The sequence below is a fragment of the Melozone crissalis genome, unplaced genomic scaffold, assembly GCF_028551555.1.
Source record: "Melozone crissalis strain CALT ecotype California unplaced genomic scaffold, PUWL_Pcris_2 ptg000009l_1, whole genome shotgun sequence".
Taxonomy (NCBI): domain Eukaryota; kingdom Metazoa; phylum Chordata; class Aves; order Passeriformes; family Passerellidae; genus Melozone; species Melozone crissalis.
Window position 1 is genome coordinate 15,130,068 of NW_026535787.1, and position 123,193 is coordinate 15,253,260.

Here is a 123,193-nt window from a genome sequence, read left to right on the forward strand (position 1 = left end):
AGGAAGTCAGTCATCTTCCTTATTCATTGAGATCACTGAAATATACTTTCCTTCCTGAAAGAAACACCGTCTCTACAGGGAATGAAAACAGCCTGCCCTGAGGTAGCATAGGTTAAACCCGTATGCCATAGTTTTAAATGTCCATTTTCTAGCCAAATATTTGGTTTTTTGGAGGAGCAAAATAAAGTACATACATCTTTAGCAATGATAATCTAAACCAAAGTATTATCACCTATGTTATTATTATCACCTATACAAAGGTCTTTTGAAAGCCAAGGATGCACAATTATTGTCATTGTTTTTCCATTCCCAGCAGAGAGGTTAACAGGCCTACCCATGCTCTAGATGGAAGAAAGTAAAAAACTTCTCAAGACAAACTGAGAAACTTCATGCTAATCTTTCTGCTATAACCTGGAACATCATCAACAGATTTCCATCTCCAGGTTTAAACAGTCACCTTGAAGCAAAGGTTGATTTGAAATATGCCTGGAATATTTTCCCAGGAGAAAATTCCCTTCACCAGTTTATCAGCTATGTCTACACTAAGAGCTTCCCCATGCAAAGAGTCACTGTAGAGGTGTTTCAGCTGCACTTCAGGATGAGACTCAGTGTTTTGGGGGGCATTGAGGAAAAGTAGATACAGAGAAAAAACAGCAAATGTGTCCTAACATGTTTCAGTTCACTCATGACTATTCAGATTTTCAGTTTGGTTTATCAATGGATTAAGATTGCAGCACACATGGATTAAGATTGCAGCACACATGAGTTCTTATGCTCAGATTCAGCTTTTCAATGAAATTTCATCTGTTCTGCGTTTAAGAAACACGTTTTCTTTATCTGTTTTTAGCTTTTAACAATAAGGTCCTAATTTACTTCTTGGAACTAAAAAAGCAGCTCCATGTTAAAAGTGTTGGAATGTCAGTCAAAAATCTGCTTTAAACAGCACTATTTTGATTGCTTTCTACTTCTCAATGTGTCTTCTCTAGTATTCACATGTTTGTTGAATTCTGGAAATTCTTCAGAAGCCAAATTTCCAGAGACAGTTTTGACAGTCTTCATAGTCAGTGAAATGTTGACAGCAGAGGGAACTAGATAGAATCATAAAATCCTTTAGGTTGGAAAATACCTCCAAAATAACTGAGCAAACCCAGGATTACCATGTTCACTGCTAATCCATGTCCAGGAGTACCACATTTATGTGTCTTTCAAACACCTCTAGGGATGGTGACTTAAACACTTCTTCTAGTGCTTGATTTCTTCTTTCAGTGAAGAATATTTTCCTAGAATGCAACCTGAATCTCTCCTGGCACAACTCTTGTCCTGCCACTTGTTACCTGTGAAAAGAGCCCAATCCTCTCATGGCTGTACCCTCCTGTCAGGGCATTGCAGAGGTGAGCAGGTCTTCCCAAATCTCCTTTTCTCCAGGCTGAGTGCCCTCAGCTACCTCAGCTGCTCCTCATCAGACTTGTGCTCCAGACCCTTCCCCAGCTCTGTTGCCCTTCTCTAGCAACACTCCAGCCCCTCAATGTCATTCTTGTAGTGAGGGGCCCAAAACTGAATACAGGATTTGAGATGTGGCCCCACCAGTGCCCAGCACAGAGGGGCAATCACTGCCCTGGTCCTGCTGCCACACTGTCACTGATACAGGCCAGGGTGACCTTGGGTGCCTTGGCCACCTGAGCACACTTGGGCTCATGTTCAGCTGCTGTAGCCAGCACCCCCAGGTCCTTTTCCTGCTCTCCAGCCACTCTGTCCCCAGCCTGTGGCACTGCCTGGGGTTGGTGTGACCTAAGGGCAGGATCCAGTAATTGGCCTGGTTGAACCTCAGACCAATGGCCTCAGCCCATTGATCTAGTCTGATCCCTCTGCAGACCCTTCCTGCCCTCCAGCAGATCAGCGCTCCACCTACATGTCATCTGCAAGGGAATGAGGGTGCACTCAATCTCCTCATCCAAATCACTGATAAAGAGGTGAAAAAACAGGGTTTTCCCCATTACTGAGCCCTGGGGACACCATTTGTGACCAAGCAGCCAACTGGATTTATGTCCCTTTGCCACCATTCTCTGGGCCTGGCCATCCAGGCAGTTTTTAACTCAGTGAAGAACACACCTGTCCAAGCCATAAACATCCAGTTCCTACAGGAGAATGCTGTGGGAAATGGGTTCTCCAGGAGAATGCTGTGGGATGGTGTCAAAGGCTTTATTACAGTCCAGGTAAGACAACACCCTCATCCTTTCTTTCATTTACTAAGCAGATCACCTTCTCATGGAAGGCCATTGGATTGGTCAGGCAGGACCTGCCTGTCACAAACAGAGCTGCTGGGTCTGATCTGCTGGCTGTCCTACACGTGCTGTGTGACTGCACTCAGGATGGTCTGCTCCATGACCTTCCCCAGCACTGAGGTCAGGATGACAACCCTGTGGTTCCCCTTATATGCCCTCCAGCCCTTCTTATAGATAAATGACATATTTGCCAATTTCCAGTCAACTGAGACCTTTCTGAGTTAACCAGGACTGCTGGTAAATGACTGAAAGCGTCTTGGATAAAAAACTCAGGCAGCCAAGAGAGTGAGATCGAAAAGAGTTTTTCTTTATTGTTTCCGATGAAGATCTTTGGAAAAGGAAAAGAAGGCATGGATAATGAGGAAAACAGCATGAAAGTCAGAAATCAACTCTTACATGGAAATGATACCATGCCCCTCCACTGCAGAACTCAGTGCCCCCCCCCAGGTTTAGGTAGAGGTAACGTGATTGTCAGAGTGAACACATCAGCAGATGCACATGTAGGATGATAAAGTCCTGATCTTCACAACAGGGCTGAGATCAGAAATCTGCTGAGATGCAGAAATTCACTTTCAACCACTCTTTTAGAATTACCCTTGTTCAGTGGGAATCCCCATTCAATGTATAAAATCAACTGAGAATTGCCAAGATGAATCATAGCTGTGGTTCAGCCTGCCCTAGCCAAAACCAGAGATGTTGTTCCAGACACCTTGGGCCTAAAATCACTAAAATATATGTTGATTTTTTAAGTCAAAGCTTTCATTTGCCATTATTTCTGTATGTATTTTAAGCCCGGTCTGCATAAGCCATGTTGCTTCATCATAGCTCTAAGACTGCAGTAATCACAAAGAGACACATTTATTCATACATATATACAAAATTAATAATTCTTTTTAAATTGTTGCCTGTAGTTTGGTGGCAAAATGATTTAGGTTTTTTTTCTCTTTGTGGCAAAAGCATGAAGATCTGCAAAAATTAACATAAGCAGATTTCAAGAGATGAAAACATTTAATAAGTCAGAATGATCTCTGAACAGTATTCATATATATCACAGAGTAAAACAGCTACACCCTGGGATGCAAGAAAAAACTGGAATTATAAGGGAACTTAATGGCATGTATTTATCCAAAGGAAATAATAGTCATCTCACTGCCTTCTCTCTCCATCTGTGATTTAGAGGCCTTAAAATACAAAAAAAAAAAAAAAAAAGACTCATTGCAGGTGCAGGTCCCAAGAAGGAAACAGATTACCTGCCAAAAATGAGAGGTTAATTTTCTTTAGTTAATAGCCTTTCTCAAGGGTTTGTTACAAGGGAAATGATGTTAAAAAATCATTTCACTGTCTTCTCATGTGTATCATGGTGATCTCCACAGATCCAGCAGAAATTCAGTTTCTGATCCTACAGATTTATTCTACCTTAAACTTTTCAATAGTCCCATTAGGTTTTGCTGGAATTCCTCTTTCCCATGGAGCCAAGTGCTGTTATCACGATTTCTGTGACTACAGGAAAGTTTCCAAAGCTCATTAAAATATTTTTCAAAGAAGCATGTTGCTAAGTAGGCCACTAGGAGTGAAAGTGAGGTGTAGGACACTTCATGTCAACCCAAGGAGAACTAAACACACACTGAATATTGCTGAAATACCTGAAAATTGCTGAGCATATTTTATCTGGAATACTCCTGGAATAAAATAATTTGAAATGCATTCAATAAATTAATAGTGAGCTAATAAAAAAAAAGTAGTGAGAACAGGTATCATTACTTTTACTACACTTAATGCTTCACAAAAAGATAATAGATGCACTGTCTCCTGACACATTGAACAGAGCAGTTCTCACTTCTGTGTGCACAACCTCTATAGTGGGCCTGTAGACCAGGAGAAATGAAGGGAAGGCATCACTTCATCTTCTCTGAGAGCAGAAGACAAGTTTGGGAGCAAACTTCCCCTATGGCTGGTAAGAACCCTGAGTAATTTCATATTAAAGCACAAAGTTTCACCATGAAAGGTGTAAAAGCAAGAGGTTTTAGATTTTCCCTGTACCATTCCTAAAAGAACTGTCAAACCATCCCCATACCAGTGAGATTCTCAGCTTAAAATAACCACAGGCCACTACAAAAATCAGATTCATTTCTTGAACAGAAACATGAAGAAGAGACACTTGTATAAGACTCCATATTCTTTCAGTTTAAACTAGTTTTTCATTCTGGGACTTGATTTTTAATTTTGAATAAAAGATAGTACTTGAGTTCCAAATTTATTTAAAAATAAAACAAAAAAAAAAAAATCCAGATGAGATTTTCTACTTCAAATAGAGAAATTTGTCCCCACATCATTTTTCTAGCTGTTGAGACATTGGAAAATCATACATAAGTAACAGTTGCATGCGACAAAAAATAAGATTATACAAGATTTTCTATTTAATTTAACAGTATGTTTTCACAGTTTCTCTGAATAAGTGCATGTATCATACTAAGGTATCATGTATCATACATATATATATATGTACCATACTAAGGTATGATATACATATATATAAACACTTTGTTCTTAGAAATAATTCATATTTTCTGTCTTCATATATTTGCATCCAGCTTTTTCCAAAGTCACAGTGAAGAAAGTGAGAGTCTTCAATAGATACAACATTATGATATATATGTAGGAAAAGCATTAATAAATCCATTTATTCTTTCCAGTCAATCTTTATCAATTTTACATAATATTCAGACAAAATGAAACCTGCTATTCTTATGGTATATGTTCCATGGGCTTCAGAGTTAAGATCACAAGATGCTAGTTAATATGGGTTTGAATGACCAACTATTTTTAGGAATCCATTCAACTAATGAGTAACCACTGTTCGTTGTTAATGCCATGTTATACCCTGCAAGAAAATTGGCTTCCTACTCCATCAGTGTTAAATTTAATTATATATTCCAGACGATAACACATTTCTTTCTATTTAGTTTTATTTTATAGTTTCTTAGCAAATCTGTTCCAAAGGAAAAGTCTGGAAAACTCATATTGCTTTTAAAAAATAAGTAGGAACATGTATGCCAATGCAAAAGTTTTATTGTTGTGGTTTTAAATTAAATATCACTCATGTGTTTGATATTTAATGGACAAATTACCTTTCTTAGTAGCCTATCCCCCAGAAGGAACTGAGAATCTCAGATTTCAATTGATGTAATTGATTGAAATGAAGCATCTTTTCTTTTCCAAGTCCTTCTAGGTCACCCTACTCCACAAGTTAATCTCATCACTCTCCTGACCAGTGGCAGGACTCAAAGAAATGGCTGGAGCTGAGTCAGGGAAGGTTTATGTTGGATATGAGGAAAAGGTTCTTCACCCAGAGGGTGGTTGGGCACTGGAACAGGCTCCTCAGGGAAATGGTCACAGCACCAAACCTGACAAATTTCCAGAAGTGTTTGGATGGCACTGTTGGGCACATGGTGGGATGCTTGGGGTAACCTGTGCAGAGCCAGGAGTTGGACTCAGTGATCCTGATGGGCCCCTTTTAACTCAGAATATTTTATGATTCTTTGATTCTAACTTTGGCTGAAATTCAACTTAGACTTTTCTTTAAAAAATCATTACTTTTTTCCCCTGTGCATGTGCATGTCTCAGAAGTCAGTCAGAATATAGTAATTTTGTTTCATAGGGAAAATGTTGTGGCTAAAACACAGTCCTGTTTTTAAAAATCTGATAAAATTGAGTGGCATTTCCTGTTTGAAAGAGGGGAGCAGCAGAGTCTTTCAGGAGCGTGCAATGCCAGAAACACCCAAGTGGTGCAACTGCTTTCGTAGCACAGTGCTCTGAGCAGTGGGGTGTGGAGTAACCTTTGTTTACAGCTCAGAATGTAAGATAAAGCATTCCCTGCACTCAAACCCATGTGTATTGTCTTACCTATTTCACCAGGTGGTAGGAATGCAACATCAGAGGAGGTCCTTAGTGGCACATCTAAATAAAGGTACAATGTGTACTTCTGCAAAGCTGTGAGTAAATTCCTTCCCTATCCACCTTTTTATGTCTGTGGCATTGCTAGAATTATGGCAATGCCATAGGTTATGGTCTAGATTACATTAGATCTAGATTATGGATCCAGTCTACTAACTCCAAACAAATCTCATCGTCTGAACATGACAAGCCTTTAAGGGCTCAAATATGGGTATCATAATTTGGACTTCTGCATATAAACATCTACAGAAAGTTTTGATGCTTAGATCAAGACAAATGTTCTTGCATTGCACTCCATAAATAAGAAACTAATCAGTTAACTGCAATCAGCGCCTGTCAAGAAAGCCCTCACTGTGCCAGATGTCCAGCCTCTCTCCTTATTTACAGCCTTTGGCAAATAGAGGTCATTACAGGTACATTTACTCAGATGATTTTTTGGAGCCAAAATTGATAAAGTCCATGTAGTAGCTTTCATAAATGGATTTCAGATGTTTTCTTTACTTTTTAACTGTGGAATCTTAGAGACTTATTTGGATCATGTTATAGCAAATTCATGCATTCATCTGCAACATCATATGTCTAAAATAAATCAATTTTGTTAATACACACCTGAAATATTTTAGAATAACTCTACAAAAAGTTTGGAATTGTGTTCATGTTGCTAAAGTTGGTAATCAACACTGGATCTCAATTCCTATACCTATATAACCCCCTGCTTCAGGAGGATGCTGAGATTTGTGCACTTCCTTGGGCTCTTCTGGTTAATCTATGACTTGGCTTGGCCTCCAGGAATAGGATTCATCTGAAAAAATGTAGTGTCTAGCATAAATAGACCTGAGCATCTGAGGTAAATGTATAGGTTTTCTGTGTAGTCGTGGAGATAAATAGGTCTTCTAAATTACAAGTCATCTCCATCTAAAGTAGAAATCTAAACCAGATGAACTGTGTCCAAAAGAGTATATTTCTTCCCACTTACAGACTGCAGAGAATCTAACACAGACACAGATATCAATATCATTAAAATCCATCTCATGAGATTAACCCCTTGTCAATGACCTAAACTTGCTTGCATTCAAGCTCAAAGGGACTTCAGAATCACCCTGCTCCTGTACAAAGTCCCAGATCCATTAAAATTATTGTCCCTGGAAGATCACTGGCAACAAAGGACTCCATGAACCTCCTTGTTCACTGCATATTCAGTAAATCTTGAGCAAGAGCCAACCTTTTCCATGCATCCAGACCTGCTCAGTTCTAGTTTTCATATGAAATAGTTTAACTCTGCCCTAGGCATCTCTTACTGGGCTTTTGAAATATCCAGTGTTGGCAAATATTTGGAAATCTATGAGGTCACCATGTGCTGCAATAGGGCAAATGAATTACTATACAAATTACTATCAATTGCTTAAACTAGTAAAATTAGGACAGTAAATGTAAAATAAAGCCACATCCCTCTAGTATGACATACAGGAGACAAAAATACATTTATCTGGACAAGCTAGTTTTTAGAGTTCATTTTTAAATGTCTGGTTTTTTTTCAAAAATAAAGCATCCAGGCAATATATGTTATGCACAAAAGTCCATGCAATTTGATAAATGGTGTGTCTGTAAGTAAATGAACACACATCCTTATACAGGATTAAAATAAAATCTAAAACAAGAATGAGTGTGTAAGTTTATGAATAAGTGAAAGTACACAAAGTTAGGCATATGTAAACTTATCTTGTGTTATATGAATCATTCTTGACATATGACTGTAACGGCAGCCTTCGTTAGAAAGGGGAACAGCAAAAACTTCTAAGAAATGAAATGGGAATGCTTCCTAACGTTCAGTGGTTTGGCATTCTTTGTTTAAGAAGGTGAAGAAGTCATAAACAGAGCCTGTATGCATTTCATGAGTCACTTCAGAAACTCAAATTTTGTGCATGAAGCTATGTCACTTTGAAAAGGGGATATCTCTGCGGAGGACAAGAAAATACTAGACACATTTCTTGTTATTAGTTTTGGATGTCCTTTATAAATGTTCCTCTTTCAAAGGCTGAAATTTCAGAGAAGTGTGTAACATTTAATACCTGAAGGTTTTCTTTTTATGCTAGAGTGTGGGTACACCATATAGAAAGGGATTTTAGGATCTGGGGCAAGAAGTGTGCGTGCACATGTGTCAGTGAATTGTAACTTTGTACATTTTCTGGAACCATAAATTAATTTCCAAATCAACTGATCCTCTATCTGATGTTGTCTAATTTTTTTCTGAAAATCATTCATCAACACATTTAGCAGTCTGAGAAGTGCCTACAGTCATATAGCAAAGACCATCATGGGCTGGGGTGGAGATGAAAGAGATAAATCCATGTTAATGCACACACAATGACTATATTCAACCTCCAAGGGCAGACTGAGCAAGGTCTTTACATGTCCTAGGAGGAATGGACTTTTGCTTGCAACCAGTTTCTTCATCTCAAACTACCTTCCCTTGGGTTAAGGGGTTTTACAGCTACAGATCTATGTCATCTCTCCCAACTAGATCATCCCTTTCCGTCTCACCAGCTCTGCCTTGGCAACAAACTTTCTGGCCAAATAAATGTTCTTTTGCATGCTGAAAACTGGAAATTCATATCAATTTATCTCTTTGTAGCATCCAATGCACAGCAACAGTTGTCTGATGTTTTGAATCATTAGATTCAAAGTTTCACTTGTGCTTAGTGGCTGATATCTACTGCATGGAGCTGAAATGACAGAGGTAAATGTCCTGGCTGGTACCAGATCTTCCTTGTTCTACTCTACCACCTGTTCTTCCTGCAGGATAGGAGAATTCAGGCTAAAGGAGCACAAGCTAAAAGAATGAGGTTCTGCTGTGGCTGCGTTTCACTGGGCAGAGCACAACACTGAAGTGTTGGGTTGTTGGGTGATTTCCTTGGCAAATTCTTGGACTCAAGGGTTCTGTAGTAACATCATAGTTCCAGTTTTCATTCAGGGAAGCTTGTAAAACCTCATGGCTGCGCACAAAGAAAGTAAAAAAAAAAAAAATTATCCTAAAATGGAGAATACATGAAGGAACAGGGAGAAAAACTGGTTTACCACTTCTAAGTGAAGATGCTGACATTTTGCTTCTGACCAAAGCTTTTGCACTTGGAGATATCACATACAGTTGGTCAAGAATCCAGCAACATAGTGCAAATTTATGATGACCATAGGCCTCATGGAAACATTTCTATTTCAAAAGACTTTTACTAAGTAGGGAGCAGTGTTTCCCCTGGTTTCCTGCCACCTCATCTCTCCCAGTGAGCTCTGCTCACTGAGGCTTCTGGCCCCAGACTCTTACTTGCCTTCCACTAGGACTGCCTCAGGACCAAACTGCCCTAAATTAGACTTTTAAGATGCCTCAGCAAAAACTCCAGCAGTTCTGGAGGAGCTGGAACCTCGGTGTCCCTGCTGTGCCCCACTATGCAGGGTTTTATGGACTCTCTTCCGAAGCCAACCATTCTCCTGGGCATTGTGCTTCATACCAGGGATCAACCGCTCCTGTGTGCCAGGGTGTAGGCTCCTATAACACCAGAGATTCTCTGGATTGAAATACCTGCCCCAAAATTTGATGGCTGCTTCCAGCAGCCACTGATTTGCCCAGACCTCCAACTGCATCAAGGTGAGGAATCTCACTTCACTTTCATGCAGTGACCTATGTGTCCAGGTTAGCCATTCTTAGGCTGAGATAGCTTGAAATACTGGAATATTCATAGAACTGCAACCTACATGGAAATAGATAGATAGATGATAGATAGATAGATAGATAGATAGATAGATAGATAGATAGATAGATATACTCTGCTACACTGTCACAATGTCAGCCAGTTTATTAGGTGTAATACTACTTCTCTGCTCATATGTGCTTGCTCATAAGTGTTGAGGAAAGCTCTGGCCTATAATATTTTAATTTGTTTTTCTCTAGTTCCAGAAATGTAGATGATCCACATCTTACCATTAACAGACACAAGTGTTTAACCCCACACATGACTGGCTGTGTGAGGAAGGACTCTCATCTCACAGTCCTCAGTGCTGCCATATCCTTTTTTAAAGAGATCATGCTGGTACATGCAACTGTAACTTTTCTCAGTGAAGGATTTTGTTGCTCTCTTTCCAACAAGACAGACATATTACTTCATCCCTCCCTTCAACAGAGAAGAAATCTGTTGAGGCTGTGACTCAAAATAAAAGTGATGGCCCCACTGAAGGCCACTGCCTCTCCTTTGAAGGCCATGTTAGGCGTGAGGTGATAACATGATTTTTAGGTACATAATCACTAACTGGCTTCCCAAGACAACCTGATGCTGGCACCACATGCTGCTATACCCTCAAGGCTTGATTATTCTAGTTCTGCCACTGCCACTTAGAGAAGGCTTTGATTAGGAGCCCTAGAGCTCCTCATGTCATTGAAACACCCTGTCGTCCCTGCAGCCATGAGCTTCCAGGATGCCAGCCCAGGAAAGGTAGACCCCATTTTCCTTTCTTCTAAAAAGGGAAATAGAAGTGAAGTTATAGTGATATTGGTCATAGCAACATCTTCCCCACCCAATGAGTTTCTGCTCTCAGATATGATTTTGTGACACTCTCAGCCAAAAAATCTTTCTCAGAGGTGTGTTACCTCCCTGAAAGCCCTCTCCACTTGTTTATGTGTTGCTTTTGTTTTACTTACCTATTCACTCATTCCTTGAATGCAGCGTGCTTGTATCTAATGAAAATTTTTAATGACTGTGATTCAGCAAATGAGTTTTTAAATTATGTGTTGTTGTTCTTACTCTATTGCTACTGCTACTTTATTAATAAGTTTATTAATACACCTTACTAACATTTAAAGAGAAAATATAATTGTGGAACAATTTAATATGATATTCCATTTTCCTAGCAACACAGGAAAGCATAGAATGCATCTAAACATGTAATTTTTTATTCAACATCCCTCTCCCTCTCTGACACAAAAATACTTACTACCATAGTACCAGGCAATCTCCTTTCTTTCATTAATCTCCTGTCTCTGTAGTACCAACAATGTTGTCATTAAGGGTATCCTGGGAAGGAAATATTCATCATGGAGAAAAAAAGCACAAAATCCCATGTACTTTACAGAAAGAAAAATCATTGATTGAAGACTGACTTCTTCAGAAATTTTTGAACTTTTGTAGAGCTTGTAAAAATTCCCCACCCACATTACTGTCTTTGAAGACCTCACAGAGCTGCTCCTTCTTGCCATAAAGCTGTCAGCTGAGTGTTTGACAGTGTGATACAGCTCTCTATCGTACAGGATATTGATCTAAGTCATTTTCCTGTGAGTATAAAAGAAGGAAATAAACTCCATTAACCCTTTCAGTACACGTTATATTTACACACTTGTAACCTTGCATGTCTTACAACAAAGAAAAATAGCCTCAGTGGCAAACAGCAGTGGCTGTGGGGAGGGTTTTTTTCTTTATGAACTTTTTGTTCTACTCACTGGGTAATTTATTTATCCACAGAAAATATTTATGGGTGTTTTCATGTTCTTTACAACATTGTTTTTTCTAACAGCTACAAAATATTTTTCTCATACTAAACTTCAGCATAGTCTCTCAGCCTAGAAAATTAACATCTGTTTTTCTTCTTGATTTGGCAGCCTAGTATGTTCTAGTATGTTGTTGAAACAGAGTTGTGCCATGAGCTCAGACCCAGCTCTAAATTACCAACTCATGGTAGATATTTCTGATTTAGTTCTTGCTGAAGTCTTTTGCTGGATGATTAGAGATGGGCAGACTGCAAGGGATTAGGAGCTGAGAATAAAACAATGCAAATTCACAATCCCTATCTAAATTTTCTTAGACATCTAGACAAAGAGAAATTCTGGAGCTGTAAGGATACCTTGCTCAGTGGAATTCTTAATGATTCCTAATATTCTGCAGATAATGGCTTATCAAAATAGACACTCACTTAAAAGTATCCTAATATTCCATATGGATAAAATTTGTGGTACAAAGGGGAGAAGACAGGGCAGAGGTCCTTAGCTTACATCATGAAAAGAGGTGAGCAGTGATCATAAACTCAAGATTCAAAACCCAAAATATGTACCATTAACTTCATCTTCTATCAGAATGTTTTGTCTACTACCTGTGAGTTTTCATTCTTTTCCAAGAAATCCTTTATCTGTGCTGTATTCTACCTGAGTTCTCCTGTTGGAACCACTGAATAACAGCAGGTTGGAAGGAAATTCAATTACAAGATCAACCTAATCTCACTGCATCTGACCATAGGGCAAAGTGAGTAAACTCAACCACCAAAGAGAACACAGATGCAGCTCAGGAAGGAGCAGCATGCAAATGATCTTTAAAGGCAAAATAGGCCTTATTTCAGGGAAAGGATTTTTGACTTTCCAGTAGCACTCAGAAAAAGCTGCAGATAGCCCCTAAAATATTGTCAGCTCTTCTCTTGTGAGGAAACAAGAGGCTTGCCATTCTTTTGCTTTTGTATTCAGTCTTACATTCCCATAACTTCTGAACTGCTGTTCTGCTTCCCACACTTTTGCTGAGGGTATGTGACCATGTACTTTTGGAATTTAACAATAATATTTCAGTAAGTTCAAACAGTTAGGGATTATTTTTGAAGGCAGATGTCCCTTGGTCCAATTTCACATCTAAAACTAATTATCTGGGGAAAGGTGGGAACAAGAGAATAAAGCATTTCTTTCACAGCACTAACCTGGCTTGTGCAAAAAAACCCCACAATCACAACCCTCAGAAATACAATAAAACTTCTGAAAAAATAAATTCCACAGACTTGCCATTTTCTTCAGCTTAAGTGATCAATAATCTATAGAAATGTTCTTCTGATTCCCAAAAATTTAATTCTGACTTTTCAGAAGGAAGTGGGAACTGAAGGATTTGATACCTGGTCTGCCCTTGGGATCATTTACCTGTGAACAACACATTTTTCTGTGTAACTTGTATAAAACTCATACAGCTTCTGTTCTGACTGCTCAGGGTACCTATTCTCAAATGCCACACAATGAAGACATACAGTAGTAAATGGTCTACAGAGAGAAGGAGGTTCCACAGCAGTGAAGGCAGTCAGAGTTTTCTGGTTTCCCCTTCTTATGACTGCATTGGGAAGGCCCTGACGAAGAAGGAATGAGAAATGATGCATCTGACTCCATCTTATCAGAAGGCTAATTAATTACCTTATTAAACTATATTATTCTATGCTATATCACATTACATCTAAACTGAATCTGCCAAGCACTCCACTCTGCACACAACACTGAATCTCGTGACTGTCAGCTGACAGTCCAACAAACACACACTTGGCCCTGATCAAGGAAACAAAACACCATCACTTTGGGTAAACAATCTCCATATTGCATTCCACTTTGGCACAAACACAGGCACAGCAAATGAGATAAGAATATTCTTGGGAAGAATTGTGCCTTGCTTTTCTCTGTGAAGGGAAATATGGCTATACCTTCTCTGTGAAAATACAAGAGCAACAAGTTGGGCTAGGATGAGAGAAAACATTCTCTTTTAGTTTTGGGTTGAAGTTTAGCTATGATCCCTACTGAGACACATAGCAGATATTTTAGCTTAGTGAGGGACCTAAGGGGGTTGTGAAGGTCATTTCTCCAAGATGGTTGTCCCATGCCTACCAACACCAAGAGTAAAAAAAGCAATAGAAACATAAAATGTTCCCTACTTAAGGTTACATATTTTTGTGGTTACAGCTTGGACTTAACACATTTTTGGGGTGATTAACTTCTTCAGTGATATTTTCAATGCCTAATGGAATTGTAGACTACATTATACAGATGAATAGGAAAGCTCCAATGAGTTCTTCATGAGGAGATATATGGAAATTCAACTTTTCTGAACTCTGCTACAAAAGCGTCTTTTGCTATTTCATTACACATGCAGCGCTTCCCTCTCCTCACTCCTTTTTCCTCCTGCCAAGCCCAGCAGGGATTTCTCTTCTACCTGCCCTATATTGTCCCTTCCTTCCCAGAAACCAAATGGAAAAAGCATGGATGATAAACATAATGAAAAATAAAGGACTGCATAACAGTCGGCTAGAAATTATTATTACTGAAAGCCTAGTTCTTCTTTAAGAATGAAAGGCTGTAATAAAGAAAATATCCAGAAACTATGCAAGCTCCAACTGTAAGTTGAGGACTCTGTTAGGAAAAATGACATTAGGATATAAATGCAAACATTATTCTTTGATGTCTGGATACAGTTCAAAGCACTTAAAAATTACACAGAGTATTTAAGCATTAAAAAACATCTTTTTAATTATATCTGAATTCTATTCAGTCACATTTCGACTTATTCAGGATGTATTAAAATGTGTATTTTATGACCATAACCCATTCTGCCATGTAAAGTTAATCTCAAAAGCAATTCACATTAACACCCATTTCCTTCTTGTATTAAAAACTGCTTAATAGTTCCAGTTTTCATTGCTTTCTAGAATTGAGTCTTTCCTTTAAAGAAGTAGAAGAAATCTGTTTTCCATAGGATCCAGCTTTTCAAGCAGTTTTCTCCATCACTGCTGCATCTTTCCAGGGCTTGGCCATGGGGACTTTGGAGTTCATGTTCCAATTCTGATGTCCAGTTTTTTTCACTGGAACACCCTCCAAGCTGCATTCCACCATCTGCACCACCTGCTAATTGTTCTGGTACGTGCTCCTGGATTCCTCACTGTCCATTTTGACATGAATGGAGGAGGACCACAAGGCTTTCCTGAGCCTGCACATCTCCTGGGACACTGGCTCTAGCTCTAGGTCCTCAGAAAAGACAAGTTCCAAGCAGGTCCTGCAGAGCATCTTGCTTTTGTGGCAGATTTAGAAAGCAGCATCTCCATTGCAAGCACAAGAAGATGGACAAGAAAGAGAAGGCACTGTTCATCAATTTTAAAGCTCCTGCAGAAAAGGAAGATAGATCTGAGCAATCACATTCTGCCTTCTCTCTGGCTCATTGGTACAATTTCATTATCACAGTGGAAGGCACTTAAAGAGTAACTTGGGCAGAATTTTGGTGTCCACAAGAAAAAGATATTTTCCTTTAAAAGCAATTCATTTCCTTTAAAAGCAATCCTTTAAGACACAGGATTGCACAACTTGAACAACCAGAAACAGTGGCAAAGGAATACAGAAGAATGGGAAGAGGTTATTTTTAAGAGCTTCAAGCATCCATCTCAATTTTTTTCAGATTACACAGTGTGACAAGAACTGATTAAAACATATAGAATACTTTTTGGCTAACTGAAATGGTGACATTTAAGGAACCTTTTTTCAAAAATATCTTGGCTAATAAATGTCAAAATTTCCATGAAAATATTAAAAGGGTACTGCAAATAAAAATTTACAGGCAGCTCTTATTGCAAAGACAAATTTTAGCAATTTTGAAATTTTCAATGGAAAAAGCCTCGTTAAGGAACAAAACTTATTTCAAAAGGGAGAAGATAAGTCTGGACAGTCCAAAAAAAAAATTGCAGCTAATTAAAAGAGAAGCTGGCTACATGTAGATTTTTTTATTACTTTTCCCAGTGACCCATATTTAAAAGCTCAGCAGTTACTCATGAAGAAACTCTGTTTGAAAATAGTACTTCTGTCATTAAGCAACTTAAATTAAACCTAGCATTTCCACCTCCTCTGTTGTTTGTTTTCTAATAGAGCCCAAATTGTGGTTTGCTCCTGTCTCTGGTAAGTTATTTTGAGCCTTAACCACTACCTCAAGTGAAGTCAGAGCTGAGTGTTATGGGTCTGACCAGCATCATACTCAGCTCAAACTTACTTTGAATCCCATCAATTTTGGACTGGAATCTATTCCTTGGATGAATATATTGCTCTTAGAAGACAGGAAACCTAAACATCTTTGCCTTGTCATCCAGGAGATCTATATTCCTATGAAAGCTGGACAACTAGAAAGACTCCAGGGCTTTTTTACTTGTTCCTTTGGGCCTCAGAGTACTGGAATCATATGAACACACCTGAAAATACAAATAGTGTTTATCCTAATCTCCCTGGAAATTGTGCTGCACCATACTCAAGTGCAGAACCATGTTGATAATTGCTGAAAGGTGAAAATAGAATTTAGGGAGTGAATCCCAGAGGAGCAGGAAGAGCGCCTGGGACAGCCTCAGCAGCACCCCAGACGACAGGAATGCCACCAGACCACTTCACAGCATCTGTGGCCTGAGCATTTGGAGCTGATTTTCTACCTGCCTTCAAATAAACCCATGTACAGAACCCTGAATAATCTAACCCTAAGGAGGCATCAATACCTAGCTGAGCTATCCCGCTAAATTGCCTGTGCATATTGTTCTTAGCAACATTAGGACTTTATATGTCGTTTAACCCAAAATTATGTATCAATCAATGTATCAAGTGGTGCTTTCATGCAATTAAAATAATCCCTTACAAACCTGGTCATTTTTTGTGCGGCAAAATGAACAAAACCTTATTGCCTATAGAATTGCAAAATTGTAATATTTGATAAGAGTTGAACTCCAATTACCATCCTTGTAAGAGAAGGGAATTTTAATAACGTCTTGTCTAATCTCCACATTTGTTTTCACAGAAATTATAGGAACTTCAGATCCTCAAAATACCCCTTCATCCTCAAATGTGCTCAAATCAATCCCAGATTTCAAGTTATTGGAGAGGAGACCAACAGATATGCTCACACACATACAAAATAAGTCTCATCTCCTTAGGAATATAGGTTTTTAATTTATACTGAAATGAAGTGAATTAAGCAAGTTAAAAACCAAAAAAGAATATGTGGTAAAAATTAAGAAATTGTCTTGTAATATGATCAGGTTGGAGACAATCTCAGTGTCTAATCTCACACTTCCTTCACATAAAATCTGGCCCCAAATTTTGGCCCTACATCAAGTACCACATGGGAGAGGATCATTGGGGAAGAGAACCAAGTAGCTCAGGACTTTTTCTTTTTCCTCAGTAAGTGCCCAAGAGAAATCCAGCCTTGTTTCAAGGCACAGGTGCAGGAAGAGCACAGAGAGGTGTCTGCCACAGCCTCCCCACCTATCCAGAGGCACCAGCACCAGAGCTCAGCCCAGCTGACCACCCGCCTCTCCTCCAGCAGCACTCCCAAAGCAGGGGCCCTGGGAGACAAAATTCTGTTTCCAAGAGCTGCTTTGCCTGGGATGTGTCAGGGAAACACCAATGCTCCAGCCACAGCTTCAAACTCATCTCTATAACCATGGAAGCCAAACCCTATCCCATTGTTAATGAGCAATGAGGGTCTGATGGAACCATGGAAGTGCAGATCTGAGCACAAACACCAGAAACTTATGTGGGCTTACTGGGGAAAATTAAGACATTTGTAATCACACACCTAAAACAAAGAGAACAACAGTATGTTTAAGGTGGGATTTGACAGAATTTTTTCCTTATTTTTCAGTGGCTGGTAAGTGGAACTATTGTATTTCAGCCATCTCAGTGAGATCTGAAAGAAAATGTTATTAAAAGCATCACAGAACTTCCAAATCTTGAGGCAAAAAGATCCTGTATTCACAGTGAAAATGTATTAATTCCTTAAAAGATACAAACCTCAGTGTCTAAGAAAAATCAGGCAGTAGCAGCCACCCTTTGTGCTGCTGGAACTTAAAATAAACTGGATTTTTCAGAGAATATGTTCAAAACCTAAGGACTGTATAATACTTATCTCCTGTCCATTTAGACCAACCTTTCTTTCCAGTCATCTGCAGTGGTCTTTCAATGGTGTTAAAAAATGCTATATAATTTCAGTAACAGGTTTCCACAACCCACTGGTTTACAGTCCCCCACATACACCCTAATTTCACCAAAGTATGTCCCTGGTTTTAGAGGTTTTGCAGCTGTTCCAGCTACAGCTGTCCAGTGTCTCTGAACATTTCTTGAGGGGGTTTTTTTGCCTAGATCTGCCAGGGTTAATTGTTACACAAAAATTCCATGCAGGACAGCCCTGGATGCAAAAGGAATAGAGAGAAAAGTAGGAAACACCTCACCACAGTGAACTCCCTCTTCAGACAGAAGATACTGGCATGAACTCTCTCTCTCTCACAACATACCCACAACCTGTTTAAGTGTACCAGCACCACTAAACAATCATTTGCATTTATTATTACTCAATTCAAAGGCTGATGTCAAAACGTCTGAGGCAAGGAAAGTACACGGTGCATTTTTAAAAAGTCCTCAATTTGATTGGAGTTTTCTGTTTTCCTTGGGGTTTCTCTACTTTTTTTCTTCTTTTTTTTTTTTTTAAGCTCTGTTCTAAGAAAAGGAAAGCGGGGGATTTACTAAAAGCAAGGCGAGTCGGTTGGTTATGAGTCACCTTCATGACTTATAAAGGGTCTCAAGTTGTTTGGAGAGGCTTTCTCCACCTAACTCATGCTGACGGGATATCAGGAGCCAGCCAGACCAACACACCTCTGTGGCAACTATTCCTGCCTCATTTTCCATTTACCTTCTTTCTCTGTCTCTCCTTAAAAAGGAAAAGAAAAAAAAACAAACCAAGCTGAGTGATCATGGTTAACCTGTGAGATGGAACAAAGGAAGTCTGTGGCCTTCTTGCTGCATTGGTTTTGCTTGTGTCTCTGTGTAAAGACACTGCCTCATAGCAGGTAGGTTTTTTTAGCTTGGTTCTTTGGTGTTTGTTTATTTTTGCGTGCACTCTTTTTGAAAAATGAAAAGCTCGTATGCTAAAGGGACCAGGCCGAGGGAGGGGCCCCCAGGGCAGGGCTTAGAGGACTCAAGAGTCAGGGAGGCTGAACCTCAAACTTTTGCACACATGCAGAAAAACTCTAGCAGGCATCCTTATGGAATATGCCTCCAGCCATCCAGACTCACACAGCCTCCAGAGAATGCAAAGGCAGTTCCCTTGCTGGTTCTGAATTCACCTTCATGGTGACCTCATTTATCTGGTGGGACAGCACACAGAGGAAATTGCCTGCATGCTGCTTGTCAGCTCATGCACTCTTCCTTTTGCTCTGAGGTCAATAGTTTAGAAGAACATGCAGCATGGAATAGAATTTCTACAGCATTTAGTTGCCTGCTTGGAAGAGTTTCATGATGCATCTGCAGTTACTGTCTTGCCTACAGCTTGTCAGAGGCATTTTGAGGTGTGGAAAACTAACTGTGCGACTTTTTAAATTTTGACCAAAGAAGTAGTTTTGGATAATGTGTAAAGTTTTTGTCCTCATTTCATAAATAAGCAGCAGAGAAATGCCTTCTTTAAAATACACCCATTAGATTTGCATCATTTACTATGGTTTGTTTTATTATTTTAAAAATTAACATGATTCAAAATGCTGATATAAGAACTCAACATGGCTTTCTTGAAATTCCTAATCTGATCAACAAAACAGGATCTCCATGCTCATCATTAACACCTGATTAATGTGTTAATCACACATTAACAAATGGCAAAAACTCTAAGGTTTTATTTGATGATTAAAATTTGCTCTGGATTCAAATTTTGGCAGCAAATATCTAGGATCAATAATTTATTCTACTGGTTTTTCAATATGGAAATTCTTAATTTAAAAAGGAGCAAGCAAAGTGGCTGAAAGTTAGTATTAAAAAACAGATTATCCAGCTACTGAGACACAAAGTGGAGGTATGTTTTATTATACAGAAATGTTTTTGGCAGAGAAAAGTTTTTCTATCTACATACACATCTTTGGACCTCTTCCAGTATCTTGAAAACCTGAATTCAATTTTTTTTAATGTTTTTAAAATAATAGCTTTGCTTTCTGAGAAATTAGATGAGAAGACTTAAAAACCTCCTGAAAAATGTAAACAGGATATCTCAAAATTGATGGTTGTATATTGTTTAATGTAACATCCTTTCGTAGGTGATTAAAACATTCATAGAATTTTTAATTGTATTAATTCTAATTCTCTTTCAGTCAAAATTAGATTTCTGCTATTCAAATCTAAAAGCACCTCTGAAACTGGTACATTCCATTTTGGTCTTATTTTTTTACAAAAAAATGGGGTTTTCCATGACTGCAGAACAGTAAAGTTTCTCACTACCAAAGCATCAGGCTTGGGGTCTATCACGGTCTGATTCTTCCAACATGACTGTGAGTTTACCTACTTATACATGAGTTTATATACTTATACACTGCAGATTTCTAGCCTTTGTGAACTGCCTTTCCTCCCACCAGAAAAGGACTTGGTAGATATGAGAGCACAACCCTAAGCATCAGCAGATAAGGCTTCCCAAAAGCAAGTTCTAAATTATTTTTGCTGCTTGGAGAGCACCTTTTATCTTTCTAAACTGACTACTGAATTTTGAAGAGTTGGCATTACTTTCCCAAGATGCATATGCTTTTCTCAAAAAAAAAAAAAGATTACATGGGAAGTACTACCAAAGCTTGCATGTTTTCTTCCTATCCAGCCAGGGACAAAAAGTTGAATTTTATTCCAGATTTGTGACAAAGAAGCCCCTCCACTTGGGCAATAAGTAAATAAGAATTTGCTCGTTGGAACTGGAGAGGCAAAGCTGGCTAAGATTCACATAACTTGACTAATGAACTGTAATCCTTCAGTGGACTACACTGAGTCCCCTCAGAACCTTTAGGTACCATACAAAAATGTCCAAATGTGCAGGTGGGGAAAGAAGCATTTGTCAGAGTTTAACTGAGTACTTTGAACTGTACTTTTGATGATAAGTTCTGAAGGGAATCTGACTTTTTTATTGGACAGCTTCCATGGAGGCAGTGGCAGTGAAAGCAGATATAAAGTCTGAAAATGAAAATAAAACACACACACCTATCTGAGGTCACTGCAACAGGTGAAGGGACAGAAAAGCAGATGAGTGGATGGGACCTCATGACCAGAGGTCATCAGATAAGATAGGAAGGATTCATGTTTTATTCTGATTGCAGGGGAAGAAAGACAGTGCTGGAAAAGGGAAGAGGAAAGTCACACAAGATCTTATGAGCTTCCTCTTTATTAATGTTGCAAGGGAAATAACAGGGGATTTTATTTCATTATATTTAAACCTGAGGAGATGGTCACTGTTTCCACTGATGTCAAGGCCACATTTTTAGAGCTGTTTGAGAAGACAGCAGGGAGCAATGCAGGTATTTTTTCACGTAAAAGAAACCTGACAGCTGTACAAAAGGCTGTTACAAAGGTTCAGCAAGAGGAAACACGTGTCATTTCTCACCACTTCCTGATAAAGCATGATTTGTATTTCTGCCTTTAGCACACAGAAGCCAGACAGTTTGCAGTGTTGGAGGTGCTATGCAGCTTTTAAATCCAAAACTGAAATGCAAGTATAGCAGCCTAGGCAAAACTATTCCATTACATAAATCCAAGATGATGGGAGCAGAAAAGCCCCAAAGCAAATTCTCATCTGTGGTTATGGCCTTGTGCTTTTGGCAGGAAGGGCTGGCTCTGGAGTACAGCTGCAGAGACCACGTGCTGCCCAAAGTCTCTCACTTCTATCATTGCTCAACAACACTGCTGGAAGTTGGCATGGGCAAGTACAGCACTCATTCAGCTTCTAGAGAAACAATTATTAGATTATTTAAGTGATCCGTTTCAAAACTATCTCTTCTCCAAGTCTGAACACAGGCAGGCTGAAAAGTACAGTCAATCACATATGGCTGCAGCAAATCACAGATAAAAAACATTTGCTTTTCAGCAAAACGCATGTAAGACATTAAATAATTAGAATTTGGAAGCATGGTGTAAAGAATAGCAACCTGGAATACATTTAAGGTAATGCAAATTAACAAACATTCTACAAATATTCTAGGGGCAGTAGACTTGGAGGTCACAGAAGCTTTTGGTATGAAAGCTCTTGTCCTATTGCCTAAAGTAATCCTTATCCAAAGCCTAATGAAGACAAATTTAGTGTTTCCACAGTAGGAACTGATGTTTTGCATTGAGCCCTTCATACATACCTTTGCCCACTGAGTGACATCAAGTGAATAAGGACTTAGGGACATTAAAAGCACAGTAATTGAATTCAAGAATAATTTAGATTAAAAAGATTCTCTGAAGATTATCAAATTCAAAGCGCTGCTCAAAGAAGGTTCAATGCAGAATGAATTTAGGTGAGACAATAACCTTTGGTTGACAGAAATTACAGGTTTGCTTTCTTCCTTAAAAACAAACAAGCAATCAAAAACCCAAACAAAAAACAAACAAACAAAAAATAATTACCTCAATACCCACCAAAAATTAATACCTTAACCTGGATCTTTTATCCTTCTCCCCTGGCCTTTGTCCCTCATCTCACAAACATGTACCACAAATAGACACACAACATTTTATCACAGGTTTAAAAACTGTTCACTTCACTGCCCACAAATGCAAATCTTACACCACAGCTCTCTGTGCCCAACTTTAGTGGGAGTTTACTCCGAACACTCACCAGAGCTCTGAATCATCACTTTAAACCTGAGGTTTGGAAATTTCTAAACCGCCTTTTTCTGCCTACCAAAATTTTATATTCACCTTGGAATTTTTGCTTGACACTCACATATTGCAGCCATGTACGAGGCTGGTTTCATTTAGAGTGGTACAAAGTGAAAGGTAATTTCCCTAAAATCTCTAAATTAGATCACACTCTTACTATGACATTTTAACTTCCCCTTAAAACATGTGTTAGTAACAGTAAGGAAGTTATAAAAGTACATCAGTTTCTTTAAATTTACATACACAAAAAGATCTCCAAAACTGCCTCATATATAATGTCTCATTTCTCATACAAGCTTTCTTGTTACTTTATGATTAAACAACAAAAAAGTGTTGTTTTTTTTTTTTAAGTGGTTACTGGGAGACCAAAGAGAAAACAAACAAGATTCAACTATTTATGGACTCTGCACAGGAGCTGATATTTTATTTCAGAAGGATAGATAAAGAAAAATATATTTCAATCAAGATATACTTAGCAGAGAACTAAATGGGCATTACTTAGGCCTTTAGAACTGCTTGGAAAGACTGTCTCAACAATTCAACCCTTATTACTGATGTAAGTAACTGAAAATTGTAAAAATAAATCAGGTAGTTTAATATATAATGATGATTCTCTACCCTTGCTTTTACTGAGTGTATTTCTATGTCATGATGTGATTTCTTTGCAGATATTTGAAATTGCTGTTTTCTAGAACTGTATCTCCTTGTTTGTTTCCAGAGGAGAACTGATAATAGGCTGAAATAAGTAAAAAAGTTTTCAACTTTGGTCTAAAAGATTCAGCACATTAATTTTAGGTCAAAGTATCGGTTAATGGACTGGTTAATATTATGGAGCAATTAGCAAATGGTTCAACACAGGCAATTATATTAATTCATCTCATTCTAATGTACTGGTTAGAGGTGTAGGGTGTAGGAGCCCTGCATATGGATTCTAGATCAGCAACTAAATCTGTCCAAAGGGTTTTCTTTCTGCTTGCTCATTTATACCAGAATCCAAAGGAATATTTGTTTCCTAATCATCAACCTTGTATACTGATGAAAGTATGATTGTGTTTTAGCTCTGTTTCACACATCCTGTAAAAGACTCAGCTCTCCTGAGAGGCATTTTTTCTTAGCTAAATCAGAATAGATCAAGTCATTTTTGGTTTTGTTTTTTGGGGAGTTTAAAACATTTTGAGGAACGAGGTTTGTATTAGAAGTCTTCATTAACTGATATCTGAAGGGATACAAAATTAGGCAAGACCGTGCTGCAATCTGTATTCTGCCTGCTCACAGCAAGCTCACTGCACTCACTGCTCAATGCACTCTGGTTCTCTCTCTCTAACTAAAACAATGGCAAGTTTGACTGGTTTTAAATGTACAGCAGATGGTTCCTGTGTATTTTACTGCAATAACTCCCCCCCTGATATTTCTCCATCCTCTGCCATAATTTCTTGATACATATTTTTTTCTTTTTTTTTTTTTTCTTTTTTTTTTTTAGGTATGTCAAGGGGAAAACCCAGTGCTTTGAGTTCTTTATGTCTCATACTCCAGTCTCTGGGGTTCTGCTGGCTGTATGTTGTTAATGCTAATCGTGATAGGGGTTTTTACCTATGACTGACTCCTACACGTTAGCATTAACACTGTACCATGCCTCTTACCAGAATTCACACGGAACAAACTGGTGCAGCTGTGGGAGGAGAGCAGAAATCATGAATCAGTCAGTGGCTATGCTGGGAAAAACCTCTGCTCTACATGTAAAAAGACAAGTTGTTCTGCATACAGGCATGCTTGCTGGGTACAGAGTCTGGAAAAGCAGTGAAAAAACAGCAGCTTTGTGTATTAGCAGGTCCTTACCAGGATGTCAAATCTGTAACATTTTGAACACAACAATCTATGTTTTACTTTATCGCTTTTTAGCTCTTTTAGTTTTACTTCCTACACAAATATTTCATTTCTTCCTTTTTATTTAGGAAAGAAAAAATATTATTAAACTTTTGGCGTGTACAACTTCTATTAATTTTTATAGAATTTAATTATATGTAAGACAAAAATTGACAGAAAATGTTTCTTTGAGATTCCATTATCAGTTCTTGAGGAGAAATGGGTCAATGGGTCATTAGGAGAAAATGAAAGTATCTTTAGTTTGCTTTCTATTACAAACTTCAAGAAGTCTTAGAAAATGGTCAAGAAACAGGAAAGTATTGTTATATTTATTTTGTGGAAGGCCAAAATAGTTCCTGAATACTCACAGTCACAAAACCTGAGTTTCAGAGCCGGTCCTTAAAACTCTCTCTTATCTCTACATAAACCTGCTTGGGGAATAGTTTAGCTATGAAACATTAATTTGATGGGAGAACAAAAGGGAAAACTAAAAAAGTCAAAGAACTTACCATAAATTGAGAAATATGCTTAATGTTTGTGATGTATCAATATGAACACCTCTTTCTATTAGAAGTGTTCTGCCTGTGAATCCCCAGTACAAGGAATGATCACAGAGCACTCAAGACCATAGAAACTCACAGAAATCAATGGTCTCATTAAAAAGTGTCCCATACAAAGAGTCTCACTGAATGTGATTTTTATACTCAGACAGAACTGCTGCAGGGCATAAATGTTTTCCAAACCAGGCTCTAGGTTAAGTGGCTCCCCCAGGATGCATACAGCTGGGGGGCCATAACCACAAAAAAGGAAAAGCCACTTTTATCCCTTCCAAAGTCATAGCCATAGCTCTGAGAGGGAACTCCCAAAGTGGTGCAGCATATTTCGGAAAAGAAAAGCATACTCCTATTAAATTTCCAGAGAAAATGGCTTTAAAAGCAGGAAGAAGATTGTGGCAAAAGAGAGTCGAGTCCCGAGAAAATCTCATTTCTTGGGTGACACTGAAGCTCAGTTTGATTTCCCTGCCCATTTGAGGCCACATTCAGCAGCATTGGTTTGCTGAAGCAAAGATGATCCTAGAGCATCTACCCTGTATAGACACATGTCAACAGAAGGTGTCCTAAGGAAGAAAACAGATCTTTCCCCTCACCATCCTGATTCATAGTCATGCCATAAAAATCAAGTATTTGCTCCCTCACATTTTCTCTCTTTAAAATGTGAGTAACTTGCAAACTTAAGAAATAGATAGCTATTATAAATATGGTCAAATGCTAGACCAATTATGTGTATTCTTTCTGCATAGCTGATTCCCCAGAAAAGATGACATAATTAGGTCGTAGATATTACATTAGCAGATACTAAAATAATAGGGTTTTTTTCACTCTGAAAAAATGTTAATGCTGTCTATGACTGGGGTTAAGTCTTGTGAAAAACCACAGCATGATAGCATTACCATTTTCAGATGGTTGGTGCTCTTCAAGAAATACCCACTGTCACCTCTTGCCATCAAACACCTTTATGCTGCCAAGTTCCTGTGTCTGTAAAAATTAATAAAATAAATGTAGCGAGTTCACTGGCTTCAAACATAACAAAGTACTGTGCTGAGTGGAATAGTGCTAGATAAGTTACCAAAAAGCAGTAGAAGATTACACCTTGACAGAAGTTAAAATTGAAAGGGAAACTTGTTCTGCCTGCTTTCATGAAAGGACTTGATGTCTACTAATGATTGTTTTCATCACTTGCATGTGTTCAATTTCCCAGGGAAGACCTTTACTGCCTGGTAAGGAAAAAAATAACTCTTTCTTAGCATTTAATTCCTTCTGTTATGAAATAAGTCATACCAAATCCCAATTGCCTTTTCTATCTCCAAAATCCATGATAACATGAAATACAGAATATTTCTTTGGAAAAAAATTTCTCAGTTGGTTACCTGTGTCAGCTGATACTGCTCAACCTTCCTACTGTCACCTCTTAGGATCAAGACACCATGTAGCTTTAACCTTAATATATGGTTTTCTCTTTTTTGGAGAAAACCAGTAAAGAAAAGGGAAAAATTAAAAGTTTCAACTCTTTCAAACAAGATGCAGAAGGAGGAACAGCTTGAATGTGAGAAGCCATGAAACTACTGCTGAGATGTGCAACAAGGAAGAAAGCTTCAGGCCTTTTCCCCTGTCACTATAGAATCCTGGAATGGGTTGGGTTCAAAGAGACCTGAAAGATCAACCTGTTCCACCCCCCTGCCACAGGCAGGGACACTTTCCACTAGATCAGGATGCGCCAAGCTCCACCCAATCTGACCTCAAACATTTCCAAGGCTGAGGTACTCACAAGTTCTTTGAACAACACGTTCCAGTGTTGCACCACTTTCACCATAAAAAAATTCTTATTTATTCCTTATCAGAATCTGCCCAGTATCAGCTTCTGCTCATGTATGTTGGCCTAAGTGACCCTGACCTCCCCTTTCTCCACTTTGCAGCATTGTGTCCTCCTAGACACTTCCTTACTTTTAGCTGGTTCTGCAGTCCTTTCTCTGAGTAAAAATTGCCTCTTTACACACAGAAATTTAATAAAAAGAAATAGCCAAGAAGGGAACTTGGCTAAATTCTGCAGTCTCTTTTGCCCATCTATCCCCCCCTAATCTCTGCACTTTCCTATAGCATTCAGTATAGAAAATAACATCTACTTTCTTTTCTCTTTTTGAACTGATCAATGATGGTGTCTTCTGACTATTTCCAATGGAGAAGACTGGGCCATGCCCCAGGGAGGGCGGAAGAGTTCCCAAATATCCAGAATCCACACTCAGTCAGAGCTTTGCCATACCCATTTTGTTATTTTATATAACCCCATATGTTTAAGTTTGGTATACAGTAAGAGTTGCAGGTGTGTGTCTGAGCACAGCCCCAAACATCCAGCCAAGCTGGAACCACCCTGCAGTTCAGCTGAAGTTCAGAAAACCTAAGTCAAAAAGAGAAAGGAAGCATCACTCTGGCTCAGCTGCTGCTGAGCCTTCTCAGCAAACAATTTCAGCATTTTATGCACCAACAGTCAATAGCAAAACAAATGGCCTTGAGCTAAGGATCATTTCTTCCTGCTGCTCTGTGGCTGCCGGGAGAACTGAGCACTGCTTCCATTTGTTCTCACCCTTGTTTCAGAAATGTTCAGGACTTTTCTAGCAGTGCCATCACTTCATGCAGATCAGGCAGGGAGTACTCAAATCACTGCATGAGCCATCTCCCCCAAAAACCACAGATGTTTGTGACCCTGTTCACAGGGGTCCAAGGATGAGGGAAGAGACAAGGATCTGACTCCATGTTTCAGAAGGCTGATTTATTATTTTATTATATATTATATTAAAACTAAAAGAATAGAAGAAAAATTTCATCAGAAGGCGAGCTAAGAATAGAAAAAGAAGGAATGATAACAAAAGCTTGTGTCTTCGATAGAGAGTCTGAGCCAGCTGATTGTGATTGGTCGTTAATTAGAAACAACTCTATGAGACCAATCACAGATGCACCTGTTGCATTCCACAGCAGCAGATAATCATTGTTTACATTTTGTTCCTGAGGCCTCTCACCTTCTCAGGAGGAAAAATCCTAAGAAAATGATTTTTCAGAACATATCATGGCTACAGATGTTCTTCTCTGCACATGTGGCTCTGAATCCCCTATTGGCAGAACAGACTTCAATCTACCCTCCTGTTTCAAAATCTGCTATGGTGAGAAAGAAATAAACACTACTGCCCAGTTCTCTTAACTGTTGCTGTGCTCTGTGAGGATCCTGGTGCTTTTCAAAGGCTTCCTCCAGCTACATCTCTCCCTAAGGAAGACCTGTCTTCTGGACCCCATGGAAGTCAAGGTGTGAGATAACAGAGTTCTATAGAAGTTTGAGCTTCCACCATTTTATACACAATCTCCAGGGAAGGATCTGCTACAGATATCAACAGCATTTTCAGTATTGTAGTCGCACACTTGCAAAAGTCTCTTTTGTGGGGATTCACCTGTGGGGTGAGTTTCCTGCTGCTCCAACCAAAAAAACAAAACAAACAAAACAAACATAACAAACAAAACAAAAACCACACCTCTCCCCAGCCCCCCCAAAAAGAACATGCTAGAAAAACTCTGAAATTCCAGACAGGGTTAAAAAAGGATACTCCTAAGTGATAACAGCCATCTCACCTTCCTCTGCAGCTGGTGGAATCCAGTAGGAATTCGGGATACCCAAAATGGCAAGCAGACATAAGGAGACTTTCTGGGTTGTAATAGAACAAGCTTAAGATTCAAAACAGACCACATGGATTGGATTCCAAAATTGAGATGGCAAAACTTCACCAGTCTTGGGTGAAACAAACATCCAGAACCCAGATGGCAAAATTTCACGAGTCTTGGGTTAATCAAAGACGGCAAGTACTACATTAAACAACAAACAAAAACCAACCAACCAACCAAGCAAAACTAAAAGAAAACCACAACAAAACCCGAAAAAACCCAACACAAACAGCAAATTTTTGTGTTCCTTAAGACAAAAAACAACGCCTGCTTCTTCAGCAGCACCAGAACAGGTTCAAAGGCAAAGTACACTCCAGTAAGTCCAATTTAATGAAAATATACAGAATGTGTAAATGCATATGTGTGCATTGAAGGTAAACTTTGAATCAATAAATTTATTTTAAAAAAATAAGCATCTGATACCATTGTAAACAGTCCTCTGAAACATTAATCAAGAGGAAAAAGACCCCATCCATTTTCCAAGTATCCTGAGAAGACATGGGTTATACCTAAATGTGTTTTACTGAACTACCAGTAAAACTGGTAGTTTTACTCTGCTCTCAGAAAACTGTGGTGTCAAATGATTAGGAACCATGGGATGCAATTAATGGTAAAAATAATAATTGGGATGAAATTCAGAGAAAATATCTGCACTTCAAAACGTAATAAAATTTTTCTCTGGTATAATGAGAACACTTCTAATGAGTTAGGGATGAAAATACAAAACATCAGAAAACATCATCTAACAAAACCCTCTTGCAAAATTTAATTGAAGTCACCACATTTAAACATCAAACAAAGAAAATGTATAATAAATCTTAGTACACTAGGGATCCAAGTAATGAACTAAATTCTTGGTATTTATCTTCTGGAAAATTATCTTTAACAGCACTTGTGCAGCAGAAAGAAATCATTAAACTCCAAGACTTTCTGGCTTTTACATTCTACTTTTTTTTGTATTAGTAAAGCATGGCAATTATACCTTTACACACTCTTAAGGGTATCTTTTTAAGATACTATTTGTCTCAACTTTTGGTTGCAGTAGGCAACAACATATGGATGGACACATGCAATTACTGTTGTCCAGGTAAGGACAGGGGCAACTTGCAAGTTATTGCAGATAAAAAATTAACTTCCCTTCACCCACCCTTTTTTTCTTTAAGGAAACCTTTAAAGGGAGCTGAAACATTTTGTGTATACCTGTGCCTATACTTACCTATGATTTATGTCACAGAATTCAAATTAATTACCCAAGATATTTTTGTAAGAGGCACAAAACAAGTCATGTAAAAATACACAGTTTATTATGTACATTTAGAGGTTCAACCTAATTTAAACTGATACATGTTTTCCTTCTTCAGTTTCATCTTTTGTCTCAAGACATTGCTCTGATGTTTCCAAATATTCTTCTTCAGTGACCTGCAGAAAGATATCAATTTTGTTACATTTTTAAAAATTATTTCACTCTCCTTGATCCTGAAAATCCTTCCCTCATACTGTCACTGTAACAAGGAAGGACAATCTACAAAGACTATTATCTCCAAAATTAAGCAACCTGAAGGACAAGAATATTCAAACTAAGTGCAAGGAAGATGCCATGGGGCAGGCTCAGAACATATCCATGGCTAACAGGTTTCACAAGACATGAAGTGCTTTTTTTCCTGTCTCTTGCCAAACAAGTAAGTAAAATTATTGATTGAAATGCTCTACAACAGCTGCTCTTTAATTCTTACAAAGATTTCCTATGTTTAAATATGTCTTGATAGTGGTTTTTTGGTTATATGTGGGTTATAATATCTTATAGTTCCATTTACCTTGAAGTATTTTTTAATTGGACAAATCATATCAATCAAATAGTATATGTTTTTTAAATGGCACAATGCTTTTTAATAACAGACCTCAGAAACAGTGCTACCACATCCACTAATAAATAAGCAGTTAGATTTCTGATTTCCATTCACCTGTGAATATTTCCATTCCTAAAGATCTGTTCTTGAGTATACTACCTACCTCTAATCATTCAAAGTGTCCTCTATCAGAGCATACCTTTGTATTTGGTAACCTTTACTTCACCTCTGGTGACACTTACCAGCCTCTTTGATCTTTCCAGCAGCTTGTGCCACACAGTGTGGTGAGCCTGTGTGAAATGCCATTAAGTGATGTTAGCAGAGGTAAAAAATAATCTAATCATAGAATAGATTTGACAAAGGTACAGAAATGACAGCACAAAAGCATAATAATGCCCAGTTCAAATGTTTTGTTTTGACAACTTAAAATTTTGGTGTCCAATTTGCCCATATCCATGTGGGGGACTTGAATAAATGTCTGCCCATCACATGCCCCATCCCTGAAGTGTTCATGGCCAGGTTGAATGGAGCTCTGAGCAACCCAGTCCATGGAAGGGGAATTGGAACTGTATGAACCTTAAGGTCCCTTCTAACCCAAACCATTTTATGGTTCTATGATTCACCCACTGTGTGGAATCCTTGAGGAATTAATTGGCAAAAAAGGGAATTATGCTTAGGAAGGGAACACAGAGATCAGCTAAGAAAGTCTTGAAAACTTCCCCAACTAAGACAATAGTACATGTGCTAGAAAACAAGGTCAAAATCATCTAAGTCAACACAAATGGGAATAATGACTCCTGCCTCCACCTTCAGTTCTTTGTTTAAGCTCATTAGAGCTTGGACATTTTTTGTTGTTGCTACTTTTTACTTTGGTGTCATGAAATTCTTCTGCTCTTTTAAGCACTGTGAGTAGCCTAGATGTCAGAAGACTGGCATGCACAACTTAGGCAAGCGGAATGAAATATCCATGCAGGAATTATAAAACTGAAACAACACCCTCCATACTGAAAAATAACATCATGGGCCCTCTCATGCAAACTTTTCTAGTTCTGACTGCACATCCACAACTGTTTCAGGAAAATGAACCCCAAATATCCAACACAGTAACCATCAGGGTGACTTTCTACGGCTCTCAACTCCCTTTAGCTACCAACACAGCACCTAACAAAAATGGAAACACAGGTAAAATGCTCTAATTTAAAGAAGGAAAACCTGGAAAACCTGTGCAAAATGGATCACTTACCTTCAAATGTATTGGCAAGGACACACCCTGGAATCTCCTTATCAATTCAGATTGGTCAGTCTGAAGATTATGGGCTGCTGTTATATCATACTGGAAACAGAAACTTGTCCTTGGAATATGAGGACCTTCACTGACATCTACAAAGTCACCAAACCTGGGGGGACAAAAAAACCCCAGTTTACATGCCAAATATATTTGGAGCAAAATACAAGGAGATTAGGTTTTATTTTTGATTAGCAAATTCCAATCAACAGAAAGAAAATCCACACAAATCCCAAACCAAATCTAAACAAACCTCCAGGTCAGCACTTTGAAGTTTCCTAAACCAAAAGTACAAGTCCCACAATTTCCTTAAATGAACTTAGAAAATTTAAACCTCAAGTCTAGGAAAGGATGTTAGGTTTAAAAAGTCTTTGATGCCATGTTGGCTCTAAAACTGGGATAACTGTCATTCACCAGAAAAAGATTTGTCTCCAAGATCACCTGTTTTCCACAATACAGTGTTTACAACCTGCACAGTTATTTCCCTTTACAGTTCTTGGAAAACTGCAAATCAATTAAGAGAAGAGAGACAGCATAGTACAACAAAGAAATACTGAGAATGAACCTCTCTCAGAAAGCAATAGCTAAGCCCATCTTCCCCTTTATTGAGCAAATCAGAGTGGGAGGAAGGAAAGAATGACACAACATTGTTCTAAAATTTCAAGAACCACCACTGCAAAGACATCTGTTCCTTTAGATAGATGATGCTCCTTAAGATAGAACAAAAACAAATTAGGAACTCTTTACACATCTACACAACTGAATATCCTACAATAGCCTAAGACAGAGAATGGCCAGAGATACAGACAATTATCCTGCCTCCAGACTAAGAACTCTGTATCTTACACTGCATCCCACAGGATGCTGTTCTATTCTCATCTCCACCACTACAAAATAGTCAATTGCAAGTTAGGAAGATCTTGACAACTTTGAAAGAAAAATCCATTATACAATGCTAACTCTTGTTTTCAAACCAGTATTTGGTTTGTATTTTATTCAACATCTCAAACTCTAGAGATTTATTTAGTTTTCAAGCATGAGCACAAAAAACAGTAAGACTTCTCTGGCACTTACCACCCTTAACATAACAAGAAATAGAAACGTAGTATCACAAAGTATCACAAAATAATGGTTACATTAAAAAAACCAAGCAAACAAACCACACCAACTTAAGAAAGACCACAGACAGTAATGAATACAAGTGATCTTTAAATTTAAAACCATCCCAAGTAACTTTCTCTTCTCACTTGCAGAGAGTACCTGCAATATACTCAAATATTCCAGTGAATCATTACACAATAGGAGTTCAGTTTTCCTTACCTATGTAATGGCACAATTCCTTCCATATTCTGAGCAGCTTTTCTTTCTATCATCTCCATTTTGTATCTGGACAAGAAAAAAAAAAAATTAAAAATCCTCACCTTTAACACCTTGCTCTTATAAGAGCACTTCAGAAACTAGTTTAATTTTTTTAAAATTCCTAAAAATCATGCTTGTATTTATGTGAGCTTTGAGACTGGTTTAAATTCCTAAGGAGAACACATATTGACATACTTCACTAACAGACCAGTTAGTTAACCTCAGTTCATGGAAAAATTACAGAGATTTTACTGAGCACTACTGAAAAGCAGTATAAAAATAGTGCAATCATCAGGCACTGCCAAAAAGCTGTGGACCAGAAACATGGCTGAGGTATTTTTTTCAGCAAAGAAGACAGGAGGTTTTGAACAAACCTTTTTTTTATAGCACAGACCAAAGTATTTTACCCATTTTCCCCTGCACAATTCAAAAACTGCATTTCATTAAATCTTCATTTGAAGATACCAGGACATGAAAAACGTACATTTCTTTAAATATGGAAGCCTTGCAGAAAAGGCTACCATGTGAAGGCTAAGCACCAGAGTTTCAATTTAATAGTAGTGGAAGCTTGAAGCTCACTGGTGAACAAAAGAAGTCTCAGTCTCTCAGTTTGTCACAAAACTACGTCCAGTGAAGGTGCCTGGTGCTGGCCTCAAGACAACAACAAGAAGTAAATTGGTGTGAGTAAGTTGGTGGGAAGAGAATGGAGGCAGGCTCATTCAGAGCAGTGGGAGAAGTACCTTCTTATTTCACATCTTATTTTAGATTTAAAAAACCAAGCAGAGATTTGACTTGATTTCTAATTGCCTCTTTGAAAGAAAGGCAAATTCAGACACTCACTTATTGTGCTGAAACATTTCACGTGCTACTTTTGCTTCAACATGCAGAGTTTCAAAGGGCAGGTCTTGATAGATTAGTTTTTTGGCATCCCTTGTAAGAGAACAGAAGTTGTCCTAATAAAAGAACAGAAAAACTGTAACCATCTTTTCACAGCTGTAATGAACAGATAATTACAGCAAACACTAAATATTAGTTGAAGCAACAAAGATCATCTACTATACACCCTAAATATGGCAATTTTACTGTAGGAGTGTCTTCCTATTATCATAAGAGCATTACAGATCATCATTGTTTTAATGGACAGACTCAATGCTCAGTCATTTCAATGAGAAATAGGCATTTTTCCATCAAAAACAATATATATTAATTGAACTGCCCATGTAGGCATTTTGATAGTAGGTTTTCCCTACATGGTACTACACACACAGTCTTGCTACTGCTGAATACTCATCTATGACTCTTGTGTCCCAGAGTAGAGTCTTCACTCATAAATAAGGTCTATTATGATAGATCAAAGCAAAAAAAAGGTACTGAATATTTAATAAATAAAAATTTGTCACCTTGGACCAGAATCTGTAGTTCTGTGTAATTCAGATTTAGTCATAAATAAGAAATTGTTATGAGGTGGAATTACATTTAAAATGTCATGTAGAAAATATTTCCAACTAAATTACTTCGGCCACAAGATCATATTGAAGAAAAATTCTGCATTGTACCAATATTGCTTTGCTAGCCATACACCCCTCTGCTGGTTTTTGGGCACAAGAACAACAATGGGCCCCAGATGGGTAAAACATTTGTGATCACAAATGGTTCTGAGATTTAGAGCATTCAGACTATTGGATCTACTGCAGAGCATCAAACATAAGCAAGCTATTAAGGAGAGCTGCAGCTGAATGTGCTCACAGATTTAATTCAACAACAAACTGATTCTGCTGTAAGCCACCAGAAAATATGCTTATACACACTTTTATTTTCAGAAACTCTACTCACACAAAGGCTGTGGCTGCATCTACATTACCAGGCAAGAGCAGCTGAGGAGGAACAGATCTGTACAGTAACAAATAAGGCACTGAGGCCCCAACAGCCCCATCAGCTGTTTCTGAACTTGTACTTCAGACTAGAATTTTCTCTAGCTCCACAGACCTAAAGCCTGAAAGCGTGTGGAAGACAGCATAAAGTTTATTTTTGTCTGAAAGGAAATTGAGAGCACTCTGCCATAGCACCAGTGTGTGGTAAATGCAGAGATCAGCTCCCAAAGACTACTCCAAATGTGCACTAACAAAAAGGGGAAAAAAGCTCTGTAAAAAAGAACAACTGCACAGGACACAGGCTCTGGAACTTTTTGGGTTTATGCCTGAAAAGTGCTTACATTTGTTGGTTTCCAGTCATTCAGTTTATTGTCCAAAACCACATCATAACAGAAGGCTCCAGAGATCACTGCAATTCCAATCCAAAGACAAAAATACTCATGTTTGTAACAAGTGTGCATTTCACAATCATACTATATTCTTACAACAAAATTAATTAGAAGAAAACCAGAATTACTTCTAGAAATTCATCACAAAAGTTTTCATCTGTGATTATACTATAAAATGACAGATTAACTTGTGTTGTTTTAGTTTCATTTCACTGGATGAGAAAGTAATTTAAAATTAGTTTTAATGCAACATCAGTATAATAGAATCCCAATAAAGAGGGGAAAAAATAAACTGCTTCACAAAACTGCATCTAACACTGCAGAAAAAAAACAAAACCACTCACTTTAAAAATACTTCACCGTTTTTCTATTGTGTGCCTCACACAATAAATGTGAGCTATTAAATTATAAAGAGGATTTTTTTGCATAGAGAAATCAGACAATATTAGAGCTGTTTATCCATGACACAAGCAATGCACAAATTTCTGGTAAAGGCAACACAAATTTATCTGACAGTTGTTAGAACACTCTTTTGTGTATATTGAGTTATGGCTATTTAGAAATCAAATCTATGAACACAGTAAGATCACACAATTTCTATACATGCAGTATAATGATATAGCTGAGTATATCCAAGATTATTCCAAATTCTGGTAGAACTGAAATATTTACCTGAATTTATCAATCACAACAAATGCTAAAAAGAGAAGCAGTTATAGCACCCCACATGACCACCAACCAACTTTCTCATATATTAAATGCATAATTATGCAGGTTTTGTTATTGAAACAACCTCTTCTATAGTGCATTTTCTCACTTTTCTAAATCTTAATCAGATCACGAATAAGCAGATGTTGTTACTAAGCTTGTTTGTACCTCAATAATCTTCCAATATGGTGTAGACATTGTCATTTTTAGAAACTCAAATGATGGACAAGGTTATGCAGTTATTAGAGCAAATTCCACAGAAATGTCTCATCACATCTAGGAACCTTGCTCAGGTCCCTTCACAATACAGAGGTTTAGCTTCTAATTTCAGCTACGAGATCCTAAGTGGAAACCCAGTGGCCACACAGACTTCTTTTCTGAATGTTGATAACAACATTGTTTCCAGTGTGGTTATTATAAATTAAAGGCACCTACAACAGCATGTAATACACATATCAATGCTAAGTACCATCAATCATTGGAAGTATTTTTTTTTCTAGGTTTGGTTATTAAGCACTCACTTGAGAAGCAGCAAAAGACAATCAATATAAAACACTTTTATCACCTGGCACTTCTGGAGCTTTAACTAGGTTGACTGAGTATTCATCCTTGAATGCTCTCTTTAGCACACAGCCCATGATCATGGCACAGGAGCGCCAATATGCCTGCAAAGAGAATTTCAGAACAGGAGTTTAATGCCTAGAAGCTAATTATTAAAAAAAAACTCCCAAAACTTAACTGGAAGATGCACAAACCTAGCATTCCACCCTTGGAAGTGTTCAAGGCCAGGCTGGACAGGGCTATGACTGACCTGGTCCAGCGGAAGGCATCCCTGTCCATGGCCAGGGGTGGAACTAGATGAGCTTCTAATGTCCCTTCCAACCCAAGCTTTTCCATGATTCTATGGTTACTTTCTTTAGCATTTAAACTTCTATTCAGAGATGGTTCTCCAAACAGAATCAAATTTTAAAAAATCAAAACTGCACTTAGAATGCAAGCCAGATATAACCCTGAAGATTTTTAAATCTGAAATCCCAGAATAATACACGAGTTGAAAGGAAAGCCAACAATTCACCACCTAGCCCCCACACTAGTTCAGCTAATGATAGCCATGGTGCACCATTAAAGAGACATTAAAAATGTCTGAACTTTAATGACAATTAAGTTCAAGAAAGCAGACAGGCATGGAACTGAAAGGTGCACACAGAATCACGGGGTCATAATTAGGACCACCTGCAATGAGACAAGGTACAGAGAACCAGGGTCACCTACAATGGAACAAGATAATAACTTACCTTGTTTACTTCCTCTGGATCTTCATCTTTGAAGGTAAGGAACTGAATTTCACATGATTTGGTCAGGGGTCTGTACATGTCCCAGACTTCACCATCCACAAAAGCCAGAACAGAGTTCTTGCAATGCCATTCACTTAAATCTAAAAAAAATTTTAAAACCCTAAAGTATTAGTTAGTTATTAACCATATTTTTCAGGAACAGCAGTTGAGACTGCTGCATTTCTAACAACTGCAAGTTTCATATTTGTAAATGACCTGGAAGCATGAACTGTGAAATAAGCCTCCAAAAATGAACTGTTTCTATTTCAACAGGCAGCACTATGTTCTCCATGAGGGGCTAGTTCAGAAGTGCATCCACTTACGCATGGCACAGTTGTAGGGCGTGGACAGAGCCTTGTTCATGACAAACACAGTGCCAGGGTGTGGCTTCCCCGTGTATTTCACTTCAATCTTCTCAATCCGTGGGTGCAGGGACAATTGTCTCTCCTTCTCTTTGGTGAAGAGTTCATTTCGCATCCGAACCACCTCATCGGGCATCAGCCGAGAGACGGCCACTGTGGAGATGTACCCTGGGCACAGACAGGAGAGACACAGAGTAAGCAATAATCCCACAGCAAGCAGAGTGTGAGTCCAGCAGAGCATCCCTGTAATGAGGAAAGCCTGAGGGAACTGGGGCTGTCCAGCCTCAAGAAGGGATGACTGAGAGGGGACCTCATGAGTGTCTGCAGGGAGGGGTCAGAGCAGGGACCAGGCTCTGCTCAGCGGTGCCCAGCAATGGGACAAGAGGCCGCAGTCAGAAAGAGATGCACAGAAGTTCCACACGAACATTAAGAACCTTCCTGTCCAGATCAAGCACTGGAACAGACTGCCCAGAGAGGAGTCTCCCTAACTGGAGATATTTCAGAACCACCTGGATGCAATCCTGTACCATGTACTCTGGGATGATCCTGCTTGAGCAGAGAGGTTGGACCAGATGACCCACTGTAGTCCATTCCAATCTCAACCATTCTGTAACCCATTCTGAGTTTTCAAAGCTTCTTTATAAGGTTTTGGTTTCTACAACACTACAGATCACCCACCCATCTGTCTCAGTATGTACAAGGTAGCACTTTTGCAGCTCCAGCATGCCGGGACCCTGAAGTGCCTGCCCAAAGTCACAACAGGAAACTCTGAGGCAATAAAAGGGGTCAAAAAGATGATGAGGGGGTCTCAAGCACCTCTCCTGTGAGGAGGGATGGCAGGATCTGGGTCTGTTTAGTTTGGAGAGAAGACTGAAAGGGAATTTCATTAACGCACATAAATATCTCAAAGGTGGGTGCCAAGAGGTTGGTGCCAAACTCCTTTCAGTGGTGATCAGCAATAGGATGAGAAGCAACGGCCATAAATTAAAACACAAGAAGTTTCACTGCAACATGAGGAACAAATTCTTCCCATGGAGAGGGGCAGAGCACTGGAATAAGCTGCCCTGGGAGGGTGTGGAGTATCTCCCTGGGGACATTCCAAATGCACCTGAACATGTTCCTGTGTCACCTGCTCGTGGAGTGGATGATCTCCAGAAGTCCCCTCCAGCCCTAACTACCCGGGGTTGTTGATCCTATGCAAAGGTTAATGTCGCTCCCTGGCTGCAAAGGCTCTTCACTCAGACAGGCCAACTCCCCCGCGGCCTAGTAAGGCCCCCTCAGCCCCTGAAAGCATGGCCGCAGAACGAGCCCGAGCTCGGCCCGGCCCGTACTCCCGGCTCCCTCCCGCACTCCCGGCTCCCTGCTGCACTCACGTTTCGCGGCCCGCAGCCCGCGGGCGGCCCACGGCGCGGCCATGCTCCCGCAGCAGCCCCGGTGCCTCCTGCCCGGGCTCCGGCGGCAACAGCGGCCGCAGCCGCGCCGTTCCGCCGCTGTCCCGCCCGCGGCCGCCGGGCGGCGCGAGCCTCCTGCTCCCGGTGCCGCCGCCACAGCTCCGAGCCACAGAGTGTATTGGGGCTTGGAAGGGACCCGCAGCGATCGTCGGACGGCCTCATCCCGGGGGGTGAGAAGATGGCCATGGCCTGGCCATTGGGAGCCCAGAGCCCCCCGTGTGCTGGGCTCACCCAGAGCCCCGTGGGCAGCAGGGCAGGGAGGGGATTCTGCCCCTCTGCCCCCTCTGCTGAGAGCCCACCTGCAGGGCTGCATCCAGCTCTGGGCTCCCAGCACAGCAAGGACAGGGACCTGCTGGAGCCAGCCCAGAGCAGGCACCGAGGGCATCAGAGGGATGGAGCAGCTCTGCTGGGAGCAAAGGCTGAGAGAACTGGGATTGTTCAGCCTGGAACAGAAAAAGCTTTAGGCTGTCCTAGTTGTGGCCTTCCAGCACCTGAAAAAAACTTACAGAAAAGAGAGGCAAGACTGTTTACCAGAGCTTGTAGTGACAGAATGTGAAAAATGTATGTATTTTATGATTGGCTTTTCGCAAATATTAAAAGGAATATTATATGTGCTGTGTTAGAAAGTTATGCTGTATTAATTCTCTTAAGTACTGTGTTAAATACAGTTTTAGGTTATAAAAATTGTTAAAATAGAAACTATGCTATGTAAGATACTTTTTTGTGAGAAAAGGCTCGCAGCGAGATAGCAGCCACAGGACTTAGCAGCCACTTAAATCTTTCAGAGAAAAAGAATTTATTGTTCTCTTATCAGAAGAAACGAACTTCTTCCCACCTCGAAGGCGCTGTTAAGATGCGGAGGAAGAAGCTGACACTGACCAGACAGAATCCTGTATTTGAATGGAATTTATGCATCATGTATGAGGCGTATGAATATGCAACAGGCTATTTTTTTAAGGGTTAATCCTCTGTTAACATGTGTCTTTTTTCAGGCTCGTGCTGCCCAGAAAAAGGTACCCAGACGTCCCTAACTCTTTGTATTTGTTGTCTCATATTGTCCTAATTCAAATTGTCCAAATTATTATTACTCTAATTGTATTACTATTTTTATAACCATTTTATTACTATTAAACTTTTAAAGTTTTAAAAACAAGTGATTGGCGTTTTTAACACAGAAGAAGGAAAAATGGTCTGAATTGAAAGAGAGTAGGTTTAGATTAGATATAAGGAAAACATTCTTCCCTGTGAGGGTGGTGAGGCTTTGGCACAGGTTGCTCAGAGCAGCTGTGGCTGCCTCATCCCTAGAATTGTTCATAGCCAGGTTGGATGGGGCTTGGAACAACCTGGTCTAGTGAATGGTGTCCCTGTCCATGGCAAGGGGTTGAAACCAGATGACCTTCAGGGTCCCTTCCAACCCCAACCATTCTGTGAATCTATGACTGTGATTGCAGTCCAGCTCCTGGCCCTGCACAGGACAACCCCAAGAATCTCATCACCATGTGCCTGAGACAGAGCTTGTGGAGTCAAACATGTTTGCCCAGAGAAATTCTGGAGTCTCCCTCACTGGAGATATTCCACAACCATCTGGACATAATCCTGTGCCATGTGCTCTGGGATGACCCTGCTTAAGCAGGGAGGTTGGACCAGGGAGCGTCTCCCAGTTCCATTCTGTGATTCTGAGAGCATTGTCCAAACACTGTGTGAGCTCTGACAGTCTCGGTGCTGTTTCCAGTGCTCTGGAGAGTAGTTCTGAGCATTAGTCTAGGCAGGAACATCATCCCAGAATGTTGTACCTCCACCACTGCCCACCTGCACTGGGTTTGCTTGGCTAGGCTTTGGGAAACTGAAACTGTGGCAGTTTCAGTTTGAAACCAGGCTGAAACACCAATTTTGTGTAGTGGTTTAGGTTTGCTAATTTGAGATTTTTCAGCCAATGCACTAATTAGTGTGGTGGGTTCAGTGCTGGCCAATCACTAGTGTACCCACTAGAATGTACTTATTCATCTTCTGTGAGGTAGGATTAGAAGAAAGGCAAAGCAGGCTCAAAACTTTAAAAGGGTATAAAGAAAATTTTTTAACAGTAACTAAGAGTGATAAGAATCAGAATAAAACCTTCAGGACACTTCTTCTCCCCCTACAACCCTTTGTTTCCCACTGACAATGTAAAGAGACAAACTTAAAATTTCCAGTCAGTTTACCACCTCTAGAATTGTCTTTCGTCTGTTCACTTAGGGAGAGAAGTCCCTCATGTTAATATTATGGAGCCTTCTCCACAAGAAAACAGTTCTCTCATGGCTCTCAATTTCTATGAATAGCAGTTGCCCAGGGAAATCTGCAATCATGAAATCACTCCCATGTTCCGCAAGTTTTTCCTACAGCTGCATTTATGGGCCATGTCAACTTATGGGGTACTGATTTAAAGGTGAGCTGTTCAAATGCAAAGGTTCTTCTCATTGTCTATCTCTGAAATCATCTTGATCTCTAGGAACAGAGATCTTCTTCTTCTCTCCCTGGGGGTACAGGATCTTCATCACTCTTCTCTCTTTCTATGTTCAAATTTCTTACAGCATCACAGCTACTTTAACATCTACTTACGTTAGCATGGGAGCCTTTGCTTGATATCTACAATTTGAACATTTTCATCTCCCCATACCTTCATGCATTATAGTGAAAAAAGAGTCCTTCTCCATAGCTTTACAAGAAGATTTCAGCTTAAAAGATTGAATGCCAGTAGAAACTAGCTAGTACCTAAGTAGGAAAACCATGGTTCACATCAAAAAAATAAATTTGTGAGATAACTGAAGAGTTCATTTTGGTGCTTTACAGTTTAACTGATGATGGTCTTCATTGCAATCCTCAGCTGGCAATGATTTAAGTAGCCATCATGAAGCCAATGTCAGACAGTGACACTGAATTAGTGTCATTAAGAGCTAAAGAATGTAATTAAACTCAGCATTAAAAAAATAAAAGACATGGCATTTTCCACAGTGGAAACACATCTGTGGAGCAGTGGGACAGCTGGGTCCCCTTGGTTTGGTGCCTGGCACTGGCTTCCCTCTTTACCTGGGCTCTCATCCATAAAACCAGGGGTGTGAGTCAGGTGGCTATCTGTGCCCTTGGTTACATTATTTGATAGGTTAAGAATTTCAGCAACTCAATCATCCTGCTTCCTCATTTTTAAAATGAGTGAAATACAAGTTACATAGAATAATGCAAATATTTGTGTAATTACACTTCAACTACAGCATTTCTCCTATAACTCAAGGAATCAGATGCAGTCAATGATCACATGACAAATCATTTTGGTTTAAATGGTTAAAAAACCATAAGCAAAACAAGGTTACTAGAGTAGGGTATAAAAAGAACGCTTTTATTCTATAAGTAAATAATTCAGAATGTTCAGAGAATGAGAGACAGAACCAACCCTGTTCTGTCACTCTGAGGGAGTATTGAACAACAGGAGTAAAGTCCTACTTAATACCACACACTTTATCATACATATCTATATTAAACTGGCACTTCCTAATCTCTAAACCTTATTTTGTACAAGTATTTACAACTTTTTATTCAGCTGAATCTTCAGAAAAAATGATGGTGGGGTATCTGCTCTGTTCTTTTACTTGTTTGGTGTAGTTCTGGAAGCACAATATAGATTTTAAAAAATCTGGGATTGGTAACACACTGAAGACTTTAGAGAGGAGCAAGGTTATCTGCCTTTTGGTAACCCTCCACCAACAGAATGACAGTGCAAAGCTGTACCACCCAGAGAAAATCAAAATATGTCCAAAAGTGCTGGAAATTTCACCCAGGGTTCATTGAGAGCAGCTTTGTGTAGAAGGACTTAGGGGTGATGGTTGATGAAAAACTGAACATGAGCCAGCAGTGAGTGCTCATAGCCCAGAAAGCCAATTGTGTCCTGGGCTGCATCCAAAGGAGCCTGGGCAGCCCACCCTCACTGCCTAAAGAAAAACAGAGAGATCACTTAACAGAACTGTCCAAGAATAATTACATTCTACCAGTCTTCATAAAGCCCTTTAACTTCCAGGAAAACCCTGTCTATTATTTTATAATGGTCAGAAAATATGAGGTTTCCCTCTGAAGCAGCAGGAGTCCTATAATTGCTCTTAGGCCATGGTATGTGACCCAACAGAAGTGTGTAAGCTGCAAACCATGACTGTTTATCACCCTCATAGTCCCAGAGCCAGCTCTGAGCTCACTTAAAGATTGCTTCAAAAGTAAAATTGGCTTAAAAACTCCTGAGCCTCCCTTTGCCATTCTTGGTTGTTTCTCTCTGCTCATCCTCTTGGTAAGCAACTGTAGCAGCACTGTATGAGGCACTGAATGCAAGGTCACTGAAGTGATACAATTTGCAGGATGAGTACTGCTGAGAGATAATGTTTTATTCATATGATTAACATTATTTCTTATACTAATTTTCATGCACAAGCAAAGTGAGAGCAGTAATCCATGGCCTGAAGTACCCACAGCCTTGTAAGACAACATGCAGTGTAACTACATCTTAAGAGGTCTACACCACAGAATTATAGAATCATGGAATCATTGAAGTTGGAAAAGACCTCCAAGACTATCAAGTCCAATCTTTAACTGAATACAACCACCATCTACTAAACTGTATGACAAAGTACCACATCTGCTTATTTTCTGAGGACTTCCACCACTTTCCTGTGCAGCCTGTTTCAATGCTTTACAACCCTTTCTGTGACAAAATTTTTCCTAATATCCAACTTGAGCCTCCCCTGGCATGACTTAAGACCATTTTCTCCTGTTCTATCACTTGTTACTTGGGAGTAGAGACCAGCCTGGCTACACCATCCTGGGAGGTAGTTGTAGAGAATTACAAGATCTCCCCTCAGCCTTCTTTTCTCCAGGCCAAACAACTCCAGGTTCCTCAGCTGCTCCTCATCAGACTTGAACTCCAGATCCTAACCGAGCTTCATTGCCCTTCTGGACATGGTCCAGCACATCAATGTCCTTCCTGAATTAAGGGGCCCAGAGCTGAACACAGGTTTTGAGATGTGGCCTTACCAGTGCTGAGTGCAGGGAATGGTTCCTGCCCTGCTCCTGCTGGCCATAAATTTTCTGACACAAGCCAGGTGCCATTGGCTTTCTTGGCCACCAGAACATGTTCTGGCTTATGTTCAGCTGCTGTAACCAACACCCCCGAGTCCTTTTCCTGCTCTCTAGCCACTCTGCCCTAGCCTGGCCTGCAGGGGGTTGTTGTGACCTAAGGGCAGGACCTGGTAATTGGCCTGGTTGAACCTCAGACCACTGGCCTCAGCCCATTGATCCAGCCTGTCCTGCTTCCTCTTGCAGACCCTTCCTGCCCTCCAGCAGATCAACATTCCCACCCAATTTGGTGTTATCTGCCACTGGCTGGGGATGCACTTGATCCCCTCGTCCAGATCATTACAAAGATATGAAACAGGGTTATCCCCAGTATTGAGCACTGGGAACACCACTGGTGACCAGTTGCCAACTGGATTTAACACCTCTCACCAGAACTCTGGGCTCTGCTATCCAGGCATTCTTTTACCTAGTGAGCAATAAAGCTTTATAACCATTGTGGCAAAATAATTCTGAATTCTCCACCAGCAGCATTGTGACTAAAGAATTGTCCACTGTTCCTTAGGCTGAATTGTGTCCAACAGTGCCATCCTATGTGATGATCATTTTTGGAAATGTACCTTTAATTGCTACTGAGTTGCCTACTCAGTGGCAGTAATCTTGCAAGTTCAGTTAAAAAAAAAAAAAAAAAAAAAGAAAAAGGCATTGATTCTGTACTTTGCAAGTCCAAGATAACATCATACAAGACATTCCAGAAAATGAAGGTGGGCTGTAGGGGGTTTCACTGAAAAACACTACTGAGAACAAGTAATTTGTATTATTTATTTGTTCTGCCCTCACATTTTGTGGCCTTCTTGGTTCAAGTTTGGCAGTCCCATTAGGTATGAAATATTTTAACCATCTAATAGCAATGCAGTGTTCTATCACTACTCTAGCCCATTGCATTACAGCCAGGCAGCTAATCCATGGCATACTCTGTCTTTAAACAGCCATCAATGACAGCTTGGAGGGGGAAAAAAAAGTATCTGAAAATATTTTTTTGCTTCTTTTATCAAAAATATACTTGTCACAGTTTTTAGTTTCAAATTACAAAACAAGCAGATAATGTGTCAGATAAATCAGATTTTTTTTCCCCAGATGTGAGTTAAAACAATTCACATGAAGCTATAAAAAATAATAAAAAGCCACAGAACTCAAAAGAATACAAGGCCTTCTGTAATCAGGGGAGTGGACAGCCATTAAAGCAATTCCCCAGGACATTGTAACAAACCAGGTGTGGTAATAACTAAAATTGCAAAGGAAAAAAAGTGTCCCTTAAATTGGAAATATCAGCCTGCCTACACACTTACATATGACTGCTGATTATTCTCTACACTAAAAGGCAAGGCTTTCAAGCTGAGAGATTCAATGTACTGCAGCTGGCAGTCAAAGTTGCACAAAAAAAATGAATAGCACATCAATCAATGGATTTTAAAAAAATTGTGATTCAGATTGTAAAAAAAGCGTATTGGCAATTGAGCTAAATTCGATGGAGTCTGTTTTAGCAGTTTTACAAAATAGTTTTCTGTGAACTTGTCCCATAGCTATGCCTGGAATCACATCCCAATGGTCCCTTCACAGCTGTATGCTACTGTATTCAGCATTTATTAGAGCAAATATTTGTGACAACAACCTAATGTGCTTAGAAAAAAGATGTGTACAGAGATCTTATGCACAGGCTATGGCACCAAATCTCAAATGACATCTCTGACCATCTCAAACACAATATTTCTCTTTTTAGAAACATGATAAAATCTGTTTCTTCTTTGTTAAATATGGGAAAATATTCAAAGGTCTCTTCTTGATCACAGCCTGAACCATGTGAGTTCCAATAACAGTAAGCTCTCAATTGTCCATATAAAGAATGATAGGCATGCTTATGCACAGGAACACTTTCTTTTTCTGTCTTTCATTTTCTCCCTTTGTGTCTCCATAGTCTACATCTTCCCTACTGCTACTCTTATAATTATCAGGCACAGTTATCACCAAATTTTCTGGGTTATCTTCTATTATAGATGAACCAAGAGACACTAAAACATTTAAAGAGCAATCATGGTAGGAAAGCACAGGAAGAAAAAGGAAAAGCAGCACAGAACTACAATCCTTTATGCTTTGACTGGCATTTCAGTCTGCAAACAAGAGAACAGCTACTCCCAGATCATCAGACATCTATACTACCTGCATATCAACTGGATAAAAATATGTGCTTTCTTACATAGAATGAGGGTTCCATTATTTAATCTACTTAAATTGAGTGAGTAAACTTGAGATATGCCTGAATGTGACTGACTAGGGAAACATTGTCTTTCATGAAATTTTTTCCTAAAGTTATTTTTAATGGTAGTGCAGGGATGAACATTCATTATCTCTGCTGCAACTATCTTCTAGTCTGGCATATGCAAGGCATAACAGGGAAGAGATTCCATAGGAATAGCATCTTACTCTTCAAGGTGCTAATTAAACAGCCTGTTCTCTTCATGTACTGCACTGCTTTTGCCCCTCTTCTATGCAGGTTTTTGAGAAGAGGAATCAGTCATCTTCCTTGCTAATCTATCTGTGATAGGTGTTTGAGTATCTACATTGCAACAGCTTTGCAACCAAATTTAGCAGTTCTAATTTGTTATACTGATTTTTTGTTGTTGTTATTTTACACCAGAGCTATTCTAGAAATCAGCATGCAAATTGTAGAAAAATAAATCTAGAGATATTTTGTTCCCCCTGTAAAATAAAATATATTTTGAATGGAGAAATCACCAAAAAGAGGATTCTCTTAATATAATTTGATTTATCTTTATTCATTTTTAACATCCTACAGCTAGGAAAGATAGAATGTTTCCCAAGTGAAGAGCCAGAGGCTTATGGTCTATCACAGAATTTTTACAAATTATTTTTCAAGACAGTGTTTCTGTTAGGTTAGGAGAACAGAACTCTTCAACAGTATATCACAGACTGAAGTGGTTCATGCTTTAAACCTTGTTATGAAGGAGTTTTTCCCATTATGGCAAAAACTGTATAAAGAAACTACAACCTCAGAAGCCCATCCCTCCTTGAAGATGCCTGACTGGAACTTGGCACGGTGAGTTAAGCAGTCTAGATAAGATAAATGCAACATTGTGTTCAATCATCTCAAGTCTTCGGGAGAAACAAACAAGGCTGAGGGAAAGGAATGCACCCACAAGAAAGCCAAACCCAGCAGAGAACCATCCCTGGCTGGCTTTGGGGTGGGGGAGACCACAGCTCTCAGAGGCCAGGTTTGCACAGACTCCCTCACAATTCAAGGGTGAGGAGGAGGTTTCAGATATGTGGTGTAACCTCTGCTCAGAGGCAGTGAACACCCATCCTCCCTCACACAAACCAGCCCAGCTGTGGAACCCCCAACCCCACAGGCCACATCCACGTGGGAGGCAGCTGAGGGGGTGCCATAATCCATCAAAGATCCTGAAAGTGCATCCCAGAGGCCTTGCACCACAGGAATGCATGGATGCAAAATGATGCAACAGATCCAGAGTCTGCTGGAAGAGACTGCCTCCTTCCAGGGGAGGTACCTGGGCATTCTCAGCTGGCCTGGCCTGAGTGTTCATTAATCCAAGAGACACTTGGATTAATGGATTAATTGGATTCTATGCCTTTCAGGGGGGACCTTCACCACCAGGAAGACCAGCTGGGAGAGGATCAACAGAACATTGTTGGGATTCACACAGTAGTGATATTTTCTTTGATCTGTGTCTGTCACTCTCTTTCTGTCCCCCCACCTCTTTTTTATTTCTTTCTTTCTCTCTCTCTCCTTTTCTCTCTCTCTGTCTCTCTCATATTTATAATTAAATAAAATCCATATTATTTACTTTGGCATATGGTCTTGTTCGCACCTTAATTCAAGCAGAGGCATTTCTAATAACTCTAAAAATTGGACCATAACACAGTGATGGTGCAATAATAAAAGAGGTAAACTCATTATTAGAACAGATTATCATCAGCACTTCACATTTGCAATAGAAAGTTTCATTTAGAAGAGGAAGAATTCCATTGCAATGTACAAATGTAGATTTATCTAAAATATTGCCTTATAAAATGAGGTCAGTCTTTCATTTTATTAGTTCCTGGGATTGCTACAAAACATCCAAATCTTGAAATCATGTTGCAATTACACTCACTTTTTCAAGGCTTTTCTATACAAAGAACTTGACTAGAAAAGCTATCACAAAATAAGAGAGCTATTCTTGACTCGCATTTTGTGTGCAGATGTTAATTATAGGCTATTTTTATTATTCTAAAAAGGAGTGTCTGTGGAAAGTTCTCCAAGAATAACTGTTAAACTGAGCATCTCAAATTCCTCCATTTGGGGCTCTATGTGTGTTATTTAATGAAAACATTTCTACTCCAACTTTAAAAGGTAAAAAATATGGATAGGAGCCTTGTGCCCTTCTAACAAAGTACTTAAAAGTACTTTACAATTGTTGAGCAAAGTACATAGAGAAAAACTGTATATATTAAATGAACTATATGTACTACAACCACTTTTCCAGTAATTCTGTAAATGTCTTCAAAATACTAACATTTAACTGCTGGTGTTTCCTGTAGTTGTATAAAGCAAGTGGAGAAACCATAATCTAGTCATTGCTGAAATAAAAGAAGGGAATTGAAAGAAAATGAACTGTACTAGAAAAAGTCAGAGAAATGTGGGGGAAGCACTAGGAATTTGCTTCACCTGCAAGAGAAATGAAATAGTGAACAGAGGAAAGGAACTTTAGTCTGACCTCATGCTTGTATAAAACCTTTTCTTTTAAATGGATTTACTAGCACAGTAAGAGCTGTGTTAATGAATCACAGAATCTCAGAAAGCTTTAGGTTGGAAGGGACCTTGAAGTCCATCTCATTCCACCCCCTGCCATGGGCAGGGACACCATTCATTAGACCAGGTCACTCAGAGCCCCATCCAGCCTGGCCTTGAACACCTCCAGGGATGAGGCAGCCACAGCTGCTCTGGGGAATCCGTGCCATCATGCTCACTGTAAAGAATTTCTTCCATTTGTGTAAACCTATGTTTTCCCTCTTTCAGTTTGAACCCATTATTCCTTGTCCTGTCACTACATTTTCTGATGAAGAGTCCCTCTCCTGCCTCCCTTCAGATACTAGAAAGCTGCTGTGAGTTGTCCATGCAACCTTCTCTTTTCCAGGCTGAACAGCCCCAAATCTCTTAGCCTGTGTTCATCAGGGGGGTGCTCCAGCCCCCCATCCCCTTGGTGCCTGCTCTGGGCTGGCTGCAGCAGGTCCCTGTCCCTGCTGTGCTGGGAGCCCAGAGCTGGATGCAGCCCTGCAGGTGAGATCTCACCAGAGTGGGGTGGAAGGGCAGAATCCCCTCCCTGTCCTGCTGCCCACAGGACTTTAGATGCAGCCCAGCACAAGGTGAGGGTTTTGGGCTTCCAGCACACATGGCCAGGGCATGTTAATTCTTCATCAACCATCAGTATTAATAACATCCTGTTGCCTGTCCTTTAATTTAATTTCATACTGCCATTTCTTAACATTCCCCACGTTTATAACTTTTCCACCAGACTCTTGCCATATTTAAATGTTATATCAAGACAACATTTCCATCACTGTATGACTAAATAGTCAAACAGTCCCACTGAAATCAATGAACCTTTGTACTTGCCTAAAGCTATGATGTGCTGGGACACACAAAAACTTTTCTGTTTTCAGTGGGACAGTTTTGATTTTATTAAATGCATGTCATGATGCCAGTAATATATACTGGACATACATACCTACATATATGCAGGCAGATTTTTTTAAAGAAATATTAAAATTTCTTGTGCTCTGTATACATTTTTTCCACGTGAAAAATAAACTAAGAAGATTTTGCGATGAAGAGTATTGTGGCATCCTAATTCCTTGCTCTCCAGTTAAAATAGGTGTTAGAGATTTTATTTATAAATGATCTTTCTTCATTTTGTTGCCCTCTAACAAAATATAGCCGACATTGCTGTTCTGATTACCAAAAAAAATACTTGTGATACTTTTCTTCTTATAGAACTGATTTACATCAGTGGTAATGCATTTTTAAGATGTCATTGGAAACTACTCAGACTATTAACTGTCAAGATGAGTAATTTTCCTTCATTCATAAATTTAAAGAACCATTACACCACATGTATATTTAACAAAAACCTTTCCTAATCTGGTACAAAATAATCACTTAATGAAAATGTTTTGAAGGTCACTGTGTGACCCGTCTCCTGCCCTAGGTGGGATTCTGTCCAATCCCGCTGTACAGAGAGGCACAAGGAGTCACTGTGACTTCTTTCGCCTTAAAACAGCGCCTCGCCTCGCCCTCACATGGCTTTTTTTTTTGTTAGCCGGAATATCCAAATGTTTGTTCCGTGATTTCACCCCGTTATCCCTACTTCCTCCTTGAGGGAACCCGGAATATCCAAATGTTTGTTTCGTGATTTCACCCCGTTATCCTCCTTCCTCCCTGGGGGGCGATTTGCCTGAGGGAAGCGCACCGACAGGGACAACGCTCTTCTTTGAGAAATTAAATCTTTTCCTAACGAAAAGTTTATTCTGTTGCAACAAATGTCCTTGAGTTTATGAAGATGTCCCCGCTTAAAAACAAATAAATAAATGAACGAAACGGAGAGGACTTCTGGGTTCAGCCCAGCGCAGTGCCCGGGCTGCGGGGGCGGCGGAGGAGAGGGATGCTCTGGGCACCGCAGCCCGCCGCGGCTCCCCGCTCCGGGCGGGCGGCCAGGGCACATCCCCGCCTCAAGCCCCGGAGGAGGAGACGCCTCCTCGGACACGTTAAAAGTTTGGGCGGCTCCGGCTCCGGCTCGGAGGAGGCAGAGCCCGGCCGGGCGCTGCGAGAGCTCCGCGGGCTCCGAGCCCCCGGCCCCGGGCACCGCCCCCCGCCGCCGCCGCCGCGGGAAGATGGCGAGCCGCAGCCTGCGCCTGCTGCTCCTGCTCTGCCTGGGGCTCCTGAGCTGTAAGTGTCCCTGTCCCGCCGGGATACCCTGTCGTCCCCGGGCCGCCCGACCCGCTGGAATCTGTGTCTGTGTGTGTGTGTGTGTGTGTGTGCGTGTGTGTGTGTGTGTGTGTGTGTGTGTGTGCGTGTGTGTGTGTGTGTGTTGAGGGGGATGGCTCCCAGAGGTGCCGCTTCCCTCCCTCATCCCGGAGCGAGAAGAGCCGAGCGAGCCGCGTCTCCAAGAACGAAACGCCACAAGCGCGTCCCCCGCCACGGCCGGGGCGCTGCGCGCTGATTCTTTCCATGTGGCTTTTTCCATGTAACCTGTTTAAGGCCGGCCTGGCTAAGTGCAAGTCAGCCGCCGTCTGCCGCCGTGCAAACTTTACGATGCGGGCTGTTAGTTTGTTTTTCTGGTGGCCTTTGCAAGGTGAATGAGCGAGGGGCGGGAGGGCGTTTTTTGTTGCCAGCACTGGATGCTGCATCTTCGGAACAGAGTTGTTTCCAGTATTTTTATGCTCTTAACCCCTTAAAAACAAAAGGGTAAGGTTAGAATAAGTTGAGCAAAGATTCCCCAGCTGGAAAGCACGCATAAGTAATAGGGAAAAGAGATATGTGCAGCAGGTACCCTGCAGAGAGCCACTGAATTAACTCTACTGTTAGTACTGCCAGTTGTGATAAGGCTGTCACTTTCAGATCATGTCTTACAGTGCTTCTGTTCAATGCTTTTTGTATCTTACTGATGTTCAGGGAAAGGGCAGTACATGAAAATACTGTTTTGAAAATAATTATGTAGCACTGTCTTCCAATGAAATAACCACCTAGGACCAGCCCAGGATGGATTCTCAATCCATTGTGGATGTGGAACATCCATGGTACTGATGCTGGGTATATTTTGAGGTTTACCTTTCATTCCTCCTAACAGAACATTACCTAACAGAAAGCTCTGTGTGTGTAAACTCTCTTTTTTTTTTTTTTTTCAGAGTCCTGCAGTGGAGATACTTGAAATTATGTATGTCTGATAGGTCTTTGGCTTGGAAATTTTTTTTCCTCTCCTTTTTCTCCTACAAGACCTTATGGAAATGTTGGGCTGTTAAATGAACAGCTAGTGCAGAAATTCTCTTTCACGTAGTAACCAATAATGATAATACGCATGGTTTTCTTTTTTTGTTTTTTTAACTTCATTTCTTCTTAATTGCATGATATATCTGAGCAGGAGAAACTGCTGTGATTTTTTTTGGTGACAGGTTTCAGTGTGTTCAGGCTGCTCAGCCTCCTGGTTAGTTGTCTGTTGGCAGTGCTGGCTTTGCCTGCTAAGGAAATGATAGAGCAGTGCAATACAGTGCATCAAAGTCTGGTGCCTACATTGTTATCAGACTTGGAGATTTCTTCTTGGTGGGCTTTTTTTTCCTTCCTGTCCCAATTCCAAAGAAACACTAGATGGAAAGCAAGTTTACAAGCAAGGTGCTCATAAGGAGTCTTTTCGTGAAGAAAGTGATCGTAGGTGCATGGGTGTGCAGATGCCTATTGTTTGTGGGAGCCAGAGGAAACCCAGGAAGAAATCCAGGCAACCAGAAACCTGCTGCTGCTCCTGTGGCTGGAGTGTGTCTACATGAACAGTAAGGCTGAGTAATTCAGGTGTCCAAGTCAGGCATATGGGCTGAGCAGTCTCTTATGTGGGACCCATGTGCTCTGGAGATGGTGGGGAATGGGCAGAAACCAGCGAGGAAAAGGAAGGAGTAGTTGATATCTCACAAACAGCATAGGGGTTGGCCTCTTCTCCCAGGCAGCCAGCAACGTGGCAAGAGGACACAGCCTCAGGGTGAGTCAGAGGAGGATATCAGGAAGGACATGGAAAAGGTTGTTAAGCATTGGAATGGGCTGTCAGGGAGGTGGTAGGGTCACCATCCCTGGAAGTGTTCAAGAAACAACTGGACGTGGCATTCAGTGCCCTGGTCTAGTTGTGAAGGTGGTGATTGGTCAAAGGTTGGACTCAATGATCTTAGAGATCTTTTCCAGCCTAAATGGTTCTGCAGTTCTGTGGTTAAATTGTGGAGCAGGTATAGAGAACTTTCTTGGTAGCTGAGCTGCAGAAATCAAAAGCTGTGTAAGTTGGTCACAGGGCATCAGCGTAGCCAAGGCAGATGATGTTTGAATTGCTTTTCATTGAGTACTTGCTAAGAAATATTCACGACCTGCAGAAACTGTAGTTTCTGTGAGCTAATCTTCCCTTCCACCTTTAATTTTGGGAAAGTAAGGGAGCTGGGAGTCTTTAATCATGTTCTCTTTCAGCACAAGCTTCTGGAATTGACGTCTCAAAGTCGTCAAAGGTGCCACAGCCTAAGACTTGTGAGCTCTGTTGGCAAGACAGAATAGGTACAGAAATTGTTATTAATTTCTAATGGCTCCGTGGGAGGAGATAGTGTGTACTGACCAAATGGCCTTTCTGAGATTCATCTAGGTGTGATTTTTTTCTTAATATTAGTGCACATTGAAATTAGACTCCAGGTGGTGATGCTGGAAGCAAATGCAGTACAATATGTGTGTGTGAGGACTATGCAGAGGCAATAAATAGTAGTCTTACCTAATTATTTGATGGAGTTCACTGGGGTAGTTTGAGCAGTAAGTAAGGTGATATTTTGTTTATTTGTTTTGGCTCAAGAAAACCCCACTCCTTATTTCTCAGAAATCTTTCACTCAGATGCAAAGATTCTAGACCAAAGAAGCCTTTTGTTTCAAAAAAAATCATAAAGCATGACTGCATTGCTGTAGGAATTGACAGTGGAAGTGTTTAAACCATGCTTTCTTGACTGTATGGGATACACAACAGATGTACTCAAAATTGAGACGATTGTCAACTCTCAGCCTTTTGTTGAACCCTCTTTTTTTGGCTGGATGAGCTTGGTAGGAACTGATTTCTAAATTAGGCCATATTCAGGTGAGATGGGATTTCTTAAATTTGTAAGACTGCATAGTTCTCTAGTAATATCCGTTCAACATAATGCTATAAAGCAGACAGCCTGGTTTTGGAGGAGGAGTGGGGGAAGAGGCATCAACTGAATGCTCATTCTCTTGCTGGTTTAGGTGAGAAGCAGTATTTCTTTGCTAGAGGCTGCTCAAGGTTTAGAAACATGCACAGACTCTTAGACACTACAACATAAGTTGTAGGAGGATAATAAATTGCTAATATATAAACAAACAAATGAAAACTAGGTACAAAAGGCAATGTTTGTTTCTAGTCTTCAGCTTAACATTTTCCATTTATGACTGTGGTGAGACTGCACAAGATACCCCTTTGCTTCTAAAACTGACACAAACTGACATGGCAGGAAAGACTATTTCTGTCTTTAAAAGGGATACATGCTTCTCTCTAGCTTACTTAATAACCTTTACAATTTTGCCTTCTTGCTTAGATCCTCACGCTCAGAAGAAACTGTCTGTGAGTTATTGGTATCTCTCTCAGAAATCATGGCTTTTGCTGCATTTCAAAACAGCAAGTCATGCTGTTCTCCTTAAACCTGGGCGTGCTGCTTAGAAGGGCTCTGTATTCCTGAGAGGGCTCAGCCACAAGTGCTGCTGCTCTGTCTCTTTCTGTCTCTCCAGCAGAGAGGAGGCAGAGAGAGCTCCTCCTTGGTTGCCCCCATGGTATCATTCTTCTAGGCTGCTGGCCCCACAGACTGCTATTGGATGCCCAAAAGAGAAAATGAAGGTGGCTGTCTTCCCTCACTGTATAGAGGAGACAAGAAACATGCCTGGAAATGTTACATCAGGACAGTTGCAATTCCTTGTTTCTTTTTTAAGGTGGATGAATGCAAGAGAAGGATTTGCTTTTGTAATTGCTTGGCCTCTGAGGTCCTGTTTTCTCAGTTTTAAAGTTGCAACAATTCTTTGTTCATGTTGTAGGATACACATTTCTGGTAATTGTGAATATCATAGGGCATCTGGCAGTAATAATGACAGTTAAAGCTACCACTGTGATTCACAAATCTAATTGAGCCTGGATGAGGTCTTCCCATTGGCTATTTAACTGAATTACAGAAAGATATTTTTGTGATTATTTCCTGTATTACACCTGTAATTCCTGCTGCAGCCTGTTTTGGTAGCTGCCAGGCTCTGCTTCAGAAACTGGCTGATGCCAGTGCAAATGATTTGGTGAGAATACAGAAGTAGCTGAATTTTGACATCATCTTTTCAGTTGATTGATTTATCAGAACACCTGGTTTCATCTTTCATGACCTAGAGCAACCAGACTTGTCTGTGTTCACTGGCTTCACAGTCCAAATGTTATTTGGGGTGTGTGCAGACCTGTTTTTAAAGAAATGAACTAAAAACATTACAGTAGACACCCTTCCTCCAAGAGTGCCTCAGGTTCTTTAATTTCTTCTCAAGTGCTGGTGGTCACTAGGAAGAAGTCTGTAAGACAGAAGTCCTCTTGTGCAGTATGGGAGAATCTTCTTGTACATCTGATATTAATAAAATTCAATTTCCTCATAAATTCACATGAGTAAATAATAGTAGTATTTCTTCACTGAAGATAGACAGTGACATGCATGAGAACCTTCTGCAGTAGCAGTAACCAAGCTTCCTTTGTTTGAGGGGGAAGAGATTTGGGTTGGTGGTGCTTTTAGAGAGACAGGAACAGCTAGTAGAATAGTTCTGCAGTTGGGATGTAAAACTGTCCATCTGGTATGATCTACTTAGAATCCATCAGCACTCAAAGTGTAATCTTCATGTTGGAGCACTTCTGAAGACACTTGCTCCCTGCACATGGTGAACCCTTTAGGAGCACTTTTCTTAAAGTAAGGCTTAGTGTCATATACTTTCCCTTAGAAATGCTAGAGGTGACTCCAGTACAAATGCTTATGTAAAGGAAGGTTACTTAGAAAATAAATATCTTGTCTATTAAAGCAATTGAAGCAAAGGCAGACATATGTATTTGTCCTTGCAGACTGTTTGACAGGGCCATATGGAATGGCTAAATTCCCTTGAAGTTATATAAGGATATCAGGAAAAACAAAATTTGCATAAAATAGTGTCCTTGGGGATGTGTACAATGAGCTGTCTTACTGCTGTTTTTTCTTGTTTTGCTGGGATTTTTTTTTCTCCACCCTGTTAACTTTGTGGCAGTTTTGCATATTTGTGGGAAAAGAGATGGTTTTCAAGTTTTTACTGTCTAGTTCAGGGGCTGGTTTAGTTCTAGTTCAGTACCACGGGGAGAGCGCTTTAATGGAAACTGAGGGAAATGTTATGTGGAAGCTGTTTATTTTGTTTCAAGTCATTCATTCTATTCTGGTTAGCTCCCCCCCTCTCCCACCCCCCTTTTGTTAAGCTAACTTTGTTACAGTTTTACTTTCTAGCATGTCTTCTCCAATCCCCAGTACTTTTGGAAGAGCCATCAGTTTCAGCAAAACATTTCTGCAGAAAAGCCTCTCACATCTTCCTCAAAGCACTGTGATTGTTCTGTAATTCAACTTCAGGAAGCTTAAAGCAAATATTATGGTGTCTTGTAATCAAGACAAATTATTTGTTTCCTTCATCTAAATGCTGGGTTTTTTTAGAGAATGGAATATGAATTTCAAAGAATGAGACAGCAGATGAGGCTGGAGAAGCATTTGGATGATTGCCATTGCTTGCACTCACCTGTATTTCCAAAGTCACTTTTTTTCCTGGAGGACTCCAACTGATTTTGTGACCTCTATGCTCACAATATATCAAGCACTCAAGTGCTTACATAAAATTTCTTTAACTGGGCAGAAAGTAAGCTTGGCAGCTGAACATCTGGTCCTGTTCATTTGTTGGTTTCTAACGCAGTAGGAGGTGGAGGAGCTTTTGGAGAAAGAAGAAGGGGAAAATGGCAATTTCTGAAAAGAGAAAGTCATGTAACAGTCGAAGTTGTTGAACCACTAGTAAGTCTGTCAACCTTTCTGATTAATAAAAATTAAAACAGGCATCCAATTTCTCCCAAAGATTATTTGCAGGGGAAAACATGAAAAAAAAAATCTGGTACTGAACCTTTTTGAATTATTATTCCTTTTTAGAAGTTCAAAGCTTAGCAGTTTTCAGTAGGAGATGGGAAAATAAAACTTGAATTGAAATAGCTGCAATTTGATTGTGATTGTTTAAAGAGGTACAAAATTGTGAGATTTGAGCTGGAAAGAACAGACCCTACAAGTACGAAGTTTCAATAGATATATTTCATAGCTCTTAGGTGGATTAACATCTTAAGGATTGAAAATGCTTTTGACCCCATCCAAACCACTGGATCAGATTCAAAGGGGAACAAAATATATTATTGTCTGGATCGAAAAATTATTATCTGGTTTTTTGATACTAGATAATTTTAACAAAACAGACTTTATTTGTTGTTCACAAACTTCTAATATACTACTTGGAGGTAATGATGGAAAATCCCTGAGAAATTACATTTGCTCAAATTAATATAATATACAAACCAAAATTATTGTATCTCAGCTTGCAGAAAGTGCCCAGTATGAAGTGGGAGGCAATCATGGGGGTGTTATGCAGACTTGTCTATGTTTGTTAGAGTTGGACAAGCGTTTGTGTTTGGTATACTTGTAAAACTACGAGGAAGAATATATGCAGTGTGAGAAACTACCTCTCATTTTAGGATTTCAAAGGTTTACTAAACCTTAATAAATACAACAAATGACTGAATAAGGAGAAAGAAAGAGCAGTGCTGGGAGCATGGAACTAAACCGCCATGTGCTCACCCACAAAATGGCTGCTCCACCTTTCACACTCCTGATGTTGCATCAGGTAACCTCAGCCCCCCCAAAGTCCATCAGTCAACACTTCTTTGCCTTCCAATGATGGAGATTCCTTTCTTGCAGTTTGACTGAAGGTCAGGTGTTGCCATGCTGTGCCCCCCAGCAACAAGCCTTCCATTCCCCCAAATCCCCTGACTACCAAGGCCATCCCGTGACAACAGTAAAATGGGAGGGGAAAGAGGAGTATGGGGAGAACACATCACAATAACATAACTATACATCAATAAAACTTCTCTTAGCATACACATAATATTCATCTCTTAATTGTGGGAGCTAACCACCCATTACCCATCTATAACCTGCAGAAAAACAGCATTTTAATGCCTATTATGTGAGGCAGACAGCTGTTTGCCACTAGAATGCATAGACAGTACTTGTCTCTGGAGGCCCTGTCTCAGAACTGAAGCCTTCTAGTAGCTAGCAAAAATGAGTAAAAAAATGTTGGAAGTTAGGATTTTTCCTTTTTTCTTCTTCTTTCTCTCAGGGAATTTTTTTCCATTTGTTGCCTAAGAGATGATAATGATGATATTTACGAGACAAAAGATGTGGCTGAGAGGAGGAAGAGGAGGAGGGGAAAGGGTGCAGTTGGGTATTTGCAGAAGTTAATGTACTTGTCTTCTATAGCAGTTGTCTTCAGACTCTTGTTTTGGGGGGATAAAAAATCATCTGGGGAGGCTCTGTCAACAGGGAATCAGCAATACTTGTAGAGACTGACTGAAGATTTTATCAGTTCTCCTTTTTCCCTGCCACTGCACACTATTTCTTATTTCATTTATGTTCCAGTTGTATCTCTAGCTGTGTTTTCAAAACAGGAACAACCCACATGCAGTTACTGCTCGCTTTCCAGTTGTGTTTAAATTCTTAGCCACCTTTCAAAGGGGTAAGAAGGGAGGGAAAACAGTGCTACAGAGGCTTTGCCCAGTTGCTGAAAGACAGTGGCTTTCTAGCATAAGTAGGTTTTGGGAGGATTGATTTTTGTGAGAGAAGAATTAAGTGATGCCTCTATAAGCAATTGCACATATTTAAAGTTTATTCAAAGCTTTTGAAAGTTATATGAACAGAGAAAGAGGAGGGGGACAGCCAGTTCTTTTGTAGGTATGGACATTCAGGTGCAGAACATATTTCCTGAGCTAGGCATACTATTTAAATAGTATATTCAGTGTAGATATATTAGTAACTTAAACACTCTCAGTTTTGGGAGGGAACTAATCAGTTTTTAAATGGGAAAATTTTTCTACTGCTTTGTGTTGCTGTTAAAGTTGCAATCCTGCATATGTATGCTGTGTTTGAATCCCCTGTACCTTTATGGAGACCTGCTGAAAAAATCTGGTTGTTTTAGATTGCCAGTTGTGTTGACTAAAGAGCAGACAGTTGATTCTTAAGCTGCCTCTGCTGTGGGATGGGATACATGTGCTGGGTGGACACATAATCTCCAAGGAGGTTTTAAGGCTAAATGGGACAAGACGGTTTGTTATAAAATTAGACTGTTTAAGTAGAAGAAATGTGTAGACTTGGCTATGAAGAGTTGTGTACAAAGAGTTGCATTACATATCTGTGAACTCTGAAGTGGATAATCTTCCCTGTATAAGGGTAATTCATTTTGTCCTGTAAAGCACCAATTCAATTTCTGCCCTAAAATAACACCTGATGCTCATAAACAATGAAAACTTACATGCTTATTTTTCAAAGATTTTTTCAGCAAAACTGTTGAACTTTGACTGATTTGGCAATGGTTTCTCTTTGGGTATCTCTTGGGTAGCAATGTATTATTCAACAAGACACCTTGTTCCCTTTCTTGATTTCTTGGCCACTCATAGAACTGCTGATGCTCTGTACCATCCAGGCTCATTGCAATAAGTTCAGCCCTGCAACAAGAGTGGGAATAAATCTGTAAATGTGCCTAGATCCTGTTGTAAAAACAAAACTGTTCTGTGAATTTAGAGCTGAACTCTGAAGACCTTATTTTGTGATCACAGTATTTATGCTGATGCCTGAATAAGTTGTTTCCCAGTAAGGCCTTGGACTGTTCTTCAGTCAAAGTGGCATTATTTTGCCTTAATGTAATCAGGACCAGGGCAATGATTGTCCTCCTGTCCTGGGCACTGGTGATGGGCACCCCTCAAATCCTGTGTCCAGTTCTGGGCCCTCACTGAAAGAAAGACATGGAAATGCTGGAGCATGTCCAGAGAAGGGCAACAGAGATTGGGAAGGGCCTGGAGCACAAGTCTGATGAGGAGCAGCTAGGAATTTTCAGCCTGGAGAAAAGGAGGCTCAGGGGGCAACTTCTCACTCTCTACAACTCCCTGAAAGGAAGGGGCAGCCAGGTGGGGCCATGCTCTTCTCCCAGGGAACAAGTGACAGGACAACAGGAAATGGCCTCAAGTTGTGTCAGGGAACATTCAGGTTGGACATTGGCGAGAAATTCTTCTTGGGAAGTGATCTCAAGCTTTGGAATGGGGTGCCCAGGGAGATGGTGGAGTCCTCACGCCTGGAGGTGTCCAGTGAATGGCTGGACATGGCACTCAGTGCTCTGGTCTGAGAGACAAGATAGGGATCGGCCACAGGATGGACTTGATGATCTTGGAGGTCTTTTCCAACCTTAATGATTCTGTTACTTGTAAAGGAAGCTTTAAGCAATAATTGTGTCACCCAAGTTAGCAGAGCATCAATATGCCATGAGCAGTTGGTTATAAAGGGAATACAGGCAGAAGTAGGCAAAGTACATGACAAAACATTAGCTTAAAGCAGCAAATATGCCTATATGGCAGGCATGGCTTAATAAAATATGTTGATCTATTGACTCTAACAGGTATTCTAGAAATGTAATGTTGATTTCTTCTAATCAACCATCTCCTTTGAGTGTGAAAAACATCTTCTGTTTGTTCTAACTTCTCTAGGCATGTGTTAGACTTAATGGAATTAGAGTGGCTTCAATCTTGTTCAAATGTGCCAGAAGATGTTTCTATAAAATTTGGTATTAAACAACTAAATTGATGATATTATATGTGTTATTGAGGTATTGCAGACAGCCACTTTAACTAGCAGACTTTTTTAAGCACAGAAGTTGTGCGGGAGATAGTGACGCAGGGGGCAGAATCCTTAATTGCATGTGGTTTACTCTAAAAAAAAATCATGGTTTTAAAAAATATTTTTATTGTGCTTTTACAGAATTGCAGGATTGCTGACATCTTTTTTTGTTTTATTTTTGTCTCAGTTTGAGACAATTTAAAGGAGAACACTCTGGATTGAGTTGCCCCTTCTAAAGGGTTCCAGCAATTCCTTTCCAGCAATAGGAAATGAATACTAATAGGTGAAAATGAAAAAAACGCACAAGAGTTTATTAAAAAACAGAATGCCCACAAGGCAGGGAAAAAAGTAAATAACTGCTAGATATCAAACTGTTAGATTTCACCCCAGCACACTGGAACAAAGACCCACAATGCCAGAGGTTACCTGCTCTCAACCTGCAATCCGGGATGGGGTCAGCTTCCCTCTTGGGAAAGCAGAAGCTTTCAGGGAGCAGTTCCAGCAGCAGACGGAGGCCCAGTGGCTCATCTGTCATCAGCCTTCTCCCCAGGACAAAGTCCAGCAGATCCCAGCAGGTAAAGCAGCTGGGCTGGAGCCTCTCAGTGTGTTTTCTTCCCAGCTTGATGTGGTTCATGGAGTGTGGCTTGCATTGGAGTAGGGCAGCTCCGCTCCTGCTGACACAGTGTCCCTGGTCTCTGAGCAGGAGCTGCTCAGTTCACCTCAAGGCAGCCCAAAGGCTGCTGCTGCAGCATCTCTGAGCCAAGGAAAGGAAAAGCTTTTTGCCTGGGCCAAAAACCAAACCAGCCCAGCAAAACCCATGCCGCACAGAGCCATGAAAATGCTGGGCAAGGAGCTTACAAAAATGCTCATACAAAAGCAAAACTCTTCATCACCCTGGTCCCCCACACACCATGTCTTGGGCTGCAGGGTCTTAAAGATACAATACCAATTTTTGGGCACAGACCTGAGGATGGTGGAATACATTATTGTAATAAATCCCTCTAAGATGATTTTTGCGACAGTGCAACAGCTTAGTGTAAGTACCTGCAGACAAGATCATTAAATCCCATTACTTGAAGGATTTGACCACTGAACCACTGAATTGTGAATATTGGCTCATGTTCTGAGCTTTCCCTTCTTCTGATGCAAAGCTGCAAAGTGTTTAATCCGGGAAATACTTTAGAGGATGTGGCTCCTAAAACATCTTTCCTGTGCAAAGCTGTGATGATCACCAAGTTAAGATTTATGCTTGATTTAAAAATGGATAAGGCATAGAGTTTGTTTATTCCTCTTTCCTGTGTAACTTTCCAGTGTTGTTCTAATTTCTTCTAATCTGAATACCTGTATGTTGCTTTGCTTGTGTAGCTTTTACTGTGATGAAGACTGTAGTGTTTTTTAGTTGGATTTTTTAATTTTCTTTGTCCCCTTTAAGGAAAACTTGGCACATCTTATACTGTGACCTATTGTTCCTAGCTCTACCTTCCGGAGGATTTCTTCTAATCAACCTCCTCCTTAGAGTGTTAAAAACATCTTCTGTTTGCTGTAGCTTCTCTTGGTATGTGTTAGCCTTAATGGAATTAGAGTAGCTTGTCTTGTTCAAATATGCCAGAAGATGTTTCTATAAAATTTGCCATTAAACAACTAAATTATCTATTAAAGGCCTGTAGAATTAGAGTTAAAAATATGCATTCATAGTGTAAGCTACAAAGCTGATTGAAGGTACTGTTCATCAAACACAGCTGTTAGTGGCTTCTGCCAGGAGGGGACTATTGAGCAACCTTGGCAGTGTAAAAGAACTTGTGAATGAAAATCGGATGAGCAATTTGGCCATTGCATTTGGATTTTAGGAAGGGTTCACAATATTCTTTTAGCTGTGAGAACTGGTAATCATGTTCCCTGCTCATATTGGCAAAGAACCTGGTCTTTAGTCTGGAGGACAAAAAGCCTAAAAACCAAGTTCAGTGCTGTCTAATGGGATGCAGTTCTAAAATTCATGGTTCAAGTGACATTTACAGAAGTGAAACCACCACTCCCATCCCCAGTTACTGGAAACATCTCAGAAGCCCTAAATTCACAAAGCATTGCACAAGACCCTTGCTGAATATTTACAGAGCAGCCTACTAGTGTTGGAAGGACTTTTTTTTTTCTAAATGGGCATACTAAATAGAATGAAGTCATAGTAGTGTGTCCCAAAGTCAGAAAAATTTGAATGAGAAAAAGCATATGTAATGCTCTTTTTAAGAACTCAGCTCAAGGAGTTACACACATTGTATATAGAAGTATATTCTAGGTCAATATTTGCTTCAGAGAGAATGGGTTTTTAAAAAACACAAACTATTTCAGATGTTTTATCTCCTTCATTGGTGGAACATAGTGGGATATAAGGTGGAAATGCTGACTTGGTCATTATACTTTGCTGCAAATGAGACATTTCTCTGTAGTGAGCCAAATTAGCTATCCTGCCTGCTATTTGAGATGCTTGCTGTGCACAATTCTCATTATTTAGCTACTCCTATAACTTTAAAAGCCAGAACTTAATACAGTGTTGTATGTACTCATCCTCTGCAGTGTGTTTTGTAGAAATATTGAAATTAATCACCAAAGTGTTTAGAAGATCCATTTGAGAGGGACTGAGGATTGCAGACAGGTTGAAACTGGATGATCTTTAATGTTTTTTCCACCCCAATTCACTATATGATTCTGTGATGCACAAGAAATTTGGTTCCAGCTTAAAATAATAGGACCAACTACAGGATGAGACACCCTCTCACTTTACCAATGTATTTACTTAGAACAATTTTAAATTATACTGTCAAGGTGTTCCTCCTAAACATCTGGAAATATGCTCCAACAGTAAGGGAACTTCTCTGACTTCACTGGTTCTGAAGGAGCAAGGACTCCAGTTTCTTATGGAGTATACTGGAATTGTAAGTAATACTGGTTGATACAGTTTGAAAGTAAACAAAATCTGTTTTCAGGATTTAAAGATAAATAATGAGTGTATTTATAGGTTTATAAATGAGGTGACTTCATGAAAGTGTTTATTCTTTCCAAATTGTTTGGCAATTCCAGCAAAAGTCACTTAAAGCTTGTAGGAGGCTTCAGAGATCTTTATCACAAATTGAGGGCCAGAATGGTTGTGTTCATTTGGGGAATGCTGGGGTATTGTTTGTTTCTTCTGGTTTTCCAACTCTCTTGTAGTTGATGTAAATCAATCTTGGTACTATTGACTTCAGAGGAACACGCTGGTTTGCACGGGGTGCCAAGCTTTCTTTTGCACATTTAATAACATTATGCAGTTTCACCAGGTGTTTGCACAGGGAAGTGTTTCTGCTGGATTGTTACCCCCTAGAAATGCAAAGGGAAATCTGTTTGTTCAGCTTCAGCTTTGCACTGTTTGATATGAGGGGGGTGGGACAGCAGTGGTAAGGGGCTGATACACCAATGGCCTATTCAAATAGTCTTTTGAAAAATGGTGGCACTAGACACATGTTCTCAGCATCTTGATGCATCTTAAAATAGGCAACAGCTGAAGCAGCTATAGGCTCTCACTGCATTTACAAGCTGTCTTTGAGCTGCCAATGAGTTGCTGTGGAAACCATTGCTGGGCAGGACCAGGAGATGGCTGGAAAATAGGCTTCTTTTGAGAGCCTGACTAGTTCAAATCCCCATCCCCCATTTGCAGAAGCTCCCTCTGAATTGCCATGGAGACAAGAGGAGTACTGGTGTTTTGAGACTTGTAAAAGTGCAAGCTATAAATATTTATTTGGCTAACAGCACATGCTTTCTGTGGTGTCTCCCTGTTGGAATAAACTCCGTGCTACATTGAACCTTTGCAAGTTGTATGTTCTGTGCATTCAAACCCTTCCTCTCTTCTGTGTGAGTAGAAAAGAAGGAAGGAAAATAAACATTGAAGGGAATTAAATTTTACATTTTGATTATTAATCATAAAACATTAAATTATAATTTTTCCTCAGTATTTCCCCCTCTCATGCAGTATTTTTTCAGTGTCGGGGACTACTAAAAGCACTTAGGAGGCTGTTGAGTTTATCTAAAATTGTTGTACTTCTGTGTTCAGTTTTTCAGAAAGGCTGACCTAAATAATCTCTTGCTTTCTTGCCCTGTGCCACTTGACTTTTTTTCCCTTCCACTTTCTTCTCTTCAAGCACTTCATGTTTTTTGTTTCCAGAGCCAACTGTCCTTGGGGCTCTGAAATGAAATTAACCTTAAATTCTTAGGACTCCCACTGATAACTTTAGATAATTGGCTCTGAAAACTTCAAAAGTCTTAACAAAAGCCTTTTGTTAAGCTACTTTTACTTTAAAGTTTTTTTCTTTTTTTTTTTCCTTAACTTGAAAACTAAGACACCATGACAGATGTGCTGGCTTTCCTGATTTCACTTAACAGTCCCCACAAAGCTGAGGATTAAGGTAGCTGAGTGACTGAAAATTAGTTTCTTTTGCCTATTTTCACCCCAGTGATGTAGGACAACTTCCTCTAGCTCTTGTTCAAAATTTGAGGTCTTAATGCTGTGTTTATGTTGTTAAATTAATCACAGGGTCGCAGAATGGTTTGGATTGAAGGGACCTTGTTGGAGACTGAAATGTTATGGTTTATGGCTTAAACATCTTTATGAAAGACTTTTGCCTATTACAGCAAAGATGTATAACAGCACTGCACCAGCAAAGCCCACCCTGGATGGGCCTCCTGACTCAAAACCCTCAACTGAGGGTTAAACCACCTAAAGCAGATTGAGATAAAATGACACCATTGTGGGAAGCATCTGGAAGAGCATCCAGGACAGAGCCAACCCAGCACCTTTGGGGTAGAAGCCCCAGCCCCAGCCCCAGGTTTTTCTGCTGCCAGGCTCCCACAGATCCCTGCACCAAGGCAGGGAGGAGAGGTTTTGGTGTGTGCCATGGCCTCTGGCCAGATGCAGTGATCACCCATCCTCCACCAGACAGACTGGCCCAGCTGTGGGGCCTGCCACCCCTGGAAGGCCACATCGGTGTGGGGACAACTGAGGGGGTGTCAGGGCTCATCAAGGGCCCCCCACCAAAGGGGTCCCCAGACCCTGCACTGTGTCTGATCCTACATGATGCAACAGATTGCAGTCTTGCAAGGGACAGTGTCAGACTTGTCCCCCCGCCAGGAGGTACCTGTGTGTTCCCACCTGCTCAAATGTATAATTATCCATTGGATTCTACACTTTTTGGTGGGGGACCCTCACTGCCAAAGAGACCAGATGGAGGGAAGCAGTGAGATGTTCTAGGCCCCTCAGTTTGGAAAGGACCTTGAGGCATTTGAGCACGTCCAGAGGAGGCAACGAGGCTGGTGAGGAGCTGGGAACACAAACCCTCTGTGGAACAACTGAGGGAGCTGGGGATGTTTAGCCTGGAGAAAAGGAGACTCAGGGGTGGCCATATCACTCTCTACGGCTTCCTGAAAGGTGGCTGTAGCCAGGTGGGGTTGTTCTCTCTCTCCAGACAGCAACTGACAGAATGAGAGGACAGAGTCTCAAGCTGCGTCAAGGGAAATATAGGTTGGATATTAGGAAAACGTTTTTCACAGAAAGAGTGATAAAGTACTGGAATGGTCTGCCCAGGGAGGTGGTGGAGTCACCATCCCTGACTTTTAAACAAAGACTGGATGTGGCACTCAGTGCCATGGTTTAGTTGAGGTGTTGGGGCATGGGCTGGACTTGATGATCTTGACGGTCTCTTCCAAGATAGTCATTCTGTGAATCCTGTGAAGTATGGCAAAAGGGAGCCAAAACAGGTGTGCTTAAATGACGTGACAATGGCAAAACTCCAGGTATCATTTGAGTGCCTTGTGGTAGGTAGCTCCATGGCTGAGAAGTTTGCATCAGCACCTAATCACGTAGTTGAGGCTTTACCCTGAAGTGGTCACGTCTGAATGATGCTAACACTAAACAGATGTCTGGTTTCCTATTCTCTTTCAGGGACTTCAGTAAGTCCTGAAAGACAGTAAGAGAATTGGCCTTTATTCTTGAGATGCTGGACTTCCTAAATTTACAGTATCCTCAGAAACCCTTTGTTAGACTTTGCTTTAGACCACCTGTTGTTTAGAACTTGGCAAAACAAACGCAAGACTGTTTTTTCTCTTGTACTTATAACTTTGTTTTGACTCTGTCCTCATGTAATTTCTTCCAGGCACACTGTTTCTTTTGATTTGATTTGACTAATATGTTTTTCCTTAATGATTGGTCTAGCTAGTAGTTTCAGTTTACAGCCATGAGTGTTTATCAAAGGGAAAGTGTGGGGTTTTGGAGTTTACTTCTAAACAAACATAGCTACTGACATGTAAAAGCAGCTTTTTTTTTCTTTTTTTTTTCCTGATCTTTAAAAAGCAGCCTGAATAAAAGGTTTACTGGTACAGTAATATGTCATCTTTTCACTAGTGCTCTTTATATGGTGAATTAAAATCCAAAGGTGAAGACATGGATTCTGAATATTTGACACAGACATTTCTCAAAGGATGTCTAAGGGAAGAGATGCTCTAGCTTTAAGCACCTCTTCTGTCTTTCTGCTTGACCAGAATATATAATGGTTTTAATATAGTCAGCTGTCTCTGCACTGCCTTACATAACTGTTTGAACTCTACAGCTTCTTGAAAAGAGTCATGTATATGTGTGGTTTGTGTGTGTATGTTGAACTTCTTTCTCTCCTTTCTCCCCCTCTTTCTCACATTTTCTCCTTAATTGTATTGTATAATAGAATCTTCATGTATTCTATAAATCCTTTGATGTAAGGGTAAATATGGAGACTTTGTGCAGTTGCATGCTCCCAATAAAAAGCATGCAAAGTAATTCTGTAATGACTTCCATAGTGCTCCTGCCCCAGAAGTCATAAAATATGTTTTCCATTTTTGGCTTCATATTCTGTGAATATTTTGATCATGACAATGAGCTACATGACGCCTGTATTAATGAGGAGGGGACAAATTTCCAGGCCTATGAAACAGAGAATGTAATAGAGTGGTGAATTGCCTGTACTAGAGCTGTTCTGTGTCCAGACAGAAGAGGCTGATGAGATAATAATTTATAAATGGTTTTATCCACACACTGAACACCCAGAAAGGCTTCTTTTTGAAATGTTATCAAGTGTTAGCTGTTGTCTGTCTCAGAATAAAATGCTCCTCCCCATCATGAAGGAAGATGTTATTTCAATAGATAAATGTGATTTGTTAACTATTGGCATCTAGAATATGGGGGAAGAGGGGGCAAGGGGGGTATTGTTCTAGAAATATGGTTTGGGTAAAAGTCATGTGTCAATTTTCTTCCCATAAATCTAAATAGGACTTAATAGGTTAAAAAGAAAATTATTTACTGATTCCAGGATATTCTAGACCTTGCCTGAACAAAAAAAAAAAAAAGGAGCTGGGCTATGTATGGACTTGCAGGAGAAATGATTGCTTTGGGAGGAGCTGGAGAAATGGTTTCCTCCTTTGGTTTCAGCAGGGTATGAGAGGGCTTATACAGAGGATTTTTAAAATTTCTTTCTTTAAAGTTCAGTAGGAAAGTTTTCTTTCTTGGAGGGATGGAAAAATTTCTAAGTGCTATTTGTAGTGCAAATATTTTTTTGCTATTTCAGTATTCTCAGAGTACATAAATTTCATTGCTAGAATTCTTCATGTCTTATTTATTTCATATTACAAACTTCTGATTATAACTTTTGGGGTAGCATAAAGTGGATAAAATTAAAACATATTACAGACAGAATAGCTATACTCAATTTGGATCTTTTGGTGATGTGCACACATGAAAGTTCACTTTACACTGTCAGGTGAGACTGTGTTCTTTTAGACACAGGAATTGTTGAGCATATATTTGGAAGGGGATGTGAGATAGTGAGAAAGCACCACAGAGAATCCATGTTGGAGCAGGTTCCTGGCAGTAACTGTGACCTATAGAAAGCAGCCCATGCTCGAGTAGGGGAGAACATTCAGAGGAAGGAGCAGCAGAGAAGAGCACATGCCCACAACTACTGCATTTACTCTGTTTTAAACTGGCAGTAAATTTAATTTTTTTTTCCTAAATTTAGTCTGCTTTGTCTGTAATGGTAACTGCTAACTAAACTCCCTGACTCCCTGTCTTTCTGTTGACCCATGAGCTTTTTAATCTTATTTTCTCCCTGGTCATGTTGAGGAGGAGGAGCTGTGTGGGTGTCCAGCAGCCACCCAAGGTCAAGCCACCACAATATACAGTGAATGAACTCTTGCTACAGTGCCAGGGCCTCAGATACCATTTCTGAGTGGTGCTCCATGACTCTGAGGCAGTGGTTATACATACCTGTAGAACTGTAATTTATATTTTTAAAAGATGCTGAAAAAAACTCCAGAAAATTAAGGAGGAAAAAGGCCATAGGGACAGAATGAATGAAGAATTCCCTGTGTTGTGTCGGACTTAAACCATAAGGAATGATCTTTAATTGAGAAGAAAACTGTGATAGAGTACTCTGGTGTATGGGATCAGTGCTGTTTAATGTCTTCATTATTTACATAGACAAAGGGATTGAGTGCACCCTCGGCAGATTTGCTAATGACACCAAGATGAGTGGTGCTGTTGCTGCACTTGAAGGATTTGATTGTCATCCAGAAGGACCTGGACTAGCTCAAAAACTGGCCCATGGGAATGTCATGAGGTTTTAAAAACTGAATTCATGGTGCTCCACCTGGGTCAGGCCAACCCCTGGTATCGATCCAGGCTGGGGGATGAACAGAGCAGCCCTACAAGAAGTACTTGGGGGTGCTGGTGGGTGAGAGGCTGCACTGGGAGCCCAGGAACCCCCTGTGTGCTGGGCTGCCTCCAAAGGCCCATGGCAGCAGGAAAGAGAGGAATTCTGTCCCTCTGCCCAACTCTGGTGAAGCCTCACCTGCAAGGCTGCTTCCAGCTCTGGCTTCCCAGCATAGAAGGAACATGGACCTGTTGGAGCCAGTCCAGAAAGCCATTAAAATAATCATGGGGATATGGCATGCCTCCTGTGAAAATAGGAGGAGAAGATTTGGGTTGTTCACCCTGTGAAAGAGAAGGCTCTGGGAACACCTTACTGTAGCCTTTCAGTACCTACAGGGGACTTACAAGAAAGATGTGGACAAACTTTTCAGTAGGGCCTGTTGTGGGTTAGGACAAGGAGTAATGGCTTAAACTAAAAGAGGGTTGATTCAGACTAGATATAAGGAAGAAAGGTTTTACAGTGAGAGTGGTGAAACACTGACACACATTACCCAAAGACAGAGTGGATGCCCCATCTCTGGAAACATTCAAAGTCAGGCTGGATAGGGCTCTGAGCAACCTACTCATGTTGAAGATGTTCCTGTTCATTTGCAGGGAGCTTGAGCTAGATGACCTTTAAAGATTCCTTCCAACACAAACCACTCTGAGATTCTATGATGATATCTTCAAACAAACAAAACTTTGAGTACTGAAAGCCCAAATGGACTCACTCAAGGCAGAAGTGAGGCACTAATTTCAACAAAAGTAATCAACTGTTAAAAAACAGCCATAAGTATCAAGAAATTGTTAATTTGTTTGTGTCTTCGGGTCAAGACTAGATATTCATCTGCTAGGGTGTGTGCAACTCCTTCCCCATTAAGCAGGAGAAAGAGAAATTAATTAGGGATGGACCAAAGAGGTCTGTGTGCTGAAGAACATCTAATCTTGCCATTTTCCTAGTTTCTATCAGTCAAAATAAGATTATTTTTAACCAAGTTTCTAAACATTGATGGAAACAGGTTCCAAGTTCTTGTCCATATCCACTATAGCAATTGTTCAGTTGGTTGATGCAGACGGAGGAAATAGACTGCATTGTCTAGTAGAAGTGTCTGTGCACCTTCAAAATTAGTACAAAACCAAGAGAACTTGAGATGCTTTTGGGAAGAAACAAAAAAACTAGACCTGTGTAAAGACCTGTGTTCAGTTGTTGTTAAGCACTTGCTAGCCTGATGTGGATTAATTGTAATACCTGTGCCCAACTCCTGGTAGCTTGGTGGGGGTTGATGTAGGTCTAGTGGTTATTTCACTTGTTCTTTCTGGAATTTCAGTGTTCCCAATACATGAGTGTGAGGAACCAATTTAATTCTGAGTTCTATCTCAATATTGTTTGAAATCACCAGAGGTGTGTGGAGAGGGGCTGTACAAGGGCTACTTGCAGTGTTAGCATTCAGGAACACATAATCACAGAATTATTATATGCAGGTGCATTTATTTAAGAGCTCTGCGTGGCAGGGGTGCACCGACCCAAATCTGACTCCAACATGGTTTTGAGCTGAACTTGTTTTGTATTCTATCATTATATAACTTACATATTAGTTATTAAACTTACATTGTTCTATTGTATACATTGATTTCATCTGAGCATGGATTTCTCGTGATCTCCCTGAAACCCTCAAACATAAGTTTTTCATGAGTCTTCTTATGATTAAACAATAATTACATCTAACTATTAGGTAATCATCACATCTAACAATCATATCATTTATCATACACTGATTACACAGGCGCAGTTTCACATGATCTAGCAAACACACGGCCTAACATTTCCCAGGGCCTACCCTTAACATTTTCCCAGGGCCTACTAAGCCTAACTTTCTTTCTAGCTCCCCGAATTTTCTATGATTTTAAAATCTTTCATGATCAGCAGGAGGCAGCTAGGAGAAGATGGAAAGCCCTGTCTCTCAGGAGACTTTACCTGGCAGCCATCTCACATCTCACATATAACAGGCTGTCAGTAGGAGGCCACCAAGGACACTGACCTCCAGAGAGGTTCTCCAGTCAGATGGTGAAGGGACAATGGGTTGTTCTGGAATGTTGGACTGGGCCAATGATCTCCTCACAGCATTGCAAATTTTGGGAGGAGGCAGGGGTATAAAACTAACTGTGTCACAAGCTTCAGAGCTTTTTGTCATTTAGCTCTGACTAGCTGGACATTGAGGCCCACTCTGAGGTTCTGCTGGTAATGCCCATTTTTTCTCTCAGTCGCCCCCCCCCTCTTTCTCTGCCCATTTTTCCTTCTCCTTGTTCATTTTCTGTCTTTTCTATTCTTCCTTAGTAGGGCAACATCCTTTTCACTACCAATAAATGATTCTCAGATAGAATACTTGCCTCGTTTCACACAATTCCATCCTCAGCCATCTATTTTAGAAGAACCCCCTGCAGTTCCTCCAACAATATCCAAGAGTATATGGGGATTTTTTCTTTCTTTGAGTTAAAACTAGATAAATCATTATTATCCTCCTTCCCATTTCAAGAAGAATTTGAGATAATTGCCAATTACTCTACATATTTTTTACCCTGTAGAAACTGTAAGTGGTATTCTTCAGAAAATATGCATGCCTTGTAATAAGAATGTTATGGAAAATACACTTATAGATTAATGGATGTCTCCCCAGTTATAAACAGAAATTACCATAGCATAAAATTTTTACTGGTTATATAGAACTTCTTACATGTTAATGTCATTATGCCATTGCAAAAAGTAATTACTTATTTTTTACAAATGCCAGAACCTGGAGAAAAAAGATGAACTGTTCAAGGCTAGCCCTAGTCTAGCTCTTAGTTTGTACTCTTTTTCGTAGGCAATGTCTAACTTGTACAGTGTGAGGAGGTCTCAGAAATGTTGCTTGTAGCTGCCAAAGCACAAGCAATGTGCTTTGTGTGAAATCACAAATGTTTATTGCTGAATTGTCTTTTTTTTGCTGTCCCCTTGCAGATCCTGATGTGTCTGGAATCTCCATTGAAACAGATAACAAAAATGTAAAAGCAGAGGAGTTTAAAGGTACAGTATGGGCATTGTTATGGTAGTTTTTAATACATACACAATACATGCAAACTGTGTATACAGAAGCTGTGCAGATATTGAGGTATTCTTGCTCCTTCCTGAGGGGTCTTGTGCCCACTCTCTCCACTGATTCTGTCTTATCTTGGTCTTGTCCCCGTTTTCTCTTACTTGAGGTGGGGTTGACCCAGGTGCTCCCCGGAGATCCTTTCCAACCTCACCTGTTCTGTGCTTCTATGACTTGTTTGTCAGTCCTGTAACTTCTGCCTGGTTTCCTTCCACACAATATCATGGGAGCTGATGGAAAGGAGAAACATTAAATATCTTAAAAGACAGAAAAGTGAAGGACTAGAAAGAACAGATATAAGTTAGTAAATTGTAAGTAACAATAATTGAATGGCTATTTTTACTTGTCAGTAGCTGTAATGGCTATTTACATAGTTATATATGTATATATATATGTCATACATAAAATAGCAAATTGCTTCCAATAATGAGGTGGAGAATTTGCAGAGAAAAAGAGGAAAACCTGTTTGCTGGGTAGATGAGAAAGGGGAGTACTGTAGTGTGAGATTTGTTATGTGGGTTTGTTTTTTGAATTTGCTTGGAGTGGAGAGAGGTGGGAATTTGGGATCAAAAAAACTGTTCTCTGAGCTTTAAACCTTATTCAGCATTTTGAGGTAATAATCAAATATTTTAGAGGTCTCTAAAACTGTCATGTAGACTTCTGTTAAGTATTCTCTTGACAGAATGCATTTAGAGCTCAAGGCAGGCATAAGCAGAGAAAAACGTCTCAGCTAATATTAAAGCTTGATTAGGCTCTGTATTTTTATATGGTATATGGCTTGCATTTTTTCTTTTGTTATTTGTACATTGAATGGAATCAGTTGAGCACAGCCCACATGCCAAGCCAAGTTTTCCATGTGTAGCAGCACTAAGGGATGGCAGGGCCAATGGACAGCTATTCCACTGAGTGCAGCTGGTCTGAAAAGCATTTTCCTTTTCTCCTCTAACTCCTCTGACTGTAGAGGAGGATGGTCAGGCACTGGGACAGGCTGCCCAGGGTAGTTGTCATGGTACCAAGCCTGACAGAGCTCAAGGAGCATCTAGGTGACGCTCCTAGTCATGGTTTTGTTCTAGGTAGTTCTGCAAGGAGCAGGGAGTTGGGCTCACTGATTCTTGGCATTCCTTTCAACTTGAGATATTCTATAATTCTATCACCAATGATAGCCCCCAGACCAGATGTAAATCCAAATTAAGTATTGTGCAGACCTCTCCAAGATTCCAGAGGGTTTTTACAGGCCTAGCAGTACCAGTGCTGATGCACAGTATCCAGTGGACCTACCTTAATGCAAGTCTGGAAAATGCCCCTCCCTGATTCTATTATTAGGGGAAAAAGCAGGAGAGGGGAGCTATAACTAAGGACAATTTTATTATGTTCTCTCTGTTCTGTGCACACTCCCTTTCTTCCATGCATTCCTTTTCTCTGAATAAGATTAGTGGGTGGGCATCAGTGCTGGGGTTTTTTTTCTGAAACCAAAACATGTGGGATGCAAGAAAGGGACAGCTCATTTGAGACAGAGGTGACTTGTTCAGCTGAGAACACTTCAGCTGAGCTGTCTCTGTGTCAGCTAATAGAGACCAGCCCATTTGACAAGCCAGCTGTCACAAGGCCAGTAGCAAAAGCAAGCTGAGCTTGAATGATGGTTTTTCTTTGTTAGAAGGATACAAAAAACAAAGTGGGAAGGAAACTAGCAAATCTTAAGATTCAGGAAGCCTCCACCCATACACTCAACCTGAAGTCAGGAACCTCAGACTTCCTGAGTGCACAGTATGTTTTTCAAAACAGCCAGTGCACGTGTAACATGTTTCTGGCAAGGAACACCCTCCTGCCTCAATTTTTCTTTCAAGTCTGGATATTTTTTTCCCCTGTGAGGTATCACCAAGGCTACCAGTCTGGGTTTTTGTTTCTTTTCAGAGCAGACCTAGGAAATCAGACTCTGAAGGGCAAGGGAGTGGATCTGTCTGTAGCTCCTAATTACCTTCCAGCATCGTTTGTTTAGACTGGAAAGGAGGATGATGGTTGATTGTGTTTGAGCAGTGCATGTTGGCATTATGAAAGCTAGACAGGCCTTGTCAAACCTATAAAGGCTTTATCTCTGGATATTGTGGCCTGTAATGGAAAATTAGTAGCTTACAGGTAGCAAGGTCTATATTGCATTTGTTTCTTAAACCATCTTACTGCAATATTTTTCATCTCCATTAAGTTATACATCTAAACTAAAAAGCTATTGATACTGAATTCAGAATGGTAACTCAAAAAATATGTTTACAACAAAATCAGAGTCCCCCTTTTTAGGGGTGATCTGCTCAGAATTGTTTAAACTAAAATGAGGGTAGTAATAAAAAATGTAATTGATAAAGTAGATATTCCCATGTTAGATGGGGAAAGTCATAAACCCTATTCAGCATGGGAATCCCCAGCATCTGAAGTTTGACCCAAAAGCCACTGAAGTATAAGAAAATTACTGGTTTCTTTTTCCCCACTGTGTTTGTGTAAATCTGGAGAAGCATCACTTTGAGAAGTAGATCTGGCCATTGCTGACTGTACAAGTTCTTTTGAAGGAGGAACATGAATTTCATGGAACCTGAATGTATATCAACACAATACTAAAATCTCTAATTTTCCCTTTTGTCTTTTTTTTTTTCTTCCCTCTAGAGGCTATTCTTAGTTGCAAACATAAATTTTCGAAAGGGATGAGTTTAAGAATAGAGTGGAAGAAAATCCAATCTCAAGGAGTCTCATTTGTCTACTACAACAGTGAATTTACAGGTACAGTACTGCAAATGGATGGTTTAACATGTCATTCTCTGGCATAGCTATTGACTCTTTCTTGGGGAACAACACCAATAAGACTGAACAAGAAGGCTCTTGGCTGTTCATATAGAAGAGCTGTTGTTTTGAGAAAGAGAACTCTTCTCTGGGGTAAAAAAGGCATTTCTAAAATCATCAATTATTAGTTACCTTTTAATTAAGTTAAATATAATAAAATTAAAGGCTAAAAAAATGATACTGCAGATTTCTTGTGATTTTTCAACAATGAAATTACATGTGGATGTAAACTCCCCTAAACTACTGCAGGCTCTGCACTCCTATCCTAAAAAGAGGTTTCTGAAGCCTCCTGTAAAGCAGGAGGCTTAGATATGAATAATTCAGCATTTTTTATATACATAAAATATAAACTCAGCTGTATATTATAAATTATTTGTGTTCTTTTCAGAAGTAGAATTTCTCTTTGTATGTTTTGAAAAGGACTTACTTAAGCTTTGTATGTTGGAGAACATATGGGTCTCTGTTACACTGATCACAATAAATGAAGGCTGAGAAGTAAAATAAAAGCACAGAGATTTTGTTAGTTTGCAGATGTGTCGACCTTGATGAACTTGGTTTTTTCTGCATATATTTAATTTAGAGAAACACTGAAACTCATGCTTCATGTGTGCATGTAACTGTCATAATAAGCTGTAGAATTACAAAAACTTCTTTATTGTTAGAAGTCTGATAGCAGTATTTTTGCTAAATCCATCAAGTTTTTCTTGCCAAGTTAAAATGTCAAATACTCTGCTCTTGTCTCACTCGCAAATTTTTCTTTAATGTAATTAAGTTAGTGATTGCCATGTCTCTAGTGGAAAGGGATGTTTTTCAGTCACCTCACTACTGCTATATATATTTTCTTGAAACAACTGCAGAAAAATGCATTCTATCTTCCAAGTGGAAAATATATGGCAAATGGAGGTTTTTTGAATTGAGGGTGGTTTTTTGGACTAAATGGAAGGTTCAAACTGTTTTCAGAAGGAGATTACATATTGCTCTTTGCTGATAGGTAACTAACACTGACCTAATGAGCAATAGTTTCATGTACAATATGACACAAAATATCAATAAATTGTACATGATTTCAGAATAAGCCAATGAGCCATAGATATTTGGTTCAGACTGAAGGAGGGGAAATTTTGGTTAGATATGCAGAGGAAATATACAAAGGAAGTTCTCCTGTGAGGATGGTGAGGCCCTGGCACAGGCTGCCCAGAGAAGCTGTGGCTGCCCCGTCCCTGGAAATGTTCCAGACCAGGTTGGATGGGGCTTGGAACAACCTGGTCTGGTGGAAGGTGCCCCTGCCCATGGCAGTGGGGATGGAACAAGATGATCTTCAAGGTCCCTTCCAATCCAAACTATTCTGTGATTCTATGATTCTATAAGCAAAGAGCAGAAACCTCTCTGTCTGTTCTCCCTGAAGGTGATCTCCGAGGCCGAGCAGAGATGCTGAACACAGGAATCCGAATTAGGAACGTAACTAGAAGGGATTCTGGGACCTACCGCTGTGAAATCAGTGCCAAGAGTGAAGAGGGACAACGCCTGGGAGAGGCTACTATTACTCTCACAGTATTGGGTACAAACTTTGTTACTTAGCCTTTTTAGAGAAACTGGATGATGGGATGATGGGGTGTTGGGATGTTGAAGGCAGGGCTGCCCACACAGTGTGTGGGTGCTGGGTTTTTGGGTCTTCTTCGGGCTGGGTTTATAAACACACTTGCACATGAACATTCTACATCACAAAACAGCTTAGCAAAAGTCAAACTTGCTTTAGAAAGAGACATAACTATGGTTTTATTAAATCAAAGTGAGTTTCAGTTCTCAAAAAGGAAGTTTCTCAGTGACTGAGAATCTGGATAAGATGATCATGGTGTTTGGCACTGGAAAGTCAGCATCTGTCAGCACTTATCAAATATTCATAAGCAGAAGTTCGTTCCAAGATGCTACAGTCTCGTCCTGGTTTTGGAAGGAGAGAGGTTTTGTGCAATGCCAGCCAGAGAGCTGGCAATCAGTGGACTTTATTTACAGGAGAGATGGTGGTGCCCTACTGGGGAGCAGTCGTTCTTTGTGGGTCTTTGTTTTCTTTCCCAGTTAAGGAATTTATGGAAAAGTGAATATTGAGCACATTGCTCTCACATTGCATTTGGTATTTGTTGTACTGGATGAGTGGTAGAGGCCAATAGTTTCCCTTTTTTACCTGTACTGGGACAAAATAAAATACTTGCTTTTGTAGATTCTATATTTGTCCTATTAAAACTAATAATAATTGATCATTAAAAATTATACATAAAGTTTTTGTGTTCTTCATAAAAGATGATAAATGCATGAACTTCTGATTAGCATCAACAATGAGGTAACCCCACTTTCTTCTACTTTCTCAACAGCTTTCCTGTTTAAATGTGGCTTCTTAATTTAAAGTTGAAGTCTTCAAGGTCATAGGAGAAAGGGTGGGGGGGACATGTGTTGCTTACAAACCTTTTTGAAAGTTAATGTGACAGTATTTCGTTTGGCTTTCTTTATTTCTGCTTTTTATCTTAAAATCAACCAAGAAAAAACTATCAACGCTAGTTAAGGTGTCAGTTGTTCTTTTAATGTTCCACAGATGCCTCTTCACCATTATTTTTCTTCTATATAATGTTAAGTACCAAAAAATAAAAAATTAAGTTTTTTTTCTGTTCACATATTAAAAATCAAAAAAGAGATGTTCATCTTCATAGGAGAAGGAACAAACAGTTCTCCTGCATCTGTGTGGGGGAATGTTCATTTTTAATTTAAACTGGAATGTAGTAGCCAATTGGTTTTTGGTCCTCAGACTGGGGTTTATATAGTGCCTATGATGACTGCCAGTGTCTCGGTGAATCTTTCTGACATTCACCTCTCAAAAATTTACTCCTTTTAATACAAAAAATCTTTTTTCCTCTTCTTCACTTCTGTTTTTAAATACTAGGGTAGGGAAGGGGCCAATTGCTGGACTACAGATTCCAAGTTATCCCATCTCTGTCTGTTGCATACAAGAAACAAAGTGAAACAAACTCTCTGGGGTTGGATGAAAGTGAACAGATTGGAGAGAGGATGACACAGCATATGGTGGGGGGAGGCTGGCAGTAAGCACCTCTTTCATTTTTAGCAACTCATAAATTTTACTGTGCTCTCAGTAGCAGGGTTGTGCCTTCCAGCCCTTCTCCTACTCTTCATTTCATTGATGTAGTAGTTACCAAGTGCTCAACCCCTGCCCAAATCAAGGTGCAAACGAGACCAAATGCCAGTGACAATAGTATGGGGTTTATTTAATAGTAAATATATGAGAGAAGGAGAGAGAGAGAAATAAGAAATAGGTAGGAGAGACTGAGAGTAACAGGGACAGAATAAAGAAAATACAACCACTCCATGGATCCCAGTGATGTTTCAAGGATCTTCTCCAGCTGGTGTTCTTGGTGGTGAAGAAGAAAAGCATAGAATCTGATTGGTTAATATACACTCAGGCTAGGTAGGAAAATCCAGGCTCCTCCCGTGGGGGGCAGGGGGAGTTTGTCATTGTCCCTTACAACAGACTGGGTTTGTTGCATCATGTGCAGTTCTGGGGTGCAAGGCTTCAGGAATGACACTGGGGAGCACTTGAGGGGACCTTTGATGGATTAAGGCACCCCCTCAGCTGCCTCTCATGTGAATATCCCGTGGATGTGGCCTTCCCAAGGCTGGGGGTTCCATGGCCAGTTTGTGTAAGGGAGGATGGGTTCCCTGGCCCTGAGCAGAGGTTACAACACACCAAAACTTCCTGCCCCCACCTTGGCTGGGATGGAAATCTGTGCAACAAATGGGTCAGCTATAGCTGCACGGATAATTAGGCCATAACAGATACCAACTCAACCAGCCTAGCTTGTTAGAGAATAAGGAGTAAACAAGTTCCCAGGTTTTAAGTTGATAGGCTGAATTCAAGTTCAAACAAGGGGACCCCAGCCAATCCCTTTGAACCAGGAATGCACCTGTATCATTGGCCAGTGAGCTGGGCAGAGCTAAGACCTTTGACCAATAATATCTGTAAGCAGGGGAAATTCAAAGCCCTCGCAAAGAGGGCACACATCAATAAACTCTGGCTGTTGCTGCATCAACCTCACTGTATTCCAAATGTTACATTCCTGTCTCCACCATCAGTGGCAGGCTACGGCCTCCCTCACCCCAAGGCAAGCCTGAGATGATTCTTAGCTGGGTTTGGCTCACACTCTTTTCCTTGTTTACTTGCTTGTTTCAGGTGATTGAAGAATGAGTTTTCACTTTATTTAATCTCAGCACTTTGACTTTCAGTCCAAAGTCCCAGTCAGGTATCTTCAGGGAGGCTTCTTTGGTTGTAGCTTCTTTATACAGTTTTTGTTATAATGGGCAAAACTTTATATCAATGATTGAGGCATGAACTATTTCAGACTCTGACAGGTGTACAGGACAGTATAATTACATGTGTAACAAGTTCAATTTCACTGTCCAGTTGCTCCGACTACTCCAGTGTGTGAGGTACCCAGCTCCGCAATGACAGGAACGGTCGTGCAGATGAGTTGTAAGGAAACTGAGGGCTCCCCTCCATCTGAGTACCAGTGGTACAAGAATGGTGTTGCCTTGCTGGAGAAGACAGGAACAGGCAGTGCCAGAGCAGCAAACATAACTTACACCATGAATAAAAAGTCTGGCACTCTGGTAAGTGTAATAACCAACTCTGTCATAGACAGTTATCAAGGAAACCAAATTTACTGTTCAGTAAAATGATGCACAGGGGTCTAAATCCAAAAATTCACAAGGTTTTTGTTGGAGGTCAATATCATGCTGAAATGTGCTGAGAAATGTAGAAGGTGGTTCTGCCTCAAACCAGTGACAAGCCATAGACATTGAATGATACACACAAAGTGGGTGAGGTGCAAGGCTGCAGTAGTGATAACTGAGAATCTAGAAATACATGACAAATTTTACCTTGTCAGTTGGTAAACTAGTAAGTAAGTTGGTAAACTAGTAAGCCAAGTAAGAATGAGCTTTCAGTATGGCAACTGAGATCTATTTGACAGAACTTTAAAATTTGGAATAGTAGCTTCATACACTTCAAGGGGAGTGCAGCACTCAGGGCAGTACAGAATCTCTGCAGTCCAGTGCCATTTACAAGTTCCCATCCAGGACCTGTGAAGTCAGGGGGAATAAGTTGGGACTGTAAGTAAGCTTAGTTCTTCATTTTTGTTATAGTTTGTTTTGTGGGTTGTGTCTCTCTCTCATTCTTCCCCCGCTAGCTGATCCTTCAAAAGAGCTTGATGCTACTTAGGGAGCTGAGATTTTTCAGAAGAGTTGCTCTAAGAACAGTACTCTTGTGCAAAATCAAACATGGAAACTGAAGTATGACTAAGCATTCAGATGTTCTGAATGCTCATCACGGAAATCAGATGGATACTCAAACTTACTAATCACTTCTCAAAATATCAAAGTATGGCATACATTAAAAAGAAACAGTTAAGAAGTCTAATAATTAGGAAAATAGAAATACTGGAATTGATATGAGGTCAGTTTCTATTCATCTCTGTTACAGATCAAGTGAGAGCTTTAGAAAAGCCCTGCCTTAGGCTTAGATTTTTTGCAGCAGCTCTACTTAGGTGACCTGCACCTAAATGGCTCTGGCTCACAAGTTGTTAAGAGTGGACAGTTAGGTCTACCATAAATGATTTACTGATTGAATTGGCAGAAAGTAACAGACAAGAGGCCTTAAACAGTTATTTATTTCACATTGTAAAATAAAAGAACTACTAGTAGGTTACCTAAAACCGTGCATGATATTAAGGTACCTATACTACAGCTGGCAAGGAAATAGTATAGGTTAGGAGTCAGTGTAACTTACCACTGAATTGCTGATAGCATACACAGAGTCCTTACACTCAGCCCCCAGGAGAGGAACCACAAAGTGGGGTCCTGACTTTGGGGGGGAGACCCCACGCATTTCCAGGGAATGTGCAGAAGATTTCAGCTTTGTGAAAATGTGGTGTAGCTTTTACAATTTGTAAAGTGAAGTGTATGTCAGTCAGAAATTCCAGCTTGTCTTTCCATACCTGCTTCCACAGCAAGATGTTTACTGTTAGCTGAAAGCATCAATCCCACGGCGATGAAATAATTCACTACAAGATAAACTGTCCTGATTGAGTTACTTCACCAAGGCTCCTGTGAGGCTCATGTGAGAGCAAGATGCTCTGAATTATTGCACCAACTAACAAGCATCAGATAAGCTCTTCTGTAGTGGGGGGAGATGTCCTGCCAGTCTCATTTTAATTTCATTTTCATTTTTACAGTAGTAGTATTTGATAAATAGTATGGTTTAGCATTTCTCTGTTGGAAGAAGACAAAGTGCTCAAATTTTGGAGGGTTGAGAACCACCCAAACAACTCTTTGCTTCTGAAAAATTTCAGTTGACAATGCATCGTAAGCAGTATGCATCAAGTTTTTTGAAGGATCAGTTAATGGAGTTGTTGTTTTGATAAAATGAAGAAACTGATTTCGGGTATTCTGAAATTAGAGCATGTCTAAAATAGTGGATATTATTGGAAAGTTCTGGTCCACTGAAAATGATACACTTGTAGATACACTCCACTGAGTTAAATGTCCATCTAAAGGAACCTCTTAGGCAACAAGCAGAAGTTGAAGGACCAGGGAATGCGACTAGGGAGCTGTTAGAAGGTTGAAATGGACCAGAATTTCTTACTGGCCTTCAGGGTTTTTTGGGTTTCATTTGGGTTTCATTTTTGGGTTTCATTTCAAACAAACAAATCTACATTGACATGTCAAAATTTCTGTCCTACAGGATTTTTTTTCCCCTGTTCTGGTAATGATTTTGGACTCTTTCTTAACAGCTGTTTAATACAGTTACAAAGAATGACACTGGAGAGTATTTTTGTGAAGCCTCCAATGGGATTGGATTATCTCAGAAATGCTCAGTGAAGCGAATGCAAGTTGGTAAGTGTTAAAGAAAATAATGGTGGAAAACAGTCTTGCAGTAGGATTTATGTAATTGCATGGTACAACTAAGAATCTAAGACCAGATTGATTTAAATATTTTTATTTGATTATGGTATTTGGGGGGAGGAGAAATAATAAGTTCCTTATCAGAGTAATTAGCTTTTAGATTGCCAAACACTGAATTCACAGAAAATCACCAGCCATATGAGAACTTTAATATTTCCAAATGCTTTTGTGGAAGGCTTACAGAAAAGTGTGCCAGTCCACTGGGGTGTTTTCTTCACATAAAGCCTTCCTTTTGGGATTCATTCATGGGAAATCTTAATGTAACAGTCTGTAACAACCCAAAATGTGTGAGGAGGTTTTTTTTGCAAAGTGTACAACTGGTTCTTGCAGATATCATAGGAAAGCAAATGGTAACAAAGCCTAATAACTACTGCAGGGAAGATCCTGTCCAAGTGTATGGAACTGCAAAGTTCCATATGGTGCTTTCATGGAACTTAGCTGAAAATCATGTCATGGGTTTTAATGCATTCTTGGTGGATTATGAGCAAATGTTCCTCAAGCTACTGAGATAGAATCACTTTGTGAAAATATGCACTAAGACCTAAATTGCTGTCAGCCTAAATTGTACAAAAATTTGGTGGGGTTTTGGGGTAAAAATCTCAACTATATATCGAAATATGCTTAAAGTTGGGATCCAGATAATTGGAAACATAACAAAAACCTATGAAAATTTTTCTGCTTCTTAATAATTTTGGTTTTCCTATAATGTATGATAGTCTGAAGTTCTTAGTGAGTATATCAGGATATGGGTGTGGTCTTTGTCATGGTTGAAGTCAAGCCATCACCTTAAAAATAAATATGGCCAGATGTTTCAGTAGCCTGGTGTAGAGTTTAACTTCAAGCAACTCAGCTTTATTGTGTTGTATTTTTAAAGCCTTGCTATTTAAAAATGTAAAAATCACTGCATTTCCAAAAATGAAGAGTTCTTTAGAAGTGGAACTCAATTGCCATCAGCTGTTTCACTTGTGTTAAGCAAATTAACTATGAAAAAACTGGCTTTAACACTTACAAAGATGTCAAGACGTTTTTCCTCATAGACGTATGCCTTGGGGTAATACTTATCTGGGGTAGATATGATAAGGAATATGTATCCCTTGGTCCTTCTTATTCTTTCCTTACTTTTGACCCAAACTAAGCAGCTGATGTGTACCAAGCACTTGTGTTAAAGTGGCTGTGGCGCATTAGTGCTTTTTACTGCTTAAATACATCTAACTGTTACTAATTAACTTATGCATCTTGGGCCAAAGCCAAATATATAGATATTTTTGTATCCATATCACCTATAGATACAAAAATGCCTGTGGTAATTAGGGAAAAATCCAGCCAGTGGAAATTTCTACAATTTAGAACAAAGGACTTCTGCTTTATAATTACAGATGACCTTAATGTAAGTGGTATCATTGTGGCTGTAGTAATTGTGGCTCTGGTGATGGTGCTGTGTGGCCTTGGAGTATTCTATGCCCAAAAAAAGGGCTACTTTGCAAGTAAGTAGAATAAAATCACTCCTTCCTTGAGTCAAAAAATGTCTTTATTTAGCAGTGTTTCCATGACACTTTCTCTTGCCTAGAGAAGCTGTGGCTGCCCCATCCCTAGAAGTGTTCAAGGACAGGTTGGAGGGAGTCCTGAGCAACTGGATCTAGTGGAAGGTGTCCCTGCTTATGGCAGGGAGCTGGAACCAGATGGTCTTTAAGGTCCCTTCCTACCCAAACAATTCCATAATTTTATTATTCTGATGATGCCCTCCTTTCCATGAAGGTTCTAACTCCATGGTACTAAAGCTGGAGAGCATTAAAACAGCAATATTTTGTGCAGACATTTTTATTCTGCCAACATCTACTGCAAAAGGTACTTTGAAAATGACATGGAGATGTTTGTGCTAAGGCTACCAAACAACAACCTAGGGAAAGCAATGAGCCTGACTCTGGTTCTTGGAACCTCTCCACCCTAGTTTTGATAAGGAATGCCTAAGAAAGGCAAAATAGGCAAAATAAAATTAATCCTGTTTTAGTCAACAGTGCCTGACCAACTAAGTTCTGATGAAAGGGAAATTAAATTAACTGTCTTCTTCCTCTGGGTCATGGAAAAAGTTTGCTTTTAGGGATTGCTGCATAAAGCTTAACATCCAGCAACCCTCTCTGTAGCCTTTACATTGGAACCTATAGGCTTGAGCACAGCAACAATAGATGCCAAACATGGGGTCTGAAAAGGTCAGCTGCCTGAAATTACCAGAGGCAACAGAGCTGCTCATTAGAGTTCACTTGGGGCTTCATTTACCCTTGAAACCTAATCTTTCTTCTGCCTAAACTCACTACACCAAAAAGAGACATTTGGTTCAGAAACTCCTTCTAGAAACTGAAGAGCTGAATATTCTAGAAATAACTACTTCAAAGAACTTTAAAACAGCTAAGGAAAACTGTTCTTGTGCTAATTCTTTTTTTTTTTCCTTTCTTTTTCAGAGGAAAGTTCTTCCCAGTAAGTATGCAAGCAGTACATAAATCACTGCAAACCTCATTTACATTTCAGATGATTTAGTAACTCTAATGATTTTTACAGCCTTTCTAACGTGATTTTTGTGCAATAGCTTTCTTGACACTGAGATAAACCTGATCCTACACACTAGCTGGTTTCCTTAATAGAAACCAGTGTGCTGGTCAGAAAGTGAATCATTACATTGCTGTGGTAAATACACAGAGACATGTCTTTTTACATAGTTACAGCTTACACTTCTAACTCATCTATTCATGTGTCTCCTCTTCAAACTAGACAAAAAACTATCAGAACCAAATTGAACTGCTCTCATATCCATATCTTCAAGTTATTTCAGGAAGTGTTTTGTAAAAATGTAACTGGTAGAAACTTCCTGACAGTGCCTGGTCTATTCTTTTGATATGCATTTATTTCACTAAAATTTCTTAGTAGCAAGAATTCCCCCAAGCTATTTTAGTTCTGGCCATGAGCTAGACAAAAAGTGTAACTGGAAAACTTGGAAAGAGAAGCTAGAGAGGTGTTTGGCAGTGGTTTGTGAGATAATGACTGCTATCTAAAAGTATTCAATGGATTTGTTATTGTAAGTTTTTTTCTGAGAGGAAGGGAGAAATCCCTGAGGATTGCTGGAAATCTGGAAAAATGCATTCATATAAGGCTCTCAAAGGGGTAAACCCAACACCAGAAAAGTCAGTTTTTAACCTCTATTCCTTTCCTGCTCTGTTAACAGAAAGAAGACAAACTATCAATCTACAAGTGAAAAGGCAAGTTTTTTGTGTTCACTAGTGTGTTTGAAAAGCTTTAGATATCTTCAAAGTTCCTTAGATCTGTAATGTCTTTCCACATGTGCACATACTCCTCACTCCTGCTGTGCCCGTATCTGGCAATACTTTATCTGCATTTACAGCTTCCTATTGCATGGTCTTAAGTGCAACACTTTGCATCTCCATACTTTGCATCTTCTTGTACATATTGATTAACTAACTGAGACACAGTCCAAGACAGCAGTGAGAGAAAGATTGGGCCCTAACTCTTCTAAGAATAATGTGAGTCAAAAGACTTGAAATATGGAAGCTGAATTTACTACTTCCACCCCACTTCCTTGAGTCAGCTCAAAGGGCTTTAAATACATCTACTTGGTTCTAGCTTTTCAGATTGGTGCAAAAGGAATAGAGTTCTATGTAAAACTTCAACTAGGAGTGACTCAATATCACTATCTACAGTTTAAGGACAAGAGGAGTTAAAGTAGCATGAGTAAACTGATGTAACCTTAAAAGATCCCTGAACACAACCCATTTTCTTAATCAAAACAGAACATACTAAATTGCATTAGCTTAATCCTTGACCTAGTATGTATATAAGAAATTTCCTGAAACAAACTGTTGGCTCTGAGTGAGATAGATAAAGATTTGAAGAGCTATGGTAATTGTTTATTATTGTTAATGCACTTAAAAATCAGATGCTCTGAACAGAGATGTTTGATACCTGTATTTATGAATAGGTTGCTACTTCTGCGTAGAGTACATTTTGTAGATCTCTCATCTCAGAAAAAAACATTTACTAACAGTACATCAGACACATTTCTTGTCAAGTTCAGTGCCTTAGTTTCTTCTGAAATGTACACTAAATATTAACCTGCTTAAAATCTTTGAGCTATTATTTATTGTAACCTTGTTTGCTTCATTTAGGATTTCAAGCATACCAAGTCCTTTGTTATTTAGAAGATTTCAGCCTCTGTGAGGGACATCAAATTACTACTTGTTATACAAAAGTATCAATGTCCTGGTTTCAGCTGGGATAATTTTCTTCATAGTAGCTGTGTTTTGGATTTAATATCAGAATAAAGTTGATAACACACTGATGTTTTAGTTGCTGCTGAGTAGTGCTTACTCCAAGTCAAGGAGCCCTCAGATTCCCATGGTCTTCCAGTGAGGAGGTGCAAAAGAAGCAGGGAGAGGGCACAGCTGGGACAGCTGATCTGAGTTGTCCAAAAGGATATGCAGAATCACAGAATCATCGAACTAGCTGAGTTGGAAGGATCATGAAGTTCATCAGGATCATGAAGTCCAGCTCCTGGCCCTGTACAGGACACCCCAAGAATCACACCATGTGCCTGTCACATTGTCCAAACATTTCTGGAACTCAAACAGGCTTGGTCCTTGGTGAGTGCCTCCACGCCGGAACGTCACTCCCAGTATTTAAACTGGGGAAGTTGGCCAGGAGGAGCCAGCTGCTGCTGGGGGACAGGCTGGTCATCAGTCCGTGGGTGGTGAGAAACTGTTGTGCATCACTTGCCTTTTTTGGGCTTTACTCCTCTCTCTCCTTTTCACTACAATTAATAGGACTGTTGTTTTTATTATTAGTAGTATTATTAGTATCTTACTTTGTTTCAATTATTAAACTGTTGTTTTCTCAACCCACCAGTTTTACTTTTTTTTTTCCCAGTTCTCCCACTGGGCTGGAGTGGGGACAGTGAGCAAACAGCCACATGAGGCTGAGCTGCTGGCTGAGCTGCTGGCAGTTCTTTTTGGCACCCATTGTGGGGCTCAAAAGGTTGAGATAAAACCAGATCTGACTAGAGCATGTTAAAACAAGTTTGTTATGAGCCTTCATTGTATTGGTTTAATAGTTGCCGGTCACCATATTGATTCATTTGCTCTAGGCCTGGGCTAAGGTTATCACTGTGTTGTTCTGTGTTGTCTTGGCTTGTGAGATGATGGAATGACATGAGCCTGTCTGGTGTGTCCCCTCTGTCCTTTGGGAGCCACCTGCTGGAAACTATCCACAGTTACATCTACTGCCTTTTACCCTCAGAGAGCCAGCCCATGGGAAAAACACGTTCCTTCCCCTCAGGATAATTACAATAGCATTTGAGAATTTAAAAGACTTTGCATATCCTGTGACTACCCTTGAAACCAACCTGGTCCTTTTGGTAACAATCAGTGTGTTGTTGCATTTGGTTCAGGCCTTATTTAGGGTTAGGAAATTATCTGTGACAACTGAAACCCCACTGACGTGTACTGAACCTACACAAACTTCAGTAACAGGCCAATAAGAGGCAACCACTCAATCCTTATTCCTGAGTGAGCTGCAGGATATACAAAAATATTTCAGCTGTTGTCCTGATGAGCATCCTGCCACCTAGCTGTTGCAGTGCTGGGATAATGGGACTAATAGGCTGGAACTAGAGGGAAGGAATCACTTTCTAAGAAAGCAAGCATTGACAAGGTGATTGCAAGAGAGACACAAGTCCCCAGCCTCTGGAAGCGACTCCTGTCAAGCCTGAAGGAAAGGTATCCTTACAGGAATGACACTACATGTCACCATGCAAGTGGAAAGATATCCAATACTTGAGGGAATTAGCCATGCTGGAGATTTATTTTGACCTGGACAATACAAGGTTCCCCACAGATCCAGACCAATTCCTTGGAGGTGGAAGTTTGTAGAGTGTACCAAGAGTACACACCAACCCACTGGCAACATCAATCTGAAAAGACATCACACCACCATCTGTGGATACAGTGAATTGCCATCTCTGGGAATTTGAAGACAACCTCTCTTCCTCTCTCATCTGTGGAGAAACTATCAGATAAACTGTCCCAGGAGTTTCAGCAGCTCAAAGAGTTTATGTTCTATTCCTCACCTCTACAGCCCTATGCTAATGACAGTAAGCATTGGCCCAAGAGGGAGGATATGGAAGGTACACACCATGGGGTACCCTGTGGGTTTAGCTGAGACACCACAGAGTAGGCATGAAGAACTGGGATGGGAGACCTACCGTGACCCTAGAGACATGAATTGTAAGGTAAACAATCCCAAATTGAGGTTCTTCCAGGAAAGCTGCTACTCCCATCTCCAGTGGATGGTTTCCCAGGCAGAGTGGAAGGGCTGAATTTACTCCTGATCCTATAGAAAGAAATTCTAATCCATTTCTTCAAAATGTAAGCTTAGATGTAGGTTTTTTGAAAACGCATATTCCAAACTAGTCTAATTGTAAGCCTTCTTTATCAAGTGATTCAGAAGAATGATTTCACATGGGGCCCTGAGCAACACCTTTTCAACAGAATAAACTAGAAATACTTGGAAAACACAGATGCTTGGGCCAAGAAACATGGCATTTAGTGGGTATATTGTATCATGCACCAGCTGAGAAAACCACATGATCCAATGGACTGTTAGACTACACTGAGATCAATGGCCAGGGGGAACCTTCAAACATTGGGATGCACATTGGCAAAGGCCACCTGGTGAGTCATCTGCCGAGTGGGCTGGCCCTGCCCAATCAAAACTTTTACTGTAGAAGAGAATAAAGTTCCTGTAGTGCACATGAAAACTGTGCTGATGAAGACAGTCTGGGTTGTTCCTGCCTTGGGCAAAGGCAAACTCATCTGTGGGATTGTTTTTGCTCAAGGACGTGGGCACACTTGTTAAGATGGAAGGATCTGCAAGTCTGGTTTGTGCATTGGTTTCATTGAATAGCCAGTGCATTGTGTGATGTTAATTGCTGTGAAATGCTGTGTATTAGCACTTCTACATCAGCTGCATGCCCACAATTGCACTGGACACCTCATGGTGCCTGTCTCCACCCCTCCAGCTTTGGGGATCACCCAGCTCCCCTTCAACTGCCATATTAAGAATGAACTGTGATGTAACGGGACAAGCAGAGCAGTGATGGAATCAGAACTGGCTTCAACATGCAACAATCCAACACCAGACACCCTCTTTCCTGCCCTGAAAGACTGTTTAAGCCAAAAATCATGGACTGAATGAATTCAACAGACTTCTGCAGGGATTGTCTATAGATTAAGTAAATCCTATCTGTGTGTGCATCTATAAAAAGACAGGAAAGGTGCTGGTATATCAGGAAGTGTGGGATCTGGCATGACATAAATGGTATGGAGTAAGCAGCTGATACTTCTCTGGTTTCAGCTGGGAGTTAATTTTCTTCCTAGTAGCTGGTACAGAGCTGTTTTTTTTTAATTAGTAGTAGAGTAATATCAGTAATACAATAATGTTTCAGTTGTTGCTCAGCAGTACTTAGCCTGACTCAAAGACTTTTCAGTGTCTGATGCTCTGCCAGTGAGAAGGTGCTCAAGCCACAAGGGAACAGGGCCAGGACCCTGACCCGAACTGGGCAAAGGAATAGAACATCATGCCCAGTATTTAAACTGGGGGGAGTTGGCTGGGAGGGGCCATTTGATGCTGGGGAACAGGCTGGGCATCAGTCAGTGAGTGGTGATGAGCACTTGTGCTCTGCATCACTTGTGCTTCTCAGGTTTTCTCTTTCTCTCTTTTTCCCATATTATTACTTTGGTTCAATTATTTAAGTGCTTTATCTCAACCCACAAATTTTGTTTCTAATTCCCTTCCCTACAGTAGGGGGAAGGGACAGGGAGTGAGCCAGAGGCTATGGGATGCTTAGTTGCTGGCTGGGGTTAAAACCACAAGGGATCTTTTGGCCTCTGCTCTGTAAATATTGTTTCCATGTCTTACATGCTGAAAATAAAAACTGCCAATATTTAGTCAACCCAGCTGTGATGGTATTTCAAAAAAAAAAAACAACCCCCAAAAAACTTGAAGACAAATTAACTTGTATATTCAATTTAGTTCTGTGTGAAAGCTTCTCATTTTGTTCATATGTACATGCAGCAATACAAGATTCACTCTTGCAGCTTGGAACAATCTATTCAAATAACTTTCATAGGTGATCTCACTACTTGTGTCTCAACCATTGTCAAGAGCTCAATTTCTCCTGCAATTCTGATGTACTAGGACTTAAGAGATGACTTTGGCAAATCTGATACAATTGCAAAGCATGTAGCAGTAAACTCACTATTCTGACAAAATAAATCTTCCTGTAATAAAAGCTCAAGCAGTGTTTTAGTGTTTAATGTGGAAGTCTCTCTCTCTCTCTCTCTCTGTAGACTGCATATGTGGTTTCATTCTGAAGAAAAATCATGTCAATACAATTCAAACTGTAGTATGAAGACTGTCAAAGTGTTTATGTAGTTTCTCAGATATAATTTTTATAAATAAATAGCTCCTCAGAAGCTAAAGTGTTTGTGTCAATAGTTCAGTTGCAGAAATTCACACCCTACAACCTCTTTAGCAGATTTCCTTTTCTTCTGGAAGATTAACCTCATCACCTTTGTGTTCATTGATGCTGTGCAGAATTAGGGCTTTTGTGCCTGTGCTTTTGATTGTGCACCTCCATCACTACTGTAGGGCTTTGCTACAGACTTAAGGTTCATGGAGATTTTTTTTTCTGCAGAAGCTTTTTGGATAAACTCAACAGAACAAATAGCTCCTTCCTGGTGTATCATTACAAGTGTCATAATATCTAAGCATTAAAACACAGCACACAAAGGAGTTTTGCAGTTAACACTGAGCAGCACTATCAGCTGCCTCTGTCATGTAAGAGTTGATGATCACAGCCAGCTACACTCACCATGCAATTAAGAGCTTCTTCACACCATGAAATCAAACTGAAGTACTACATTTATTAAATTACAATTGGTGCCAGGTTCAGCAACAGCATGGGTGTACATTGCTGTTTGGTGTACAAGCTGCAGAAATCACTTTGGAGTCTCCTCAAACTTGGGCTCTACAGGAGGAATGGGAGAGAGAAAATTCCAATTAGTCTCTTTTTTATTCCATCTTCAAACACCACAATTAATTTGTAATTAAAAGAAAAGTAACCATTAGATTGGCAAGCTAAGGCAGTACATTGCAGTCTACACCTCCACTGACTGATTAAACGTGAGCAGCAGTAAACAATAAGTAGGATGGAGACAGGTCGTTTTCACCTTGCAGGAGTTATGTATAAAGGCTAAGCCTCAGTAATGTTCTGCCTAAACAGCTTTTAGTGACACCTGGCACAGGGTAGAAGACAGCAGAGAAACTGAAGAAGTCAACCAGAACATTACTGGGTGAGTATTTCCAACACAGCTCTAAGAACAAGTAATCTTTCTTCTCTCCCTTTCATTAGTGTATCATCAGTGTTTATTAACAGAGAGGAGCACCCAATTTCAACTCAACTCAGCAAGATGCTCTCAGTGCAAACACTGACCAAGGAGTTCTTGATGTCAAAGGTACAGGCTCACCAAGGTTAGGGCTTTGGGCCCTAATGCCTGCTGTCTTTAATACAAAGTCTGAGAGGCAAGGGTCAGCTTATAGTAAGCAACCCTAAGGTAAAGAAATTGATGTTCCTACTCATATAATTACTCAGATTAATTACAATTTGAAACCTAATTGAAATTTGATCAAGGATAGGCAACAGTGGCAAAAGAACAAAGTCATGTTGTGTCTGTGCTTTGCTCTGTTCCTATGGTCACATAAATTCTTTTTCCTTACAAAAACAAGTAAAATTTTAATATGCATAGTTTCACATATGACACAGAAATAAAACAGAATGTAGAGAAACTACATCCCTAAAATTGTGGAAAAATGAAACAGAAAAACCATAGATCCTAATTTACAGGTACTCTGTTTTATCTGCACCAGTACCAACCTGACACCAACTTTACCCAACTGAAATACTACCAAAACCCAAAACATTTTCAGGTGTGTTCCAAGTCTAAATTGGAATTCCCAGACAGTCTGATCAGAACTACAAGCTGCTCACTATGGTTGCTTGGCCTTGGCTGGCTGCCAGATACCCACCAAGCTTCATGCTGTCTGCCCTTTCCCTTCCACACTAAAACAAACTTAGAGCTGTTAAACAGACATCATATCCAAATAGCTGAAGAAAAAGGTTTAATATAATTTAGCCACAAAATATTCATAAGTAAGGAAGTTAAGTCCTATGTTAATTTTCTGAAAAATCAGTGGCTTTCCAGAGGAGCTTACAAAATCAAGAAAGTCACAGTTTGGATGATGTTAAGACTAACTGATATCCACATTATATTCTGCTGATCTTTTTGGCAAGATGAGAAAAATACAGACCCTGAGCTATTTCCATTTGAGGTCTTTTTTTAGGGTGTCTGAAGGACAATTAAGATAGACTGATCTGACTGCAAGTTTTGTTAATCATTAGCATAATGAAGACCACATCCCTGCTAGAAAAGGCAGATAATCAAAACAGGAGTCACATGGAAACAGATGTGAACTGTGCAAAAGCATAACATTCTCAGAGGGCATTTTACCCAAAATTAATGGTACAAATATAAACTAAAGGAGAATTTAAGAAACCTGTGAGTGAACATGTCTCTAGCTGCAATTAGAATTCAGTAAGATTGTTAACTTACCCTCAAATTTAAATTCTGGAAACTTGGTGAGATCTCCCTCCCCATACGCTCGCTGGAGTCTTGCAAGGGATTCATTCATATCTTTTTGAAACTCAGGCCCTGCATCAACAGGCCCTCCAGCTTGCCTAATAAACATTAAAAGTTGTGATTAACAACTCAGTTCTAATATTTCACATGGAAAATTCTATGTTTGCAAGCCCATTTATTAATGAAAACCTTTCTAACAGCCAGTCAAAGGAAACAAAATATTTCCAAATCTATATGACATCTTAGGGCCTCCTTACCTTACACACAAACAAGGTTCTCAGGGTAAAGGTTTTCTGCAGTCAGTGATGAAAATCCAGCTATCAGAGATGAAAATCCAAGCCTTTTGAGACAAGAGGTGGTCTTACTAGGCAAAACCACTGATGAGTATGGAAGCTCTCAGGCTTTTAGTTTTGTATGTTCCAGGTGTGAATTCCTAACAAAACTGTGATTTGCACGTCTTCTGTCTCTGAACTAGTTACCTCAGTTAGTAAAGTTTAACTGTTCTTGTCAAGAAAATGCATTTTGAATGCTAAAGAAGCAAAAATCTCCTCCACAACAGGAGCTTCTTGGCATTCAAGCATCAGATAACTAAAATAGTAACTCTTTAGACTGCCAGCACTCAGTTGTACCAGCACAGGATCCATGCTTAGAATTGGTAAAAATCACCAAGTATCTCCCTCCCTCTACAGATAGGTTTGTAGGTAGGGATAGACACATCTTCTACCAGTAGAGCTAGGAAGCATCTTAATTCCTTCCCAGGAATACTTCCCAAGAATAAATTACACAGAATTCCTATAGTTTTCGTTTCCTGGTCAGCAGTTCATTCAAACTTTACAAGAATCTAAGATTCCATTTGAGGGAACTGCTTATTAACTTAAGCAGTTAAGTAAATGCACCATCCTGATAATTCCATTAATTCTTAATTGGTTTTGGAGGCTATTTCCATTCAGCTTCTGGAAACAAGACTACAGAATAACTGTTTTCCCCAGCCAAAAAAAAACCATAAAAAAAACCAACCAACCAACAAAAAAGAAAGGGTTTATTTAGCGTCCCCCCCCCTATTTATAGAGCATGTAGATGGGTAAAAATTAACATACCAGTACATTTATACAGTGTGCAAGAGACCTTAACTGTGTAGCTTAACTGCCCAAGAAAGAATGGCATCAGATTTTTTCTTTTTTAAGACAAAAAAAATTGCTATTTTCTATTAGATATGCAAGAACAATCTTTCCCACCAGTGAAACCACAAATGTTGCAGAAAAACACACCTTAAATATTTACAGACCAGCCTACAGAAGTATCAAACTGTGAAAAATCAAACACTTCAGGTATGATGTCTTTAAGTCAAAATCAACAGATTTTCCCCTTAAGACAATTTCCTTTACTTACTTGCTCTTGGTGTTGTACTCTCTGATCTTGTCCACGAAGAGCTTCTGGACGGGGTCGAGCTCTTTTGCCTTGTTGAAGGCAATGGCAGAGAGCCCAATGTTCCTGCGCAGGTGAACAGACACGGCGGAGTGGAAAAGGGAGGAAAGCCGCAAGATCTGCTGCAGGATCATGGTGGCACTACTACTTTGACCATTAATAAAACACGAAATCAGGAATAAAAATATTAGTCATGGCAATATAATAAATGCATTAAGAAAGGAGGAAAAAAAAGCTTGGAGCTAAAACAAAAAAAATATTTCCTTTAGGATATTATTAAGATAAGTGCATAAGAAGAAAGGAAAATGTACTTTGGAGCTGAGCTTTAAAGTTCAATACCTCCAAGAGAGGTAGTCAAAGGTTATTTAAAACAGCATGGCGGGGAGGGGAAATTCCAGCAACCACTGAACCCGAGGGCACCGTGATGCCACGGCTGCAGCTCCGCGACCCGTTCGGTACCGCGATTCGGTACTGTGGTTCGGTACGGAACCGCGACAGAACAACCCAGACAAACCGTGAATTCTGCCCTTCGCGTTGTTTAAGTAGGAAAAAAAGGCGACACTTCCAAGCCCAGAGTCACCTTGGCCGAGCCGCTGCCTCCGCTCGGCCCCGCCGCCCTCGCAGTGCGCGCCGGGAGCCACCGTCCCCCCCCCGCCCCTTCCACCCGCACACCCGGGGCCGCCCCACCCGCACACACTGCCCGGCCCCGCTGAGCGCCCCTGGGACAGCGGGAAGAGCCCCGGGAGAGCCCAGCACGCACCGTCCCCGCACAGAGCCGCCTCCAGCCGAGGGAAAGGGGCTCAGGGCCTTCCGGAGCCGCGGGGCCTGCCGGGAGCCGTAGTTCGTGCGGGGGCGCGGCGGTGTCGCGCGTTTCCCCGCGCTGGGCCTGCGCGCCGCCCCGATTCTGGTGCAGCCCGCTCCTGGACCCGCTCCCGGAGCCGGTCCTGCACCCGGAGCTGGGGGAGTTCCTGGACGCGGACGGACGGCGGGACGTGCCGGTGCGGCGGGCGGGCGAGCGGACGGACGGACGGACGGACGGACGGTGGCGGCGGCGGGTGAGCGCGGCCCGGCCCGTGTTTTGTTTCCGTTTCTCTCCCGGCGGCTCCGCGGTCCCATTTCCGTTTCGGGTTCAAACAACGACGCGGAGGCGCCGCGGGAAGCGGGGCCCACGGGGAGGTGGCGCTTTGGCGGCCGTGGGGAAAGGCCCTGGGATCGGGAACCGAGGGCTCCCGCCGCGGGGATCGCGGGGCCTCCCCGGCGTGTGAAAACTTATTCCCGCTTGTAAAAACCCTGCTTTGGCCGAACACGTAGCAGCATGTGTGGCGTCTTGTGGCTCTCCCCTTGCCGTGGTGAGAAGCCTCTCGAGTGATGTGTCCAGTTCTGGGCCACTCTTTCCGAGAAGGACATTGAGGGGGCTGGGGGGAGTCGAGAGAAGGGCAGCGGAGTTGGGAAAGGGTCTGGAGCGCAAGTCTGATGAGTGAGTCCCCCCACACTCACCTCGGGGAAAAGCAGGCCCAGGGAGGACCCTGTATCTCTGTACAATTCCCAGACAGGAGGTTGCAGCCAGGTGGGCTCTGCTCCTCTGCAGACCAGTAATAAAGAGTCCTAGGCTGTGCCAGGGGAGGTTTAGGTTGGACAGCAAAAAGAATTTCTTCCCTGAAGGAGTGATTAGACGTTGGAACAGGCAGGCAGGGAGGGGGTGGAATCACCATTCCTGGAGATGCTAAAGGAAAGACTGGATGTGGCACTTAGTGCCATGGTCTAGTTGGTGTTCAGTCGGTGTTCATGATGTTCAATCATGATGATTTTGAAGGTCTTTTCCAACCTAACTGATACCATGATCTTGCATAGTTTGCTTCCTAGTGTTTGGGCAGGTACATGCTGCACAGCCACAGCTCCCAGTTTGGCTTTATTTTCTCACTTCAGGCTGTTTATAGGGAAGTTAAACACATCAAATCTGGTGTGATTTTCGCCCACCCTGTTCAGTGCTCCACTATCTCCATCATAAAACTGAACTGGCTCATGATTGTAAAAGCTGCTCTGTAAAGGACAGGCTGTCTGCTTTGTTACCTGCTTTGTGTTGGTGTCTATAATTTGGATCATATGGAATCATTTGCATCATTTGGATGGACAGGAACCATGTGCTGCACACAGCAGAGCTTCTCTGGGGCACAAGTAACTCCAGGGACTGGGCTTCAGTATCAGCTGGTTATGTGTGTGAGCTCCAGAGCTGGACCCCATCTCACAATTACCTGGTGGGATAGCAAACAATTCTACTCCTAGAGTTTGTGCCCATTTCCCAGTGGGCTCATTCCTTGCTTAACTCCTTGTGTTCTAGGAAAAAGATAGATTTTCAGCAGAATGGGGGACTACTCTCCTTACTGTAAAGGATACTGGAGTAGCACTGGGCTGTCACATGGGGAAAAGGCTCTGTTGACCATGCCTTCTTGTATGTTAGGGGAGGTCAGCGTTCTTCTTGGCTAACTGGTAAGTCCTAGGGCTTGTTAGGTTGAAGGAAAAAGTAGAAACAAGCAGAAATCAGTAGGCTGAGCCTTCCAGCAATCAACCACAGGTTTTATGTTCCTTTGAACAAGTGCTGCTGTTGAAGTGTTCCTGCCACATGAACCCTCCATGCAAGCCAGGCTCTTTGAGCCTTCTTGTCTCTCAGCAGCCTTCAGGGAAGGGGCAGGCAGTTCAGTCCCATATGAACCTATATTCGCATTCTAAGACTGCATCATCCTGTAGGAGCAAACTGCTAGACTTCATGTGAAATGTTCATATTGTAAGAAATCTCTTTATGCTAGTATAGGGAAGACTGAATAATTTCCCCCTTTAGGCTTCTGTGAACTTTAATGACTTTATGTGTTTGCATTATATTGTTATTCTTTATACCCATCTCCCTTCTTTGTGTCTGTGCTCAGCAGAACCATCTTTCTTCCTCTTTGTGTGCCTGCTCTTTGTGCACCTGCTTTTTGTGCCTGGGTTCCTCTTTCCTGTCCCTCCAGGGATCTGGAAATATAGCAAAGCCTGAGAGATTCAAGCATGAGCTGCCTTTGAAGAGGGAGTGAGCAGTCACTAGTCCCAGCTGCCAGTTGGGAGTCCAATCCATAGGGACTTCTAAATGCCTTAACTAAGTCTGTGCTGCTGCTGCGGGCAGTAATATTTTCTCATTCTCATCACTTTGCATTTAGCTGTATTGAATTATTTCTGGCAGAAATCTATCAAGGTGGTGAGTTCTTTCTGTAAGTTTGCACTGTTTTCTCAGTAAATAACATATGAATATGTCAAAGAACAGAAATCCCAGCCTAACCCCTTTGTGACCTTACTGGTAAACTCCCTTCATCACAAAAAAGACAATTTACCTTGGTTTTCTGTTTTTAATCTGATTGCTAAAACAGAAAAGACATTTACCCCTTTTTTATCATATCAGTTTGCTTCTTTGGAAGTTTTCAGCAAGAGACATTGCTCAAATCTTGGGTTTGAAATATTTTTTTAACAGTCTGACAGATCACCTGTAACCATGTGGGTGTCAGTGCATTCAGATATTTAAGCCTGTCTGCATTCTTCAGAGGTTGTGTTTCAGCCTTTCCCATTTATCATGAGAATAATACACGAGATTAAGTAATACAGGAATTGGATTCCTGGGCCCTATTCAGTGGAGACTACACTGGCCCTTTGGAGATTTTCATGGAGCCAGATCTGTGAACAGGTTCTGGGTTTGCTTCTAGTGGTGAGATGTTGATAAGGTGTTTTTTTTCTTCCTAACCATGGTAGTGTCTTACAGAATTAACCACATGGAGCACTTGAATTCTTGACAGCTAATCTTACAGAATAGTTTTTGAAGGAGATGATGAGTAGTTTGAATTTCTTTAGACAATTTACATAGCAGCTGTAAAACACAGTTGGCTGCTATTGCTTCTGAGAACTTTTAAAGATTATATCCTTATTATCTTGTCTTCAGTAGATACTCTTGCTAACAGTTGGTTTGGGATAGAGTAGTACCTGGGAAAGGAGGATTCCAGGATGGAAATCTTGGTGACCTCTTCTATTTGGCCATTTAAATAGTAGCAATGTTTTGCTTTTTCTCCGGTGATTTTTTTTTCTTCCACCGTACTTCTAATTCCTACTTATTTTGCCATGAATTCATGCTGTTATTTATTGTAAACTGTTAATATAATTTGGCCTGGTTTTTATCATATATATTGCATAGTTATGGTATATGTGCTGGTTAGTGAAAAATAGTAATGCCAGACTGACTATGTCTTACAGACCAAGTGCTGTAATTCTTTGCTTGCCACTTATGTTCCCAAGAGGTTCCAGTGTTCTACAGGGTATGAAAATCTGCAGTGTTAGTGAGAATGTTGTCACAGAATAGCTTTTCATTTCATTGCTAACATCCTGCTTTAGTTTGGGACTTCACAAGATACATTCATTGTGTTCATGTCATCAGCTGTTCTCCTATGGGAGGCATGGGTGGAAAGATGAGACAGTCAACAAACACTTTGTTGTTGATTTTATTTGCCTATGAAGAAATCATGCATCTTCTCCCTAACTGCCTCCTGCAGCATTTCATGTAAAGTGCTGCTCAAATTTATAAGCATTTTTCAGCCATGCTAGGAAGGTAGTTTGGATTTTCAAATGTGCTTTGCTGTAGGTGGCCTGTAGCAACAACAAAAAAAATCCATAAATTTGGGTGCCTCCAAGAGAATCAGGCTTTGGGCTCTGTGCAAATGTCTTAATAGTCCCATGTTTGCTTCTAGAACATTTAATTGAGAACAGTATAGTAATATATTTTGTGAAATATGATTTAGGTTTTGGATTTATTTTTGGCTTTAAAAGGCTATTTTGGTATTTGATTTAAAAAAATGTGTGATAGGACACAAAATATTGTCTAGTCTTGTTGGTCTGTGACTTACACAAAAAATTCTTTTCTGTTCGTAGCTCTGTTCTTAAGACATTGCAGCCATGACTAAGAGAGAGGCAGAGGAGCTGATAGAAATTGAGATTGATGGAACTGAGAAACAGGAATGCACTGAAGAAAGGTATGTACTGTCTTTGCTTTTTGGGATCCTTAGGCAGCAGTTAATTGACTAATTAGTTTTTCTGCTTCTTGTCTAATTAAACAGTGGTTTTCCAGAAGTTGAGATGTAGCAACTATAGGAAATCAGTATAGTGCTGCCATGTTCCTCAACCTTCATTATCTAAATCCCAAACTGTTTTGTTTATCTCTTGCTATGTTGTCAGTACTTTACTTTGCCTATTTTCATGTCTGTAGTAGTATGTCTGTGTGTGTGCTGCAAACCTTTCAGCTTCAGTGGATCCTTCTGTAATTGAGATGGACCTTTCTATATCTCCAGTCCTTTGCTTTACTGTTATACAGGATTTGTACAGGATGATTTGTTTCTAACAGAGCAGAAATGATGCTTGGTAACTACTATACCATTGTTAGGGCCATTGAAAGCGTACATACTGAAGTAGGATACCCTCTGATTTAATTACCTCAACCTGGATTTTTAGTTTTGTGTGCTTCCTTTCTAATTTTCACTACTGTGTTTGGAAGCTCAGAGCATCAGTTAATGTGTAGGATAGTGCTGCATTCTGGTCTAAGCACAGAAGAGCAAAGAAAACTAATTCTCTCAGAATAAAACAGATCAAACATAGAAAGGTATGAAATTTAACCCAAAACTTTATTAAAGCCAAATGAGGTTAGATGTTGATACCCAAAAAATTGATATATTTTATTTAATACTAGAGAGAAAGAGAAAAGAAAGAAAAAAGCAATAGAGGTGGGAGGTGGGGTCGGGGAGAGTGACAAATATTAAGTTGAAGCATATCACCCTTCCAAGGTCCCAGTGATATCTTGTTGCTTCCCTCTATCTGATCTTCTTGGAGGTGAGGGTCCCTGCTGAAAAGTAGAGAATCCCATGGATTAATAGACATTTGAGCAGGTGGGAACACACAGGTACCTCCTGGTGGGGGGACAAGTCTGACACTGTCCCTTGCAAGACTGCAATCTGTTGCATCATGTAGGATCAGACACAGTGCAGATCTGGGGACCCCTTTGGTGGGGGGCCCTTGATGAGCCCTGACACCCCCTCAGTTGTCCCTCACACAGATGTGGCCTTCCAGGGGTGGCAGGCCCCACAGCTGGGCCAGTCTGTCTGGTGGAGGATGGGTGATCACTGCGTCTGGCCAGAGGCCATGGCACACACCAAAACCTCTCCTCCTTCCCTGCCTTGGTGCAGGGATCTGTGGGAGCCTGGCAGCAGAAAAACCTGGGGCTGGGGCTGGGGCTTCTACCCCAAAGGTGCTGGGCTTAATCCTTTTGTGATAGATAAGTAATGCAATGGTTGGCTCTCACAATCAAAAGGCAAATATTATATATATGTTAAGAGAAGTTTTACAGTTATGGTTTACCCCCCTTTGCATTGTTATCACGGGGTTACCTGAGTAGTCATGGCATTTGGGAGGGTCAGCTTGTTACTATAGTGGCACCTGACCTCCAATCAAGATGTAAAAAAGTTAATTCCACCACTGGACAGTGAAAAAGGAGTCAAAAAACAGAACTTTGGGAGGGGCTAAAGGGTTAAAAGGCAAAACATCCATTGTGTAGATGAACCAATGGTAGGAAAAATCCTTTGCTCCTGGTTCTGTAATATTTTCTTTATTCAGTCTTATGTTGTATTTTTGATAAGGTTTTAATATACCTTTTAAAATTTTAGAAGTGACTATCATTTATCACACTCTTGTGAATGTATTCTTTTCCCCAAACCCAGACTTAGGTCACTTTATCTTATCTGTCTTAACTTGCAGTTGAGGACCTCAAGTCAGGAGGCCCATTCAGGGTGTGGTGGTGCAGTTCTTGTTACCCACTTTAGCTATATTAGGCAAAAGTCCTTCATAAAGATGTTTAAGCCATCTACCATAACATTTCAGTCTCCAGCAGGTAGAAAGAACTGAGGCTGGTTAGGTTAACTTCTTTTTAAGAACCTATTCTGGAGAACTGACTCAAAGCCACTTACTAGTTTCTTACCGTTTGAAGTTCCTTGTGTATTTTTACCACTTACAGACTATGTGTGTGTACATTCTGGTTTCCTTCTGTGTAAATGAAGAGACTGTGTAAGGTCATTGTTATAGCATGTGTCCCATAACAATGACATTTCCCAATGCTTGTGCCAATACTGTCACTGTTGTAGTGTGGGACAGCCATGTCTTGTGACTAATATAGTTCCTTCAAGGCTCCATGTTGCTGTACTTCTTTCTGGTTGTCCCTTTTATGTGTTAAGCTTATTATTCTTGTACTGACCAGTGAAAAGACATGGAAAGTTGCTGTGTATGAGTGTGAGCATTTTTCCCTTCTATTTTCCCTGTCTGTGTTTCTGTGTTTGCATTTAACTTGAATATCTTTTAAATACAGTCCAGGCAAAGCAAATGAAATTAGTTTACTCTATATGCCAGTTAACATCATGTGATATGCTAACCATGGCTTACTGTCTTGAAAAATGTGATCTGAATCTTGGTATTTACCTGAGCTTTTTAGTGGTGACCGGGTAAAAGAGGAATTACACAACTGTAAAATTAATGAGATCAAATTTAGTGACTGACTCTACTCAAACTAAGAGTACTCAAACTAATTCTGCATTGTCAGTTTGCACCTCGTGGGTGATCAGTTTGGCAAGCTCTGGACCCCAGCAACACCAACAAGGACAAAAGCAAAAGATGAGAGGCACTTTTTCTTCTCAGGGCCAAAGTCCCAGCTTTAATGTAGAACAACTCTGGGAGAGAAAAGAGGGAGTCTGGCAGAGGAAATGGCATCTGGGAGAGGAAAGAGACCGGGTACCTCATGGTGGGAGATTTTAAACTCGGGGAGGAAAGGAACTACAGCCAATGGGGTACAGCTGATGAGAGGGGTAAAGGGAGGAACCAACCTGGGGGAAAACACCTCAGGACATGGGAGGGTGTATGGAGCAAACCCTGTGTTTGTTTTGATACGAAACAAACCACTCAGTGCAAAATAATAACTGAATAAACTACTCAGTGCAATACAAGACTGCATGATATTAAGATTTCAGGGTCAGTATTACTTTTTATCTAGTTTATTTCCAACTTTTATTAAGCTTTCCTGTACCTGCTCTATTAACATGTAAGTAATGATTTATTATATCAATTTGCTATTTAAGCATTGTCGAGCAAAGCTACACCACTGCAGAATTTGTGAGTCAGGCTATTGACATCAGTGAACCCATTGGAAATCTTAAGAAGTTGCTGGAACCCAGACTGCAGTGTTCCTTGGATGCACATGAGATTTGTCTGCAAGATATCCAGGTAAATTGAAAGGTTATGAAAGATTTAACTTTGTACTGGAGAAGTGTTTTACATACTTTTTCCCTTTTTTCCATTGTCTGTGGAATTCATGCTTCATGTGGAATCTTGACTACAGTTAAGAGTTTAATTTCATGTCAGGTTCATTATCATCAGACCATTTAATATATGCACACTAATTCAGTGTGAATACAATCAAAATATTCTTGGAGTTCCTGGTGTGAGGTTAAGAAACCACCTTGCAAGTGAAAGAAGAATGAGGGCAATGACCATACTACTTTCTCTTGACGTAGCCCACATCATTTGTTGCTGCCAGAAGTTCCATAATTCTAATCTTGTTTTTAATCTAAATGAGAAGGTTTCTGTATTATTGAGGTATAGAGGTAGCAAAGCATTACTCAAGAAATCCCCCCCTCCCCATTTTTACAGACATTGGCACATGTTAGACAGTGTAACTGTTTTGTGTTTTATTTGAAGTTACCATCAGACATCTGCGGCTTTTCCAGAAACAACAGGAGAATATTGTTATAAAGATAAAATTTTTTTCACAAAGGTGTTAAAAACTCAGAGAAGGAACTGTAGATAGTTTTCAGGTAGTGGAGGTACCTCCTCCTATTGCATTACTTATTTTAGGTCAAAAAATATTCCTGTAGGCAAAAATATCTTAAACAGAGAGGCAGGTTTCAAATACAGTCAATTCTTTTCTGTTATGTACTATGTCTAAGACAGTGCTAAAAATATTTGCATGCTTCTTCAGAAAATTTGCTGTAGGTACCCAATGTTTCTAAAATTTAAAGGACAGCAAGTTTATTCTATCTATGAGACTAATACATATTTTTAATTTTTTAATTTTTAATGCTTTTATCTCAAGCTGGACCCAGATCGAAGCCTTTTTGATCAAGGAGTGAAAACAGATGGAACAGTGCAACTCAGTGTACAAGTAATATCTAGGCAAGGTAAGCAGTTACATTTCTCTGTTGTACAGACAAACTAATGTTGCATGAATATTTGTGAGCAAACCTAATCTCTTATTCCTAGCTGTAAAATTGAGAAAATCAATGAATGGTCACAGAGCTTCAGAATGTCTTTTTCATTGTGTACTGTAGTTCTAAGTAGTAAAATTAAAATAAATATCATTCACTAATGCTATTTGAAATGTTTTTTAAAGGAATTTTATATTGTTTTCATAACTACCAAAATTAAACACAAATCCAGAACCCAAACAACTCTTAGTCAAGTAGTATCAGTTACAGTATGAGGTTTTCCTCAAGGTTGAGTAGTTACTCATATCAGACTAAATATCAACACAGGCAAAAGATTTTTGTGGGTAGGTGGCAGTTTCATCCCTGTGAGGTGAGTGATCTTTTGTGCTTTAGGAACAATTACATTGTGAAAGTAAATGTAGCTGACTGAAAATCCTTATCAAGGTCCGTGATCACTGTCTATTGTCTGTTTTCTTTGGATGAGAAGTCAGAATCAATCATTGTGTAAGAGGAACATTAACCAGTTGGGTATGGATTTGTTAAGGCACAGTTTTTATTTGTATTATTGGTATGACAGGATTTCCCTTTGTCAGATTCTCAGGAACTAGCAGCTTCATTGTTTTACTTTTTGTCCTAGTTTTATTTTTTTGTCCTAGTTTTCCGCTTTGCTCCCTCCATATGTCTTGAGTGGAAGGACAGCCAGACAGCCACCACTCTTTATAGTCAATATACATGTTGGGCTGTGGGAACAGCTACAAGTGTTTATTTCTGTATTTTTAAACAGAGACAAGTTCATATAGGAGTTGTTAGTTATCTGGTTTGAGTTACATCAGCAAAGCAAATTAGCAAAATATGGGGTGCACTTTTTGTTTCCTTTTGGCTTCATTGTAGATTAAGCAGAACAAAAGTTTTCTGCTTTGTATTAACAGTCTTCAGTAAGACAATTTGCATTTAATGCTGAGTGTCAGGTGATTAGTGCTAGGTTGAGTCCTCGTTCCCCATATGTAATGGGAAGTGTACTACCTTTCTACTTATAAAATAGAATGGAAATATCCTTCAGGGAACTAGAGTAACTGCTCTTAATTCATGCCCAGTAACTTCTAGTATCAGTGCTCAGACTTCCATTTTCAAAAGGATGTGCGTGATGAATATCTTTACTATCATCTTTCACGTTTGTCATGGTTTTGCATGGGAGACATTTAGGGAAGTGGTGCAAAGCTTCCAGCCACTGGAAAGCTGGACACACCTCTGTGAAAAACACATGTTAAAGATGAAAGAAGTATGGGAACTTCCTCTTTTTCTTATGGTTTGCAAAGAGGTAACACGCCCTGCCCCCCTGTGTCAGCCAGGCCAGGGCTGGGCAGTCCTGGCCACGGGGCTGGGACCCTTCCCCATGATGAGGCCCCTTGCCATTGGCTGCCAGGCAGGGGAGGGAGTGCCAAGGGCCAGGCCAGGCAGGCTCTGCCGTGGGGCCAGGCCCCTCTCTGGGGGTCCAGGGGCACCAAGCCCTGTCCTGCCCGGGCCAGGCCCCAGCAGCTGCCAGGCAGGAAGGCGGGGAAGGCTGTGGGGCCCTGGCTGGAGCAGGGCCAGGCCATGGCAGTGAAGATCTTGCCACCAGGTCCCCTTCCCCCAGCACGGCCACCACACGAGATGAAGCAGCTGAGAGCAGGGCCAGCCCTGCAGCCTGTGCAGAGTGGCCCTGCAGCTGGAATTGAATGCAGAGAAACCCAAAGACCAGCCATGAGGCTGATCCTGACACAGCCCTAGTTGCAGTTCCCCATTCTGGCACTGAGTGACCATCTGCCGGCCCTAGGTGAGATGTTAACTTTTCAGTGCTTCAATCCTCCCTCAAGTGAGAGAAAGGAACAAGATGCAAGCATGTAAAGGAGCCACATGAAGATACCAAGGTCAGTGAAGAAGAAGTCCCAGATGGGAGGGATGAGGAGATGCCTTGGTCTTGGAGCTGAAATACTTCTGTAAAGCTGTGGAGGAAAGACTCTGTTTCCCTGTAACACATGAAAGCCATGGGGAGATGAAGGGTGCAATTTGATATCAAGCAAAGGCTTCCATGCTCAAGTGAGCAGATGTTAAAGTAGCTGTGATCCTATGAGAAGTTTGAACAGAGAAGGAGAGAGAAGTGGTTCTGTACCCCCAGGAGAAGAAGAAGACCTTTGTTCCCAGAGATGAAGATGATTTTAGAGATAGATAATGAGAACTTTTGCCTTTGAACAGCTCATCTTTGAAACAATACCCATAATTTGACATGGCCCATAAACACAGCTGTGGGAAAAGCTTGTGGGAAATGGGAGGACTTCATGATTGCAGATTTCCCCATGTGGCCGCTATTCTTGACAGATTGAGAGCCACGAGAGAACTGGGTTTTTTCCCCTCCTGGAGAAGTCTCCATAACCTTAACAAGAGGAACTTCTCTCCCTAAATGAACTGAAGAAAGATTTTTTTTCTTCAGTTGCAGAGGTGGTAAACTGACTGAAATTTTAGGTTTTATTTCTTTACATTGTCAATGGGAAAGAAAAAGTTGTGCGGGAGGAGGAGAAGTGTTCTGAAGATTTTGTTCTGATTCCTACTACTCTTTCTTTTAGTTATTATTAATAAATTTTTCTTTATACCCTTTTAAAATTTTGAACCTGCTTTGCCTTTCTCCTAATCCTGTCTCACAGCAGGAAGTGAGTGCATTGGTGGTTGGCCAGTGCTGAACCCACCACACTCCTTGATATGCCACCTGGGAAATCCCAAAATTGGCAAAATCTCAAATAGGCAAACCAAAACCACTACATGAAATTGGTGTTTCCACCCAGTTTCAAACTGAATCCACCACAATGTTCTTCCTGTGTTTCATTTTTTCCCTTAATGTAAGACTGAGGTTCATGATCATGTAACACAAGGAGCTTCTTGCTCTGTGCTCCCATCACACCTTGTCTCCCTCCCCCCCTCCCTGCCTCCTGTCTTAAAGAAACACTTGACTATTAAGTACTTCTGTGTCACTTTGGAACGCTCCTCAGTGTTGTTTTTCAGGCCTTTAGCAACTTTAGCTAAGATTTATGATACTTTAGCAACACATAAGATACTTGTTTGTTAAGGCATGTAAAATATGGCAGGGCAGAATATCAGAAAACAAATAGCATGCATATGAGCAAAAGGAAGATACTTGGATCACTAACAGGAAAATGGACTTGTTACTCTTGACCACAGTGCCCCTTTGGGCCAGATGGGAAAAAACAGCTTCTTACTCCATCCTGATATTTTACCTGCATGAAAGAGGTTTTGAGATTTTCAGTTCACTTATGTTTATTTTCCCCTCACTTATGTAATGTATAGAATTCAACTAAGAGTAATGCTAATCCTTGTGGTAGATTGGACTCTCTTTTTTCTTGAAAGAAAAGCTGCTATGTCAGTTCAAATGTTCTACCAAATTTTGATGAGCTGGCTTTAAATTCAAAGACAACAGGTGAAACATAGTTCTTCTGTAGATGAACTTGAGTGTAGTTATTTTACAGCATTTCATTCTGCAGCAGATAAAATACCATTCCTATTTTTTCACTTTACTAGTAATACTCTTATAGTGGTCTGCCTTGCCCTAACTCATTTCCTCTGGTTAGAGGGATGAGAATCTGGAACTGATCATCTCTTATGGATAGGTAAAGGGAGAAGAGATGTGAGGAGAGATGCAGGCAAACCCAGGGAATTAATGTTGTTCTAGTGTTGCAGTAAGTTAGATGGCAGATTGTTAATTCACATTTTTACTTACAAGGTGTTTCCTCTACAGAGACTCATTGCTTTGATCTCCATGTTTGTATTGTGGATGAAGCACAAAGCTCTTTTGACATGTAGTTTTATGACACACAGTGAATTATTTTGTGGAGCAATAATGAACTGTACCTCTTTTTTCTTTCTTTTTTGAGGTTAAAGAATAGAATCTTAACCCTTAGTAGCTTCCCTTACCCATTTTCGTATGATTTTGAAAGAAGCCTATGTTGTGCATATTAATTTTTATGGCCTGGATAAAACATTCTCCTAAGTAAGGTATTTGTTTCCTTTGTATTCAGATCTGCTTCTTCATCTAATCAACCACTTACTGGTTGTCAACATCTGTTTTCACCTCCTTGATTTCACATTGCTGAGTTTTGTACTCTTGGGTCTTCATAGTGTTTGTTCCCTTTCTAATTTTTTTTTCAAGCTGAATGCGTATTAAAATCTAGAGGAATGCTTGTCTGAAACTTTTTTCTTACTTGTAATACAGGTACATACTCCATTTGTTTTCCCTTACAAACTATGACCATGTGGATTTAGCATTGAGGACTGTTGCCTGCAGAACCATCTCATGCTGTGCTTCAATATAAATTAGACAGGAAGGACACAAAGTCGTATCTTTATGGTACAAGATACTGAAGTTACTCTGGCCATATAATGTTCTGTGAATCCAGCTTTCATCAGCCTAACCACAGTTAAGATTTTCCAACTCATGATAGAATTGTAAGGATTCTTTTTTATGTGAAAATATGTTTGATAAAAAACTCTTAAAATAACTGTGGTTGTTGGCATTATAATGAAAATTGTATGTTTCAAAAATTGAAATAATTATGAAAAATCTTTTGTACAATGTATGAGAATTGGTGAGACACCACCTGGACAAAACACCTCAGAAGACAGCAGAGAAGGTGGTGATACAAAGCATTAGTGAATGTGTCTGTTCTTGCTGCAGAATAGATACAGACATATCTTGTTAGCTCTGTGATCTAATGCCTGGAATGACAGACAAAAAGCCAAAACATTAATAGCTGATAAAGTCTAAGATGAGAAGAATTTTCTAGTTATTTTTAATTTGCTCTTTAACATACTGCCTGCTTCAGAGTACTGAAAGAAAATGTTAACTGCTTTGTGTAGACCCCAAAGATATCGGGGAAGTATTTTAAAGGCTGAAAGAAATGACTTATGGTTGGAGCATAGCTGGATACTTGTTCTGGGTCCTTTTGGAGTTTTCTTTTTCTATTTGTTTTGGGATTTTTTATATGGTATATTTCTTACAGACCAAAATACTGTACTTTATGCCCACATGCTGACCATTCTGTTCAAGATCTGTGAAATAGATCACTTAAATAGAACAAGAAGCTGAAATACTGGAGGAAGAAGGAGGGACAACTTTGTTATTCACCTTACTAAAGTATATGCTCTGTAATAGAGTATGTCATTTTAATTTAGGACACTCACAGAAATTTGATGACACTCCTGTGTCCTTCCTGTGTCTTTCCTGAGTTTTGCTAGTCCTTCTTCTTTCTTGAGTTTGCTAACTCTACTAATCAGAAGGGTTTAAAACAATGTTTTTGTCATATTTGCATTACTGTCTCTTAAGTTTTGTGATGTTTCCATGCTTAGGGATAGAGCCCAAGCTGAACATCCTGGAAATTGTGAAGCCTGTGGAGACCGTGGAGGTTGTGATTGATCCAGATGCTCATCATGCAGAGGCTGAAGCTCACCTTGTTGAGGAAGCTCAAGTGATAACCTTGGATGGCACCAAACATATTGCAACAATTTCAGATGAAACGTCGGAGCAGGTGACGCGGTGGGCGGCAGCCCTGGAAGGCTACAGGAAGGAGCAGGAGCGCCTCGGAATTCCTTACGGTAACAGTGCACAGCTGTGGGTGCACCCAGCTGGGGGCTGGTCCCTTCTGTGCTGGGTGGGGTTGGTGCTCAAGGGCCTCAGAGGAGGAAAACTGTGGTATGGGTTAGTTCAATGCAAGTAATCTGCATAAGAGAGTTGTAGAATCGTGGAATGGTTTGGTTTGGAAGGGACCTTAAAGTCCATCTGGTTCCAATCTCCTGCCATTGGCAGGGACAACTTCCACTAGATGAGGTTGCTCCAAGCACCATCTAGCTTAGCCTGAAATACATCCAGGAATGGGGCAGCCACAGCTTCTCTGGGCACTGTGCCAAGTTTTTCCTAATACCTAATGTAAAAACCAAGAAGTAGAATGAATGCTCATAATAGTTTCATTAAATGAGTGCTTTTTGCCATAACTACCTTGTCAATGCAGTTTTTAGAAAGCACTTTTCTTCCTGCCCTCCTTAAAAATGTGTGTGTTAGTTATAAAGCTCTTCATGTGTGTGTGGAATTTAACAGACTTGGTATTGGGGCATTGTCTGTAAAGTTACTGAACCAAATTGTGCATGGACTGGAGGATGCTGAATATTCTGTTAATTAGATTTTGTATGAGAAGCTGTGCTGGACTTCATACTGGAAGAAGATGATTCAGAACTGAAAAGAAATATTTTTCTGGATGATTATCTTTTTTTGAGTTAAGGTTTTTATTTAGTAGGTTGCTCTTTTAATGTTAACTCAAAATACATCTCTGATTGTCTGTTTGAAATTGAACTGGAACTGTGGGATGTAGACATATCGTGTTTGGGAGATTATCCAGCTAAATTGCTTCTTATGACTGGTAGAAATGTACTGTCAAGACATATTCAGGAAGCTGTTCTATATGAGCAGACCTGTAAAACTGGAATATATTTGGCTAGAGGGAAATTTGGAAGGATTTAAGAATTCCAGTCAAGTCACTGGTCTTTGCAGGACATGCAGCTTGCCAATATTTTGAGCATATTTTTGATAACTAAAGCAAAGGCTTTTTCATGACTTTTTAGTTCTCTCATTGGTAAGCACTTCAAAAATAGTTTTCCTCATGTTATATCTGTTGATAATCAGGGATTTGATGTGTAATGTTTGAAAAAAAAAGTGAGGGATTATCAGAAGCAGATTAATACTTTTCATCATGCTGTCACATTAATATTAGAATAAACTTGCTTAAACCAATGCTGTTATGTTGAATAATATTTTTAATAAACTTTTATAATGTTGATGCTTTAAGAAAACCCTATAACCCACAACTATGGCTTCAAAAGTTCAATGATTTTTGGGCCATAGGAATGCAGAATTTTCAGGAAAATCATATTAGTTCATTCTGACCGAGATCCATATATTATGAAAAATAGTGTTCTCTTGATATCAAAAAATATGCTAAATTACACCCCTAAAAAGAATAACATTTTAAATGTTTTCTGAGTAGACACTACAGGGATCTGGACTGGAATAAGGTACTCCTATGTTATACATTATAATCCAAAATTATTTCTTGAATCTTTTCAGAAGACAGGATGCATTGATTTTAAGAGTCAGGGCTAGTCAATAAATAATCATCCAGAAAAGTAGTGGTTCAGTGTCTTCATCCTTACAGGCTTCTCTGGTTTGCTGCAAATGGAAAACCGGCATTTAGCAGGTCTTTAAAGTGTTGGTTTATGTTATGCTTTGGGTGGATTTTATTAGAGATTATAAATATTTTCTGTTACAATTATTTCTGCTATTGGAATCCAAATATTTGGTACCTAGAAGGAAGGAAAACATTAATTGTTATGAGAAATAAATGCAGAAAATGGAGCAGCAGAAACCACAGAAATGGTTAGAGAAAGTAATGATTTCTGTTTCCTTGCAGATTTTGTTCTCTCAATGAGAACGAATTAGCATCTTAGTGATGGAAGCTCACTGCTGCTGATGTTTGGTAGATCAACCCTCTTGTGGTGTGTCTTTTGCCACAGGATTACATTCCATTGTTTTAGGTAGCATTAGTGAAAAATGATATCATGTAGCTGTTCTTTGTTAACCAAAATTAAATTTGTAGCTCCTAGATAAATGTTTATAGACTTAGGATACTTTGCTTTCTCTAAGTCTTAATTTTCTAAATTTTTCTTAATGCTTAATTTTATTTTAAAAAATTTTAATCTTAAAATAAAAGATTGTCAAGGTGACATCTGCTTGGGATATCAGAATTTTAAAATATGTAATCACTCTGTTCCAGTGAAAAGTAGATGTCCCCACTTTAGTTTCTTGTCCTTACCTGTTGACATATTTTAACATGTTGTATCCAATGTTAACATCCCAAAACTTTATGGTCTGGCTGAAAAGGTCCTGCAGAAGCAATCACTTACCTCCAGTAGGCCAATGCTCAGACGGGCTTTAAGCAGGGGATACTTGAAAAAAACCTGGTCCTTCCTCAGTTTTATTGCTCAGTGTTCCCTGTAGTGTGGAATGTGCCTTTGGTCACTTGAGGTCAGCTGTCCCTCCTCAGTTTTGTGTGCACCCCCTGTCTGCTCCCTGGGGTGGCTGAATGAGAAACTCCTTGTATTGGAGTCCAATAGTCTGACAAGATAGTTTGTTCTTCTGGATATTCCATGTGTGCAGAAATATCTAGAATAATATTGAATATCAGATTTACTTGAAAATCATTGATATTACATGGGATTTCTGGTTTAGTGGAGTGATACAAGGTACATTAAAACCCAGCACAGAGGTAAGATATACTTGAATGAATACAGCAGTTTCAGAACATTGCACAATCCCTATCCCAACAGGATTCCCTGTACAGGGGTCTATGATACAGTCACCATCACAAAGTTAGGTGTTCCTAATGGCCAGGAAGGAGAACATGAGTAGAGCCAACTCAAGCCCATTGTTCTCTTCAAAATTCTCTTGCTAGTTTTGTGCTTTATGTTCTCTCTGTTGGGCTGAGCCACATCTTCATGGCCTCTGCAGGCGCTGCTCAGCAGTGGACAAAAGATCTCAGTGTTAGTAATAGTGGTTTGGTCAGCAGCCTAAAGTACAACACAACAGGGGCTTCTGGGAAGAAAATGAATCCATCCCAGACATAGCCAGTGGTGGTTTTTGTCAGCAGAAACTGAGATGATGTGGATGAGTTTAGAATGTAGTGTTTTGTCATAATCGCAAACTGAATAATGTTTTTGAAGGAGAGTATCCTTTTGTGAGAGAAGGTACTCCTTTCTTGAAGCTAAAGACCTGTGGAAGAAGAAAATTCTTTTTTTTTTATGTTTGAGATATGTCAGGCATAGATCTGATGTAAAAACTTTCTCTGAAGAAAGTCGTTCTTTCACCCTTTCTGTCACCACACCATTCCACCACCATTTGAAGTGCAGTCACCAGCTTTCCAGGTGGATTTGGTCTCAGTAACTCTGCTTCTTGATGTTGTGCCTTTACTCTTATGGAAGTTATTATGTAATAACCTTGCAGTGTATGATGAGGTGATTTGCAGTTTCATCCATCTTTTCCAGACCCAGTTCAGTGGTCGACAGACCAGGTGCTCCACTGGGTGGTGTGGGTGATGAAGGAGTTCAGCATGACTGACATCGACCTCAACGCACTCAGCATTCCTGGCCGCGACCTCTGCAACCTCAGCCAGGAAGATTTCTTCCAGCGTGTCCCACGGGGAGAAATCCTCTGGAGCCACCTGGAACTTCTTCGAAAGTGTATGGCAGTTTGTTTTATTTTTTTTAAGACTTTTTTCTTGAACTATTAAACCCATTATGAGCAGTCATTTTTCCTTTACTCGATGTTGATGGTAAAAATGAGGGTATCAGTACAAGATAAGAGAAGGTATTAGAATGTCTGCTGCCGTGAAACATTGCATACTAAACACTGCCTGTCTTTTATCAAACCTCATAACTTGTGGAAGGTAGTGAATGATTATTCCACCTTTGTTTTTTATAAAGCTTCATAGTTCGTGCATCCACTGAATTTGTTAGTTCTATAATGAAGTATTGATTTTGAGTTATTAAGTGTACATTTTTGTGTCGTATTGAAGTGGAGATTTTTAAGCACAGGAGGTGAAATCCTTAGATTTCACTAGATTTAGCTGCTAAGTGATGCATTGTATGTGTATAATACACTAGCATAATAAATATATGTGCATTTCAGATGTACCATGCTTGGAGGTAACTTGTCAGACTGATAACTAATTCTGTCTTAATTTACATAATAGAGAAGAAGGTTTTTGAGGATGGAGCTAGTGGAAATTTGCCATGTACACCATTCTAAAAATGAGTGACAGATGTTAAATGTCTCCACTTGTAAGACCATGAACTGTACATGTCCCTTGCAAACTCATACCAAATTTTTATTTCTTTCCTCTATGAAATAAGAAATTTTTTGATCTTCAGGTGACTTACTATTTGCAGGTTAAATATAAGCCTGGTTTTTTTTTTTCTCCAATCTGTAGATGTGTTGGCTAGCCAAGAACACTCTGGAGAAATAGCAACTGTTACAATTGATCAGCGTAAGTACTTCTGTCAGCACTAATTCACACAAATCACTGTGTGCAGGTTTAGCACTGTACTGTGGTTCAGAAGTTTGATAGTACAGCATTTAGAAAATCACTCAAGAGAGATTTTCCGTGGGAAAGGGAGGAGGACATATTTTAAACTTCAAAGCATAACATTGAGTTTCTCTGTATTTTGTTACTGGCTGAAAGGTAATGTTTGACCTGAACTATGGAAGTTTATAACTCTCATTTTGGATGGTAGATTCTTCACTTTCTTGAAATAAGCTGTCTAGGATACATATTTGAGGTTTTTAGTTGTTTCAGGGCTTTAGGTTATATATTGCATTAATGAATGGATCTATTTAAATATTAATTTCAAATAAAAAAGTGTTTCAAAAAATTGAAGGGTTCTGTGGAAGAGATGACTTGCTTAGAAACCATTATTAGAAATAATACATTAAAATAACTTTCCATAGTTAAAATGGGTGAAACTCATTCTTTCAGCTAAGCAGTGTCATAAATTATTGAAATGAATCAATTTTCAGATGATTTATAAGCATCTTACATGTTAAAGAGACATACTGTTTATTACATCCTGTGGTTGGGTGTAGTTAAGCCAGCTTGAGTGGGGCATCTGTGTCCCCCTACACCCTTGCAATAGAAGGTGTTTGCTGTTTGAATATCAGGTATGGAGCTTGTGCAGTGACTGTAGAGAAAAGGGCATTAGGGCAGATCAGGTGGGAACAGCATGAAGGCAAAGCAAGGGCTTCAGAGAGTTTGTATTCTTTTTGTGGAAGCATGTGATACACATGATAATAAACTAAAACTGGTGTTTTATCTGTAATGTGACACTTCTGCAATGAGTTTAAAACTGCAGTTTTCATGTAAGAGGTAAAAAAGTCTTTAATTTTTACTTAGCATTGTGACTTAAAGCAGTGTGTCTTTTTAGCAAAGGAAAAAACTACCTTCTAGATGTTATGATAATACAGGTAATAAATAAAATATGCCTATTTCCGTGCAAACAATTTATAGTTGATGTTCTGCAACACTCTCTGCCCTACAGCTGTGCAGATTATACCAGCATCAGTACAGCCTGCTACCCCCACCACCATCAAAGTGATAAACAGCAGTGCAAAAGCAGCCAAAGTACAGAGAGCTCCAAGGATCTCTGGGGAAGATAGGAGTTCCCCTGGGAACAGAACAGGTACTGCCTTCATTATTGTACATGCTAATGCACTGAACACTGACCCATTCATTTGAATTGCAGTTTGGTGGGACACGACTTTGTAGCTCCAAATGAGAGGTTTGTAGTGTCTGTGTGAAGGGAGGGGTGTGAAGGGAGCCATAGGTACAAAAATCTGTGCTAAAATCTGCCTGCACCGGTTGGTCAGCTCACACAGGCACCATGTCAACATGATGCTGCAGTTTTTCCATCCTGCAGCAAATAAAATGGATATATTTCCCCATCACTTAACAATCTGTCCTCTCAAACCACTGCATAGCATTTATTCAAGCTTTGAACTTCTTTCTATTTGTAGAAAGGAAAGAAAATAAACTCTATGTTTTAAAATGTAGCCTAGCTGCTACTTGCACTGTTGTGCTCCTCCTCCATTCTTCCCCAGTCTGGTGACTTCAAAATTTATAAAGTTTCATATTTCTTTTTTAGTTAAATGAATGTATGTCTGGAAAACTGCACACTAAAATTGCAGTTTAATATTGGAATTACTGTTATTTATACATACTCTTTGATTATTAATTTCTTTATTTTTTCTTACTGTCATTTTTGTTTTGCTTCCCTTTATGTTGTGAATTTTCCTGTTAAATCCTTCCTTCTCTTCCTCATTGATTTTTATTTTTTTAGACTATAAAGGCCTCTAAGGATGTCATTCAGAATTTTAAGGCCAAGGTTTTATTGGCTGACATTAGTGAGGAATACTTTGTGTTTCTGTATTTAGTTGTCAGGTCTGCTCTCTTTATCTCATTTATAATTTAGGAATTTTACTGTGGCTACTTGAGTTAGAAAAAAATCTTAACTATTGGATGTGAAAGATGCAACATTGATGTAAACTGAAATTTGGGGGTTTCTTTTGTGTTTCTCGTATTTCATGTTGAATATTTGAGACCAAATTTTTTTTAAAAAACAGCTATTACACATATGTGTGTGTGTAGAGGAATTAGCAGCTCTTGATAAATCTGTTCTATTTTAAAGACAGATATGCTTCTAAATGTTTACATGGGGGAGTTGTGATTTTTTTAAGTTCTAGGAGAAGATTTATGTGAAATCTTGATTAATTTTTTCCTGTATTCTTAATTTTTTAATAAAAATGGGTACTGATGACAGGAAAATGTTTGCAAAAGAATCATTAGGAGGGATTAATTAAGTGAAAGTTCCTTCCATCATATAGTCTATGCTGGTCTGCTTTAATATCTTGGTTGCAAGATTTTAGCCATGAGTGGAACATGAAAAGGACAAGGACAAGTTGGAGTGCAACTTGTTATTCCTGTTTTAACAGGGAACAATGGCCAGATCCAGCTGTGGCAGTTTTTATTAGAACTTCTCACAGACAAAGATGCCAGGGACTGTATTTCTTGGGTTGGTGATGAAGGAGAGTTTAAATTGAACCAGCCTGAACTGGTTGCACAGAAATGGGGACAGCGCAAGAACAAGCCCACCATGAACTACGAGAAGCTGAGTCGGGCTTTGAGGTAAGAAACTTCAGGAACTCATGGGGTATGATTTCCTTTCATGGCTGCCTCATTTTTAATTAACATAATGATAAACTTGCAGCTTTTTTAGTAAAGGCAAATCTTCTGAGGCTGGTCCTTGCAATGAGATCCTGCTAATCGTAGAAGAGAGGTATTTGCTGGGCTTTTTACCTTTGTTTTGGAGTTTTTTTATTCATTTTTAAAGAAGCTAGTAGAATAACTTCTTGAAAATAGATCTTCTTTTTTCAAGATCATTAGTTTGGGTTGCTCACTTCCAGAAATATACCTGGAAGTGAGCAACCCAAACTAATGATCTTGAAAAAAGATCATTTTTTACTTCTGAACTGGTGCTTCCAGTAGCCTTGTAAAATAATTACTGTGGTTTATTTCTCCTTAATATACCCAGATACAGACACAATTTTCAACACTTCCCTTTTCTCATATAAGAAAATGCCTAAGCAATATCTTGGAATATGAAATTATGAGAATCTCAGTGAGAAAAAGAATAATATTTTAGCCTCTGGTGACCTTAAGTAAGTAATGGATGCATATAAGAATTTCAGATAATTGTTAAAATTCTGTTTTCTATTTTGCAGGTATTACTACGATGGAGACATGATCTGCAAGGTGCAGGGCAAGAGGTTTGTGTACAAATTTGTGTGTGACCTGAAGACTCTGATTGGGTACAGCGCAGCGGAGCTGAACCGCTTGGTCACGGAGTGTGAGCAGAAGAAACTGGCCAAGATGCAGCTCCATGGCATTGCACAGCCAGTGACAGCAGTGGCCCTGGCCACAGCATCCCTGCAAGCAGAGAAAGATAATTAAGCACTGGGACCTGTAAGTGGGAACCTGAGGCCTTTCCTCTATAACCAGAGCACTTGGTGCTCTTACCTTGATCAGAATTGGAAACGTCTTTTGTTTCTTGATTGTACAATACAGAGCATGAATTTCTATAAAGAACTCAGACATGCATAAATTTGGATCTTTTAACAGCATATATTTTACTGTAATTTAAGGGATCACCCCAACTTCTGCAGCTAGTGAGAGGTGGAGCCTGTGACCACAGCTGTGCAAAGTAATTTCTGCAACACTTTTAACAAAAATTAAGTCCCTGTAGTCCCCAGGCTGATCAGTTGTGTGAGTGCAGCCTTTTCCAGTCTTTTGTTCTCTGCTGAACTACCAAATGGCATTTGATGCTTTCAAAGTTTACAATATATTCATTTTTCTGTTAATCAGGTGGAGCTGAAAGACATGTTAAATGTTACAAAGCATCAAGTTCTTAAAATAGCTTCTGTGTTTAAAAGCAAAGGACACTTAAGACTAGACTTAACTGGAGATCAGTGCTGAAGAAGAAGATCCAGGTTTAGATATGGCTTAAGTGAAAAGCCAATTATGAGTATTTCATTGTAGTATGCACATAATATACATATAGGAGGGCAAATACATGTTTTGAAATACATACTTGACATGAGCCATTTGGCAGAAAGCAAAGGTGAACTTCTTCCCCCCATGCCATTCCCCATCAGGTAATTCAAAAACTTGAAAAAACAGCCCTCACCCAAAGAGTAGATTGTTTTGGTGGGGAATATTAATGCTGTGTTCTGCAAGGTGCTTATACCTGCATGGTCAACCTTAGTATCCAAAGACTTAAGTGAATCACAGTCAGTAGTCCCTGGTTAGGAACAGAAAGCAAATTGAAAATAGTTTTACAGAGAACTGTGGTTTAATTTCCCAATCATTGTACAGTCTAACGTATATTAACTACAAAGAGGTACTTTTTATTTAAAATTAAGTTCTCTTTGAACTTCCAAGTGATATTTTTGAAGCTTCTTAAGCCAAATGCATGCTCCAGAGCTGGGTGCAATTTGAAGTCTGGATGATGAGCCAGCAATAGTTGGGATGTATCCTGAATTCTGAGCTACTCAGTGCTTCTTGCAAACTTACACATGCAGAAAAAAGTAGGCTTCAGCTTTTGAGTTTCCATGCTGGTTAGACTGTTTCTTTTGATGTCTGAGAACGGCAAGATTTGGGGGTTGCTTTTGCCTCTTCTGCTAATAAACAGCACAATTACTATGTCAGCATTGATTTTCACCAACTTTTTAGAAATTAAACCCCCTCTTGTAACACTTAACAATTACAAGGGAAGACCTTTAATTCTGTTAGGGATTGAGCTACTCTTAAACCTTAAATCTGAAGTCCTTGAACAGTGAGATTCTGAACAAAACCCCACAAATCTGAACAAAGTGTGTTTGTGCTGAGCAGTGAGAGCACTGGGCTGCTGCTCTTGAGCTGAGCAGGAATGGTTACACATGCAGGCAGAAGGCAGAGAATACAAAGACTTGTGTGTATCCTCAAGATGTGTTGAGGGCAAGGTTTTTTTGTAGGTGGATGCTCATCTGCAGATAGTTTTTGCTTGACTAGAAGGTTTGCATATAGTTCTAACTTGTGTTTTTTCACCATTGACATGATTATAAAATCAAAGGGTTTTTTGCTGGATTCTTTTGGTAACTCTTACTGTTGTTCTCATCCTTGAGTTCTTACAGCACTCCATCTGCTGAGCATGCTGGTGTCATTTTGCTTGTAAAAAACACTGTAAGCCCTGAGCAAAAAATCTGAATGTATCTGTCATGAAAGGTCAACATCACCCCTTTTCTTGCTGTTGGAGTTGGTGTCACTGATTGGTGTTGGAGGCATCCTGTGCAGGTCTGCTTAACCAAGAATTATGTGAAGTGAATGCTTGAGCGCAGCAGCTCTGCTTGTAACAACATTCTGTGACTAAACACAAGTCAGTACAAGTCACTGGTTCTAGACAGCAGAGTTCTTGAGAGGCATTTTTAGTTCAAATACAGGATAAAAAGAAAAGAAGCTTAAAACACCAGCTTTCTATATCAAACTGGACTGTGGGTAAGCACAGCAAAATTGAAAAGCAGTATCAATACTTCATTCCCCTGCCTCTTCCTGTTCCATGGTAAGTCTGATGGGGGAAACCTCTGCTCCCATCCTTTGTTTGTGGTTACATCCTGTTGTTGCTTTGCAGCCTTTCAGTAGGAGTAATGGTCCTTGGGGTTCTTTGTTGTGGCTCCATCTGCTTCTCCACCAAGTTCTAATTAGTAAAGAAAGAACCTTTCAAGTGGTATCAAATTATTATCACGCTGTCTGTAGTTGAGGGAGAAATCTGTGACTAACTTGATGTCTTCAGTAAAACAAAAGATGTAGAATATATTGTCAAAGGATTTTCTGTTACTGCCAGAAGGAAAACATAGAATATTCCCAATTTTTGTAAAACAGAAGGGGTTTTGCATACTTTTTACTCTTTAAATAAAGACACTTATACTCTGCTAATTATTACAAATTTCTTTGTTTTGCCTTTTTTTTTTTTGTAATTTTCCATGAAACAATTATTTTCTATTTTTACTCTGATAAAGTATTTGTGGATAAAATGTCAATATAGTAAAATAAAAATGTTATACAGCTAATTTGCCTTCTTAATTTTTCAGACATTTGTAATATCTTTCAGGGACAAGCAGTTCTGAGATGCATACTTGCCCTTTATTCTCTTTTCTCTTAAAGTCAGAAGCTCAGTGTAGAAAGAAGGCAAACTCAGCTTATATTCTGAAGATCTATCTTCTTGGACTCAATATTTGGCTATGTGTTTCTACTTTTAAACTATAACTCAGTGTCCTTTATTTCTGTAGCAGCTTTCTTTAACATCTTAATTGTAAATCTCAGAATGGTGCTTAGATTAAACAAATGATGAAAACTCAGTAGTAGGACAGAATGGATCCCTGTGAAATTATTCCATTTTTGCTTTTATCAGTGTTTAAATCAGAAAGGTTCACGCTGACCTGTAAATTCTGGAGTTTTTCATTCCTTCAGATGGCCCCATTTACTTCATCTGGCTGTGCTAACAAAACTGCCAGTGCAAGATAAAATTCTGATTGTACTGCTGTTTATTTCTACTGAGACACAATTTAATAATATTCTCATCATACTTCTGAACTCCTCCATCTGGACTGCCAAATTCAAGACTGAAATATTTTGTCATCTTTATACCTACCACATCATAATATGAATGATGCTAAACAAGAAATTAATTAAAGGACAGGAATTAATGATTGACTGGTTTTGAGGGTTGTAACATGGAACCCTGTGCAACAGATACATTATTGCTCCATTACATTTTGCCTCATTGTTTCATGATTGGAGCCCATAGAATCTAATCACACACTAAACTGAAATTTTACCATCTTGCAATTTTAGAGTATTGACATCTTACCCATTCATAACTTGAAATGAAGGTTAAAAAATGCTGAAGACAGAAAAACAAATAGTCTGATATTTCAGGGGTCTAATTTTAATTAAAATTGCCTTTTACTTGTGAAACTGGCCTTCTGAAAACCAAAATTAAATGCTTCTAGTGGCAGTTGTTGCATTTTGTTCCTTCCTTTTACTTATATGACCTTTGAAAGCCTTCAATGAAGTGGCAGTACAGCAGGCAAAGTATTCCTTTTTCCTGGCAGTGGTCCCAGGGAGTGTGCTAGCTCAGCACCTGCCTTTTTGCCAAGGGACATTGGTGCCAAAATAAGTCCAGGAGTCACCCTCTCCTGGGAAGCTTGGCTTTTTCCTTTCTTCAAAAGGACATGCTGTGCATGCAGACTGGTATTCAAGAGATATTTTCAACATCTTTTAAATTAGCTTGTGTCTAAAAAATGTGGTTTTTCTCCATGACCTTCAGGGCAATCAGTTTTCTATATGGAAAAGAGGTAATTTCCCTTTGCAAGGTTTAAGTTAGACAATGAAAAAATGCCTGTCACTTGCTGGAACTGTAAATCTTTAGTCATTAAACAAAATCTTAATTGAAACCCTGCTTGTAGTGGTTCAGCAAACCAATAATAGGTGTAAGAGAAGCAAACATAGATATTGCCAAGAAAGCTCTCATACAGCTTATTTCCCAAAAGATGAGCTCAGCTGTACCTATAGAGATTTTTGGCTAAAAAAAATTGAATAAATAGTCTCCTGCCCCAAGGAAAAGAAACCTTTTTTCAATACTGATCTGAGTCTCTGAGAATTTCTTTACTCATCTTCCTCTCTGAGAAAGATTTCTCCACCCACACCTATCACACATGCAGAAATACAGTATGCATTCTTTCTTGTCAGAAGAACTCCTGATGTATTTCCCACTTGTCTGCAGCAATTCTGGATAGCTTTCAGAAGGAAATACAATTGTCCTTTATGCCTTGATCATATGAAATTCTTGCATAGTAATGCATGTGGGCAGCCTGTGACAGCAATTATTATAAACATATTGATGTAGTGTTGTGTTTTAACTGCTCTGCCTTTTAATGAGGAGCCTGTAGTCCTAATAGTAAATTAAAATATAATTACTATCACCAGAAGGACCAGGAAAGAAACATTCTCAGCAGCCAGCCCTTCAGTATGACCACTGTCACCTCCAGCCCCCATAAGAGCTGATGCTGAAGCTTCATTCCTGTGTGACTAAAAGAGGGAACTCCACTGTGCTGAGCTCTGTCCCTCAGCTGTGCTGCTGTGCCTCACTCTTTCTCATTTCATCTGTGAAGAATTTACAGTGGCAAGAAATAATTAAAATACAACTTCATTGCATATTAATCTTGGTAATGCTCTTGTAGAGGGAGGTCATTGCTCGCTTTCAGATTATGGAAAGTTACAATTGTTTTAGGATTTTTTGATTTTGGAAGAACTGAGGTGATTTTCTATGTACTGTAGGGGGGAACTTACTTTTGGGTGCAAAGTAACTTCTTAAAAAGAAGTCCTGCTCCACTACCAGCATTTCCCAGCTGATGTCACTCTGACAATAGATTCAAGCACACCAGAAGTCACCAGC

General features: G+C 40.0%; 4 protein-coding genes across 11 annotated transcripts; 2 read left to right on the forward strand and 2 right to left on the reverse strand.

Annotated features, from left to right (window-relative positions):
- Positions 1-29,783: 29,783 nt before the first annotated feature.
- Positions 29,784-39,406, reverse strand: MRPL39 (mitochondrial ribosomal protein L39). Its single transcript, XM_054270376.1, has 10 exons — positions 39,337-39,406; positions 37,925-38,131; positions 37,563-37,702; positions 36,833-36,932; positions 35,512-35,579; positions 34,140-34,252; positions 33,261-33,326; positions 31,899-32,052; positions 30,898-30,945; positions 29,784-30,227 (listed from the first exon to the last, which is right to left on the reverse strand). The coding sequence occupies exons 1-10, from the start codon at positions 39,377-39,379 to the stop codon at positions 30,141-30,143; spliced, it is 1,026 nt and encodes a 341-aa protein (XP_054126351.1). The 5' UTR covers positions 39,380-39,406; the 3' UTR covers positions 29,784-30,140.
- An 11,993-nt stretch (positions 39,407-51,399) lies between these two features.
- On the forward strand, positions 51,400-87,535 carry JAM2 (junctional adhesion molecule 2). Its single transcript, XM_054270395.1, has 10 exons — positions 51,400-51,520; positions 73,041-73,106; positions 75,826-75,939; positions 77,405-77,557; positions 80,462-80,667; positions 82,848-82,950; positions 84,396-84,503; positions 85,476-85,491; positions 86,234-86,267; positions 87,192-87,535. The coding sequence occupies exons 1-10, from the start codon at positions 51,466-51,468 to the stop codon at positions 87,222-87,224; spliced, it is 888 nt and encodes a 295-aa protein (XP_054126370.1). The 5' UTR covers positions 51,400-51,465; the 3' UTR covers positions 87,225-87,535.
- A 4,448-nt stretch (positions 87,536-91,983) lies between these two features.
- ATP5PF (ATP synthase peripheral stalk subunit F6) lies at positions 91,984-96,208 on the reverse strand. 6 transcript variants are annotated; one of them, XM_054270401.1, is made up of 4 exons: positions 95,962-96,208; positions 95,166-95,345; positions 93,750-93,874; positions 91,984-92,107 (listed from the first exon to the last, which is right to left on the reverse strand). In XM_054270401.1, the coding sequence occupies exons 2-4, from the start codon at positions 95,333-95,335 to the stop codon at positions 92,079-92,081; spliced, it is 324 nt and encodes a 107-aa protein (XP_054126376.1). In that variant the 5' UTR covers positions 95,336-95,345; positions 95,962-96,208; the 3' UTR covers positions 91,984-92,078. The 6 variants fall into 6 exon arrangements, with proteins under 6 accessions (XP_054126376.1, XP_054126375.1, XP_054126378.1 ...); XM_054270400.1 differs by having other exon boundaries at positions 95,166-95,348; XM_054270403.1 differs by lacking the exon at positions 95,962-96,208 and adding an exon at positions 95,782-95,861 and having other exon boundaries at positions 95,166-95,348.
- An 8-nt stretch (positions 96,209-96,216) lies between these two features.
- On the forward strand, positions 96,217-121,183 carry GABPA (GA binding protein transcription factor subunit alpha). 3 transcript variants are annotated; one of them, XM_054270397.1, is made up of 10 exons: positions 96,217-96,256; positions 100,143-100,243; positions 103,382-103,526; positions 104,395-104,479; positions 109,898-110,143; positions 113,639-113,833; positions 114,583-114,639; positions 115,688-115,828; positions 117,138-117,330; positions 117,927-121,183. In XM_054270397.1, exons 2-10 carry the CDS (start codon positions 100,167-100,169, stop codon positions 118,153-118,155), a joined length of 1,368 nt encoding a protein of 455 aa, XP_054126372.1. In that variant the 5' UTR covers positions 96,217-96,256; positions 100,143-100,166; the 3' UTR covers positions 118,156-121,183. The 3 variants fall into 3 exon arrangements, with proteins under 3 accessions (XP_054126372.1, XP_054126373.1, XP_054126374.1); XM_054270398.1 differs by lacking the exon at positions 96,217-96,256 and adding an exon at positions 96,378-96,550; XM_054270399.1 differs by lacking the exon at positions 96,217-96,256 and adding an exon at positions 96,749-96,768.
- The last annotated feature ends 2,010 nt before the right edge of the window (positions 121,184-123,193 follow it).

Bases quoted from the DNA above. Each gene is read 5' to 3' on its own strand.
- JAM2 (XM_054270395.1), top strand. From the start codon at position 51,466: ATGGCGAGCCGCAGCCTGCGCCTGCTGCTCCTGCTCTGCCTGGGGCTC. The intron at 51,521-73,040 runs GTAAGTGTCCCT...GTCCCCTTGCAG, and splicing joins CTGCCTGGGGCTCCTGAGCT to ATCCTGATGTGTCTGGAATC. The intron at 75,940-77,404 runs GTACAGTACTGC...TTCTCCCTGAAG, and splicing joins CTACAACAGTGAATTTACAG to GTGATCTCCGAGGCCGAGCA.
- ATP5PF (XM_054270401.1), bottom strand. From the start codon at position 95,335: ATGATCCTGCAGCAGATCTTGCGGCTTTCCTCCCTTTTCCACTCCGCC. The intron at 93,875-95,165 runs GTAAGTAAAGGA...AATGTTTATTAG, and splicing joins GAGTACAACACCAAGAGCAA to GCAAGCTGGAGGGCCTGTTG. The intron at 92,108-93,749 runs GTAAGTTAACAA...TTCCTCCTGTAG, and splicing joins TCCAGAATTTAAATTTGAGG to AGCCCAAGTTTGAGGAGACT.
- MRPL39 (XM_054270376.1), bottom strand. From the start codon at position 39,379: ATGGCCGCGCCGTGGGCCGCCCGCGGGCTGCGGGCCGCGAAAC. The intron at 37,703-37,924 runs GTAAGTGGATGC...AATTTTTTTTAG, and splicing joins GCCCTACAACTGTGCCATGC to ATTTAAGTGAATGGCATTGC. The intron at 30,946-31,898 runs GTAAGTGATCCA...CATTTCACACAG, and splicing joins CCTTGCCAATACATTTGAAG to GCTCACCACACTGTGTGGCA.
- GABPA (XM_054270397.1), top strand. From the start codon at position 100,167: ATGACTAAGAGAGAGGCAGAGGAGCTGATAGAAATTGAGATTGATGGA. The intron at 103,527-104,394 runs GTAAATTGAAAG...TTTTATCTCAAG, and splicing joins TTTGTCTGCAAGATATCCAG to CTGGACCCAGATCGAAGCCT. The intron at 115,829-117,137 runs GTACTGCCTTCA...CTGTTTTAACAG, and splicing joins TTCCCCTGGGAACAGAACAG to GGAACAATGGCCAGATCCAG.